This window comes from Cebidichthys violaceus, unplaced genomic scaffold (genome assembly GCF_023349555.1).
Source record: "Cebidichthys violaceus isolate CVI_PGR_0920_01 unplaced genomic scaffold, fCebVio1.0.p SCAF_12, whole genome shotgun sequence".
Taxonomy (NCBI): Eukaryota; Metazoa; Chordata; class Actinopteri; order Perciformes; family Stichaeidae; genus Cebidichthys; species Cebidichthys violaceus.
In genome coordinates, this window is record NW_027176285.1 from 2,702,637 (window position 1) to 2,845,310 (window position 142,674).

General features: G+C 43.4%; 8 protein-coding genes across 14 annotated transcripts in view; 5 read left to right on the top strand and 3 right to left on the bottom strand.

The window, feature by feature from the left end:
- Positions 1 to 604, bottom strand: part of nefma (neurofilament medium chain a) — a 5,144-nt gene extending 4,540 nt beyond the window's left edge. Inside the window, exon 1 of the mRNA XM_068705905.1 lies at positions 1 to 604. This exon is cut by the window's left edge and continues 669 nt beyond it. Coding sequence (XP_068562006.1) covers positions 1 to 390 — 390 coding nt within the window. The 5' untranslated portion in view covers positions 391 to 604.
- Positions 605 to 26,636: 26,032 nt separating this feature from the next.
- ank1b (ankyrin 1, erythrocytic b) lies at positions 26,637 to 93,868 on the top strand. Of its 6 annotated transcripts, XM_068705911.1 has the most exons (44): positions 26,637 to 27,481; positions 58,745 to 58,846; positions 62,341 to 62,439; positions 63,031 to 63,129; positions 63,421 to 63,519; positions 63,708 to 63,893; positions 64,565 to 64,663; positions 64,748 to 64,846; positions 65,067 to 65,165; positions 65,883 to 66,080; positions 66,300 to 66,398; positions 66,557 to 66,655; positions 67,132 to 67,230; positions 67,340 to 67,537; positions 67,630 to 67,728; positions 68,002 to 68,100; positions 68,368 to 68,565; positions 68,667 to 68,765; positions 69,325 to 69,423; positions 69,513 to 69,611; positions 70,523 to 70,615; positions 70,815 to 70,887; positions 71,075 to 71,095; positions 72,486 to 72,609; positions 72,808 to 72,871; positions 73,225 to 73,337; positions 74,539 to 74,763; positions 75,282 to 75,436; positions 75,725 to 75,936; positions 77,642 to 77,846; positions 77,949 to 78,045; positions 78,194 to 78,422; positions 79,202 to 79,330; positions 80,826 to 80,945; positions 81,967 to 82,051; positions 83,255 to 83,329; positions 83,432 to 83,563; positions 83,865 to 84,023; positions 84,718 to 84,789; positions 91,051 to 91,720; positions 91,837 to 91,972; positions 92,469 to 92,540; positions 93,020 to 93,114; positions 93,364 to 93,868. In XM_068705911.1, exons 1-43 carry the CDS (start codon positions 27,356 to 27,358, stop codon positions 93,086 to 93,088), a joined length of 5,724 nt encoding a protein of 1,907 aa, XP_068562012.1. In that variant the 5' UTR covers positions 26,637 to 27,355; the 3' UTR covers positions 93,089 to 93,114; positions 93,364 to 93,868. The 6 variants fall into 6 exon arrangements, with proteins under 6 accessions (XP_068562012.1, XP_068562007.1, XP_068562011.1 ...); XM_068705906.1 differs by lacking the exon at positions 84,718 to 84,789; XM_068705910.1 differs by lacking the exon at positions 84,718 to 84,789 and having other exon boundaries at positions 91,648 to 91,720.
- Positions 93,869 to 98,278: 4,410 nt separating this feature from the next.
- LOC137868893 (eukaryotic translation initiation factor 4E-binding protein 2-like) lies at positions 98,279 to 101,961 on the top strand. Its single transcript, XM_068705913.1, has 3 exons — positions 98,279 to 98,570; positions 100,703 to 100,888; positions 101,021 to 101,961. Exons 1-3 carry the CDS (start codon positions 98,435 to 98,437, stop codon positions 101,044 to 101,046), a joined length of 348 nt encoding a protein of 115 aa, XP_068562014.1. The 5' UTR covers positions 98,279 to 98,434; the 3' UTR covers positions 101,047 to 101,961.
- Positions 101,962 to 102,404: 443 nt separating this feature from the next.
- LOC137868623 (nodal homolog 2-A-like) lies at positions 102,405 to 104,048 on the bottom strand. The gene is made up of 3 exons (XM_068705504.1): positions 103,739 to 104,048; positions 102,678 to 103,441; positions 102,405 to 102,557 (listed from the first exon to the last, which is right to left on the bottom strand). The coding sequence occupies exons 1-3, from the start codon at positions 104,046 to 104,048 to the stop codon at positions 102,405 to 102,407; spliced, it is 1,227 nt and encodes a 408-aa protein (XP_068561605.1).
- An 11,782-nt stretch (positions 104,049 to 115,830) lies between these two features.
- Positions 115,831 to 118,786, top strand: LOC137868732 (LDL receptor repeat-containing protein egg-2-like). Its single transcript, XM_068705630.1, has 8 exons — positions 115,831 to 116,110; positions 116,237 to 116,440; positions 116,600 to 116,848; positions 117,018 to 117,221; positions 117,387 to 117,635; positions 117,806 to 117,976; positions 118,067 to 118,315; positions 118,500 to 118,786. Exons 1-8 carry the CDS (start codon positions 115,831 to 115,833, stop codon positions 118,784 to 118,786), a joined length of 1,893 nt encoding a protein of 630 aa, XP_068561731.1.
- A 1,467-nt stretch (positions 118,787 to 120,253) lies between these two features.
- Positions 120,254 to 131,788, top strand: LOC137868733 (low-density lipoprotein receptor-like). The gene is made up of 21 exons (XM_068705631.1): positions 120,254 to 120,429; positions 120,670 to 120,837; positions 121,114 to 121,329; positions 121,448 to 121,677; positions 121,880 to 122,009; positions 122,457 to 122,650; positions 122,896 to 123,082; positions 123,602 to 123,814; positions 123,983 to 124,166; positions 124,265 to 124,466; positions 124,556 to 124,720; positions 124,942 to 125,196; positions 125,312 to 125,539; positions 126,252 to 126,386; positions 126,778 to 126,979; positions 127,074 to 127,199; positions 127,630 to 127,737; positions 130,129 to 130,362; positions 130,616 to 130,931; positions 131,160 to 131,256; positions 131,668 to 131,788. The coding sequence occupies exons 1-21, from the start codon at positions 120,333 to 120,335 to the stop codon at positions 131,731 to 131,733; spliced, it is 3,753 nt and encodes a 1,250-aa protein (XP_068561732.1). The 5' UTR covers positions 120,254 to 120,332; the 3' UTR covers positions 131,734 to 131,788.
- A 2,338-nt stretch (positions 131,789 to 134,126) lies between these two features.
- On the top strand, positions 134,127 to 139,498 carry LOC137868624 (fibropellin-1-like). 2 transcript variants are annotated; one of them, XM_068705506.1, is made up of 4 exons: positions 134,127 to 134,477; positions 135,986 to 136,299; positions 137,656 to 137,725; positions 138,112 to 139,498. In XM_068705506.1, the coding sequence occupies exons 2-3, from the start codon at positions 136,013 to 136,015 to the stop codon at positions 137,696 to 137,698; spliced, it is 330 nt and encodes a 109-aa protein (XP_068561607.1). In that variant the 5' UTR covers positions 134,127 to 134,477; positions 135,986 to 136,012; the 3' UTR covers positions 137,699 to 137,725; positions 138,112 to 139,498. The 2 variants fall into 2 exon arrangements, with proteins under 2 accessions (XP_068561607.1, XP_068561606.1); XM_068705505.1 differs by having other exon boundaries at positions 137,656 to 139,498.
- Positions 139,499 to 141,932: 2,434 nt separating this feature from the next.
- LOC137868625 (claudin-23-like) overlaps positions 141,933 to 142,674 on the bottom strand; it is a 1,753-nt gene continuing 1,011 nt past the window's right edge. Inside the window, exon 1 of the mRNA XM_068705507.1 lies at positions 141,933 to 142,674. This exon is cut by the window's right edge and continues 1,011 nt beyond it. The gene's annotated coding sequence lies outside the window, so the exon portion shown is untranslated.

Consider the following 142,674-nt stretch of genomic DNA (forward strand, 5'->3'; position numbering starts at 1 on the left):
CCGCAGTGCCTGGATCTCGTCCTCGATCTGCTTGTTCTGCTGCTCCAGGTAGTGCACCTTGTCGATGTAAACCACAAACCGGTCGTTGAGCCCCTGGAGTTGCTCCTTCTCATTGGAGCGCTTGTAGTCTCCGTTCAGCATGGAGCTTTGAGTGTAATCAACGCTGTCGGCGGAGCTGTGCACCGCCGAGCTGTAAACTCGGGACACCGGCATGTTCACGCTCCTCTTGTAAGACGAGGTGATGGTGGAGCCGGGGCTTGCCCGGGACCAAGACTGGGAGCGGAAGCCGCTGGACGGGGTGCCGCTGGAGCGGCTGTAGCCGTAGCCGGTCGTCCTGGTATCCATAATTCTCCTGAAGGGGCTCCCTACCGTGTCCACCGGGTAACTCATCCGGTCAGACTATATGATGTGCGCCGGAATGAAGGAGGGGGGGGGGGGGGGGGGATGACGGTGCAGGGGGGGATGAAGGCGTGGGGCGAGTTTTTGTATGTGATTGTGTGTGTGTGTGTGAGTGTGTGTGTGTTATGTGTGTGTGTGTGTGTGTGTGTGCAGGTGAGGGGTGTATGGCTCGCACAGCGAATGAGACCTGCTCCGCCTGCGCCTTATATATCTGAGGCTCTGTCGCCGACAAGGCAAGTCCAAGCAGTTTTATTTCGTCCACCGGTGGAAGGGAGGGGGTGCGCGCGCCCCCCCCCCCCCCCCTCAGGCCGCCTGCTAATGGTCCGGGGTCCCGCTCCGTCTGAACCACGTGGGCTGCAGGCGCTACGTGGGTGTCTGATTGAGATAGACAGATGAAAATATAGCATCACTAAGTTTATATTGAAACATATACTTTTTAAGTGTTTTTCTTTTTTTTCTCCATTTCTTTAAAATGACTGAAAACAATCGTCGCTGAATTGGTCTCGTCGTTTCAGCACCACGGACAGCGAGCAGCAAACATCAGTTGTTTTTTCTCAGCCGAAACACTTTCCATGACGAGATGACAGCAGTGTTTTCTTACAGCTTAATGAAGTGAACTATGAATGCATGAACTTCAACTATACCTCAAGATGACTTTTGTATCAAGTCTAAGGACTGTGAAGACTTTGCCTTTGTCACTTTCACGTTATATTAATAGATATACCTATTAATATAGTTACTCGTTTGTGCCATGGCAACGTTACTCTTTTGTCACATTTAAAGTGACAAAAGAGTAACGTTGCCAGGGAGATTATTATTCCAATTATTCTGACTAGTAGTATAGATAATTTCAAACTTTAATGTTGAATGTATTTCTCTTTCATAGCACTCGGATCCATTCATTAATTCATAAATTGCACCGTTAATGCCTTGAAACTAATTAAATTGTAGTCATTTATTCATTTTGGATGAACCTTGGTGAAACAAAAAAAAAAGAGCAAATGTTCATTAAATCTTTTTATCGAATCATTTGTACAGCCCACATGTGGATTTTCTTTTACCTGCAGAGCGTTGCTATACTGGGACATTTTCTATTCTCTTGTATGGGGGAACACATGCACTTATCTTACAGTCCTGCATTACTGTATAGTGTGTGTGTGTGTGTACATTTGTACCATACAGGCACACGTGCACACGCTTTCCCTCCAGCTGTGGGATCCTCTCTATCGGAGGTGCAAAGCCACGTGGGATTTCGTGGCTTTTCCATCCATTTGCTGAGACCTCTCCCCTCTGAGCTGCAAAGCGTCGGTGGGTCTACCCAGCTGGTGGCTCAGGCTCACCGGCCGGCCATTGATCTCCCGTCGATCTTGATGCTTCGCTCTAATCTCGGGTCACTCGGGTCAATGCGGAAACGATTACCGATTGTCGGAAGGCTAATTGCAGCAACAACAAAAAAACGGCTGCATTAGTGCTTTTTCAGGATCCATGGGTTCATGATGTGTTTAATCCTGTCAAAGTGATCCCTCCTCCGCAGGTGCGGCCGCACTATGAGTCACGCAAACGGTGATTGACGCACAAAATGTTGCATTTCTGGTGATTGTTCACACTACAGTGGTTAAGTGGCAATTCTTCCACTTCTTAGATTTGACAATAAATAAGGTATACCTTTACACGGCTGCTTTTTATACATGCAACATGCGAGCAGAGAACTTATTCTGCCCTTCAACGCTGAATTCGACGTCGGCCGTCGATCACCTCGCTACATTGTCTTGTCCCGCTCATCGGCTTTCCACTGCGAGCTTTAGTCAAGCAGAACTAATGCATCAAGCATGGCCCATTTTAGATTGCTCCTGAGACAGGAAGGCAGAGCAAGAGAGAGAGAGAGAGAGAGCGAAAAATAGAAAGGGAGCTAGACAGACAGGGAGGACGAGACCATCGCAATGACTTGCTCCTCCTGATATGTATTGTAAAATGTTTATACTCCAGCAGCCCCACCCACAGTCTCCTGGCATGCCGTCGTTACATTGTCCTTGACCACCGCCCCATGAGTTCCTCTGTGCAGGCCCTCCTGCTGGTTGCATGGTTTTTGGACGCATATATATTTAATTCGCTCAGTAATTTGACGTTTTTGGATGCCCTACGAGGGGCCGAGGCGGTGGTTTGATGTACACAGTGGCGTGAGGGATGTGTGGGTTGGGCAAAAAAAAAAACAGGGGAGTCATTCAACATCGGTTCTGGGCTCTCCGGCGCACTGCAGAAGGGTTTGGAGTGTTTTCAAATGGCACTGCAGCAGGAACAGACTCCAGCAGAAAGCAGACAAGCCCATCCCAGTCAGCCCCAGTCGGTCCCAGCTTCTAACCTTCAGAGACCGGTCCAGCCGGGAGCGCGTTCCCCCTTGGAGTGAGGTCAGGGAGCGTCTTTAGGTGACATGGTGCAGGGATGTGTTGGTATAATATATGCCGATACGGTGAATACAAGGACAGCGTGACCTTTTTGTTCGGCTGAGTGGCACATAGAAGTGGCAGCGTTGCAATGTTTGTTAATAGCAGTATAATAAAGCATATGACAAATGAGGCACATATTCAAAAAAAAAAAAAAAAAAAAGAAGCGTTCTTTGATAATCAACAGTCAGTAGGGTCAGAGCTGTGGCCAGGATTTCAGAAATACTACGGTCATGAGTACCTACAAAAAGTTAAAAAAATCTTTTAGATATATCATTTTTAATCAGTTGAGAAATACTGACGTTCTTAGTTCCCAGAAAAAAAAAGTTATGGAATACATGACCTCAGAGTCCTCCATAGCTTTGGACCTAAATATCATTTCCTCCTATTTAAAGCGAGACTTTGTAACTTTTGCTCAGCAGCAGCCCCAGTGACCACAAGTGACAATATGGGATGATGCTATGCACATAGAAATATGAATAAAGTCAGCAAACTGACTCATTCATATTTCTTCTTACAGTGATGTTACTTAGTGTAAGCACATTTTTGTCATTGCATTTGCTCAAGTAAAGTTTTGAACGCAGAACTTTTATTTGCATTTTGAGTATTGTAACTTATCCGACTCAAGGATCGTGAACACACCCGTTTTGTTCCGGTTCATCTTAAAAGGGTTGGATGGAGACGAGGGAAAACCATTTGTTAATGGACCTCACTCTGTGCACCGGGGCTTTGTCACCATGCGGGCCGCAGGCGCTACGTGGGAGTCCGATTTTAAATAGACGTGACTGATCTCATGAGACAGTCCTCGCCAAATTGGTCCCGAACATTTCAGCACCTCGGACAGCGACCAGCGAAACATCTGTCTGTTGTTTCCTCGGCTGAAACGCTTCCCCTGGTGAAATGACAGCAGCTTTTCTTTGTGTGTGTTGTTTTTTTTACAGTTCACTGAAGTGAGCTGTGAATGTATACGACTTGAACGACCACACACACTCCTTCCTCCCTCCCTCTGTCTCTTTCCTCTCTCCCTCTGTCTCCTTCCTCCCTCCCTCTGTCTCTTTCCTCCCTCCCTCTGTCTCCTTCGTCCCTTCCCCTGTCTCCTTCCTCCCTCCCTCTGTCTCCTTCCTCCCTCCCTCTGTCTCCTTCCTCTCTCCCTCTGTCTCCTTCCTCCCTCCCTCTGTCTCTTTCCTCCCTCCCTCTGTCTCCTTCCTGCCTCCCTCTGTCTCCTTCGTCCCTTCCCCTGTCTTCTTCCTCCCTCCCTCTGTCTCCTTCCTCCCTCCCTCTGTCTCCTTCCTCCCTCCCTCTGTGTCCTCCCTCCCTCCCTCTGTCTCCTTCCTCCCTCCCTCTGTCTCCTTTCTCCCTCCCTCTGTCTCCTTCCTCCCTCCCCCTGTCTCCTTCCTCCCTCCCTCTGTCTCCTTCCTCCCTCCCTCTGTCTCCTTCCTCCCTCCCCCTGTCCCTGTCTCCTTCCTCCCTCCCTCTGTCTCTTTCCTCCCTCCCTCTGTCTCCTTCCTCCCTCCCTCTGTCTCCTTCGTCCCTTCCCCTGTCTCCTTCCTCCCTCCCTCTGTCTCCTTCGTCCCTTCCCCTGTCTTCTTCCTCCCTCCCTCTGTCTCCTTCCTCCCTCCCTCTGTCTCCTTCCTCCCTCCCTCTGTGTCCTTCCTCCCTCCCTCTGTCTCCTTCCTCCCTCCCTCTGTCTCCTTCCTCCCTCCCTCTGTCTCCTTCCTCCCTCCCCCTGTCTCCTTCCTCCCTCCCTCTGTGTCTCTCCATACGTCTCTGTCTCTGTCTCTGGCTCCCAGTCAACATAGCGGTTGTCCGTTCTTGTTCGCTGTAATAACATTATCGCTTTTCCGTCCCTCCACAACGCTAGCCTTCATCTGCTACACCTGACATCACATACCTTCAGTTAATCACAAGCAGTTGTCATGGAGACGTCCTTCACTGTGCATAAAACATGTTGGGCACCAAGGTCGTTACTGTGTCCTGATGCACCGATACACCTCAGGCATTATGTGCATAAAGCTGACATTATATTTACCATGACTTTGTATTTCTATTACGATGTGTTTTGGAAGGTTTTACTACATCACATCCTGTTATTCCCCAGTTGTGTGGTTTTACACGCGTGTGCACCTCAGGGCTTTGACAGTGAAGGATTTAGATTATTGCGTGTTCAGCTCCCACTTCAGGTCCGTTGTATATTGATTAACAATTGTTTTCCCTAGAGGTCTTCACAGCTCTGCTGATGCACATGTTGGCTGAGAAAATCTATCTTTTGTGTGTCGAGGAATATATTTAGTAAAACCCATGACACTGAACCTGCAGAAACTAAAGATGATAGTGTGTGTGTGTGTGTGTGTGTGTGTGTGTGTGTGTGTGTGTGTGTGTGTGTGTGTATATATAAATGTTGGAGTATGTAAATCTGGATCGGGATTGACTGAGTTTAAACCTCACTGAACTACTCGTGAGTCATTACAAACGTATGTGTAGCCAAACATTGTTAGAATTCTAATCCTAGTTGAGAACCTAACATTTCCAAAGATAAAGATAGTTTTGCGTAAATAAGTGCATTTTGTGATATCGATACTCTTACTTGAGTAAAGATCTGTGCACTTCCTCCACCACTGACTCTGCCTTTATGGTACAAGCTTGGGTTCAAATAGAATCTGTGCAAGAAAATTACAACAGTGAATGAATTTCGTAGCCAGACAATGTAAAGAATTCCCATTTTAAGTAAAAAAAAACCTAAACAAAAAACATAGATCATGTGTCCAAATGTACATAACAACAGAGAGTGTTGTAATGCAAAGGTTAAAGCTGCGCTGCCTGAAGGACGGGTGAGGGGTGTAAGGAGAAGAGGTACAGTGAGCAGGGTGTGACACCAGCTGTGGACAGCTGTGTGGGGTGATGCTAGCGGTGAGGGGTGGAAGGCTGTGATGATGTCATGAGTAGTGACAGGCCAAAAAAAGAGCAACAAGAATGGAGGAGGGGGGGGGGGGAAAGGGAGGGGTTACACTCGGATCTGCAGTTTATCTGCAATGCATCAGTAGCTTTCTCTCGGTGTGTGTAGATATCGGGTTCAGATGCAGCGTCTTCTCTCCGAGGTGATTCTCTGTGGACGGCTAAGTAGCCACAGAAATGATACTGTTCCACATTCTCCTCGCACAGGGAGTACGGCCGGTAAGAAAGCCAAGACACAGTGAGGTCACACACACACACACACACACACACACACACACACACACACACACACACACAGCAGCTGTCAGATTAGACTTCTGTGGAGCCCGGCACTTTAGGAGTTAGTAATTTGTACACTCGTGTATAATTCATGTTGCGCAAATGAGTAATGGGAATACCTGGGTAAACAAGACCTACATAGAAATCATTTTGCTCCTCTGATAAGTTTTGAAAGGCAACCTATATATAACCTATATATATATATACGTTTTGACGTTCAGTAGGCACTTCCTCAGCTGGACAGACATCGAGCGCTCGTTAAAATATCAACATTGGCTTCAATCTCACCTTTTTAATGACGTTATGCAACGAAATATACGACAAGAACAAGTGGAGACCGTGGCATGAATCTGTTCAGCTCCCTGAGTGAACGTGAAACCAGTTTATAGCACACACACACACACACACACACACACACACACACACACACACACACACTGTATATTCCACTAAACTATACATATATATTGCGCTTAATGCAGCATTTGGTGCTAAAGATAAAGGATTTGGAGTCCAGCCTGGTACTCAGACTGCTTATTCATGCTATGTGTTATGGCCTTGAATTTTAATCTGTGAGCACCAAAACACTCTCTTCGTACTGAATGAGGGTCTCATTGTCCGTATTTATAGTCGAGATGAAATAGAATTTTTTTTTTTTTTTTACCCTTTTAAGATGACATTCCCGGTGATATGTTTTCTCCATGTAAAACAGAATATGAAATGTGCTTATGTAAGCTAGCGCCAACCAGTTTCAACCAATAATATCATGACATCCATTCGTCATCAGACGCGCACACACACACACACACACACACACACACACACACACACACACACACACACACTTTTAAGCTGTCCAATCAATTGCGGAGTGGGTGGATCGGGTCATCCCTTAACGACGAGGTTGACGGTTACATCCTTGGCTTCTATACATCAGTGTTCTTGAGCAAGACACCGAACACCAAGTTGCTCCCTGGACACTTTGCGGCAGCAGAGGTCACATTCCGTGCGTGTACCAGTGATTCAGGTTTAAGTGTTTACTTTTAAGTATAAGCAACAATGCTTTGCTGTATTCATATGCATATGTTAACTGCGTTCTGTGTTTGCAAAGCGCTTTCTGCCGCCTCCAGCGTGTTTGCGGCGTCGTCTTCCTCGCTACGTGAGCCGCTGTTGTCCCTTGAACCATGCATGTCAGCATGTATCATTAAGTCAATACGTCCCCGCGCCAATGTCATCCAGACAAATTGGTTTACACATGTTGTGCTCTGCAAACGAAGCCACCTGTGTGTGTGTGTGTGGGGGGGGGGGGGGCATTATGTTGCAGAAAGCTGTTGTGGATGCAGTTCTTCAGGGTCACTCAGAACAAAAGGGAGGATCTTGTAGCGTGTTGAACATGCAAACACTGTCATAAACACACATAGTCTCTCTCTGTGTCTGTCTCTCTGTCTCTGTCTCTCTTTCTCTGTCTCTCTCTCTGTCTCTCTGTCTCTGTCTCTCTCTCTCTTTCTCTGTCTCTCTCGCTCTTTCTTTCTTTCTCTCTCTCTCTCTCTGTCTCTCTCTCTCTGTCTCTGTCTCTCTCTGTCTCTCTCTCTCTCTCTCTCTCTCTCTCTCACATGCTGACAAGGTCTTGCTTCAAGATGAGCCTTAACATATTTGATGCTGAAGTCAGCAGCTGTTCTGGTCTGGGGGAGGAAGTGAACGATCAGCGGAAGCCAAACAAGATCATAACTGTATTATCCCTCTGAGGGTGAGCACTGTTATTTCATTATTTCATTTGTGTCTGTTTTTTTTTTTTTATTTTTCTGTTCACAAAATCATCATGTTCTTTTTCATGACCTGAAAGAGAAACAATCCAGTCATCAGGTGGGTCGGCCTCAACTGAATACTTCGCCCACAAAATGACCATTTGTATATTGATTACCCCATGTTCTGGCATGCCTCCACTGGCATGCCTCCACGGCCAAGCAGCGGTTAACAACATCTCCGTTTACAAGCTCTCACACAACTCATTTATCCTACTACACCCTCAGTACTTACAAAGCACACGCATCTTCTCTGGAACCTCGCTGTTTAATCACTTCGGACTCATCTGGACTCGCACGTACAAGTAGCACACCTGTTCATTTCATAGTCATATTGTGTATTTTAGTCACCAATGTAACAGGAAAAAAAAACAAAACCCTCTGAATTAATTTCCAGATTTGTTCTCTATCTATCCTAGACCATCTCCAGTGGTCCGACATCATGTTTTTAATCTGCAGCGTGTCTCATCATCCTCCTTCTCTGCAACCCTCCTCCCTCCTCTGCTGTCTCCACCTACACAGACGCACATTCACTGTCTCTCTTTTTATGTCTCCATCCTCCTCTATCGTTTTTTTTTTTTTTGAAATTTTAACGCTCTGTGAAGCGTCTTTTTCATGAAATTACCTCAATGCGTATTTTCCAATGTGCCAGACAAAGTGCGGAGGAACCGGGAAAAAAGAATTAAAAGAAACTGAAATGACATTTGTTGTCATCGTCTGTCTGACTGTGTGCAAATCCAAACGACTTGTATGCAGACACAGGACAGAAGGACGCATTACATGAAGCAATCTGTTTTTGAAAGTGCTTGTTGAATCACATTTTCCACCACTTATTGGAGTAAACTAATTGTATTGTTTTGTAGAATACTGTCAGCAACAAGTTAAATGAACCCTTTTGAGGGTAAACACAATATCTTTGGGTTTGATATCATTGCGAGGTAAGAAACTGTTCAAACTGCTCAGGTGGACTTGGATGACTCATCTGAATCCTACTGATATGAGTCAGCAGTTGTACAATACCTGTGTTAGTTCCTCTATGTGCACAACACTTTTGAGATTTAAAAAGAACCTGTAGTACCTGTAGTGTTTTAGGTGACGCTACGATTAATTGCAATAAAGGTAAAATATCAAAGATTCATCAGCATCTCTTGTGACTCGATGTGTTGCCGTGAACTCGGACTAGATGCTAGCGGCACAGCTCAAGGGATGGCAACGTCAACTGGTCAGTCCATCACTTTGGTCGTTTTGGACCACTTTGGACTCCGGACTGAAACACTATTAAATTGAACGTCGCGAAATTTTGTTGGTCCCCGTGATGAAACCTAATGAGTTGACTCTTCATCTAGCACCGCCAGCAGGTCACATTTGTATTACTCGTCAATCTACTGGATGGATTGGCACGGACTTTGTTGCAAACATTTATCCTTCCCAGACCATTAAAGCTAACGACGCTGCGACACCCTGACATTTCGTCCAGCTCCGCCATGAGGTTGACATTTGCGGTTTCCCGGGAAAATTTCTCGACAACTATTGGATGGATTGCCATGAAATTTTGTTCGGACATTCATGTTCTCCCCAGGATGACTTCTCATCGTCTTTTTATAACCCTTTCAGTTTTTCCACCTGCGGAGCTAATTACATTCACATCGGCCTCAGCAGTTCTGCGTGTTTAGTGCTAATTAGCAAATGTTAGCATGCTAACAAGCTAAACCAAGCTAGTGGATATGGTTAAAAGTATGCCTGCTATACATCAACGTGTTCAAGTTCTCAATGTGAGCATGTTAGCATTCTGACATTAGCATCTAGCTCAAAGCACAGCCGTGCCTAAGTACAGCCTTACAGAGCTGCTATTCATGGCTGTTGACTCCAGTCTTGTCTTCTTCTGATAGCGCCCAATAAAATGCTACTACAGTAACGTGTAGCTTCTTATAAACCTTTGAAATTAAGAGTAGGCTACAGGCAGAAAAAAGAAGGGGGTGGGGGGGTGGGCTGCTGTATCTGGACAGTGTTCAAAACTATCAGTTAAGCGTAGACAATTACATTCAAGATGATAAACAAAAACCTCAGGGTTGTGGTCAGTGAAATGCTTGCCTTGGTGTCTTTATTAAAAACAACTTGCCTTTCATGAACTCTTTTGTGCTTGCTTGCTCCATATCAGTTTTGTTTTTTTCTTCCTTCCTTTGAGTCGTGACAGGCTGCTCCAATATGAAGCACAGAAACAGAGGGAGGTAACAATTTTAGGGAGACTGCGTAAAAATGTTGTTTATTTGGTGCTGTGGGACATTAACTGGTCTCAACAAATGTTGCGTATGCTATAACTGTCTGATTTATGTACAAGGGCATCTCAAAGCTCTAATGGCTGCAGCAAGGAACAATTAAACTGTCTGTGGTACTAGAGATACCACTTAATGTATTGTAGTGCGGTGTGTTTTTTGCGTGAGGTGAAACACACCGTGGTATGTACTATACCATAGGTCTGCCTCCAGTTATTTTAAGCCAGTCCAAGTATTTCTCTTGGACCTGTCGGCGGAGCTGCTAGAGAGGCTGACTGAGGCGCAGAGAGGAAAGTGGAGTCATGCTGCAGAGGTTGAGCTGCAGAACCATGATACAGCTGAATGAGGGTGGGAGAGAGGCGAGAGGCGAGGGGAGGGGACAGCAATGAAAAAGAGAGACAAAGATGGGGGTGAGGGAGAGAGAGAGAGAAGGAGAAAGGGAGTGAGAACAGAGGCTTTGAGGTTAAGAAAGGTGGGTGTTGGTTGGTGTGTGGGCTGTGGGGATGCTAACTATTCATTCGAAACTCATTACGTAACTGTATGTGTTGCTGCATTATGAATAGAACCTTGTTGCAGTGAAGGGGATGGTCTCTGTTTGTGCTGTCAAACTGTTGCCCTCCACAAGTCCTCGCATCTAAACGACTAAATTTGTCGCAACTTCCTGAATGACTCATAGACCGTCATTTTCACCTTTGTTGGACAGAAGACAGAGTAAAGGCGGACTGGAAGGGGGGGGAGGGGGAGATAGAGGGCTATGTCATGAACAAAGGTCTCACGGCTTGAATCAAACCCTAAATGTTGTGTTTATTTGGCATTTACTGTAACCATTGGGCTACCAGTGCACACTGTAGGGCTGTCTTCTGATACGCAACCCTGATTGTTAATGTCTGGTTCAATTTAAGCAACTAAATGTATTTGGTCAGGTATCGCCTACAACCTGAGAAAATGTGTCAACTTGCTTACATCATGAAGTTGAAGGCAAACGTTAGCATTAGACCGTTAGCGATGGATTACATTAGCATTCATTATGGGTCATGTCTGTGACCACCTGATGACTCTAAGTCAGGGCTCACTAATAGGCAGAGAGAATAGAGCTGAAACAAGTAGTTTAATAACCACAGATGAAGTCCATGCACACAGATTTCTCTTTTTGATTGACATCACTTCACACCTGAATGAACTGAATTTAAAGCTGCAGGGCAATTCAGTGAAATACATTTTCCTAAAATGAATTACTTCATTTTAACCTGAGGTGAAATGATTTTGTAACTATGCACCATCTCCTCTAAAATCTAATCTGAAATTAGACAAATTGTCTCATGAATGTGATTTGAAGTTCGCTCATGCATGCGATTTTGAAGGGCTTTAATTTTGAAAGGCTACATCAGAATGTCCTGGTTCTCTCTGAGTGACACCTTGAGGTGCTCTAACTCCAGTCCTCACTATCCTTAAAGCTCTGTTTTGGTCTCCACCAACCAAAACACATCAGATTCTTTAGCTGCTAAATGCTCCGCCACGTTCACCAGCTAGTTGCTAACTTTGTCTGTCTGTCGTTGATGCTGGGCAGGTAGAGAGCAGTGGGTTTTTAGAGCTTTTTTTTTTGTGTGTCTGAAAACAACACTAATGAGAGACTTGAGAGTGAACCAGTAAGTCTGCTGGCCACAACACCAAAAATAGCACAAAGACGCTTAAAAGCTCTGTAGAGTCGCACAAACGAGTTAAATCAACCTGGGAGAATAAGTCTTCTATTCGTACAAATCCTGAAAAGAAAAAACTGGAATTTCTGTCTGTACAAATAAGAGCAAAAAAACTTGAGGCATAGTATTTTATTCATAATTTAGTTGTCTTACATTGAGTGTGTACTTTGTGTATTAAGGTCCTTGTAAATGTTCGAGAGACCCTCTAAGTTGTCGGTGCTTCTCTGCACCTCGAAACCATCAAGAGAATTTCAATGACAGTTTTCGGATTGTGGGATTAAAGTTGTCGTTAAATTGTGATTCAGAGAATGGCCGGAGGTGAATGAGGGTACATTTATTTACAGACAGTAATGGGTTCACTAACACGCCATCATCGTGGGGAGCCTGTAGCCAATCCTGCTAAGTACTATTTTGTATGACAGTATGTAATCCCTCAAGACGGTGCGTCTGCCTCCAGAAAGATACGCGTTTGTGCACTTGTGTGTCAGCTCTGCTGTTGCATATGAGACAAGTACTGTGATATATTGTGAGTTCAGCCTGGACAATACCACTAGTGCCATAACATCATACCTTTCTCTGCCTTTTAAATGTTTTTTTTTTTATGTTAAGGACATTTAAGATACTTTTCGAGCTCTTTAAATAAGTGTTGGAGCGATACGATCTGGCTGTAGGGTTAGGGTTAATGGTTACGGTTGAGGAAAGGGAATGTGTTAAGACAGAAGTACGCATGCACAAAGGTGTGTGTGGGCGGTTTAGTTTTTTTACGCCAGTGACTGACAGCTTGGTGACTAAAAGCAGGAGATGAAGGTTGAAGTAGAAAAGTTCCTCTGAGTCTGTTTTCCTTTTTCACTATTTCTTAAATTCTTCTGTGCTCTTTATCTCTGTTTTCCTTCCTTGTCATTTGAATATCTTCATATTTCTTTGATATTTGCATATAGATCAATACCGTCTTGTAAAAACTGTATTTGTACGACTAATGGCGGCTCAGAAAATTACAAACTTACACTTTGGCTATTAAATATTTTGTATTAAATATATAGGGTTTGGCAAATGAACATGTTGCTTCCAAGGAATGCTCATCAAATACAATCTTTTTAAAAACATTTTTTTATTATTTTTCTTCTTCTTCTTCTTCTTCACGCCCGCAGCCCTTCTGAGCAACTTCCTGAGGTCTGCTCTTGAAACTATATGTGACACTGCATTATAGATGAATATGTGTTTGCTGGGAAATGCAGAACTAACTATAGCTACTCTCAAGCTAAGAAAAGCTATCATGAGATACGGTGTGGAGACACATTAAAGGAGAGGAGGAATGGTGGATGGATGGATAGAAGGAGGGAGGGAGGGAAGGAGGGAGGGTGCTTCCCTAATGGAGATGAGTCATGGCTGTTGGAACCTTGCATCAGCTTTGTTGCCTCAGCTCTGCTCTCACATTAAAATCCTTGAAGTTAGTGCTTCCTATTTTGTATTAAGAATTTCAATACCTTGAAATGGCCGATACAAACTACATGTTTTATGATAGTTCAAACTGCGCTCTGCTTTGTTGTTAGCAAGATTTCCCTTCAGGGACAACAAAGTCTAAACTATAATTATAGACGCCGTACCCAAATTAATAATAACTGTAAATCTGAAACGGGGCCGATAAGAATCACTTTATATGAGAGCGATAATGGAAAGAAGTTTGTTTCCACTAATCTCACCTTGTTGTCACTTGTTTTCCCAAATAAGACTTTTAGAGTTTGTACTTTAATGTCTTGTTACATTCAATGCATTAAATCCATGGCAGATCAAGGTCTGGTACGTAATGAAAGCCTAACCACAGGTTCATGTACAGTAGGTTAATGGGCGTCGTTTGGCATATAACAGTCGGGATGAATCCTTCAGAGGTAACCCATGCATTCACACAAGCTCCTATTGGTGCCACTCAAAGAAATTCAAAGCATGACTGTTTTTTTTTTGTCTCTCTTTAATCCACTAACCTCTCTTTTCTATACAAGCTGTGCTGCGAGGCAGTCAGGCTGAACAGAGGTAGAGGAGGGTCACGGTTGAGTAAGCCGTCTCTTTGGTTTGGGTCACGAAGCTCAAAGTCACGCGAGCCCCGACTGGTGAATGGCAGTGGCTGAGCTTTAACTCTGCATATTTCATGAAGCTGGAAAACTGCTGCACACCGGTGGGGAAGAAAATAGGGTGTAAAGCAAGAGTGTACACTTGTACGGTCCTCCATCCTGTTTACGAGACAACTGGACCTACCTGGGCTAAGAAAACATGTTTTAATGCGTTGTCAACTATGTGTTTTACAAGATTCAATCCAAGAATATGAATCTAAAATGCAGAAATAAGAGGAGCGAGATCTCAATTGAACTTCAATGATAGTACTTGAGGTTCAAACATTGAAATGATGGGAGCGTTAGATTGTTCAGAAGGTTTGCTCATTACCCCTATACTTCAATTAAAAACCACTTCAGAAAACAGCATTCCAAGAAGTCAACATTGACTCAATGAACTCTTAGAGAAAACAGTATCAGAGGCACAAGAGTTGGACGGACCTAACAGAGACACAGCACACATTTTCCAGAATATACTGTAGGAAAAAGAGCGAAGCAAGCGCAGTTTAAAACACCAAAGACTGACAGAGATGAAGTATCACAGGCTTCCCCCCTCGGGTTGTCTGACTCACTCTGATGCCTCAGAAGCGCCAAAGATGATTCTTCTTCTTCAGCCACTAGAGTCCTGCCAGCTTCATCAGCATATCTCATTTTCTTCTGAAGAGGGAGTAGGAGATGAGGGGTGCTAGTGTTTTGCATTTTGGGGCGTGGCAAATGTTCCCCTGTGCAGGACCAGCGTGGAGTCTCAAAACCCCTTTCTTCTTTGCTGCAGCTTTGTTATTTTTGTCCCCGCAACATGATGATGTTGGGTTTTTTTTCAGAATGAGTTCTTCAAAGTCAAAGAGAAGTTTGAACTGAAATGAAACACAGTACTATATAGTCACAAATGTAGTAATATCAACATTTCCAGTCATGACATATTTGAGCCTCCAAGAAAAGAACGTAATATCATGTATATGTTTGTGTGAGTGATGTGCATGTGTGCACGTGTCCAAATCTGTTAAGTGTGTGTGCTTATGCATCTACAGTACAGTATACCCGCTGTGCTAGTCAATATTAGTTGCCTATATACCTTCGTGAGTCGTATATTTTCCGTTGCAGTTCTGACCTGAGGCCACGGTTCTGACCTGAGGCCACGGTTCTGACCTGAGGCCACGGTTCTGACCTGAGGCCACAGTTCTGACCTGAGGCCACAGTTCTGACCTGAGGCCACGGTCCGCCCGGGTTCAGTCCGAGACGCCTCATCAATATTTAAGAAGCACACTCAGTGGTGAGGCAGGTCTGACGCAGGCAGCTGGACACCCTGAATTTTAATCGACTGCATCAGCAAAATATGAATTTAATCTCTTTTTTTTGCGTATTTTCCTTGTAGCTGAAGTTTGTCCGAAAAATAGAGCTTTTACCTTTTTCTGAGGCAAGTTATTTTTAGAAATAACAGACAAGATACACAAGTGAAACAATTTGCTGTACCTTGTTTCACTGTAGTGTCATATGCCATGTATCGGATTTCCAGCATCACTGCTGTGTGACGTCTGCGTTGTTTCCGGTCCTGCAATACGCTGACGGTGCTGAAATTCAAACACATCTTGTTTTTGTCATCATGTTGTTATCAAGGTTTCATTTAATCAGGCACTGACCAATTTGATTTACTTTGAGTTAGACCTTTAATTTAGGTCCGCAAAACATTACAAAGCCAATCATCAGCATGTACACAGTGAGAAATTCATTTTATGGAAGTATATACTTATAATATATATACTGCATTTGCAAAAGTGTACTTATTTTTAATACATTTCATTAAACTGCTCAAATAATCATTACATTTTCTATTAATTATTAATGCCTGAGTTGGTGTTCAAGTCCAATCGGGGGATGAACACCATTTGGTGTAATTAATTAGTGATTAGATAGCGTCCCCTCTCACCCCCCCCCCCCCCCAAGTCACGTAAGCAACGCAGTCTGGTCATAACAGTAAATATGACCACAACAAAAGCAGCTCTTATGTCTTCCTCTGTCGTTTCTCTGTTTGCCACCTCTTTATCCCTCTCACTTGGCAACCCCCCCCCCCCGTGTTTCTGTCTCCTTCTCGTTTCTTTTGAAAAGCAAACACAGCTCTCCTGATAGCAAACAGGCAGCGGCGTTATCAATTACCCGCCGTCTCCTGCACCAAATCACCTCTCTGCAGACACAGCACATTCCCCTGGCCTAGAGAGAGGAAGAGAGGGAGGAAGAAAGGAAAGAGGAGGAATGGATCAAGAAAGATTGAGAGCCCTAGAAGGCAGCTGTATGAGGGGGTTCAAAAATAAAAAAAAAAGTGCTTACGGCAATAAACATTATATTGCCGTTTTTTAAGGCGGGTTGGATGATGAGGGACCTGCCTGCACGTTATAGCTCTATAGATATTATTACAACCGGACAGCCGAACTGAGATGACCTGCCCTGTGTGTGTGTGTGTGTGTGTGTGTGTGTGTGTGTGTGTGCGCGCTCTCGCAGTGTGTCCTCATTTGACTCAGCAAATCCACTCTTATGCACAGCGTGCAATAGGAAAGGAGATTCAGGAAACGGGTGATGATGATCGTTACTGGGACATCGTCAGAAAGAATTAACATCTGAAGTCTCGTGATGTTATTTATTAAACGCACAAATACAGCGCATGCAGGTGAGATGCTGCAACAGGTGAAAATGGGAAACAATGACGCAGCAGTGCATGAATTTCAATTTTCACACCAAAGTATAAAAGTATGTTTTAGATGTTTGGCCATTAATGAAGCACTAAGTCACACATGCATGAAAATGATCAGCGAAGTGAACATAAAGTAAAAGGACTAAATAGCCCCTTGCTTTCACAGTGTTATATTATTACTGATATTTGTATACTTTTGCGTGGTTTTATGATAATATGTGTATCATGTTTAGCTGATCCTATGTTTGGCATGAGAAATAACTTTAGCTCTCAACTCTGTATGTAAATCTACAGTTTCAAAGTGCTTCATTACTTTCCATTGAACTCATAACCCCAAAATGAAACCTCAAATCCTTCTATCAACTTGTTGGAGTACATGTTCTCTATAAAAAGATGTTCGTTTGTGTCTAATTCTGCCTCACAAAAACATTTAGTAGACTTCCTCTGGACCTGTTATTCTGTTTCCCTCTCTCTCTCTCTCTCTCTCTCTCTCTCCCCTCCGCCTTTTTCTCTGCCTCCTTTCCTGGGCTGAGCCAACGCCCAGTTACTGCAGTGCAGCTCGCTTCCCCCGTTTCCAAAAAACTCTGCCCCCCCCCCCTCCCTCTCCCGTTCCGAAACACCCTTGCCTCTCTGTGTCTCGCTACCCCGTTTACCTCTGTCTCTCTCTGCAGTGAGACAGAGAGCGGGGGACGGGACGGTGACGTGACTTTTCAAGTGCCTCTCCCCAGCTCAGAAGTGCCCCGAAAACAGGAAGTAAAACAAACAAACAGCGCATACCTCATTAATATGTCGTAGGACTCCTGCTGACTCACCTTCTGCTGTAACTGGTATTTATTAGTTTGTAAAATACATATGAAACACAAGATGGAAAAAAAAAAACAAGCAGCGTATTTTTGTTTTTAAAGAGACACTGCAGCAGACGCACATCTATTTTACCACCGCCTCCCTCCCCACTCCGCTGTCAGACAAACCTAATGACCCCCAAACAGACTCATGCACATCATCTAAATGAGTTTAATTAGTTTTTTCCTCTGAGACTTTAATGACTTTAATAACTTTAACGACACACAATTAAAGTGCATGCATTGAGTGCTGTTATTCCTGAAGAAGTGTTGATGTGGTAAAAAAAAAAAAAAAAACAGTGTTGTGCAAGGCAACGCTGGGCCTTTGGGACCAATCGAGAGGTGAGGAGACAAGAGGTTCAGATTGGATCTTCTGAGATGGATTAGACCATCTCTAAGAGTGAGGAATAGTTTAGAAGATGTAACTGGATTTAATGAAGGAAGAGATATTACTTCAAAATACAGGAGGCCTTAATCTAGGACTCATAGAGGATGCCCCAGATTCCATTACTTTAGGCCTTGGCACATGTGGCTGATGGTAGAAAGAAGAGGAACATGAGTCATAATCCATTGATTGAAGGCCATAAGATTTATTTTTTTTGTTTTTAAGCTGGGGAGGGGGTTAGTGTATATTTAGAAACATGTATCTGCTTAATTTGCAAGATTTGAATCTATGGCTGTAATCGGCCATGAACCAAACATTTAATGTGGCTGCTAGAGATGGGAGTTTCGATTCTTTCATACGTACTCGATTTCGTACGAGTCGCTCACTAAAGAGAGTCGGGTTTTCAAGTCACTTGAGTCACTTGAGTCAGTCAGCAGAGCACAGCGGCGGACTCCAGCAGTAAACGAACGAGACGCACACTGCAGCATTAAACAACTTCAAACCAACTCTGAGATAAAGTAAATAACAATAATTACATCGGTCCATCGAGAAGCAGTGGCCGATCAACATTCCTGGACTTTTAAATGACTGTGGCAAGAGACTTGTGGGTGGTTGAGTGATCCCTGCTCGAGCTGGGAGAGCGAGTAGGCTACACTCGGGTGAAACAAGCTCCCGTCATATGAAGTCTTCCACAGGCCGCTAGCTTGACGGCTGTGAGTAACAGCCATGTTCCTTGTTTATGTTCATAGTGATGATTTAGGGGGAGGGGCTTTGGAGGGAGGGCCGACTTGCTGACTTTCTCGCTAGATTTAGCGACTTTAGGAGCTAGTGCTGCTAGCTACTTTCCTTGAAAGAATGTTGGCTTTATAAAAAAAAAAAAAGAATAATTTTTAGAATATAGCATTCTCGTCCTCAAGGTTTCACATGTGCATAGAAAAAAGAAGCACACGGGTGATGAATAGTGTTGAAGTATAACTGTCCCACGTCGGGGGTTTTGCTTTTTCTATCAATTAAACCGCACTGAATACGCTTCACCAGCTCTGCTAGAGTTAGGGGCCCCATTGCTTCTGCAGTTTAGTGGGTATGGTGAAAGGGGTCGTGTCATGTGACCTCCTGTTAGCTCATGACATGCCGCGTGTCCTGTCCCATCATATCCATCACGTACCATGGTGTCCGTCACGCCCCTGTCCCGTCCCCATCGCATTATGTCCCGTCGCATCGCGCCCGCAGCATGACGTGCGCCGCTGATCACAGCTGCAATAAACAACGGCACTTGCTTTGTCATAGTCCGGGGCAGGCGATTTTAAAAAAGCATCGGGCCTCTACATCTCAGCTGCACCTCTTAATCTATGGAACAAGGTGTTTGCCATAGCAGTTTGCAGAACCACTGCAAAGCAAACACATTTACTGTAATGTAACTCTTGTAAGAAAAAAAAAAAGGGCGCAGTCGATGAGTATTGATCTGGAGCAGCGCGGGTCTTGTCCTCAAGTGCTCTTGAGCTGCTCTCTCAGGCCCTGCCAGGTAATCCAATCCTCAGAGGTTGCAGAATTTCCCGGCAGGGTGAGGGAGGCCAAGCTGCAGCTCCAGGGTGGAAACAGACCCGGTAACCTGGCGCTGGATCCAACAGTGATGTTTAAGAGTTAATCAACACCTTCCAATGCGCTTTGTTTATTTTAGAAAGGTGGATGCTGCTGGGAGATGTTAAGAGAAATCCAATAACTGTGTTTTTAACCACGTAAATATGCAAGCTGCACCATCATCAGCTGCTTCAGGAAAGGGGCTTCGACAAAGAAAAGGGAGACCGTAGTATAAGCGATGCAGAACTGCCGTGCGCGCTAGTCTCCTCATCAGCATTTCAGATGGAAACAGAGAAAGTTTGCATTACTCTTCTCCTTGACAGGAAGCTGGTCTGCAGTATTGTGGCGTCTTGGCTTCCACAGGGGTGACTCTGAGATAATTTCTGAGCGTCTGCCAAGAGCTTTTCAACCCCCCAAGCACTTTGAGTCTCACAGAGTGGGTCTAGCGTGGCCAGCTCCAAGGATCAATGGCTGCTAATGGAGGAGCGGTCACGCACAGCATGAGATTCAAAAAAAAGGATACAGAGATTCTGAGCCTTTTTGCTTTGTGGCAGCATAAATCCATTGCTCCGGTCTAATTGTTATAATCCATACAAACGTGCAGGAGTCATCCGAGAATACGTTAAAATGTTGTTGTTTTTATGTTTAGCAAGTACTTTTGTCTTTAAAGGAATCTTTTGGTATTTTGGAAATGTGCTTATGAGACTGTCCGTCTCACTTTTAACATAAAGCTATATAGCCAGGAGATTTTTTTTAGCTTATCATAAAGAGGAGAAGCACATACAAGCACACTGAACTCATCTTCAGAAGTATTTTCTATTCATGTAAAGAGAGAAATCGGTCACTGCTACTGTACAAGTACTTGAAATGCAGCGGACGTTTCAAGAAGGCCTGCTGATAGCATTAACAGAATGGGTTCACAACAACCCTCCATTTCAGCATCACGTCACAGCATCTTTGAAGAACTTTTTTTATTCTTTTGTTTTCACTCGTGTCCGTTCTTTTCCCTTCGCCTCGATTAACCCCGGTAGTAATTATATAGAGGAACCTTCCACTTTCCCATTGTCCACTGGTGCAGGAGCTGAAGTGCTGAGCAAACTCATTGCCTTTTTTATTTCATGGTTTATCTGCATCGGTGTCCTTACATAACAATATATTACGTCTACCCTGCAGAGCTGGCGGTACAGTTCTTTAAAAGGTTCATACAGCGGCTTATTGTTATGCTGAGGTTGCTTAATTAGATGTTGTGCTACACAAACGTCACAATATCTCCGCGTAGCTACATTGCCGTCTTAAGTGAGGGACACAATTACAAACATAAAACGTGGAACAGAAATAAGAAGAAAAGGTGGAAAACAAAAGCAGAGGTATTCTTCCTTACGTTTTTGGTCCCGGCAGCAATTTTGCAGGAGATATTTCAGAGTTTGTGCCCTTATATCAACTTAATGCTTTCTCCACAATGGCCACTGTGTTAGATTCATATGTTGAAACTTTGCTGACACCCACAGTTTCAAATGTGTAAGTGCACTAAGCTCCGATTCTACAGCAGTGACGGTGATGGTAGTATAGTAGTAGAGGCATTAGTTGCCTTGGTAAGTATAGAAGCAGAAAGCAAAGAAACTCCCTCTAGTGGAATATCACCACAGAAAAAATGTAAACATATCATGAAGGTTCATATAATGACTTTATGTTAGAGTTGCAAATGCAATCTTATATTTCTTGTATACTTTAAAAAAAAAAAAAGTTTATCTAGGTCCCAAAAGTTCAATAAAATATATCCACCACTCTACACTTACACTACACACAGAAGAACACCTAATGAATGAGTAAATCAATGAGCTGGAACATGGAGCTGATGCAGCCCATTCAAGGACGACATGCAGGATGAACATCACATCAAGGTGAAGAGAAAGACCTGTCCTTTGTTACGACACTCACAACCTCTCTTCTTATTTCAGAGATGGCTGCAGGCTTTATGTTGGACACAGCAGTATACTGGCTGAGTCCCAGCATATTTATGAATATTGCTGAGGGAAGTGCAAGTCATCATCAAGGGCAAAGACCAGTGGAGTCTGCTTTGGAGTTGGGCCAGATGGCATGTGACCCGACTGGAAAGACACTGCAAAGCACCGTAGGGCATTTCAGGGGCATTTAGAGAACATAATTATGCCTAATTTATATTAATATTTGAGCATATACAATGAGAAAAATGTAACCGCATGAAAGATAAATATAAAAATATAAACATTTTTGGCTTTGTCATCATTTATGATGATAAGCAGAGTAGATCTAATAAAAAAATTACAGTACAGAATGAAAATCACCACTTCATCCAGACACACATGTCACATTTTATGTTCCGATACAATCACACCAAAAACATTTGTTGATGCAGAACATTTTAATTGAGAAATAATATTGTAAAAATAAAAATATGACATCATATATGCCCACACATAGGCCTGATTTTTGTTTATCATCTCATAAAAAAGCATGCGAATAAATTTACTGTGACATCAAATGTAGTTTCATTTTGTATTTTTTTTTTTTTTTATCTTGTTCAGGCCAGATTTCCATGACTCAATAGCGGGACTGAAAACCGTCTGTAAGAACCCACACAGCAGTCTATTTCTCTCGCACATTTGTAAAGACTTAAACGTTTTCCAAAAGCAATGAAGGAGATACAGAAGAAAAAAGTCCATCAGGAGTACTAACAACCAGCTGCCACCTGATGGTAGCACAACACAGCGGACATGAGTCGAAGGCGTTGCGGTGCAGTTTGAGGCTTTAAACAGCAGCGGTGGACTTGTACATCTCAGCACTGTAGAATCATGAATCACCATCCGAGAGTTTAATCTCCTCAGGAATGTAGAGCGTGACATGCTGGCAATAAATATTACACTCTCATGCTACACCATGTATCGGTAATGAACCAAGAATTTACTGTGGCAACAAAAAAAAAAAAAAGACATTACATATAATTCACTCCAGCAGCCACTGCATGACTTCCCAGTGGCGTTCAGATTGTATTTTGTACTAGTGCTCAAATTGTTTAGTCGTGGCCGTGCAACATCCTTTGGACATCCACTACAGCAAAGCGGAATATTCCCAGAAGCACTCAGGAGGAAATTGGAAGTGCCTGTATCTATTGTGCTTATAAAATATGTAAAACCCTGCCCAGAGATATTAGAGTGGCTGACACAGCAGAATTTATTTTAAAACAAAAAAATATATCCTTTTGACAAATCTTCCAGTTGTCCGACAGATCTCCCCCCCCCAAAAAAAAAAAAATCACATGGAATTTCTTATTTCACGACTCATTCAAATGGTTCTGCTTCAGGTAACAGAAAATTAACATATTTGCTTCATCATTTTCCATTTTAATCAGGTCACAGTTTGGCTGGTGGAGTCATACCCGACCCAGAACCAGTATCACGTTTTCATCAATGATAGATCCCAGCACCATCTGCTCCAAGTCATCATTTATTCACATACATATATATATATATTTATTCATGTTTTTATACTGTATGTGACGTCACCACTCTAATCCTCACTACTGTTTGCATATTTATAGTGTAGATTTATGTCTTAGAATTATCCGTTTGCCAGCTAATTATATGCATGTCCACCCATTATGACCATACTGGTCTGTTATGGAGTGCAGAGGCATCATGACCGTCATTAACTTAGCTCATAGTAAGGTTTAACAGAGCAGAGGCCGAGACCGAAGTGCTACAGTTTTTAGCACCGGTTTCTGATGAACACAGATCATTTGGGCTCAACACTATAGCACAAGTTCCACAAGTGAGCACGGACATTATGGTTAGCAAGTTATTGGTGGGTTTTTTTGTTTTTTTGTCATTGCCCATCCATTGTAAACGCGGTTAGCTAGTTATTAAAACGTTAACTCAAAAACTTTGGCTTGTGTTATCTTCCACATTTTTAGCTAACAAGCTAGCGAACGTCACCCGGTAGCTACAAAGTGTTTAAGAGCTGCATTGTTTTGTGGCTAACAATGCAGCTAACATGTATGAGTGGGACATTATCGTGTTATCTTTAATGGTAAAAGAGCAAAAACACGAGAGGCTAACGTTGCCAGTTCACCTAATATTATAGATTGTGGGTCCAAATGGTCCAAATGAATGCAGACCTCACTCCTGAAAAGGCTACCATACTAGGCTACCGATACGTAGCTTCATAACAATTATACAGCATGACGCAAACACCAGGGATACATGAACATCTTGCAATCAGTCGGTTAATGAGTCACTGAGCCGATCCTTTCATTATGGTTTATTCACTGAAGTGTCTAAGTGACTAGTCATATAGAAAAATGTGGCCTGCCGAAGACCAGCTGACACATTACTGAATAAACCATTACGGGAGAGTAAATCTGGTGGATGGAAACCCTTTTGCCTATTTAATCTTCACGATGTGCACATAACCTTGAATGTGCACATGCGTCTCCTTGAGGGTCATTTCTGTGTGGAATTCTGAGAATCAGTCTGGGTGCATTGACAGCTTTTCCACCAGACCTTTTCAGCTGAGGGAAACCTAGAGTGTAGCCGAGGCTATGGCGTCGTTTTTTATGTTACACATACCTCCATCTTAATAGATCCATTAACGTCAGGCACTAGGAAATACAAAGCTGTCACTCAAATGAATACACCCTGAATTATTAAACCCACACACAAACACACAATTGTACGGAGGCACACAAGCACTAAGAGTTAGGGGTTATACTATTTGGCAAAAAAAGAAAAGAAAAAAAGTCCTAAGAAATGCTTTCATTGTTGAGAGAATTTAATTTTTTTTTGTATTCACATGTCACCACAGTATTGATTTGCATGTCGTGGCTTTTGGCTTGTGCGTGATGGAATGGCCCTGGAGTTAATCCGATGGCAGATATGCACCTATGAATATAACATGTATGCATTTCCTGGTGTTGTCACAATCTTGTTGGAGGCTTTTGCTGCACGTTACAATGCAACATTATTTTGCAGAAAGATTATGTTGCAGAGGCGAGAGGGGGGAATAAATAAGATAGAGAGAGAGAGAGAGAGAGAGAGAGAGAGAGAGAGAGAGAGAGTTGGTTGTCAGTGCATCTTCTCTCTGATGCGGAAGAGAGTAAATACATCATATGACCGGAATAAAAATGTAACTGTTGAGATGACAACAAAGAGATGAGTCATGCACTTTCCGCCTGATGGGTGTGATTCAATTTTCAGACACGGTTTTGCTCACGTTGAAACATAATACCAATTTTAAACTGAAGCTGACACTATCAGGACACCATGATATAATCTTCAAAGGTGTAATAAACATGCAAAAAGATATGAAGTTAGTTAAACTAGAAAGGTGCACTCAGTATAGTGCAGATCTTTGAATTCTGGTGGGGCCACACAATATTTATACAAGAAGATCTGGTGATGCAATCCAAACCAATACCGTACATCACATTGAACCATACTCTCACAACCGAGAGTGAGAGAGGGGAGACACTGCGATTGCTGTGATTTAATGTTTTACAGACAGAGTCAACAGCAGTGATTACAAAATTCCAGTCGAAGGAAAGCCATCTGTAAATCACCCAATGAAGATCTGACGACATATCCAGTCGATGTGGTCCCAAATGTTTTATTTCAATTTTTTTGCTCCAGGGGTAAAGTGCTAAATTGTACTGCAGTTAAATAATCCAAACAAGTTATCACTACTGTTGTCATTCCCTCTGTAGCTAGCTAGTAAGACGGGTACACCCTTGCACCATTAAAATCAACCAATGGGATGCTAACAGAATCAGAATCAGAAGCGTTTATTGCCAAGTACGTTACACATACAAGGAATTTGACTTGGTGCATAACAATAAACAATGAACACAGTGTGATAATTGAGACATCATTTAAAAATAGAAAAAAATCTTAAAATTTACAATAAAATATGGTAAACAAACAAACAAACAAACAGATAACAGTACGTTAAAGCAAGTATATTATAAAAGTGGCAAGTGTATTTTAATATAGAAAGACAAATGCACAATTTGTCTTTGAATAATTGCAAAAAAAAAATTGAATGCAGACAAAGTTTGCAGAGTTTGCTTTTATTGTGTCTGAAATAGAGAAACGCCTATAGCTTCTTCTGTACAACAGCGCTCTCTGGTGGTGGTGCCACATAGCAGCGTCAGAAAAGGTACTCAGCAGCGTGCTTGCCGCTAGTTCCGTTAGCTGTTGGCTGTTTTGCCAAATACATCGTCTAAAACAAAAACAGTGCAAACTGCGTCCGCCCCGCTGTGTATCTGTAGCGGCTGGGGGTCGTAGATGCACTCAGCCGCGTCACCACTAGCGGCCGCGGTGCAGATTCAAGAGCGGTGAGCGAGGAGTAAGAAGGCAGCCGGTGGCAGCATAAACCGGGCAATAAAAAGAAAGTGTGAGTCCCGGGAACCACGACAGGTCCTTGAGCGTGCAACTGAAAAACACTACGCAGTCTGCTGCAGCAGAATGCCAGATTAGAATGCTGTGGACAAAAAAAACAATGATGCACACTGACTCAGTCAGCGACGTACACAGCAGCACGCATAACTTCTCTCCCAGGATTACGCCTGCCGCAGATAATAATAATTTTATTTAGCGATAGATTTAGTTTCGTTTACACAGCAAATCATTTCAAGGATTAATTGGAGTTATTAGAAGTTATAGGTTTTACAGAAATTGGTCTTATGGACATCAAAACAATGGACCAATCTTTCTGCCTTTTTGAATTATCACCTTAAATTAATTTTGTCCATTCATCCTGTTGTTTACTCATCTGGCACTGGATTGCGACATCAAACGACCATGCATGACCTCCAGATGGGATGGAAAGAGGGAGAGTGGTAGAACGAAGAGGGGAGGGAGAGGACATGCAGTTTTTATGAGGCATACATGTTGTTGATGGTTTCCCCTCTGCTGTCTGCTCCTGACACTAAAATAAGAGGGAAGTAGGCTAATGTATGGCGCCGTGTTGCCTTTCCACCTCAACATCAGCCTTTGATAGTCAAAAAGTGACCGAGCTGTGCAGAGAATCATGCAGCACCTATAGGCAATGCATATTAGATTAAAACAAATGATATCCATTTCTATTTTACAAGCTTCCATCTCTCTCACTGCTGTTCTTTCTCTCCATCTGTTTCCAGGTGGGAGGTGCCACGGAAAAGCCATGGCCAGAGAGAGAGGGACGATGTGCCAACAATATTAATTTGAAACGCATTCCTCAGCTTCGGCTCCCTCATCTTTTTGCACCTCCACTTATGCAAGACGCAACAGCGGCTATTGTGAAACAAGAAAGCCTTGAGCCAGAGAAGAAATCCGGAGGAAGGAGGCAGAGCGGCGGGCAAAGAGGAGGACATTTGACAGATAAAAAGGGGGGAGCTCTGCAGCAGGATCCCCATCGTGCTGAGCACAGTGACTGCGTGACTGGTCTGTGAAGGCAGAGGGAGGAGAGAGGAGAGAAGGGAGAAAGGTAGGAGAGAAAGAAGGGGGGGAGGGGAGGCAATTCAGGCGCAGTGCAAGCTGACTGGATGAGTAGCAGCCGCGGCACAGGCAGCAGCGTCGGCACCACTAGCCGTAGCATTGTTCTTTGTGGCTGCCGGAGGCTTGTCTTGTGGCTGCCGTAGCATCAGCATCATCCACACACACACACACACACACACACACACACACGCAGAAACATCTGGACACAGACGTCTCCACCGCCTGCCTTGTACACACACATGTCGTGGTGGCCACCAGAGAGGAGGTAGTAAGTGACGGGGCTTCGGGGGAACCGAGGGACACGGGAAGAGGAATCACTGGTGGCTGCGTGAACGTGAGGAGGGCTGGAGCGACGCCGACTAGAGCAGCAGCAGCAGCAGCAGCAGCAGCAGCAGCAGTAGCAGCGGCACCATGGCGCAAGCCGCCAAGCAGCTCCGTAAGACCAAGGACCTCGCAGAGGCCGCCGCCCAGGAGCAGCGGGAGAAGGAGGAGGAGAAGATCAAAAAGAGGAATCGGTCCAGGGATCGCAAGCGCAAGGTATGGCAGGCTGTCTCAAGAGACAGGGGAGGTGACGGTGTTTCTTACATCCATCTTTCATCCCCCTCTACCTGCCTTTCTCTATCTCTCTCTCTCTCCCTCTCTCCCTCTCTCTCTCTCTCTGTGCGTCTATTGTGCAAGATTGGTGAGGATGCAATTACACATGTATGTACACAGTTGGTGTTGTGGCCTCAGCTGGTGTGTGTGTGTGTGTGTGTGTGTGTGTGTGTGTGTGTGTGTGTGTGTGTGTGTGTGTGTGTGTAGGCTAACCAGTCAAGCACATATCCTCTGGTACAGGTTGTGCTTGCTTGGTCAGATATGTAGCTCCTGGGGAAGGCTGATGATGATCGGGACCAGTATAGGCTGTTAAATAACAGGTACTGTCAACGTCAGGCTCCTTTCACAAGCATTTTTGGGGGGATCCAGCCTGCCATGGGTGCAGCTCATTCATATTAATGCAATGCAAGTTCAGTGCACTGCACTTACAGTGCATTTGTATGCATACAATCCCGTCACCATAAGCGTGCCCTGCGTGCTCTGTCCTTCTCCACGAAGCTGTGTTTGTGTCTTAGACCTGGTGTCTTCCCTCATATTACAGGTTTTTCTTCTTTTCATTGGGGAAGATGTAAAATGGAGGGGGAAGATGGAGGTACACTCTAATAATAGATACAATTTCAACCCATCTTTATTTTTTTGGAAGGGGGGGGGGGCACGTTTGTGCTACAGAATTGTTCCATTAAGAATCCCATGCTTATGATATGATTTTTGTTGCTAGTGATATTTTGTTGTGCAGAGGATTAACATTTGAATGTGTTGTCACAAACTAGACACGCAGAAAATCATCCTGTAGGCGTGACATCCCTCTCTCTCTCTCTCTCTCTCTCTCTCTCTCTCTCTCTCTCTCTCTCTCTCTCATCCACACTTCTGTCTCACTTCTCCCCTGCACTCTCCCACTCTGGTTGTGCCTTTGGGTGCAGGTTTTATTGGGGTTGTGCCGCCTTGCGCTCATGCTTGGCGGCACTGAAATGATACATATCCTATTGTGTAAGGTACTTGTTGAATGGGTTAAAACAAATGTGTTTGTGTGTGTTTTAAATGGAATCTGCAGACAGAGCTCGGGTGCTCGATGGAGTCTAATCTCTCATCTGTATTTAATATTCTTTCCACATAAAACAGGTTTGTCGTCACCACAGCGGTGTGGTTCGCTAAGGGTCTGCAGAATGCTTTTGGCAGTATTACTGCTTTACATTTTTACACAGAATCACATTTTGTCAGCAAAATAGAGCCTCTTTAATGCCCCTCATGCACTATCCTCAGATATTCTTTTAAAATCTAATATCCTTGGTAAAATCATACAATTTGAATAGAATTTTTCCATATAGAACAATATGTAGAATCTGATGTAATGAGCAAATCCTTGTTGAGTAATTCTTTGTTTAATAGAAGGGCGTTTACAACAACTGTGGGACAAAAGTGAAGCGTGGACAGGATTACATAACTCCATCAGAACATAGGATTACAGGTATGCCTGCGTATTTGTACTCGACCAGAACAACCCGGTACTGAGTGGCATGGAAGCTTCTCCGGTCAAAGGATACCTGCGTTCCATCACTCGAGTTTAAAAGTATGGCTGTACTACACGCCTGTGGCGTCTGGTAAAAGTCAATATGGTGGTGGCTCTTTATTCTGCCGAATGCTTCCATTCACATAATTGCTATCGAATGAAGTAGAAAAAAAGGTATTATATGAAGTACTGGTATCGGTATCACTGTAAGGGTACGAACAAAGCCTGGATGGATATTGTCATTTCCCCATGTGTTGGGTACCGAGGTTCACTAAGAGTTTGCTTTTGGCAACTAAACTGAGGTTGACTAGAGTTTGAATTGTAAATATGATTAGGCAGTAATAACAGCTTTGCGAAAGGTAATGTAGAGTTTTGGAAATGTGTTATTACAGATGTGTGAACACCTGAGACTTTCCTATCCGTCTCAGACAGACAATGGTGGTGGTGGTGGTGGATGGTTGGTGCACACCGACCAGCATGCAGGTAACAGTGCGAGATTTAAATTACGGCAGCGAGGCAATAGTTCTGCACTGAGGGCAGCGAGCAAGACTGTGACGGCAACATATGTATTTTTTGTATTTTTTGTATATTTGTACATGTATGTAAGTTACCTGAGTAGCCAGACACAAGCATTTCATTCCTGATGAGTATTTTTTTTTTTCTAGGTTTAGACTTTTCCTGCTTATGATAAAATAAACGACGACAGTTTGAATAACTAAACTTGACCTGATTACATGATATGATACGTGGTGATTTCCAACACTGTCACTGATCAAAAAGAAAGATTAGGCTACTGAGCTGACAGACGCTCCAAGCCAAATATTAATGCTATTTTACCCTTCAGTCGGTAAGTAATTTGATTTGTGAAAGCCAGCTTCGTTCCTGCACTCAGCGCTCCGTTCACTGATCTTCACGCTGTTAATGTTTCACACCTACGTTTATTTCACTGTCCAAAAATCAATCAGGCTGTTATATTTACGATTTCACTAACGGTCATAACAACTCTCCATCTCAAATGGCTTATTCTCCTTTGGCTTCACTTTAGTGTAAAATATGCAAAACCCCAAGCACATTTACTCAGTTCATGAAATAATATTAAGAATTAAAAGTGTTTAAGGCCCTTTAAGGCCATGTTAAAGTGGCCAAAAACGAATTAGCTCCTGCTATATCCAGTACTGAACGGTTCTCATTTGATTGTGATTGTTATTAGGTCGACTCACAGTGTTCAGTGTTCATAGTGTCATCTATGGATTGCACAGCTTAAGGCACCTTCGATGCAGCAATAAGAGAGACTTTGTTGGGAAACTAAACCCGTCTCTGCTTCACTGCTTCTGTCTCAGTGGCCTTTCTCCCTCACTCTCACCTCAATCATCCACCTCAAACACGTTTGTGCCTCTGTTCTCCGTGTATTCCTCCTCTCTGAATCTATCTTTCTTCCTAAAAGTTGCTGTGCACCCAGAAAGTGCGAGGGAGCGAGTGAAAGAGCCGGAGAGGGAGCGATGAGGCCCGGGCGGGTCCTAATGTTCCGGGGATGTTAATTAGCTTCCATTCGATGTAAATCAAACTCGGCAGCATGGTATCTCTCTTCCCTGCTCCTCCCTTTGCACAAAGGTCATCCGCTAAAGTGCCAACAGAGATCCCATCATAACTCCGGACGGACCGGACTGTAATGCAGTTAGGGAAGCCGAAAAGAAAGTGCAGGGGCAATCTGCTAGCTCCGCCGGTTAGGGTGCGTGCCATGCAACCGCAGAGTCGCAGATCAACAACCTTTGTCGTCTACTTCTGTTTCTCCCTCTTTGTAACCCTGGGTATACTTGTGTGCAAATACATTGTGCATCTACATTGATATTTCCTTCTCAGAACAAAACAAAAAAAAAAAAGAGCAATATTTGTTGCTCATCTCAGAATCAAGGTCATATGTAATGCAGATCAATGCTTGGTTGCATTGACGGTAAGTTATTTTTCGCCTCACTGGCTGCAGCCCGACCACTATGGGTCACTTTCTGCCTATAAATTATGGATCACTAGTGTGTATGTTTACTAGTCACGAGTCATAAAGGCCAATGACTGGCACTGATTTATGTTTCTATGAATTAGGGATGTCCCCATCGAGTTTTATCGGCCCCGGTCTGAGTCCTGAGCGTTGGGTAGCTGCTGGTACCGAGCGTGATGTGATGCGTCTGTTGCATTTACCTAAATGTTGATTTTAAAAAATATGTATCTGACACATTGAAATAACAGCTGTAGACTGCTAACGCACACACGCTTATTCGTTCTGGAAGTCCTGGTTCAAAACGGTTAAATCGATCGGCTCAAATGATTCGTGTGATATGAAATCACTGCAGGATGCAGCTTCTGAAATTGACGTGACGCAGTCCGCTGGAGAGAAGAAGCGGCGCTCTCTTGGAGTCGTCCCGGCTGCAGAAGCGTTCACGGTCGCGCCTTACGGCGGAATGGAGTGAAGCTTCTTTTTCCTCACAAACGATCTCTGGCTGAACACGGACAGCGGCTTGCAAAGAGCACTTTAACCAGACCGCAGACAGATGTAATTTTGCCTGTTATCAAGTTACTCATTAATTAGTGGCAGCCGATCTGCCGCAGGCAACATTCATCGTTTTTTAAACGGTGGAAGTGATGGCCGATCCACGATAAAGAGGGAGAAAGTGATATCTTAAATGTTTGACACATCTGCTATGAATACAATGCTTCATTTCAAGTTGCCTGATCACGCTTGTGAAGAGCTGGTCTTTACCTCCAGTTCTCTGTAACCAATGGGATGGACTAATACGGGATGTGAAACCTTTTTTATTGTAGTGCCTCAGCGTGAGGCTCCTTCGGCCCGTACATGTTCCCGTTTCCTCCAGGCCTGCACTTATTACAATGGAGCCAAAGGTCTGCTAATGGATAGTGTGCGCTTTTTTTTCGCTCGCGTTCTCAATACGCGTTTTCATGCGTGCGGTTTGTGTGAGAGCGAGTGCAATAGCAGGGCTTCGGGGTATCTCATTCCACTTTTATGTAACCTTATGGATACCCAACCCTAATTAAGCCCAAACCCTCTTCTGTCTGTCTCTCTCTTTCTTTGCCTCTCTGCCCACTTTTTGTCCTCACACAAAACAACACATTAAGGACAAGGACAGGCCTTTTTTTTTTTTTTTATTAATGCCTAACTTTGGTAATTAAAAGTGGTATCGTCTGCATGAATGTATAATTCCAATTATGTTTTAGACAAGGGGAAAATAAATCTTCTGTTATTAGAGCTGTGGATGTAAAGTGGCAGATCATTTAGATGTAGTGTTATTACAGAAGAGCCAAACAGAAACATTGCTCTGTGAACTGCATGAACATTTACATTTTAATTGATTTACTTCAGGTCAGACTATTCAAAGCTACAAGAAGCCTGGAAGCACAGAGTATTGTCCTCCTCAGTCGCATTAGAAATCTTCATATATTTTCTATGCGACAGCTTTTTAGGGAACAGCCGATAAAAGGCTCGTGTCACGTTCTACTCAGCTGCTGCCTTTGACAGTTTGAGCTCCTTTTCTTTTTAAACGTAAGCATCTAAATATCGCAGTCGGTTGAACGTCTACTGTGCTTAAATACAGTATTGTATGCTGTCCCAGATTCGAAAGAAAGAAGCGGTAAAGAATACTTTGATTCACTGTGTATTTGAGCGGCGAGGGGGAGGAAATGAAGTATGTTTATTTGGTCCCAGGAGAGTGGGGCTCTTAAGGACGTGTCCTAGAATCCAAGGGACTAATGTATCACGTTTGTCCTTCTTTGTGCATTTTATTTCGGTTCACCTGTGAATGTGTGTCTATAGATGTGCATGAGCCTGTTTGTATGTACTCATTCATTATTTTATTTGTTATATTGCGGTCAAAAATCAGCATAGGGGGATTTTGCAAGTAGGCAGTTCCTTCATAAGTTGACTTACCTTGGTTATGAGTTGGCCTATGTCATTGATTAAGTAAAATGATTGTAAGAAGGTGAGGAATACATACTGGATATTTTGGATTTCTAACATATGCTCAAATGTAAATCACATTTTCACTGCTCTTTTAGCTCTGTTTTGGTCGCCACCATCTCCTGAGAGATGTTTTTTTGGTCTTTTTGCTTGATAAAGACATGACAACACATGTTTTTGTTTTGGGCCGGACGGCAGCGATGGGTAGCGTAATAGTTTGAGCCGACGCATTTTGTTCATCCTCTTTGAGGGAAGGGAGGGCCGGATGAGCCAAGGTCAAGCAGAGCAAAGCAGCACTCAGCCCAGCCCGAAGCCGCCGCAGGCTGCAGCGACCTGCCAGCCGAGGATTACGGTGCATGTAGGAGCTGCCCATCCGTCGGCGCACCACTGCTGTGTGCCTGCTGAGCTCTGATGCTGTGTCTGATGTTGATCCATACCTGCTCGAACAACACAGGAAGATTCCAGAATAGCAGCATGATGGCCGATATTTATCAGACCTCTCTGAGGGCTTATCTAGGACTCGACTTTGACACACATTTTTGATCTGGAGATCAAAGTGATTTCAGATACGCCAGCCTGGTCTGACACCTTTTGATAGATATAAGGAAAGTCATTTTGCTCCGTTTTATGGAAAAACTTTGGTTCCCTTTCTGGCTCTGCAATTCTGGTACATTTGTGTTCTTAGGCATAAAATCCTTTTCTGATCTTATCTAATTTGTAATCCTAACGACAATAAATTAATACATTTATACCAAATATAGTAAAGTTATTCAGCCCCAATTCCACAAGCTTTGTGGTTTTTTATTTTTTATAAATAATTGAATTAAGTTTGAATATTTCAATTGAATTGGATCCTCAGAGAATTTGGGTTTTAAGGTTTATTGCGGCATTACAAGGAGAGCAGCCCTATCCTGCTCTGTATCTTTGTGTTTTAGATGTTTCCAAGCTTGGGACATAAGCTGCCACCTTTTGAACTCAAACCGTGATTCAGATTTTTTTTTTGTTCGTCGACTTAGTTCGGAGAGTCACTGTGCCGACGGCCCGTTCGATCAACGTGCACTCATTGAGTTCCTCAAGTGCCACAGCTCATCTACCAGCCTGCACCTGTTAGTCAGAGAATCCATCACCATTGTTAGCAAGGCCAACCCATGTAAAGCCGTGGCACGCAGAGGCAGGGCAAACGGCCGTAAATCTTTTGGCAAAGTTTATTGTTGACCCCTGGGTCGGCGAGCAGGCGGTCTGAAGTGACTGATGTTGCCGTGGCGGGATGATGAAGAGTGCCTCGGTTGGCGATGAGACGGCGAACTCGCTGCACAGATCAACGGGAAATGCTGAAGTGGGGGGAAAAAAATAAAATGCTTGTCGTTTTCGGCCGCCGTCTCAAACTGCTGTGCATGGTCACAGATTTATGTGGCTGCTGAGTTTCTTTTCAACTCAAAGTGCCTCTGAAGTTAAAAGTCAGACAGCAGTAGTATTCCAGATTTATCTGGATATATTATTGTTATTATACAAGGATTGCACGATTAGTGCTGTTCTTTTATCCCAAGCTGCTCCATTCCACATCTAAAATATACCACACTTATAAAACACATCTTATTCACATAGGGTCACGGTTCGGTTCACATCCCCGAGATCAGTGCAGGGGGGGGGGGAAATACCCAAATGCATAAGGATACATTTCTTTTCATTTATTGTGAACAGACAATGGTGGAAGTCTCAAAGACAAAATCCTCTTGCTGGGTACTGAGTATCCTCAAAGTTATGTTCAAATGAAAACGTGTGCATTACGGTAGGAGCTGTGCTTCAATTAGTTTCACTATGGCTATATTTTAACATTCAAAGCACCCAAACATCTATGTATTATTAAGGAGTGAAATGTAACGCGTGAACAAACACATCAGTCACACGTGAAAGTCAGACCCGCCCCCCCTTACCGTGACAGTTCAGCACAAATACACAAACTGTTACAGCCCTACAGTTGGCCTACATACAGTATATACCGAGTACTAAGTTGACTTTTCACAGGTCATTAGCAAAATCAGTATCTGAGGGCCGTTAATTCATAAGAATCATTAGAGGAAGAGTGAAAGTGATACGGACTGGCGCACAATGCCACACACACACTGATATGCCCACAAAGAGCACACATACCCACACACACATACCCACACACACACACACACACAGACTTAGAGCAGGGGCTGGGCATTATGTAATGGAATTAGTGCTCCTCAAGGTCTACATGGATCATGTGACCTGCAGGAACCCACTAATGCACTGAAGCAGCCGCTCTCAGGCACACCCTGACTCCATCGCTTTCCTCTGCTGGCCTAAACACATTTGGCATTATTTGTGCTGGCTAATAGACATAACACATGATCAAAAATCAAGGATTTCACATACGGGATACTAAGGATCGAAAATTGATTTACTGAAGTATTGCAATTTTTAAAAAAAGACATTGATTTTTGTAATGCCTAAATTGATGTAATTCAAATTAAATTGCTTAATTTTGGTTTATGCGGAGGTGGAAGGATGTTACTGCTTTTATTGTTGAATTTGGTGACAAGGTTCCTGACAATTTACTTCAGGACATCTATGACTACAGACTACAGAAAGTCAAACATTTTCGCTCTATCATTTTAGTTATTTCCAAAGTAAAAGTCTCTAAAAGTGTATGATTCAACTTTTCCACACGGTCTAGAAATAAGAACAAGGAAACAAAAGTCATAATATATCATGATATTGGATCACAATACATTTATAATCGGCAGCCAAGTATCAAAATAGGAGATGAGCATATATCGTTTCAGCCCTAACGGTCACAATATGCTGTGAGATGTTGTCACTGGCTGTCGTTATAATTGTATACATTTTTGAAATGTTTGAAAATGTAGTGCAGCTACGTATTTGTCACATATTCCAAAACTGACTTGAGATTGATCCTAGGCAAACAAACAAATCTGGAGTTATTAAATACTAAGTCTAATAGTAAAATGTGGATGGACACGCCTACACAATAATGCAATTTCATATATCGCCCTGTAAGAAACAATAGCTCTTTGATCATTGTGTTGTTCAGCTTGTGTTCGGACCGTGTCAGAGGCGTGGATTCAATTCTCTCACCGTGTTTGTTTTCCAAGCAACACGTCTCCAGTGACTCTTTTCTTCCACTTAGCACACATTCCTTCGTTGGTGGCTACATGTTAAGGATTATTAGCCTTTTTTTTTTTCCCTTTACAAAGGCAGTGAGAACTTAGCACAACAAGTCATACCGTGTCATTTTTAAAATATGACACGGTATGACTTGTATGACATTCACGGATTTGAGACGTCCCCCGTGTTGCAGTTAATATGACGTTCGGGGCTTAAAAAGCTATGATTGAATAAAAAAAATACTAATTACTTGATGCAATGGAAGTAAGTGCTCTTTGACAAGTAGTGTCACCTTTATTTCACCCATTGAGGCGTGCACGTGTGCAGGTGGTTTAATTGGTTTTGTGTGTGCGTGTGTGAGCGTGTGTGTGTGTGTGTGTGTGTGTGTGTGTGTGTGTGTGTGTGTGTGAATATCTGCACCATGAGAAGGGTGTCATGCATCACTGGGATTGCTGCTTGATGGCAGATGTAATGGCTCCTCTCTCTTCAGGCTCATCACTCAGTAACTAATCTATGCACACACACACACACACACACACATACATCCAGTTAAAATTCAACGTTATCGGGTCAAAGAGGAATACGTACTGTGAACAGCATTGGTTTTCGAGTTGTGCAACTTCAAAATGCCACAATCTAACGTCAGTGTTTTCCAGTCCTCGGTGTCCAGAACCAGCTGCCATCCATTCACTGGTATCACTTCACACTGTCTGATCCGAGAGAGCTCGCACCAGCGCTGATGGCCCGGGAACATGAGGGGAGACGAACCCAAACTGGGTGTTCCAGACGACTCTAAAAGTCCCTCTGCTACTTGTCCCCCCCCCGTGGGTGTGATCTGTTGCCGGTTGTGAATTTGTCATTCAAAAAAAGAGAGAAAGCCAATCAACAGTGCCGTGTGTCTCCCTGCACCCTCCTCCTCTGCTGTCTACTGTACAGAGCCATCGAGTTGGAAAATGCACTTTGTATAAATACTTCATCGCTAATTCAATTTTAAAGTGAAGCGACTGTTTGTTCTCTCATCAACGCCCTGAGCACATTACCTCCGCCAGCTATCTTTCTGTCTCTCTGCTTATTCCTGCTCTTCGCAGTGTTTGTCTCTCTGAATCCCGCCATCTTTCCCTCTTGTCTTTTTTTACTTCTCCCCCACCTCTCTCTCTCTCTCGCTCTCTCTCTCTCTCTCTCTCTCTCTTTTCCCTCCCTCATGTAGCTCGTCTCATTAACTGTTTGCCTGTTGTCCACGCCTCTTGGCCAAGGAGTTATATTATGTATTTGAAAAGGCTCATGGTGTCAATTTTTGTTTGTCATGTTTATTGTGTTGAAGTAAATAATCACAACTCCAATATTACATGTGAAATTGTGTTGATATACTACTAATAAGCAACAGCAAATACTGCACATTTTGAATGAAACATAATGTCACCCGGATTACGTTTATTAATCAACATCAAGAGGAAACGTAGTTAATTTACATTTCTGGCAAAGTGCAATATGTTGTTATTGAACGCATCAGTAAAATGTTCACTGACATCTTTTGCAGCTCACACTTGTATGGTTTTGTTGAGGCTATCATAGTACTTGGTTACGGTGTTGTTCTCTTTGTATGCAGCTGTTGATGGCAACCTGACCACCTCTGTGTGACTAGTGGAGATTTGTCGATCCTAAGCTGCATTACGATGCGGCGACAAAACATAATCTGGATTTTGGTTTAATTTCAGCTCGGTGGGAGTCATTGTTGTGTTCAGCTGTTATTTACTGTCACACTAGTGTCTCTCCTCTTCTCCCAGCCGGCGTTTCACCGGAGGGCGGAGCTTTGCACACACACTGTGTGCATTGAGCAGAGAGGCGACACTCAGCGGGCTGCTAGCTCGTTGCTCTCTCGCCACCAATATAGGCCGCTCTGTTTCTGCCACGTTGGGCTGAGAAAGTCACCCGTGTCGTTCTGTTGGGAGATGCATGACTCAAGTAAGAGTGGAAGAGCTATGAGTAAGGAGAAGTGTGCTGGCTGCTAGGCTAATTTCTGCAGTGTAAAATGCCATGGGGAGATTAGGAAGTGCCCTGTCTGAGAGCTGCTATGTGGAAAAACCTTATTTTTTTTGTGGATTACAGCACACTGCAGAGCGATTTATGTTTTGTTTTTGAAATGCATATGTACTGAGGTCGGTCACGCAGACACTGGCGTTGAAAAATGTCGTCAAAAATATGCATTTTTTATATTACAGTTAGATCTGTTGTAGTCAGATCTTTGGAGGTACTTTCAAAATGAAAAGGGAGTTTACATTGTTTTTCTGAATGCTTGAATTTGTTGACGAATATATAATACAGAAAATTGAGGACGCGATACATTGAGATGCGTCGAGATTAATCGTTGCCAGCTGAATCGTAATTGAATCGTGAGGCCAGAGATTGTTTACTACAACACAGAAATGCAGCAATTACTTTTGGGAAAGCAAATTAGAATAAATGATGAACAAATTAGTATAATATAAATGATGTGATGAATGATACTGCATGGCCCTTATGCCCCCCAATAGTCTGCTGTGCCATTAGTGCAAGTTATCACAATTTAGCCCACTGTGTTGTGTGTCCGTTGTTCATCATATAACCCTATTTAGAGCTATTCAAATGTGGAAAGTTTCCTGTTGGCTACTCAGTACTGAGCAAACTTAATCTGCTGACGAAGGCCAGGAAAAGTAGTTGAAAGGTCCAGAAAATGTCCAAGGAGCGGACATATGGATTGTTTCCTCGAAATTTAATGAAATACGACTGCAGAGAAGAAGCCCAGAAAAGTCAGCAAACAATGTATCCAAGTAGTTCATTCGTTACATAAGCTAGAGTACTATGCAGGAACCCTATGGAGAAGAGAGTCTGTACACATTCTGTAGCCTCCCTCTCAACAGTCTGTATACCCAGGACTCCAAAAAAACGATTTGAGGGCTTTATTTCTGGTATCTCCGACAGCAAAACAGACTCACTTTACATGTCAGTGCCGCTGCCGACAGCATTCAGGCAGCGTAGTTTGCTGTGTCAGAGCCGCTAACCACTTTGTCAGCTGCGAAATCCAAAAGCCAGGGAATGAATACACGTGGGCATCTGCCCTCATTCCAGCTTCTAATAGTCTATTATTAATGTCCCGCATCGGCGAGCAGTCAAGCAATTCGCACAATGCATAAGGCTGAAAATATGTATGAATGAGTCTAAAATAAATAGCCCTGACCCTCAAACAAATCTGTTTCCTTTAACCAGTGTGCGTCTGCATTATGAGCAATATGAGTGCTGCACTGTTGGGCTGTTATTTGACCGGTCAGGACGTGTTGCTCCGTCCACCACACCATACCAGATGGTAATGTACTGCTCGGTGTGCAGATTGAGCCTCATTAACTGAAATGGAGATTTTTCTCACTTGGAAAGCCGTTTTCCCCTGGCTGTCTTCTACCCCCCCCCCCCCACCTCTCGCTTCCTTAATGCCATGATGCTATTGACTGCAGCTAATTGATCCGACATCGATGCCTGTTACTTGACAAAACTAAGAATGTGGGATAGCAGGCATAGGGATGAAAACATTCCGCAAAACAGCAAAGCAGATCATAGCGAGTTTCTCTTCTGCTCAATTTCCTTTTCCTCTGTTTTTTTTTTCAGCGGTCTATCAGCAGTTAGTCATGCGCAAGCAATACAATGTGTTCTGTGTAGTGTGGCAAGTCCGGCAAACAATCAGGTAGCACAAATCATCCATAGGACAACCGTCCATTAGCTGTCTAGACACAGAGTTAGAGGATGAGTGTTATAAAAAAAAAAAAAAAATGTTAACACTGTTTTGCTAAATCAACCTGTGAGTCATACAATGTTTTCTGGCATTTTGATGATATCCAGTTAGCGGGAACACAGGAACAGATGGAAATGTTACACTGCTCTACATTCTCTTTTTAAAGAATTGCTGAGCCGATGAGGGACGTAATGACATGCAAGTGAAAGGAATAATACAGAGTTGTGTTTTGTCCCTGGAGAATAATCTTTGGCTTGGCATCCTGTCCTTCTATTTACTACTTGTTAGCTTCTGTTACAAACGTCAGCATGGCGCAGTGCCAGTGACGAGCGAGAGATTCTCTCATCGAGCACTGCTGTTACTGTGTGATCCGCCGCTTACTTCACATCAGCATCTACATCACGAGATCACTGGAGAGTCGTGGGATCACGTGTCCAATATTTCTTCATTGAATGAAAGGAAAAGAAAGGCACTTAAGGCTTTTTTCTGGATGAAAGATATGTTTATGCTCTTCTCCAGACTAGCTTCAGTACGGATGTGATTGACAGATGGTTCTGTGGAACAGTAGCATACCGATGCAGGGTTAGTGGCAGGCGGGAACCTCTGGTTGTGAAAAGTAAAGCCGATGCAGGTGCCTTAAACCTGCATTCTTTCTAATGGCCAGCAGGGGGAGACTCTTCTGGTTGGTAAAAGTAGTCTGATTGTGTAGAGGTCCATGAGAAAATTATGCTACTTCTCACTCGATTTATTACTTAAATAAACATTGTAAACATGAGGTTATGGTCTCAATCGCTACTTTCGGGTCTTCTTCAATGCAGCATGATGTTCAATTAGTAAATGATGGTCCCATTGACAATATAATAGACAATGAAGCAGGTTATGCTTTAGGGCGTGGCCACCTCGTGATTGACATGTTGCTACCGCAGCGTTGTCCAGTTTGGTCCATGTTTGTCATTGAACTTTAACCCTTTCACGGAGTGTTTTTAGTTCATGGACGTTAACTTAACCAAAACTGTCTTATTCAGTGCTCTGAAAACATGACCATGGCCAAAAATAGGCAGTGGCTTACTGCATCACTGTGTGTCACACTTTGTGTTTCTCTGTTCCAGAAGGACACAAGTGGATCACTGCAACGCCTGACTTGATTGATTCGTTGCGTGTGTGTCTCGAATTCTTACCTCCTCTCTCCCTCATGAGTTGTTACACCGTCGATCTCACATCTGTGACTCATACAAACACACACAGGCTACAATATTTGTGGATCGTGGCCAGATTGTAATGACGAAGAGAGTCTGACTGTTTTTTTTAAGGCGGGATGAGCGACCGACGGAGGTGACAGGGTGTGTTGCTGGCTCTGCACCAGTGGCCCCATGGGGAGAAGGCCAAGGTGAGAGGACAACACACCCACTGTCAATTATGCACATACCATACATACTGAAAACACCCCTTTAATCCTATGGCTTAGCAAGTTGAGGGTTTTTTTTCTCCTTCATCAGAATTCAAGTCACCAAGCTCTGGAACTGAACCATGCAAAACGTCTGAAGTGATTGATTGCACTGTAATTTCCATCCCCCGCATGAAAAGGAGAGAAAACAACTTTTGTTTTGTAAAAACACAGCATGTTATCTTCATCTCAGTTTACAAAATCTGTAGTTGCTGTATATTTGCATAGGGCACTAAGTGCCCACATTCTGCCATAAAAGTACTATAATCTCCCCCCATGCAAGTTGAACATATGAAATGATAAATGGGGTCAACAACAGGCATTGTAATGACCCAGTAAGAAAGTAGTAAGAAGTAACAGTACATTTGCCTCTGGTTATTGTAGATATTTTCATTCTATCTGTTTCAAAACGACTAGATTTCAAGAAATATCTGACAGAAATTGATACACAATGCTGTATTTCCCCAGAGTGTCTCACATCTCGTGGTTATACCGTGGTTTTAGGGGCCTTTTCACTCTGACATGAAATATTAATTAGAAAGAGGAATGCTTAATACACAGATTGTCCTCGAGGCGAGGTCATTGTGTGGTACGTGTTTGCTCCAATGCTAAAGGCTCTATCTTTTGATAGCCATGATAGTCTTGCAGCAGAGAAACAATGAACAACAATAATGAATGGAGCTTGCAATGGGATCACGCAAAATCAGGCCGGGGGGGGGGGTAAAGAGAGAGGGCCAATGGCCCCACATTCTAACCCCCTTCCTTTGGACCACACCCATCTTCAAACGTGTCCAGAGACAGTCAGACAAACAAACATCCTGTGGTGGTTCCCGCCTTAGTAGGTGTCTCCAGGACCCTGTTTTGCACACACACACACACACACACACACACACACACACACACAGAGAGACTCGCAAGGTGAAAACAATCCCAGCCACACACTGTCACGGCTGGTGAAGATGATGGATGGAGCTCTGAACGAAGTGCAGCTTTCTGCAAATGCAGTGTGTCAGCTCGTCTAGCCCATATTTTTAGCTCTCCCTGGTGCACAGGGTTTATTATAGCGCGAGCTTCGGAAAGAGCTCAGTGACTTCTCTTTGTGACATCATGTGTTATAGACATGCTGCTACCCACTTTTCATCCTCGGTCACCGGCTTGTGTTTCCGACAAAGCCTGATGATGCGTTTTTGTGAATGTATTGCTCCTCAAGCGACTCGCTTCTCTAATCTAGACTATATGGAAAACTTGTAGTTGGCCGACCTCTGGGGACAAGCCGCTCGCTTGCGGCTTTAAATGGGCAGACCAATGTGTTTAACCCCCTGCCGGACCTTCAAGGCCTGACCCTGCTATCAGGGGGTTTTGTCCCACTGACGAATGGCTCTTGGTGGGCTTAAAACGCCCCTTGCGTACCCGCACAGAGTGCTGAATCATGAGGAGTCGGCTCTATCGACCGGCCTCGGGGGAGTGGTCACCATCCCCGCGAAATCTATCAGACCAGCCATAGCAATCTGTGGGCTGAGGATAATACCATTTTCTCCTACGGTGGCAGCTTGAGATGATTTGCCATTCGTGTGGTTCTGGTTGTGATGTGATTATGTTTCTTAACGGCATATGCGCTTTAATTGCACGTCATCTTCACTTCGTGTCATAACCTTTTTAAAATACCAGATACCAAAGCACCAGATTTGACAGCTTGTTTTAAAACAGAAAGGGGCATTTTTTTTTTTTGGTCCCCGGTGCTTTAAGGGCTTCACACTACTTTTCCTCATGCTATTGCTGTGTCATTGACATTTTTTTTAGAAGCAGTAGTCATAGTGGTAGTTTGTGAAATCACGGTAACAACAGGAGGTAGCCACGGCCCTCCTGCGATCTTGTCTTCTAGTTCGTCTGTCGTTCGTTCTTTGTGATTTTTTTTCCCTCTCCCTCTCTCAGCGCGAGGCTTACTGCTATGACTCTGCACCCACTGGGTGATTAGAGATGACCCGCTGTCGCTGACACAGACATGCACAGCGGGGCGCGCGCAACATGCAGCTGCCGCATGTTTGCGCAGATATGCAAACACACATGGATATACAGTAAACACGGATAATTCGTATTGCGTGTATAATTAATGCTTCTCACACTGGTGCTCGAAAAGCAAAAATGATCTCAGCTTCTTCCTCTTTCAGTCCTCTCTGACATGCGATGTGTTGCGCAGGCAAGATTTTTCAACTCTGAAAATGATGAAAGCATTTAGGTGCACGTTTCCAGTGAAAGTTCATATTTGTGTTTGTATCTCTGAACGTGTTAAACCGCACGTGATGAGAACACAAATGATCAAAGAAATGACTGCACCTTTCTTGCTTTGCGGTGAATATTGAGGTGCACATATATATTTTTCACAGCATGTGTGATTCACACTCTTGTCACCGTCACAAAAACAGAAAGAGAGAAAACGGCTCTGGTTTTGATGTTCAGCAGTCTTCCCGTCATTGTGTCGATCCGTCCTCCGGATCGTTTGCCCGAGAAAGTAGAGTGAGCGATATGGGGGAAAGGAAACACATGCACTCACGAACACCACTCTGAATAAGCTGTGTGGGTGGGAGCGAGGTCACGACCACTGTTCGTGCGGAGGCCCTGTGACTTGATTGTCAGCTGACTCGAGTCTGCCGTGAGGAGCATATGTCCTCCTCCCGCGAACCGCCTGTTTTGCAGCACGGCTTAGCGTGACGTCGCATGTCACGGTGCGTGACCACGCCGACACGCCTGCACATGAATTGAGCCCTGTGTACATCTTTAAAATCTGGATTTTTTTTTTTTGGGGGGGGGTGCACCAGCATTCACATGCAGGTCGAGAGTGTGCGTTTGGATGTGTCGTGCGCCTGTCAGCGTGCTCTTGTGAGTTGGTGTGTGTCAGATCCAGAGCCCTCTACAGTCCTGATTCATGACACGGGTGATTTGGTAGTCAGTCAGTCAACGTCACGGTAGGGCAGCAGCTCCTGACCCCCCCCCCCCCGCCCATCTATCTCCTCCTCCCAGGCCACGATCACAGATACTCTGTCATCTAACGTCCAACTGTGCTTTCAACTACTGAGTCATACTGCAGTGACCTTACTGTGACTGTCGACTTTTGTGGTATCTACTCTCGTTTTGTTGGTCACGTTGATGCTTCGTTTGTCCGTATTCTTTATTCCACTTGAGATGAAATATTTTCTTTATTTAGTTGCCCCTGCACAATTAGGCATTTTTCTATATCAAATGTTCTATTTTGTTGCTTGAAAACAAGCTACCGTTCATTGTGACTCAGTAGCGATTAGCATATAGGCTAAAAAGGATGACTACTACTGTAGTTATTTACAAGACATGGCTTGACCTCTTTTATTTGCCAGACGTTCAGAGGTATATCTGCAGATATATCTCTGATCAGTCAAGCTGAGTGCATCATACTTTTTTAGGTCTCAAGGGTTTCACATAGAGTTTACAGGTGTATGTTTTAACAACACTCTTCACGGGCACGATATTTATTACATTTAATGTCAGTTCATGCGGGAACATAAATAATGAACACCGTATAACAAAAATAAACTCCTTGCCCACTGAGCTTTTAAAAGTGATCCTAGTATTCCATATACATATCTCTGTTATTGTGCAATACAAAAATTTTGGTATATTGCCACTAGTAGTAAAGAAATACAACCACCAAATAGAATACGTAAGATTTTGCCAACACAGTAAAATGTCTTCAGACTGGATGCAACAAAGCCCAAAGGTGATGGCAATGACCTCAGTCTCGGATCGAGATCACCTCAAAATGAACAGATGACAGATGGATGGGGGAGGGAGAAGTGATGAACTGACAGCGCTGAAACAGGAAGTGTTACAACCGTTGTCTACTGAGACAACAGAGCAGAGGGTGAGAGTGATTTTAACTGTGTGTGTGTGTGTGTGTGTGTGCGTGTGCGTGTGCGTGTGTGTGTGTGTGTGTGTGTGTGTGTGTGTGTGTGTGTGTGAGAAAGAGATAATGTCTGTGCATGTAAATTAAAAAAAAGAAAGAATTAGCTGGTATGATGGGAATTTCATTATTTATGGCATGGTTCCTAAATCCCAATCCAAACACCCAATACTCGTACACACCAACTGATAGACGGATGAATGGACCATAGTTGTTCCCAAAGACTGGTTTGGGACCCACAGGTGGGTCGCAGGAGATTTTATTTGGGTCGGCATTAAATTTGCAGAATTTCTTCAATTTGTCTTTCATTTAACGTTTATATCTGCAGTTCATTTTCGAGCCACATGAGGGAGCCTGAATGTTCGTATTTTCCTGATCATTCTTGCCGATGTTTAACTTGTATTCTCATATGAAAGGTCGGCGTACTTTTGTCTAGAAGAAATAGAAATAATTAGCCTGTTGACTGCATTTGTAAATTGTTTAACATGTGTATATATTTTCTATAACACATGCATACAGCAAAGTCGTGAGGTATCAGACGTAGAGCTCTTTGAAATGGCTGGTTCACCTATTCAAGATAATATAATAATAAGGTTGATGTTGAGCAAATCCCCAGATAGAGAGTTTGGGATAGACTGTACTGCATATAACGGTTTATATTTGGACATATAGATTAATACACAGGCTGTAATAAAAGGCCGAACCATTGCTTGGACAGATGTTATCGGGGGGGGGGGCGTGCTGACTCGTTGAGTTTAAACTGGGGTAGCAGAGCGGTGTAGTGACTACACAAACCTCCCTTCGTCCCGTCTTATCAGGAATCATTGACCTTCGTTGAAGACAACACATCTCCATCGTCCCCAGAGGTGGTGCTCTGTATCCGACCGTGACCTCCGACCTCCTCCTGTGGAGGAATTACAAGTAAAAAGAAAATCTCCCAGTTGGGAGTTTCTTTGCTCTAAGACACCCATCTCTCCCATCACACACACACACACACACACACACACACACACACACACACACACACAGATAGGTTGCTTTAACACATGCCTTCTCTCGCCCCTCCTCTCTCCATCCTTCTCACTTACACCTGACCTCCACTTCTCCATTTCACTGTAGAAGCCATGTCCACACTAGCGTAGTTGTTCCTGCTGTTGCTTTTCAACCACACTAAAGCCAGCATCTTCAAAATGATCGGCTTCAATATGAAGACATTCAGTCCTTTTCACCTGTTCTTCCTATTTCCTTTTTCTCCTCCACACTCCTCCCTACCTCCTCTGTCCTTTTTCCCCCTCTTACTCATTCATTATGTCGTTACCCTCTGTCCTCTACACCTTCCTTTATTCGGTTGAACGCTATCAGACGCCCCCCCCCCCCTCTCTCTCCTGTGTGCCCTTCCTGTCTTTCTTCTCCTTCTCTATCCATCACTCTGGCTCCTCCCTCCGCTGACTGCTGTCACAGTGATTGCATATCGGCCATATGGTAGGTAGCGCAGCGTTCATTGACCAAGTGCAGCTGAGTGCTTTGCATTAGTTATGCACACATGACTTTCAGACATAGTGGCTCCCTGCTTCCGTGTCTATCCCCTTCTTCCTTCTTTGCTGTATTTGAGTGTGTTAATGCACCATTTATGAGTTACCAGTTTGCTCCTATCTTCTCCTTTCACGAACGACTTTAAGCCATTAAAAATGCCACTTTGCTCACATTGAACTGAACGTATCAATTGTATTCTTTCAAGTGCACGGTTTTCTAAGCATGCAGGTTATTGGATTTGTGCCGATATCTGTTATGTAGATATTTCCCGACTCATTTTGGCTGGCGCTGTTAGCGAAAAACACACTTTGTTTCCCCAGTAATTGCAGAGAAGCTTCAATCTGGTCTCTCCTGGAACGGAATTTACATATTATTATATATTTAAGCTCAGTGTGAGAGTCTTTACCGTGTCATTTACTGTCACCTCTCCTTTGATCTCTGTGTTTCACGTCGCCGTCTTTGCTTTTTGCAACCATTGAACGGAAGTGACCATATTTGGAATGCGGTGGCGTGACGTAGAGACGCCGTAGCGGCAGCAACCTGTCAATCACAGTAAGCCCGCCCTAAAGCATACTCCGCTTTATGGTCTATATTTTACTCTAAATGGGACACGCTGTATTGAAGAAGACTTGAAACTAGCGATTGAGACCATAAACTCATGTCTGCCATGTTTACTGAGGTGATAAATCAAGTGAGAAGAAGGGTCATTTTCTCATCGACTTCCATACAATCTGACTTCTTCCTGCAACCAGAGGTCATCATCTCATTTGCATATCATATCGGAGGAAATGTTCATTTCTGGCTGATGTCGACGTTTCCTTTTTAAAGCCTTTGTCTGCCGATTCCAATGACATGGTGATATCATTGTGCATCCCTAATGATTTATATAAAAAATATTTTGTTTGGTATTCGCAACAATTATTCATACTACAATGTCATCAATATAATACAAACACCGTATGAATACATTTATGGAAAATTACTGATTGCTGATAGCGCCATCTTGACCAACACCTACCCTCCGGTTCCCCCTGAGGTAAACACTGTTAGCTCTGTCAGCATTTTTGCCATTGTTTGCACTGTTAGCACTGTGAGCAGCGTTAGCAACACGCTGGCACGCAGTCGACATGTTGAGAGGCCATGGAAATGCTCCTAATCTGGGATCTTGCACCTTTAAAACTATTAAAAGTGAGAGGCACACACCTTCCTCATGCCCGCATACATGTGAGGTCAGTCACATCAGGTCCTGGATGATCAGACGCAGCTGAAATCTGTGGTTCTGAATTGACAGCGCTTACCTCTTAACATTGATTGGGCAATCACAGGACAGCTCCACTCCAAAGCTAATGTGGCTTCAGCCAATCAGCCCCAAGCCTCTTACCACACAAAATGGAAATAAGGAAAACCGCACAAACATCGAGGAAAAAACACGACTTACGACTGATGTGACAATATGTCACAAACAGGGTCTATTATCTTAGCTTTTTGGATGATATTAATGTTAATCTGTCAGAATTATGGAACACTTTGACAAACAGTATACTAAAGCTCTTCATGTATTTTCTCTGCAATGTTGCCATTATGTCACATCTGGAGATATATCACTTCTTCTGTGTTATTGAAATGCATGTTCAGACATTAGTTGGCCGGGCACCGGACCTTTCAGTTTAGGATACTGAGACGGGGTCGGGGAGCCCAGGATGTCAGCACAGACTGATGACGTCAGCGACAGACTCTCAGGGACGGCTCTACCCCAGCATGCTTTGCCAGTAGTATTTCTGCAGTGCTCATAAATATTGAAAGGTTATGAAAGGAGCAGGTTGAGGGAGAGAGGGAGAGAAAGAGAGAGGGGGGGTTGCACCAAGCTGTAAGAGATGCACGAGGGTGAAGGAGTGAGAGAGAGGTCGAAGGAGTAATGACGAGAAATGAGTGGAGGTGATGCGTAGCTGAGCAAATGAAGACGCTCTCCTGGGAGTGAGAAGTTCAGGGCTGTCTCTCTCTCTCTCTCTCTCTCTCTCTCTCTCTCTCTCTCTCTCTCTCTCTCTGTCTGTGTCTCTCTCTCTCTCTCTCTCTGTCTGTGTCTCTCTCTCTCTCTCTGTGTCTCTCTCCTCTCTCTCTCTCTCTGTGTGTCTCTCTCTCTCTCTCTGTGTGTCCTCTCTCTCTCTCTCTCTCTCTCTCTCTCTCTCTGTCTGTGTCTCGCTCTCTCTCTCTTCCTCTCTCTCTCTCTCTCTGTCTGTGTCTCTCTCTCTCTCTCTCTGTGTCTCTCTCTCTCTCTCCTCTCTCTCTCTCTCTCTCTCTCTGTCCTGTGTCTCTCTCTCTCTCTCTCTCTCTCTCTCTCTCTCTCTCTCTCTCTCTCTCTCTCTCTGTGTCCTCTCTCTCTCTCTCTCTCTCTCTGTCTGTGTCTCTCTCTCTCTCTCTGTGTCTCTCTCTCTCTCTTCTCTCTCTCTCTCTCTCTCTCTCTCTCTCTGTGTGTCTCTCTCTCTCTCTCTCTCTCTCTCTCTCTCTCTCTCTCTCTCTCTCTCGTGTCTCCCTTCTTTTCTGTGCTGTTGGCTGAAACCGGACCTTGAAATCATGGAGGGGGGGGGGGGTCCATGCCACCTGGTCAAATCTTGAATGCAAAGAAATCGCTTGGTAAAAAGACAGAAATGTGTTATTTCTTCCCCTGTGTGTGTGTGTGTGTGTGTGTGTGTGTGTGTGTGTGTGTGTGTGTGTGTGATGTGTGTGTGTGTGTGTGTGTGTGTGTGTACGTACGGCACATCTGCAGTCTGCTGGATTATTCTCAAGAGACAGTGGATTATGAATTTAGGGTTTGGACTAGAAAGTTAAATGGAAGAATAATAAATTATGTATCGTAGAGGAGGATGTAACAGTGTTTCTTTTGGGCTGCTTGACACTGAAAGAGGTGACGATTGTTTGGAAGTTTCAATACCTGCTCTGTTTCCATAGTGACTGTTCTACTCACCTTCGTACGCTTTCTGACACGTGAAAGCATTTCAAGTTGCTCTCCTGTCGTCGTAAAGTCATTACTGAGATCGTAAATCTGCATTCTGCGTCACATTTTTATCCCTGAACGCCAGCATCAAGACAGAAGCAGGAGTATTGTAAGTGTGTAGATATGTGTGTGTGTGTTGCTGGTATTGTATTGCATTATATTTGTGTCCCAGACTGGAATCTAAACATGCACATCATATAATTTCCCCAATAATCAGCGTGTGTGTGTGTGTGTGTTGGATGTTTCCTTTTTTTATATATATATATATATATATATATATATAAATATATATATATATATAATAGGAACATCCAACCATATATAGAAAAGCAGGCTTTGATTGTAATGGCTTGCAGAAGCAGTGGCCTGACAGAGGCTATAAATATTTCAGATGCTCTGTTTTAGCGCCGGGAATAGAGAAGACAACAGGAAGATCCTCGTTTTGATGTCTCTCTCATTGTCTCACGAGGGAAGAGGGCTTCTGGTGCTCCGCGAAATATATTCATCTCAACAAATCACTCAATCATCTATTCAGTCCTCAAAGCTCGTCTTTATTTTTTAAGATGAAGAGCAGCTATATAAGCTTCAGATGAGCAGCCCCATGGTGGACATGGGCCGGAGTGCACCTATAGATATGTTAGACCGGTCTACTGGCCGGTGCTAGTTTTACTTCCAGACAGCTCTACTCCCCAATATGTGTTTGTTTTGTCATCACAATGACGTGACGTGAGCATCAGCTAGTAGCTATTAGCACCTGGATTCTTGATCTGACCTGGATTGGGATTATGATTGTGGTTTTGTATTGACATGAGTACATGAGTGTGCAGTCTATGCTGTACATCAAACAACATCAAACATCTTAAAGAACCTCTCCTATTAGAAAGCTCTGGTGCGGTTGGTTAACTTAGCATGGAAGCTCATCTGACGTCTCACTGTCTGTCTGTTTGGCGTTAATCAAATCTTTCTTTCAACAATCTGAAGAGCTTCGAAAAGCCACACTGGCTCTCTTAACAAGCCAATTATTTTTTAAGGGAGTCTGACGCTTAGATTTGTATGACAATAAGAGAAAATAATAATGGTCGTGACTATCAAATGCATTCTTTCAATTTTGAATTTTTCACACCATGTGTTGGTGGTGTGCTTCTATCTAACTCGTGCAGGCTGTACCTGTGCGTCCGCGGAGCACCATCTTACGCTCGTACACTCCTGCCATCCGTCCATCAATACTGGATCAACTCCCACTCTGTGGAGCTTTCTGGACTCCATTGATTTTTCATTCTCGGGGTCTATGACTTCATCTTGCCGGGCGTAGACACTCGCTGTTGAAATTATCTCCGCTTCCCTGGGCTGTGATATAAAATCACGACACCTCATTTACGGATGGAGGCTACTATCATTTATCATGTGGCTCCTCTGTAACCTGACCTAATGGTTTACATACTGGACATTGTTCTAAAATCCCTCAGAGTGACATAAATATTACCGGCACACTGTCAAATATGTCTGGCAGATAAAAGAACTCAACAAAGCAGTCTTTGATGTTTGATGTTTGTCACGAGTAGTATGTGAAATACCAATTATCAGATTTGAATGACACTAAGTTTGTCAGAATGGCAACAGTAACTCAGGAAGTTCACTACTGCTTATCTGTTTTGTTTTTTCTGTATCATTTCTTTGCCATCGCTGATCAGCGTCTGATGAAAGTTATAAAGTTCACAGGTCACAATGAGGCGATTTATTTCTGACTGCAGTGGGATTTATTTCTTCCTTACCTGAAGGGTCTCCGGGCAGAAGGTGTGGTGTGTGTGAAAAATAGCTACGGTGAGCGTCACCGATTGTCCAGAGCCGATGTTTCATCGTGATTATACTGAACGGCCTTTTTTCATTAACTCCGCGCCTTCCTGCCAAGGGCAATGATTTACAGTTGGAGGCCTAACAGGGAACTGGGGAACGGCTTGAAGTGATGCGGAACCGAGTGGGAAAGAAGAGACGGTACCAGTGATATCAGAAGTGATAGATTCGGTGTTCCCGTGCTGCACCGTGAGGGTTTCAGCAGGTTTAGAGGTTCCTTTCTCGTCCCACTAGAACATCCTATGATAAAAACATGAGCACCGCGGGGTACTGAAACATCCCAAAATGGCTTGCTGGATGAGTTACGGGTGTGTGTTAACACACATGCATCTGCTTTTGCTTTCTTTTTGAGCTCACTGTGAGACAGACTTGACAGCAGGGGCCTGCAAGGCTTCTACTGCGCCGCTTCCTGCTGTCAGAGCCTGCAAATCATTGGGATTTGTGCGTAAATTCACCCTCTACTGTGGGACTCTGCATCGTATGTGTGTGTGTGTGTGTGTGTGTGTGTGTGTGTGTGTGTGTGTGTGTGTGTGTGTGTGAGGTCGCTCGAGAATCCCTCTCTTTGTGGTTCTTTGTTTAAACCCATGAGGGTTCATTATTGTGATCCATCTCCCTCCCTGTTAGTGCCAACATTCACATACTGTGGCGTCCATGCGGCTATTTTTGGTTTCGGTGTGTGTGTGTGTGTGTGTGTGTGTGTGTGTGTGTGTGTGTGTGTGTGTGTGTAAGGTGATTTGTCTTCATGTGCATATTTAGTATTTTATGAATGCATTTTGTGTTAATGCTCACAATGAGAAACAACCACCATTTTTTTTTTTCATTTACACTCGACTGTCCACCAGGATACACCCACAATATGCTGTGTCAGCTTCATGCAGCGTGACAATACGACCTACTCTCCCAGCTAGAGCTCTCTGTAGAGATGGATCGGAAGACGGTCTTAAGGATAATAAAGACATTTTTACGTCTCTCTCTCGTTTCTTTGGGGGGGGGGGTTCCCTCTCCCTCTCCCTTCCTGTCTGCATCTCACTCCTCTTTTCTGCCTTCTAATTAATGATGTTAGACTGGAAACATCAGCGTTGAACTTCCTACACACTCTCACATTTACAAACCGATGTGTTTTCCGCTCTACAGACGGCAGACATAGACACACCTAGGAATAAGCTTTACTAGTTATGAATTGATCGTTTATAGTAACTCAAAGGTCCCTTAGCTAAATTAAAGTGCTCAAATAATCTGATGTAAATATATGTACTTTTTGGCCCGTGTTGCACTTGTGTGGCACGCAAATCGTTACTCATCATTTTGTTGGTTAGATATGAGGATCGACCGTTCTCTTGGGTTCATTTTACAAATACTATAACAATGCGGATGATGAGAGTGACGCTGTGATGAAGATCGCTCCGGCTTCTTATCAACCACAACCGTTCTCGACATAAACAATGAGAATTGTGAAGAAATTGACGAGAGAGTTTCACAAAAGATGCAGTTATTACTACTATTATGATAAAATGGTACAAACCAATATCGCTGAGTCAGCAGAAAGCATAACATAGTGTAATGTTTGTCTGTATTATACCTTCATAATGAGCCTCTTCTCTTTCTGCAAATTCGATACTCGATAAAATGAATAATTAAAGGTCTCGCTTAGTAAGCATAAACTTATACATATCCTGTGCCAACAGTAGTAATACAGTGTAGTAGTAGTAGTAGTAGTAGTAGGAGTAGTAGTAGTAGGAGTAGCATGTATTTCTACAAGCTCCTTCGAAGTTGCAGTGCAAAGGAGATGAGATGCATGTCGAGCGGAAGAAGAAGTCTCAACTTGAAGGGACGCACGGACTCATTCCACAATCAGAGGCGACGGGAGCTGTCGCTGCGATAAGTACATGCATCCAATGTTCTGCAAATGACGTCGGTCAGAGAAGACCCACAGTACAGAGAAGCCAAAGAGCTTTAATGACGCTCAGAGGTTGGATGTCTCCCCGACTGCTTATCATAGGAAACAGTACAGTGTGCAGTGCAGCTAGCCTACAGCCAAGACAATGAAGACGAGTCCTTCAATATTCCAATGTTTACGAACACTTATTCCACATTCTCACATCATTAAATCAGTCATACAAATGTAAAAAAATTGAAATAACACCGACAACAGCTTATTTAACAGCTTGTATTTTGATACATCACCCAATGTTCTGTGCGCCTCGGTGCCATATGTGTTTCTTTAGACGGAGCGAGGTGTTTGTCGTCTTGTGAAATTGTTTTCGGTCAACCTGCGTTTCTGTCATTCGTGCCAGACCATTTAGTGTGTGTGTGTGTGTGTGTGTGTGTGTGTGTGTCATCATATGTGTGTTTGTGCACAAATGGGTCTGTTTCACACTGTGTGCGTCTGTATGCAAAATGTAGATGCGGAATATCGAAAAGGGCCTGGAGACCACTTATGAAACAGCAACACCTTTTTTTTTCCTTTCAGTTTCCACACGTGTATGGGGGGGATGTAGTTATTAGGCCTTCGCTATCAGCGTCTGAAGTCTCTCCCCTCTTCTGGCTTTTTTTTTTTTTCCATGTCTACATGATTATTTTTGGCTCGGCATAAAGCTTATGAGTCTGTGTTTCGTTGCGAGGATGTTCAATCAGATCCGTGTCGGTTAGCCACACTCAAGGCCCAAGGTGAACAGGATCGTAACGCAAAGAAAAGACTGAATGCCATTGTGATTCTCTTCAACCACGACAATATATATATATATATATATATATATATATATATATTCCCGCCATGTGAGTTTATAGATTTGATACCTACCATACCATGCAGATTGAAAGATGATTGTCATGACATTTGGAATATATGCTAATATTGTATTATGTGCATGTTAAAAAAAATCATATCACTGATTAGCCTAAAAGGTTTCACTTAACATCAGACCAGTGTGTATATTGAATGTGTATATTGAACCATGTAAACCATTAATCACGTATTAACCGAGTGTCATCTAGGCTATGTGTTTATACGATGGCATAGTCTTGAGTCATTTCATTCTCATCAGTCTTGAAGGTGTTAGCTACACATGTAACGCCAATACAGAGCAATATCTGGGTGATGCTAAATAACCTTTTGTCTTATTCCAACCAGTTCACATGTTGCTCTTTTCCGGTATCATATGTCTGCCATTAACGGTCTGGTCTTGTCTTGGTGTTGTCTTGGCTGGTGTGTGTTGTCTTCTAGGCTCATATGGTTCAGCGCAGACTAAACCAGGTCAGTATTGTGGGTTCTGAGAGGCGGAAGCCTGAGGAATGTGGCTCTTTAATAACAGAGTAAATATGATGTTTGTTTACATCCTTGTGTACACTTTGCTTCTTTCCGCAACACTTTTTTTGTTTGTGTCTCATCATCAGCTGCAGTGGGGTTTCTTAAAGGCACGGCAAAAAAAAATTTGTCGGCTTTTCCAAGTCTTGTATTTACAGGACCAATGAATATCTCTACTGATATTGTAAGGTGGACATTTACCTCGAGACAACATTAGAGAATCAGTCGAATTCTTGAATATTTCTGTTTACATTTGGTAAATTAGAGTAACCGACCCCACTGGCAGATTTTCTTTCTTGATAAAAGTCTGGTTTAAACTTAAACTTAGCACACAATTCTGTTGTTTCTTGGATTGACTGTGGTGATGGTCGTGTGTTGCTGTTGCTTCTTTTCGTGTCCTTGTGGTTGTTGTGCTCAGGGAAACTGCTGCGTTGTTGTGACCTTTGCCGGCAAAAGTTGGTTTCCGCTCAATTGTGCTTCCCCAGTGGTGTTGTGTCTCCTCCCCTCTGTGTATTCTAGTTTTGACTTGTAGAATGTGCTGTGCGCTGATTTACAATTCAGACCGTTAACGTTTAATATTTATGATCGCCTGGACTAGCCATGTGTTCACTCTGATGGTATGTATGTCTGTTTCCTTTCCACTTTACTCATGTGAGTTAGTCGATGTCTGTAAGGCCATGTCTTATTCTTGATAGGGCAAATTCTGCTTTACTTTTATCCCTGACCTTGGTTATTTTTTTGTCTATTTTTCATATTGGATAATCACTAGAAAACACAGCTTATAAAAGGGCAACTGTCCCCACATTGCTGCCTCTGGCTTACAAACCCCTATCTTCACAATGTATGAGCTCGAAAGCTTTATTTCATATTTCAAACCTAATCATTAAGAGTTTGACTCCTCCCCACATTCTCAAACTTAAAAAACATCTGGTCCTCTTGAGGAATTATATGAAGTGTGAAGAGATTCAAATGTATGTAAAGACAGGTTTTCTGAAAGTAGAGCGCCTGGAAGTTGCAAAAAACGAAACATTGTCCATTAAGAGAGTGTGACATTGAAAATCCAAAAATCCAAAAATCCCTGCAGCAGATCAAATTGGCTCAGCGGCTGAGAATCGGGTTGATAAACAATCAGTGTCTCTCCTATCTTACACACATTACACAAATCTTAATTCATAAATCTTAATCACCCGAGGCAGCAGACTATGGGACATAATGGGACATACATACATACCTACATTTCCACGTTGAGGTCACAAATGCACCGAAAAAATAATCCATAATAACTTTTCAGCATATTTTACTTAAAGTGTCCTGAGAGAAAACTAGACTTCTGCCTGTCCTCCTCTGACACGTCCCTTCAGTGAAAGCCTGATTCGTATCTTAGCAAAAAGGGAGTCTGACTATATAAGCAAACATTTCAGAGATAGAGAGAGGGTTATTTGATCCATATATTACAAACAAAAAGGGTGATGGTATTAATAAATACGGGAATATCAGATTTAAAAAAAATCAGATTTACTACACAGGCAAAGTACGGGATGAAGTGATCCAGTAATCTGATTATTTGGTGTAACTGGCACGTTGATAGCAAATCCAGTGAGCTGTCCAGGATTGGACACACAGCCTTAATCTGCGATAGAGGGAGGAATGAAAGGAAGGATGGAGGGAACGGTAAAAAAAAAAAAAAGAAGAAGAAGAAGAAGAGGGAAATGGAACTGCAGAGACGGTAGTGGAGCAGGGAGCAGAATGGATTCCAGTCTGACAGCAACATGAACACGAGCTGGTGAAGAACGAGCTTCTAGAAGGTGCTGCAAGATTTTTCATTTTCGGCAAACTGTGGCCAGCTCTCTCTCTCTCTCTCTCTCTCTCTCTCTCCCTCCCTCTCTCTCCCTCTCCCTCCCTCTCTCTCTCCCTCTCTCTCTCCCTCTCCCTCTCACACGCACTCAAATTGACCAGCCCTAATTAACAAACTCACGATGATAAATGAACATAGAGAACTGGTTCATGAAGCAGTGGGGGTGGAGTCATGGGGATGCAGGTGGAGGCTGTGATCAGGAAAACAGCACATATCACCAACACAATTATGCACAGATGGAGAGAAACATAAAAGGAGTTTGACTGTGAAACACTGAGGATGACACGTCACACTGGCTTTAACACAAGCAGTGTGAGAATACTGACAGTCAGAAAAACAAGTGAACGCATCGTGTAAATGTATACGTATATCGAAGCTAACGACACGTTGCACAGAATACATGTTCTTCTCACATACGAGCTTCTTTAATTATAGAATATTCCTAAGGATCTCTGCATGATGTGACAGACACCTAAAGCACACAGCAGCAGCACCAGGGGTTGTTGAGTCGGAGAGGCTCCTGTCACTGGCTGTTTGAAGTGCCGTCTCTCAGCACTCTCGGCCTGAGTAATAGCTCTCGTGTTCAAAGCAAAGAGATGAGATAGTGAATATACACTTCTCAGACATGTATGGGCTGCAGGAAGAGAGGGAAACAGAGGCACGCAGGGAAAGACACACAGCAACGGATGCTAGTGGACCAAACTGTATTTATTCACCTCTGCACACTTCATATAGCTGTAGAAAATAGGAAGCGGTTTGGTGGCAGGCCAGATACCTCTGAAAAAAAATCACAGAATTATTTCTAATAAAATTGAACTAATTTGTACGTGTTGTTTATTTAAAGTAAGATAATTTACAATATTCCAGTTATTTTGGCATATGTGGTTTTTTTTTTTCTTTATTGGGTTATTTGGTTAGGGACAATGCGCATTAATAAAACATATATATAGATTTATAATCTGTGCTTTATCCACCATTTTTGAACAGAAAATAACGGGAATAAATTGGAAATAAAAGTAGGGTGTTGATTCAGGGAAGGTAAATTGGTAAATAATCATTTGCTTGTTAGAAAAAAACCTAAAGCAATGCATTGGTGCACAAAAACAAAGAACATTTGGCTCCCTATGCATCTGCACAAAGGGAAGGAGGGAGGAAAAAAACGAGTCATTTGAAAAGGGCAGGCGTATCTTTCAGCCATTCAGCGTAATTAACCACTTGAGAATAACATCTCAAACGGGTACACATTGTTGCCGGTGACAGGGGAGGACAGAGGGTCAAGAGAACGGGGCGGCGCGCTGTATTCCCTCCTCGGGGCATTGGAAGCATCTCATTGTGCAGGTCAGCCGTATTTACGCTATCGGCTGATGAATGAATCCAGAGGTGGGCGTACAAATACCGACACACACCGAGACGCAAACCACAGGAGCTTTCCCTCCGAGATCAGACAGGCAGACAGCGGAGCTCGTGGCGGACGGCGCTCGGCTGTGAACGCCTGCCAAACTCGCAGTGTGGGCGAAGCCTTTTTAGCCTCTAACAGAGGACAGGAGAGCCCGGGAGCGTAGTATCCCATTTCCTGCATGCAGACTTGCCTTAAAGTGATTGTTATATTATCGTAATGGGGATTGAGAAAACGTAACCTGACTGGGGCTTTTAGTGAAAACCACATCCTGATATCAAGGACTCGCGGTATATCTTTGGAGAAACAGTGGATGTTGAGCAAGTGTTTGTGTACATTTCAGACCTGTTGTTGTTGGCATAGACGTGCAATGTGTGTGTGCTGTTGGTGCAGGAGGAGTGGATTTGTACGTTGAGTTTTGTTGCGTTGATCTGTATTCACGTGCATGCTCTCCTCTCCTGTGTGTTTGTTTTGTTGTTGTTTTTAACAGATTTCTCTCCCTCTTCATTGCAGGCCGACGCATCCACCAGCTTCCTGCGTGCAGCTCGCTCAGGGAACCTGGACAAGGCTCACGACCACTTGAAGAATGGACTCAGCATCAACATAGCTAATCAAGTAAGATCATGTCGTTTCAACTCATCAGCACAGCGATTCCACGAAACGGATTTGTGTCAGTGGGAGTAGAAAAGAAAGCCAGCCACAGATTTGAATTGAAGAAATGATGACTGGTATCAAAGTCAATTAGCCTACGACATTTAGTGCTCACAGTGTTTAGCAAAAAATGGCAGCCTACACTAGAGAGGAATCACACTAAATCCAGAACTACTTTTCTTGTTGTTTTCTTTCTTATTTTTTTTTATTTGGGATCTTTGCTGTTTATGCATTTGTGGATTCATTCACATAAAAAAGCCAGGAGCTGGATGCTCCATGCATGTTGTCTTGTGGCGTCGAAATCCATTCTGAAACCCCCCCCTCCATACATGCGGTCTAGTAACCACCAGCCGAGTCTAGGATGGAGTACTGCTGAGCCTCATTATCAGCAGACCAAGGCGGGATAACTTTATTGCTTGCAGTTGTTAATGTTCCTCAGGAGAAATTTCCAATGTTGCAGGTCTGGATGATATTTTTTTTGTTGTGATATACTACAGCAGGGACGTTAACTCCGCTTTATAAGCTCTTTTCCTTGAAACCAACCGCAAGTTTATTAATTCATGCCCAGAGCAGCCAATTGGAAAAATGGCTCAGTGCCTTTTGGCTACCCTTTTTTGTTCTGAGCATAAAATATTGCCTCATAATATACTACGCGGGGACCGCCTGTCGTTAGACCAGTGAGACGCACCTTTTGCTCGGACCACAATAATCCAAAAGTCTCATATTCTTGGCAAAGATATCCTAGATATAATAATAATAACACGTTTCAAGAACAAAGAACCCGGCCACGTTCTGTTCTCAACACATGTGTTTGCTGTAGGGAGAATATGTACTGAAAATGCATTCAGAGAGTTTGACATCAGTTCAAATTCTACTTTGATAGAATGCAGACTGTCGTTGTCAAAAAAGGTTTTTGCCTCTCGCACTAATGTGTAGGTCTTTGTCACCCCCCCCCCCCCAATGTTACTTAGGAACTTCATTTTACTCCTCTGAGATGCAGCATACCGCACAAAATTTTTGTTTTAGCCTTCAAAGGAACTTGGGATTTGAATGCGACACATAATCTCTCAATTGAATGCCATTCTGCAGTATCAGCAAAGGATGTAAAATATAAGAAAAGAAAATTTAAAAATTCACGACTCCTTAGACATCCTGATTCTCTGTCTTTTGTGTAAAGCGGTGTGCATGAATAATTAAGTATATTAGATTATAGTCCCCTCAATCTTCCGCCCTACCGTCTGCACGCTTACACCTTGTTGCATCATGACCATAAATCACTCCAACTGCAGGCCACTGGATATCATGAGACATGTGTGTGTGTGTGTGTGTGTGTGTGTGAAAGTGAATATGTGTGCTTTGGACACACACACACACACACACACACACACACTCACCAGCTTGCCAGTAAGTTGTTGTGTTAGGGATGGCTGTGGAGTGGGAGTGATGTTTGGTAAATGAAGAGACAAGTGCTTTTATACGCAGACAAAACACTGTCAGCGAGATGGAAGTCTGGGCATCGAGACTGAACGCAGCCGTCTGTGGCGTGCTACTGATGCGTGCTACTGATGCGTGAGATCACGCAGCGGCACCAGAGACGCAGAAGAGGAGATATGCGGAAGATAGACGACTATTGACACAAACGGAAACGTTCCGCACGACACTCGAGGGTCCTTAACATACGTCTATTGAGAACGTAATCAACCCGATAATTAATATTGATATGATCTACAATAATTTAATTTCATGCCCCCGACCATGTGATCAATTATATTTCTAAAGACCCTTAATTTGACTCTCTAAAAGAAATATTTCCCTCCATTTCCCACTACCCTATTTTTCTTTCTTTTTATTTTTTTTATTTTTTATTTTATTATTTGTATCTATTAGATTGATGGCTCTTTACTGAGGGAAGGTTATTTTTACGAGTGATTTATGTGTTTATGCAGCAACAGCCTGTCCTTGCTATACCTACAGCCATGCAGGCTCTCTCTCTCTCTCTCTCTCTCTCTCTCTCTCTCTCTCTGTCTCTCTCTCTTTCTCTGTCTGTCTCTCTCTCTCTGTGTCTCTCTCTCTCTGTCTCTCTCTCTTTCTCTCTCTGTCTGTCTCTTTCTCTGTGTCTCTCTCTCTCTGTGTGTCTCTCTCTCTCTCTCTCTCCCTGTGTCTCTCTCTCTCTCTCTCTCTCTCTCTCGCTCTCTGTCTCTCTCTCTCTCTTCACCTGTAGTCACTGAGGTGTCTAAATACCGACCATTGTCGTGTCTGTGTATTCACATCATTCACATGTAGATGTCTGTGGAGTGGCTGTTAATGGCCGTTGGAAGTGATCTTTTTTTTGGTGTTAAAAACCAAACTGAATGTCACAGTGTCTTGTTTGGTGAGCAGCAGAGACGTTCAGGCACTCTGCATTTAACGGTGTGTGTAACTGCCACCGACACGCTGTGTGTTTCCCGTCACTGTGCGCATGCTCACAGAGAGACATCGGTACCCGTTTGAATATAGTGACACCGCAGTGTGATGGGATGCCTGAGAGCAGTGTGGATAACTGAGACTCCTGGTGGCCAGATTGGTTACAGCAGGCAGCTCGCAGCTTGGACTTTACCGGTACAATATGGAGCCAGTATCCAGAGAGACGATGGGACAGACAGAAGGACAACGTTGAGATAAAGCAGGTGTCTGCTGTCCCTGCCCTGCCTCCTCCCTACTCATCAGCCTCATCAGGTTTTTCGTGTTGCCAGGACATGAAGTCCTCCTGCTGTCGAGCGTTTATCAGTGAAGTCCAGAGAAAGACGAGCGATGTTCCGCACAGCTGGAGAAAGTGAGCATGTGTTGCAGTGCCCACAGGGGTGTGAGACTGAAGTGTTTCTTTTTCCGCTCTTACCTCAATTTCCCTCCATAGGGAGGTTTCCTTTAACACGGGTTGAATGTGAACTTGGGAGTTTGAAGATGTTCGGTAGCACGAATCAAAACGCATTCCAGTCTCAGACCACTGCGCTGTTAGCGTGTCTGAAAGGTCTTGAGATATGTTATGTGAACGGTTGGGGCTAACGCCACAGTGATCATTGAAGGCCAAGGAGACGACAAAGCCAAGGAGACGACAAGGCCAAGGAGACGACAAGGCCAAAGAAGGGCAAGGATGTGTGGAGATATCTGAGAGATCTTCGCACAGATCTGCAGAGGGTAGAATGTGTTGCTTCACGCGTGTGTTGAGGTAGACCACAATTTACTCATTACTTTGCCCTGAGAGATGCGGAATCACTTTTCAATTAACGCGGACTGGGATTATAATAATCCTGATTATGAACGGGATTATCACGCTGCTGTATTACTACAACTTTAAAGACATGATACGAATCCCAAATTCAATCGTTTTTTGATAAGAGCTGGCGATAACCTTTTCGGAGAATATTGTATCCTGTGTGTTTGAATCTAATGTGACTACATCTCTTTGTCTTCTCCCTAAGAATGGTCTCAACGGGTTACACCTGGCCTCTAAAGAAGGTCACGTCAAAATGGTCCTGGAGCTACTCCACTCTGGCATTGAGCTGGAAGCCACCACCAAGGTACCGTGTTCCTCTCTGTACGCGTACTCCTCTAAAGTAGCATTTTGAGCTGAACTGAAATGAATAAAGCTCTTTTACTGTCACATCTTCCCGACACCTTTCGTTACTTAAACTATCAGCTCTGAGCTAATTCAGCTGCACTGCAACTATAGCAAGCATCTGTAAATAGGCAGTTATGTATTTGTACATCACGTCGAATGAGTCTTACAGATAAATGCAATATAGGAAAATAAACTATGGGTTATCTGCAATGACCAGGTGTTAAGATCATGTTTTCACATCTGAATTTAATAACTAATAATAGCTACTAATAGACAGAAAAGGTCTGGGTTTGCCTCTTTTATCGTCACATGTTTTTTGTTACATACTGGACGATCACAAAACACTAGATGTATTTCAGTGTCGAGTTCTAAGTGTAGAGATCTAGGCCATTCTGTTGCAATCATTCTCTTCTGGTTCACTCTAATTCTCTCTCTCTCTCTCTCTCTCTCTCTCTCTCTCTCTCTCTCTCTCTCTCTCTCTCTCTCTCTGTGGTTTTGTGTGTGTGTGTGTGTGTGTGTGTGTGTGTGTGTGTGCGTGTGTGACCTCCAGAAAGGGAACACGGCTCTCCATATCGCAGCGCTGGCAGGGCAGGAGAGAGTGGTGGCTGAGCTCGTCAACTATGGTGCCAACGTTAATGCCCAGTCGCACGTGAGTCACCGCGAGCTTTAGGCGAGAGGAGAGTGTGCCAAGTCTGTGTCTATGCATCTGAATTCCTGCGCTGAACAGTGTGTCTGTATTTCTGGACCGTGTGTTCTTGTAAAGATCAACACCTATTCATTTTTTACTGCTCAGGTCAGCTGAGACATAAATCCCTGTATGTATGCATGAGGATGTGTGTTTTTATTTAGTTTTTCTGATAGTGCATCTTGTAATATGGGGCCCATATTATTGTGTGTTCATGTATATGAAACTATGCATAATATATTTGTGCCCTGACAGAAAGGGTTCAGTCCTCTCTACATGGCCGCACAGGAGAATCACTTAGAGGTGGTGAAGTTCCTGCTCGAGAACGGTGCCAATCAGAGTCTCCCAACCGAGGTACGTGAAGACACAGCTAGTGTTTTCTCATGGGGAAAAATAAATAATATATGTGTCCTATTACACATAATATTACGTGGTGTCAAATTCACGTTGTCCCTCCCTCTTCTCCATTCTTTTCTCTTCCTGACTTCCCTACTCTTTCTGTCATCCCTCCCCCCTCTCACCCGCTGTCCCCTCTCTCTCAGGACGGCTTCACCCCTCTGGCGGTGGCGCTCCAGCAGGGCCATGAAAATGTTGTGGCGCTGCTCATCAACTACGGCACCAAGGGCAAGGTGCGCCTCCCTGCGCTGCACATCGCCGCGCGAAACGACGACACGCGCACCGCCGCGGTGCTCCTGCAGAACGATCCGAACGCTGACGTTCTCAGCAAGGTATGCTATACGCTCGCCGAGGTTGTGTGTACTGCTGTGAATGTTTACTCGGTGTACAATGATAATACAATCAGCCCAAAAAGCAATCTCAGAACCCATCGGCTGTTGGTCTGACGATGATTTAGCCTTTGGGAGCAGAGGACAATATTCTGGGGGTTCTTGGGGGAACTAAAAAGACGATAACCGGTGGGTTCAGAGATTGTGTTTCGGCCAATTCATCACCAAAATCTTGTCCCGTTGCCTAAAGATTCTCCATTCATATGCACATATACTGTATGTTTATACTGAAACGATAAGGAAAAGAAAAATACATTACATGAGCAGAAACAACAGAATTACAATGCAATTTCCATAAATGAAAAGAAAACTCTCCCAGTGAATGCTAAAGTGAGACAGGTAGGTGCCACAGCGTTTTTAATGCAAATCACTGTTCAAAGAAAAACACCATTTATTATGAACAAGAATCTTCAAAACCCACAGTTATACAATCCTTTGGGCTATTGTTTGACTGTTCTCTCTAAATTTAAACTTTATTCTTACTTTAATCTGTGTCATGCGCCGTTGTTGTAACCTTGATTTTTTTTTTGTTTTAATAGTGATATAAATAGATTGTAATTATTCATATTTATACTTCAATCTCACACTTTCCCATTATGCTCCTTTCTCTGTAGACTGGTTTCACACCCCTCCATATTGCAGCCCATTATGAGAACATGAGCGTAGCCCAGCTGCTGCTGAACAGAGGCGCCAACGTAAACTTCACCCCCAAGGTCAGTTTGTCTCCGCTGGAGGACCAAAAGTGACAAAATATGTGTTGAATAATACAACTAACTTATTTCTTGCTACTTCTCCAGAATGGCATCACACCCCTTCACATAGCCTCCAGGAGGGGCAATGTGATGATGGTCAGACTACTGCTGGACAGAGGAGCACAGATTGATGCCATAACTAAGGTAGCGTACTGTTCAGCTCCATTCTGCTCTGGCATTTTGTCACTTACGCATGCCCAACGCCTTCCAAATATCTATTTCCTCCATCTGTCTTCCTCCCCGCTGATTTGCTCACTTCTGTCTCTTTTTGTCGTTTAACACATTTCCAAATCGGTCTCTCTCTCTCTCTCTCTCTCTCTCTCTCTCTCTCTCTCTCTCTCTCTCTCTCTCTCTCTCTTTGTAGGATGAGCTGACTCCTCTCCACTGTGCAGCCAGGAATGGCCATGTTCGCATCATTGAGCTCCTGCTGGAACACGGTGCTCCCATCCAGGCTAAAACCAAGGTAGATGCTGTATAATTAGTAATGATCATCAGGGCGTACTGATGAATCGGTATCCCTGTGAATCGCTATCTCATTACTGAGAGAGATTCCATATTTTATGACAAATAATGCTCCCAAGGTCAACAGAAAAAAATCGGCATATTAAGCCAACTTCCTAGAAACCTACAGACTTTCATCCGACTCTGGTCTGTTTACTGAGCATTCTAGATTATTGCCACAAGATTCTTCGTCTGCAAAGTCGTTTTAGCGCAGTGTGTTAGGGCTGGGCTATATGGTGAAAATCAAATATCACAATATTTTTTAACTAAATACCTCAATGTCGATATTATGCCGATATTGTGCTATTACAAATCATTCACACGATCACAGTTTTGATAAATAATCCTCACGTATGTGCATATAATGACAATGTGGGTAAAGGAAATGAATGAAACCTGTTAAGTTCAGAAAATGACATCACTTTACTGTAATGCAGCGTCTAAAAACCAGGAAAAGACGACACTTGTGCCATATTTCGATACATCCAAAATATAAGACAATATCAAGTCTCGTGTCACAGTATCGATATAATATTGATGCATCATACAGCCCTATCGCTGAGGACTCACACTCAGCTTTCATGAACACAAGAAATGTCATCTTATAGACTATGTGCTACATATAGCACAAGCTAACCTTTCCCGCCCCTGTCTGTGTCCCATTCCCTCCATCCCACAGAACGGTCTGTCCCCCATCCACATGTCAGCTCAGGGGGATCACATGGACTGTGTCAGGCAGCTACTGCAGTACAACGCTGAGATCGATGACATCACGCTGGACCATTTAACCCCTCTTCATGTAGCAGCCCACTGTGGTCACCATCGGATGGCCAAGGTCCTACTGGACAAGGGGGCCAAAGCCAATGCACGAGCTCTGGTGGGTTTGTTTGACTGTGTAATATAAGAAGTTATCCATCACTCAATATGGTCATAGTGATTGTCGTGTGTCTATTGTGATCTTCATGTTGAGAGGAAATCCATTTTACTCAAATATATTTTACTTAACTGAAGAAAATCGGATCTGAACAATCTATGGATCGTTAGGCATAAAGTGATTGTGGCTTCAGGACTTGAACTGTTTCCTCTGTGTTTCCAGAATGGCTTCACACCTCTCCATATCGCCTGCAAGAAGAACCACATGCGGTCCATGGACCTGCTGCTTAAGCACTCCGCTTCCCTCGAAGCTGTCACAGAGGTGAGACCGTGTGACCACCAGGGAGCGGCTCTGAAAATGAACAATTAGCCACTCCTTCGAAAGTACAGTAAAGTTTTCACCCGAGTGGCATTCATGAGCCTTGGTGACCTTCTCTGTCTGTGTTTTTTGTTGTTGTTTTTTTGTGTGTGTGTGTGCAGTCTGGTCTCACTCCTCTTCATGTAGCAGCATTCATGGGCCATCTGAACATAGTAAAGAACCTGCTCCAGAGAGGGGCTTCACCTAATGCTTCCAATGTGGTGAGGACCCCTTTTCCAAGTCCTTCGTTGTTTCTCTTCTCTTTTTGTCCAACATTGTCTTGTTTTTTTATGCAATTCAAGTTCAGATGTATGACAGTTACCTCTATATGTGTTCACATTTTTAAGAAAGAATAATTTCCAGGATAAATTCAATAATGAATTACTAGATTAATTTTGTTGGTCAAACGTCTAACAATTTACCAATAGATGGATAAAGCCAGCGCTGTTGGAAAAAGATCGTGCTTAATGAGTATGAATTGTTTCTAAATGACTGATATTAACAGACTGTTCTGAACGTTGGGCCGCCATATGTGGATTTTTACTTCACTACTCTATCACTTGGTTTACAAACTGAACCTGTCGCCGTTCAGCAATATGTAGCAATTGACTTGAACATCTCCGTTACATACGTGCAAGTGGCGCACTACGATGATGTAATTTAAATGACCTGGTTGACCTTTGTTCATCTACACCAGAAAGTGGAGACTCCCCTCCACATGGCCTCCAGAGCAGGACACTGTGAAGTCGCTCAGTTCCTGCTGCAGAACACGGCACAAGCGGACGCTAAGGCTAAGGTACTTAATCAACCCAACATTAACAAATGGCGTGATGGCCGGGTAGTATTATTTAATCATTACCCCACTTCTTAATAATATCCATTGACCTCTTTCTCTGTGTGCGCAGGACGACCAGACACCTCTACACTGTGCGGCCCGCATGGGCCACAAGGAGCTCGTCAAGTTGCTTCTTGAGCACAAGGCCAGCCCCGACTCGGCTACCACAGCAGGCCACACCCCCTTACACATCTCTGCACGCGAAGGACATATCCACACTATCCGAATCTTGTTGGATGCCGGGGCACAGCAGACCAAGATGACAAAGGTAGAGAAAAAAAAAGACGAGCCCGTCCGTGTTCTCTGTCCACCGACGGTGAGTGTGATACGCAATAACGACAAGCATTTTCTTTTGAGCAGAAAGGCTTCACTCCGCTCCACGTGGCCTCTAAATATGGGAAGGTGGACGTGGCCGAGCTCCTTCTGGAGAGAGGGGCCAACCCTAACGCAGCGGGGAAGGTGAGACAATCTGCGCTTCCTGTAGTTCAGCTCGCTGAAGTACACAAACAAGTACTCCTGTGAAGAGCAATTGAGCCTGAAAGGTTGACGCCATAGAGATGATTTGGGGATATCAGCTTTACTGTGTGTGTTTCATATATACATGTTTTTGTGTGTGTGTGTGTGTGTGTGTGTGTGTGTGTGTGTGTGTGTGTATGTTTGTGGCTTTATATATGTGTGTATGTGTGTGTGTGTGTGTGTGTGTGTGTGTGTGTGTGTGTGTGTGTTTAACAGAACGGTCTGACACCCCTTCATGTGGCCGTCCATCACAACAACCTGGATGTCGTTAGACTCCTGGTCAGCAAGGGAGGATCTGCACACAGCACTGCCCGAGTAAGATGCTCACATACGTTGTGCGCACGTACTCACACAGGCCGGCCAACACAGCATGCCAACCCGTCACCGACACGACACGATGGTCAAACGAGCGCGCGATACCTAAACATACAGTAACTTACATGACAACCTTTGTACTCCGAAGCACTCTTATCGTCACGACAGCATTCGAGTTTGAATCTAAAATTAGACGTGAACAGTGCCAAGAAAAGCGATGCCCACTCCTGAGTGCTACTGTACGCCCTCGTTTGCTTCTCCTTACAGAACGGCTACACTTCCCTGCACATAGCAGCCAAGCAGAACCAGATGGAGGTGGCCAGTTGTCTGCTGCAGAATGGGGCGACGCCCAATGTAGAGTCCCTCCAAGGCATCACGCCCTTGCACCTGGCCTCACAGGAGGGCCGGCCGGACATGGTGGCCCTGCTCATCTCCAAACAGGCCAACGTTAATCTGGGAAACAAGGTGCGATGTTAGAATGGATCAAAAGAACGTGTCGTCATTTACGTAGCTTTTCCCGACGTCAACGATGATCCTTTCCGTTGCCGTCCTTTCTGTCTTTTCAGAGTGGGTTGACCCCTCTGCATCTTGTGGCTCAGGAAGGTCACGTGGGAATCGCTGACACATTGGTCAAACAAGGAGCTTCCGTTTACGCTGCTTCGCGGGTACGTTACACAGTCTCCTCTGGTGCACAGAATATTATTATGTAAGACACTGATTCAGCTTATTGCACTTTTCTGATGGAAGCAATGTCATAGTGTAGTCTCTGACTTCAGGACATTAAAGCCTGAATAAGCCGCGCCTGCAGTATGTTGTCATCGGGCGTTTCTGTTATTTACAATTTTCATTTTTTTTTTCGCCTCAGAGTTAGATGGTTTAGCTTGACAATTCTCTGTCTATCTGGGAATGAAGAAGTGGATAGCAATTTGATATCACTTAATGTTTTCATTAAATAAATAAAATATAATCTATGAATGTTTAATTTACAGCATGTGGGTTTGTCACACTAGCTCATTGGCGTTCAAGACATTAAAAATGTATATGAAATCTATCAGTTATCTTTAAAACAACATGAAAATGGATTTAGTAGGTGATGAGCCTTCAATTCTGCATGCTCACTTTAGTTTGCATAAGGCCCCTTTATAGACATTAAAAAAAAGCATTGATGAAGCTACTGAACAGCATCTAATAGTCTCTTTCTCTCTCTCTCTCTCCTCGTCTCAGATGGGCTACACACCCCTTCATGTGGCCTGTCACTATGGCAACATCAAGATGGTGAAGTTCCTTCTGCAGCAGCAGGCTCATGTGAATAGCAAGACAAGGGTAAAGGATTTCTGTCTCACCCGTATCATAATATAAGTATGTTTATTATTATTATTTTGTCTGACCTTGCTTCCTCTTGAATTCTCCAGTTGGGCTACACCCCTCTGCACCAGGCAGCTCAGCAGGGCCACACCGATATCGTCACCCTGCTGTTGAAGCACGGAGCCCCGCCCAATGAGATTACTACGGTGAGACCCCTTTAGGAATACCTTCTCCTGTTATAATCTTCCTCTCAGCACTCGTCATTCCCCCGATTTCTCTGGGCAAACATGCTTTTCTATAGAGAGCGTGAAAAACAAATAAGTAAATGACTGTTTGAAGGCATGCCGTACACCTGATATACAACATGATTCAAATGGCTTGACAGATATCATTTATTAAAACCAATAAGACAATGTTGACCGCATCACATTCTTAAGGGAGGAAGTCAATATACTGGACTGAAATATCCCTCTACTGTAATACTGCCTTCAAGTGCATCGCCTATGGTGGGGCCAATAGGATTTTGTTTTTGTCTATGATTAAGATGCCTCAACCCTCAGTGGTGATTGTAAACGGTATGAACCGCTCAGGGAGGTTCTATTATGGGATGCATATGAGTTCCCCCTCTCCAGTCACCATTGATCATCCCTTTATGCAGATGATACTGTTTTATATTTGTGCAATTTTGTATTATTTTCCCCTGTTGATATTACACATTTTTTGACTTGCATATTTCTAACTCCACATTGAAAGCAGTCACCGTACCATAGCTGTAATAACAATAATTATAACCTGTGTTTTGTATTTTCTTTTTTCATCTTATATGACCCACGTAATTAATAAGGTACTAGATGTGTAGTTTTTTGCAATCTGTAGGTTGGCAATGACTTTATGTGTAGACAGTATTTCTTCTAAAGGAATGTTAATAAACTCTAAATAAACTATTTATGTACACCATTTTTTTGCATTTTGATTTAATGTTAAACAACTAAGAGGTTTATCACATTATGAACTTATTTACGCAAAATAACAGATGTTGTGAAAATGAGACTGAAATGCTTCAGTTAAAAATTGATGGAAATTCTGTGCTTTATGTTTCTCATCGTTCTCTGTGCAGAATGGGACGTCTCCCCTGGGTATTGCTAAGCGTCTGGGTTACATCTCTGTCATTGATGTGCTCAAACTGGTTACCGAGGAGTCTGTCTCCGCGGTGAGCAACACATCATGCATGGTTCACATGGTTACACCAGAACGCAAAGAAGTAGCCTTGACACGCCGTGACTCAGATGTTCAATCGAATGATTGTCCTGTCTTGATCGGGTTCAGCTCCCTCACCTGCTTGCAAAATAATTCAGCATTTTCCATTTATTCTTATGGTCTCTCTTGCATCCTCCTTCTGCTCTACACAGATCACTACAGAGAAGCATCGGATGAGTTTCCCTGAGACAGTAGATGAGATTTTGGATGTTTCGGAGGATGAAGGTAGGCTATCCCATTTCATTATGTTATCAGCTGTACAGCTTTGATATTTAATTTTCAGCCCTGATTCGCTTTTTTTTTTTTTGGTAGAAGAAGACTGTATGGGAGGTACACTGACACATCAAAGTACCACCATGAATTTAAATATGTGTATGGCTGTTTATAACACCCTTTTTTCCGTGTTTTGTAGGGGTTGCCCAGCTAACTTTAGGTAGGATTGTGTCTGTATCTCTGGCTTGTCCGGTCCGGTGGCTCGTGAACTTGTGCCTTCATTGTAATTTTCATTTTCTCTGTGCGTCACTAATTGTCTTTTTAATCAGTTTCTCTGACTCTGCTCTCAACTCCAGCTCTGTTTGCTCTTCTCTATCTTTATCTTCTCTATCTTTATCCCCTCTCCCTCTCGCTCAGAGATTTATTTTTAAAAAATGTGTCAGTTTTTCATCAGCATGTAGTCACGACATTTTCCTTTTTTTACCAGCGTCCAGTGCACATCTGTTCGTGGACTCATCATTGACGGAACTCCGGTACCTTCTGCATTTAAAAGACGAGCGGCTCCCTTCCAATCGAGCCATTATGAAAACGAGTGCTCCTGCCTTTTACGGGCTAATTGATCAACAAGCTAAATTACACACATGCTGTCCCCAAGCTGTGACGCTCCACACGCACAGTCGCTGCTCATGCAGTCGTCTTTCTGTTTTGAAGAAATTCAGAATGAAATCAGTTCAGTGTCATTTTTCCAACACATTTTTGACGCATTTTTTCACACAACTTTTTTCGCTCTTGTTGCCGTTTAATCGTGTTGCTTTTTCTTCTTTAACATTTTTTTGTGTTTACCTGTACAGCTTGTACTAATGAATGTTTAAATGTCTGTGAACAACTCTGTCTCGTGACGTGGTTTATCGTTTAATATTGTTGTTGTTACGGTTATTATTTCAATATCATTCCTCCTTAATAATTGAGGTATTTTCTCCTACACAGAAACAACCATCACCACATGTGATTTCATCTTTAATGGGCATGCTCACTAAAAACGCTGTCACCAGGTGCCTTGCAGTTTGCCGTCCATGCAGTGTCTTAAGCTGTGTTCAAAATGTCTTTCCAGTCCTCTTCTTTCACTCCTTTAGTTTCCATTTGCTCTGGTTGTTGTCGGTTTAACTCCATTGCTCAGACTAAAATATTTGAGATTGCTTTGTGGCCTTTTTTTTTTTTTTTTTCTGTGGTTCTCATGGAGGTGAAGGGATGGGAAGGATGGTGGCGTTAACTACTGCTACCACCGCGACTACTTACGTCAATTGAGAGTCAAATCAAGTGACATTATTTTGATTCAGAGAGGCCAACCACAGTTCAAGAAACTGTCACTCATTGAAATGTTTTTTAAAAAAGTCAAAATGGGGAATTCCATTGGCAGATTTCTTACTCGATTTAAGAATTTGTATGACTGAGTGGAAGAAGTTGAGAGCTGACTCAGCGTCATGTTTCCCCCGGTCTCGTCCTTTTTTCTCTTATTTCTTTATGTGCAACCCGTCCTTTGCCAGTTTTTGTCGTTTCCTCTTTCATCCTCCGCCTTTCTTACCTTTTTTTTTTTTTTATTTTGCCCACAGGAGACGAGTTGCTCGGGATGGATGGAGGACGCTATTTGAAGCTTGATGACTTCAAGGACCAGGACGATGACTTCCTCTCTCCAAAGAAAACCCTTAGAGACTTTGAGGGTGGCATGGGTACCACGTAAGTCATTCATGTTCAAGAATACCTAATGTAACACATGCTGTAAAATGGGATTGAGTGAGTCATCGAGTGGCTGGCGTAGTTCATTTACAGTATCTCTGTTCTAAATTGTGAGAAGAATGAGACCAAATGATCTTTATTGCAGGATAATAGTCAGCTGTTTCTTGCCTTACATAACTCTCACCTCCTCTCCTACAGGCCGTATTCTCCTGCTATTCCCAGGATCCCTTGCGTGTCCCCAGAGACTGTACTGCTGGATCAGGTAGGCTTAGCCCTTTATGTTCCCAGGATGCATTGCATTTTGTCAGCATTTGTTTCTTCATCCCACTGAAGACGGTTATTAATTTGTGAAAGTTAAAAAGTATTGTGACGTTTATTTTCATCTCTACTTTTAGTTTCCGTCTCTTCTGTGAGATTCTCTCCTCTTTTTCTGGTTTCCTCTCTTTTTTCTCATTGCTGTAATTTTTTTTATCACCTCCTCCTCTCTCTCCTTTTCTCTGCCTATCTTTTCTCTGTCGTTCCCTCCAGCTTTTCTCTGCCTTAATCTTTTCAGTCATGGTTATTTAAATGCTTCTCAATTTTTTATCGCCTGCCCCCCCCCCTCCCTGACCTCAGCACACCCCCATCCCCCTGCCGAAGGAGTATGATGAAGACTCTCTTATCCCGAGCAGCCCGGCTACAGAGACTTCAGACAACGTCAGCCCCGTGGCCAGCCCTATTCACACCGGGTCAGCTGCATGTTAATCCTCATATTATGTAATACGAAATTATTGATTGATGCTGCTTGTCAGACTCATCATAAACGAGGGATTTTAGCAGACTCAATTACCAATATTGCAATTTTTTTTGTGTTTTTTAAAGTACAGAATGCAGTACAAATTTAATACATGGTAAAATATGTGAAAACCAGTCAAAGACTACTCTGAATTTAGACTCACATGTATAGTATGTGAGAGTCTCATTTGGGCGCTAGGCAATCTTGACATGTTTTGATTAAATAATCGTAATGTTAGAAGTGACAAACCACCGATTTCTAAAGGGAGGAAGCATATTCACAAACTCACAGCTGAGAATGCTGCACTTTGCAGAGTCCTCCTTCGTCTTCTATGGACACAGATCACTGTTGATGTCGTGACATCCATGATACCAAAACAATCAATGAGTGCCAAGTGTGAACCACGGATTCTCCACCCACCACCACACCTCCTACAGTGCTGGCAAATGCCAACGTAGTTACACATCTAGTGCCGTTAAATTGAGGCTAGAATTTGTACTGTGAACTGGACAATACATAGATGATCATAAACTATTTCAACTGTCACTGTGTTTGCACGCTATTTATATCGTCATTGCACAAAACACGTGTAATTAAGGAATTTCCAACAAATTCTTAACATTAGTTTGTTAAGTATGCTTAGTCATAATTCATGCACGGCACAATGAGTCAGCATATAAAAAGCAGAATAGAAAGTTAGTTAAAGGGAGTAAGAAAAGATGAACTCCTGAGATGGAAGTCACCCTGCTACACACACACACACACACACACACCTCTGTATGCAGCTGCCTGTCTGATGTGAGATCGAACAGTATTGGGCCCTTTTAAAGTGTCTTTATATCATTCGTGCTGCACTTAGTGGCCACTCCAGATAGCCTGCCTTAAGACAGTCAAATGAAAAGAGCACCACATAGTGAATTGGTGTTTCCTTTATGAAAGACTCCAACAGAGACCGGATCAATTCCAGACCACAAAAGAATTTCTGTCTCATTCTGTGCAATAATTTCCCTGAGGAAAGACCAGTATTGATTGCTACATTTTATATTATTTAATGCGAAATACATCTTCATTATGATGACATAAAGTTTAAAGGTGGTTAAACTGGTCATCCGAACCCTTTTCATTTGATTATCATTCCACTGTTTGACTCTCAGCTTCCTGGTGAGCTTCATGGTGGATGCTCGAGGAGGCTCCATGCGAGGCAGCAGACACCACGGCCTGCGAGTTATCATTCCTCCTCGGACCTGCACTGCGCCGACACGCATCACCTGCCGCCTGGTCAAACCTCAAAAACTGACCACACCTCCTCCGCTGGTGGAGGGGGAGGGGCTCGCGAGCCGAATCATCTCCCTGGGGCCATCGAGCATGCAGTTCCTTGGGTGAGTCAACTTTGTACCTGTTATATTTACTCTATTTGGCCAGCTTTATGGCCCTCAAAAAAAATGCATTTATATTTGCTCATATTATCTTTTTGTAGTAATTGAATGAAAGGAATGACATTCCTTTCATTATTCCTTTTAATATTTATTTTATTTTGCACAACTTTTGATTACTACTTTCCTGACATTTTCCTTTTCATGAATCTATAGTAAAATGAATTAGCAAGAATGTAGTAGTAAGAATGACTTGAAAATAAATTGCAAGCTGATGATTATAGTGCCACCTATTGGACATGAATAGGTCTGTATCTCAGGGCAATGCTGTAAATTATGGTATAATCCTAGAAACTATATTGGAACAGAACAAAATTGGATATTGTGGATTAATAAAGTGACAAAATATATACTTTTTTTTTATCACAAACCCAATTTTGTCATTTTTTTTTTTTTGTTGAAGGCCTGAAACCTGAATCAAAACCAGACATTATGCTCTTTTTTTGTGTTTTGTTCCTTCACAGGCCGGTAATAGTAGAAATCCCTCACTTTGCCTCGCTTGGACGAGGGGACCGAGAGCTTGTGGTCCTCCGCAGCGAAAATGGCTCAGTCTGGAAGGAACATCGCAATCGCTATGGTGACGAAGTGCTGGAAACTATTCTGAATGGCATGGATGAAGGTCAGTGTGATGGGAATGAACGGCTTACCTTAACACCTTGCACAGTTGCAGATAAGTCAGTCTTAATCTTGATGTATGACACTGGAACAAGGATACAGTGAGGGGATACTTTTTCATTGGAATGTTGTCAAAGCAACGATACTCAGGTGCACTTTTTCTCACTTCAACATGTTTAACATGCATTATAATATTTACCCTCCTCTCTTTATTGTTCCCTCTGTATCTATTTATGCTGTTTCTGACCTTTTCCTTCCCTGTCTTCCCTCCTTCCCTCCTTCCCTCGTGTAGATTTGGAGAGTCATGACGAGCTGGAGAAGAAGAGAATCCGTCGGATCATCTCCACCGACTTCCCCCTCTACTTCGCTGTGGTCTCCCGCGTTCAGCAGGAGAGCGACCTGATCGGTCCCGAGGGCGGCCGCTTGACCAGTAAGCTGGTGCCCCACGTCGAGGCCATCTTCCCTGAGACGGCCGTCACCAAGAGAGTGAGGCTGGGGCTGCAGGTGAGGAGAGGAAACGGAGAGCGTTATGTCTGAGCGGGAGTGAGGAAGAGGAGAGGGAGTTGCAGACACGACATGGCAGATCCTTTACACCCTTTCCTTATCGCTTTATTCTTTGTTATTTTGCTTGTACAACAGAGAAAGTCTGGTGCTTTTTTTCAGAAATGACTGAAGACAGATGTTTGAATTAGGAAACAGATGACTCTCAGTCTGTGACTCAATCGTCTGTGCCAACTGCGACGTTTCAGTTTGTCCTGCATTCAGTCTCTTGGAGTTGAGATTTCATACACTTTATATCCTGAAGTTGACGTTCTGTGTGTTAAACAAATGACAAGCATAACTACGAGTAGTTCTAGCGGTCTTTGAGATTGCAGAATCGCAGCGTTTGAAGGTCATGAAGGTCATGAATTGTCGTATCAGTTGTTGCATCTATGACAAGCAGCGAATCCATGTTCCTGTCATTTGGTGAAGTCATTAGTTCCTGTTGATTTAGTGACAGCATGTATTTGCTTGAGCTAATTCGTCATGGAGAACGCTAAATTTGCTTTTGCTGAAACTGAACTTAAACCAACAGCTACCTCATGAAGATATGAGGAAAATATAAAAAAAAATCAAAAGCACTATGATATGCCTTAGAAACTTTAGCAGCTCTGGAAAAATATGCACGGTTGTAGTAAATGGCTAAACTGTTCAAAAACACTGGTATAATCCTTTATGATGGGAAACATTAACCTCTACCTGTTAAGTCCAGCTTGTATCTAGGTTCTCTGTGACATTTAATATTCATGACTACATCAGCAACAACCAACGTTTTTAAATATTAAAGAGCAATTGAAAAAAAAAAAAGGTTTCCAGGACCTTTTAAAGTACTACAATGACCTGAACACATTTGCCCAGAACTAATCCTATCATACTGCACCGTTTCTAAATTAGCATTTGCAACATGTGGTGTCTGTCCTGACAAACAAGGAGCTTTTTTTTGGCAAATGTGTGGCGGACTGTCACTCATCCAGACCTCCGCAGACACACACACACACACACACACACACACACACACACACACACACACACACACACACACACACACACGGGAACTTGGCAAAAACTCACGCTGACTGTCTCTTTTCACCCAACACCTCCGCTCGGTTTTGTTCTTCGTGACAGAGAGATTATGGCGGATTATGGGTTCTACGTTTCAGTTCTTTCGGCCACTTCGGCGTGCATTGTTTACGTTGTCTGACTTGTCACAGCACTGATGTTATTTAAGGAAACTGCATGGGTCTGAGTTTTGCTTTGCCTTATGCTGCTCTGTTTATGTTTTCCTTTTTATCCAGCCATTCATCACTCCTCAGTTGCCTGATTTAAGTTGTGAGCCACACTGACCGAGCTGATGCACTGATCTGAGTTGGGTCAGGTGTGAAATATGAATTGGTTGCATGTGTGAGTATGGCTGTGAGTTTGATGTTTTCAGTCTATTGCACTATGTGTTGCTCTGTATGTTTTTGTTTAGTATACTCCTCTTATTTCTTATTTACTATCCGTTTGGATCACTTATATATTGTGTTTGTGCTTGAGTTTATCTTTCTTTATGCACCCAGCCTTCTTCGACTCCATATCCTTTAAACTTGTCTTTTTTTTTTTTTTTTTTGGCACCCTGCTTTTTAATAAGCTTTTACCCCCCCCCCCCCCCCGCCGTTTCCTTCCGCAGGCGCAGCCGATCCCTGATGAAATGCTGACTCGGCATCTCGGTAACCAGGCGACCTTCAGCCCAGTGGTCACCATCGAGCCACGCCGGCGCAAATTTCACCGCCCAATCGGGTTGCGCATCCCTTTGCCGCCATCGTGGCGGGAGAGTGCTCGGGATGCCGGGGAGGGCGACACCACCAGCTTGCGCCTCCTCTGCAGTGTCATCGGTAGGATTCAACTTCAATTTTGCACCAAAAAAAAAAAAAAAAAAAAAAGCGTGAATGTAGGCATCGTGAATGACACAGTGGGGGGGTTTTGTTTTGTCTCAGGCGGCACAGCACCAGCTCAGTGGGAGGACATCACTGGAACCACCAAGCTAATGTACGCCCACAGCTGTGCCAACTTCACCACCAACGTTTCTGCAAGGTGAGCGCCTCAGCAGCAGTCGAGGCAAACGCGTCACCGGTGTGTGTGTGTGTGTGTGTGTGTGTGTGTGTGTGTGTGTGTGTGTGTGTGTGTGTGTGTGTCCTGCTCTCTTGCACGGTTCTCATTTCTCCTCTCCTACCTCATCCAGATTCTGGCTGGCAGACTGCCCACGCACGGCAGAGGCAGTGACCTTTGCCAATCTGCTGTACCGGGAGCTGATGGCCGTTCCATACATGGCCAAGTTTGTTATTTTTGCTAAGATGAATGAAGCGCGGGAGGGACGCTTGCGTTGTTACTGCATGACAGATGACAAGATGGACAAAACACTGGAGCTGCATGAAAACTTCACCGAAGTGGCCCGCAGTCGAGACATAGAGGTCAGCACAGTGGCGATGCAAAATGTTGCCGAGGTGCAGGAAGGACAAGGTGTTGCACAAAGCTAGCAGCCGTTGTGGCGACCTCACACATACTTCCTGTAGCGTGACAATCGGCGCGATTTATTTATACAATTTGAACTCAATCATGGCTAAGTCATAGTTAATAGTTAATACACATCCCCTAATTTATTCATACTCATTTCAGTATTTCACAGCACCAACGGCCACTCGAAAGAAGCGGTTATTTGTCTTTGCATGATGAAAAGAAAGACCGCTAGCTAACCGCATTACTCCCAAAAGCTCATCTTGGGAGGCGTGATCCTACAAGTAGATCCTTTTCTTCAGTACAGAGGAGTAGGAGTTTGTGTTGTATGATATCAGTCCACATTCTGGCTGTGTCACTGGGGTCAAATCTGTCTCAGACTCCATTACTGATTTGATTTATCTTGTCTTGGGCTGCGACTTAATCGATAATCTCGCTTCTAAGAAATGGCTAAAATGGCACTCACAAGTTCACAGAGACGAACAGATGTCCAAATATCCCAAAGATATTTAGATTACAATGCTATATGACAAAGAAAAGCAGGAAGTTCTCTCATTTGAGAGGCTGGAATCCGAGAATATTGGAATTGATTCAGTATTTCTGCTTGAAAAAACGACCGAGGTGATTAACAAAATAGTTGCTAATCATTTTTCTGTCGGTCGAACTCATCGATTAATCGACTAATCAGTTCACCTCTGACCTTTTGACCCCTGACATTTTGTGACACTTTCCACAGCTGATGGAGGGCATGCCGCTGCACCTCGAGTGTTCTGGGAACCTCGTGCCCGTCAGGAAGGCCACCCAGCAGCCTCGCAGCTTCAGCTTCCAGGCCTTCAGAGACAACCGGCTGCCTGTCTCTGTCAAGGTCTGTCTCTACCTCACTTGTTCACACAGCCTGCTTTTTCTTTTTCTCTCACTCGCTACATATTCATACAGTACTGTGGTTTTGTTGGATTCAGTGTGTCAAGGATCCTCCCAGTCCAGTTAGTCAGTGTCCCTCCTGATCACCCACCATGCTGATCACCCACCCAAACAACCTGTTCATACGGTGTTTTTTTTTTATGTGCTTTTCACTGTCGTTACTATCGGGCAGTCTCTGACAAAAGGTTTAGATAACAGGCCGGTGTACTCGCTACAACACACCTGAAGAACGGTGAAGTCAGAATCATTTTTACTAAACCTTCAAGTCTAATCGTAAGGTTAAGATAACATACGAACTTCACATACATACCCTATGAAGATATTATTATTATTGATGATTTTTAACATATTGAAACATTTCTTGAACTGTGTATGTCTGTCCGTCAGTCCGTTCTTCTTCGTGGATGTCGAATTGTCGAACATTGTGTCCCTTTTGGTTTTTGTGGTTCTTTTTCTATTTTAATTGAATATGTAATAACAAAAACCTCCCTAATATAATAATAAAATAAAAAATAAAATTTTGGAACACTGCTTTTTAATGTGTGTCCCTTTGGTTACAGATGCATCGCTGTAAAAGTAGTCCTTCTTTTAAAAAACGTTTTGTCTTTTTTTTTTTTTTACCTTCTGCATTTTATTGATGTTGTTTAAACCCCCCCCCTCTCTTGCACAGTTTTCATACTGTGTGTGCTTTTTCATGTCTGTCTTTTCACACATGTTATCATATCCATGTAATACTTTATCGTGTTTGTTCATTTTATTTGACAGTCCATCTACTTGTCTGTCAGTGTCTTTACGTACGCGTGTGTCCGACACACAGTATCAGCTAGATGACTCCTTTGATAAATATCTTCTCATTATGGTGTAGCCAAGCGAACGAACAACTTACCTATCTATCTACCTGTCGACTCTCTTGGGTAATTGTTTGCATGTCCTGTGACTCCCTCACTTTCTCTGCCTGCCTTCCTTTCTTGCGGCCTTGCCTGTCTGTACGTGTCTGTCTCACTGTCTCTCTTTCTCTCTCTCACGGTCACTCTGTAACTGTCTGGTCTGACAGACGTCCAGGTAAAATGTGCAGGTAAATCTCTCCCTCTCGCCTGCCTGTGGACTGCTTCCATCCCTGTTTCCCCCTGCTTCTCGTCCCATGTTACTGCGCCACATGCTCCAGACATCGTGGAGGGCTCTAATACCCGTTCTGATCTGTTTTTTTCTTCCTCCTCCTCTCCCTTGCTCTCTATCATTCTCTTCTTTTCCTACGTGCTCTGCCTCCTATCTTTACTCTTTCTTGCTCCATCTCTCTTTGCTTACTCCTTATGTTCACTCATCTCTCTTCTCTCTCTGGGTTTGCCTTTTTTTTCCCTCCATTTTCTCTCTCCGCATTCTCCTTCTTTCTTCTCTTTTTCTTCCTCTTCGCCTCTCGGCCTGCCATTTCTCTCTGTCAGGTCAGAGATAGTAACAAGGATGCCGCCGGGTTTTTGTCCTTCCTGCGGAAGTGCACCAAGTACGAGGACACACAGCACGTACTGTGTAACCTAAACATAGCCATGCCGCCCTGTGTCAAGGTAAGGACTTGTGGCGAACACCTCCCCAGAAGCAAACGTACAGAAACTTTTGTTTTTGAATTTCCCTAGAAGTTCATCCGCTTGATGAGACAGATGTCGCTTTGTGACATTCTCCGGTTAAGAAGTCAGTTTTTCTGAAGTTTTTCCATACAGTATAACATTATAGTTACTATGTCTTCCTTGTGTGATGTCTGAGGTGGGATTGAGTCAGCCATTACTTGGCTAGAGGACAGTAAGACCACACTGTATGGAGAAACTCCTTTTACCATTTGTGGCTCTGTCCAAGAGCGGGTCGCCCCACAAATCGGAGGACGTGCATCAGTGAAGGCTGTGTTTTCAGTGTAGAAGTGTGTGTGTGTGTGTGTGTGTGTGTGTGTGTGTGTGTGTGTGTGTGTGTGTGTGTGTGTGTGTGTGTGTGTGTGTGTGTGTGTGTGTGTGTGTGTGTGTGTGAGTGTGTGAATGGGTGAATGTTGTAAAGTGCTTTGAGCGGTCAGAAGACTAGAAAGGTGCAATATTAATGGAAGAAGTCCATTCACCATTTATGCATCTATGATTTCAAATAAACTGGAAGAATGTTTTTGTTTTTTTTGTTGAAGTCAATTTCCAGTCATTCAACATGTACCGGTATGCATGCAATTCAAATTCTGCCAAGAGAAATAGATAGCGAAACAGTATGCAGCACTGCTCAGCCCATTTAACACCCTCCCTTATTGAGGCGGTCATTTAAATGACATTTAGTTCCCAAAGATGTATTAAGCTCTTGGACTAAAGATTTCACTTGTGTACCGCTGTGCAATAAACCTGGATTATTGTTACAACAGGGCATCCATGCTATCAAATGCTCATATTCATGTTACTGTTCACTTTAGCAGCAGGCCGCCAAAGCCTTCTGTAGCGCTAATGTCCTGCGGGCTACACAGTGGGGGTTAAAAGGCAAAAAAAAAGTGCTACATTAATGTCATTTGAGACAATAAGTATAATTTAATTCTAATTTTTTATTTTTTTTCCATTTACTTTTAAGGTTGTTGGAAGTGAGGAGCGCAGGCGAACCTTAACCCCCCTCGCCCTGAGGGAACGCTACAGTGCACTGAACGAGCCTGGTGTGGGTGAGTCCTCCTCTGCCCGACCTTCAGCCCTCTCCAGATTCATAAACAGTGGAGACGGGCACTGAATGTTGCACCGCCCCCCTTTACCCACAACCCTTTGCTTCCCACTCTGCCCTCTCTATCCCCCCCCCCCCTCTCCCCCATCTGTCTCGCGTGCACGCATGGCCAAAGACCGAGGCTTGGATGCAATGCATTGCTCTACAGTATGCCCCAGAGTTCTTTGCAGTGCAGTTAGAGAAATTCATACTGAATGTGCGACCAAAAGATGAGCAGCTGTCCCCCCCCCACAACACGACCCAAAATGGCACCGTGGCACATGGCAAATAGCCTTTTTCTAAATGTGTTGAGTGTCCAACGACAACGGTTGAATGACTTCTGTGATTAGTCTGCATGGCGCTAGTGTCTCCACTGCGATTTCCAATGGCATGGCGGCAGATACTGCTAGCATTAGCACTGTAGCTTAGTACTGGGAATGGGCAAGGACCTCGCAGTGGAGCTAGACAGAGGAGCCCTCATATCGATTGGCCTGTGGTAAATGAACAGAGTCAAGATGGCCGCTCTGGTTGGTTTAAACGTCGCTGTCGGCACTGGGTTGAAGAGGAAAGGCCTTTTCTGTCTATCACACAGCGCTGCTACATTGCACCTCAGTCCCTCTGTAATAGTTACTGAATGCTACTTTGATTGGTGGGACTAGCACCTGAATGAACCCCAAATTCTAACCTCCCCAGCCCACATGGTGTGTTAACCCTGAAGGTTATTTGGAAGAGAAAACAATGTTGTGGGTATTGCATATTTCCTTCAACAGAGCAATGCTTTGTCAAGGTAAGTATTGCTATTCAAAATTATGATAGCGACTCAAGTCAGTGTCAAGTCTTTTAGGACAAAGAAGATTTATTGAAACCAAAATGGAAGAAAAAAAAAAATCTAATAGCAGCTGTCTGAAAGTATTTGAGTATTTGCCAACAACACATTTGGATTGTCCAAAGTTAATATTATCTGTCTACTAAGAGGATGAAATATTATCACTTAAATATCAGCTGGACTTTCCAAATAAATTGTGACTTGGACAAACTCTATTTATTTATTTCAATTAGTGTCAGGGATACAATCTCCTAAATTCAGTAAATGTACACTTATTTGTCGTGTTGGCATGGCAGCGACTTTCTAATGTGGCTCTTTTTCCCCCCCCCCCCTTCATTCTAGCCACAGTGAACGCCATGGAGAGGACCGAGATCAAGATCAACATCATATCTGAACAGCTCGGTTTGAGCTGGGCAGGTCAGTCGCATAAAAGATCAAAGGAGCTTCTCACACATATCTACCGTATCCGCCTGTCTTTGTGCTGATCTCCCCGTCCACTTGAACCTGTCCGTTCGTCAGAGTTGGCGCGTGAGCTTCAGTTTGGCGTGGACGACATCAACAGGATTCGCGTTGAGAATCCGAACTCCCTGCTGGACCAAAGCTCTGCCCTGCTCAACCTGTGGGCCGGCAGAGAAGGCAAAAGGGCCAAGAGTGAGTCCGACACTACTGCGTGTCTCTTAGACGTTAGCCGCTGATAGCTACTGTTAGCCACTTCAACATCAGTACATGCAAACCGCTGTAAGTCACTGATGTTGATTGCTGCTGGATTGTTTTATATGAAGCAAAAGTAAATATTACATAATTTTTTTTTACTCTGGCTGTCTAGAAGAAGAATAATGCTCTCTGGCTTACAATCTTTCTTGACTTTCCTGTCCTCATGCAAATGTTCCCATGTTGGTCTCTTTGTTATCTGCCCCCCCCCCCTCCCTCCCTCCACGTGTTCCCCTCTCAGTGGAGAGCCTGTACACCGCTCTGAAGAACATCGATCGTGCAGACATCGTAACGTCTCTGGAGGGTCAGGCTCCGCAGCCGGCCCCCGGTTCTTTAGAGGAGGGCGCCTGTCGACTCGGTGACCGCGACTCCACCCTGCTGTCCCCCAGTGTCCTCAATGGTAAGACGCACAAACGCGTCAAACATTCACACACAAGACATGTCAATATTCAAACCAGTGTACCAGCGAATTACCCCCCCCCCCCCCCCCCAATATGGATCCATTTGTTTTAAGAAAAGACATTATTCCCCTTTCAAGATGTAAGAAAACATATTTACTGTTGGTAATGTTTTGAGGGTGAAATAGATATTGAGGAGACTTATGTCGTTTGATTGTCCCATGATGATCCGTAACGATCAGAAATGGAAAGTTTAAAAGAATTTCCTGCTTAAGCGGAATTTGGAAGGAAAGTTAATCAGAGGCTCAGTTACTTCAATTGCCAAGTACAGTATTTTGAGTATTTGGTAATATTTGCAGGTATATATACTGTATGTATAGGGTATAGAAATTCAGTAATTCAAAGAGAGTTAAAACAAATATTGAATATTACAAGAATATTCACTGAAAATCACTGTGATTCTACCCTTAGTTCACCATTATGCCTCCAGGATTTATTTAATTAGATGCCTTTCTCTGTAAACAAATGTATCAGTCATAGTCAGCACGACTAAAAATCAGAGACAAAATGATTCAGCTCAGTAAGGTGAGCTTTTGTTCTCATTTACTTTCCACCTCTGAACCCCCCCCCCCCCCCCCTCTGCTTCCCTTGAGTCTGGGTAACAGCCATTTTACCTTGTTTCTGTTGTTCCACAAGAGGTCACGGACAAAAGGTCAGCGCGCCTAGTGCACAAGCCACGAGTTATTAGACCCCCGTTTTTCAGAAGGGGTAAGTTGAAGGGAACTCGGGCTGCATGGTGGTCTGCTCATGACATGTACATGATGATGATTATGACTGATAATGAATCTCAGATGATGGTTTTTGAGGTCTGAGCAATGGTGTCATCCTCCCACCATGAACCCGGCCTTTTGCAGCATGCACTAACACCGCCTCTGAGCATCTCCTCACTGGGGGCACGACTCATTTATTTTCAGTTTTTCACACCTCATACTTGAGCCCTGAACATGACGGTACTTATTCTTCCTACTTAATATGAGAAACGAGGATAACTCCCTTTTGCTTTTTTTATTTTAGAAGATACATTGACTTAAGGCCGAACGAGCCAACACTTAACACATGGGTAATTTCTGAAGATCAATTAAATATGTTTGAGATTGTTTCGATTACGTGTGTGTGTGTGTGTGTGTGTGTGTGTGTGTGTGTGTGTGTGTGTGTGTGTGTGTGTGTGTGTGTGTGCATACACGTGTGTCTGGGATGGATGCACTACTCAAAAGTGGTGCTAGTACACAGATGATAGTGTGCTCTGGGCCTTCATACCGTGTTTCTATCCTTCACTCTCTATTTCTGCTCTTTCCCTGAGAACAAAACAGAATTTCACTTCTGACGAAGCTTGATTGACAGCAGACACTGTAATGTCACTGCCATGTTCAAGCGGTCTCAAAATTGTGTCTTTTGCTCAGGACTCTCTCCGTCCTTCTTTCCATCTGTCTCTCAACCTATGACATATCATATCTGCGGCCCAGTCGCCCAGCTCCTCCTCCTCCTCCTCTTCCTCCTCCCCTCTCCTGCTCTTCTTCCTCACAGCTCTTCCTGTCCGACCTCTGACCTCATATATGACCTCATGTTGACCTCTGGGCCTCCTCCTCCTCCTCCTTCTCTTGTCATCTTAATTTCCCGCGCTCCTCCCTCGTTCAGTCAGACGGGGACCCTCTCCTCCTCTCTCAATCCAGCTCTGTGTGTGTACTACAGTTTGTGCATGTGCATGCCGCACGCTTTGCTGTCACGGTATCTGTTTGTGCGTGCGTTTGTGCGAGTGTCTTTCAGACCTGGGCTTTAGTTATTAGTAGCTGAATTTGTTATCACTCAAATGAAGTCAAGAAAATCACTTTCAGTTAAGTTCTTCTTGCGAGGAGTTATTAGTTATGTATGGATATTATATCTTGTTTTTACACAAGAAGTGTTTGAATTGCCTTGCAAGAGAAAGTAGTCTCAGTTTAATACTTTATCTAATTACATAAAATACATCATAACATTTTGACCCAGGTCTACTCCAGATGTTTTTTGTCTGTACCGTGACTTGTGAGTTTGGAGTTTTCCTGAACAGAATAAAGTTTGCCGTTTGCTGTTTTTGATTCTGACATCTTTATGTGCATGGCATGCTTACGATGTATGAAGTTTCCTTCGCAGTGTAAAACATGTTTTCTCTGTTCAATTGGGTGTATTTCAGTCTTCTTGGTTTTTAATGCAATATTAACCAACAGATGTGTTATTTGTTTTCTTTATCTGTTAAATAGATGGTGTGTTGTTTAATGCTAACACTGTATGGTCAGCTGCATAGTACATAATGTTCAATGTACAATGTTGCTGTGACATGACTTTCATTCATGGGCAAACTTACTAACTGTAAATTATTACACGATAAATGAGACTCTGTCTACTATTTACAATCTTTTTTCTCTTATTTAATATGTTTTAAAAAAAAATGATTTACAGAAATTTCATCACTAAAGTCACCAGAATTTGAAAATACAGCCCTTATTCTGCACCAGCATATGCATGCAGTTTATCCAGGAACCTGTTCTAGAACTAGACATTAATTTCAAACATCATCCCCATCGTGATTGAAATCCTAATGCTGCTATTTAGCATCAACTCTACAATAATCACCCTCCTGTTTTCTTTGCAAACTTGAGGCCACCAGCTTTTGAGATGATGCTGTGATTTTGGACTCTAGCCAGCTGCGACATCGGCAAAGCCTTTCAGAGATGGAGAGAATATGTTGCTAATAGGTTAGCCTTCCGCTAACCCTAGCCCGTCACCGCTGAGCTCATGCGAAGGCCAAGCTATTGAAGAGAATGAGAGGAAATGTTGCTAAAAATGTAGCTTTCTGCTAAGAAGGCTAAACTATTAGCAACACTTTCTCTCCATCTCTGAAGCGCCTCGCCCATGTTGTCAGACGTTTTGATGTGTCTGTCTTCCTGATTTGGGTTGCTTTGCGATGTAGTAAGTTGTTACCGTTGCTTGAATAGCAACTTTTCCTGCAGGATATTCAGCCGTTGAATCAGGCTTTCGCCGAGAAAGGGACACGCTTGCCATCTGCATTTGTAGGGCAGCCAATTAGAACGCACTTTCTCTGAAATGACCTGTGATTGGTCTGGTCTAATGCCTGAAAACAGAGCAGAAGTCTAGTTTTCTCTTAGGCCACTTGAATTACGATATGCTTAAAGAATATTATGAAGGTTTTCGGCCAATGACTTCAGAAATTTTAAAACTTTAAAATCAAATTAAATTTTTCAAAAACTATGTTTTGCCCAAGTCTGATGACGCACTCGCTGTTAACATTGTCTGAACGTTATCTGCCGGCAGGTATGTTGCTGTGAGGTGTGTTTGTGTATTGGTTTGTGTGTGTGTCTGATTATTTCTGTACGTTTTGAGGCTCACCTGAACCAAAAGTGGGTGACCTCATCTATATGTTAATAGGAGTGCAGTATTGTGTTTGTGTGTGTGTGTGTGTGTGTGTGTGTGTGTGTGTGTGTGTGTGTGTGTGTGTGTGTGTGTGTGTGTGCGTGTGTGTGTATGTGTGTGTGTGTATACAGTGGTAAATTAAGTAGCGTGATGTGCAGTGTGTTGTCTCTGTTTTTGGTTTGTTTTTCTCGTGTCATTACAGTCTCTGTGGAGTTTATTTGTGGTTCACTACATCCTGTGCCTTTGACACCTGTGTGTGTGTGTGTGTGTGTGTGTGTGTGTGTGTGTGTGTGTGTGTGTGTGTGTGTGTGTGTGTGTGTGTGTGTGTGTGTGTGTGTGTGTGTGTGTGTGTGTGTGTGTGTGTGTGTGTTTTTTTTTGAAATGGCAGGAGTGAAGGGAAAGGCTAACCCGGTATCATCTAACTCATTCTAACTCTCATTCTAAATCTGACTCATCCCCCCCCGCTGTCCACCTCATTCTGACATCACATCTCATCATCCTGGCCCTGTATCATCCCAGAAACACACACACACACACACACACACACACACACACACACACACACATGCTTACTCGCATTGTAGTCCATTAGTACAGAAACTCTGACAGACAATTACTTGCACAGTAAAGTGGTATTTCACCCATTAATACTGACTTTTTTTAGTTATGGATTAGTTTTTTGCTACACACTTCTATTTGCAACAATTTGACCTGCTGTGAGATTATGATTATGGTAGAACAGGTGCTGGTAAAACGTGTCTGCGTCAAGCATTTGGAATCTGAGAATAGAAAATGCATGTGTTGGCAGTCCAGGCAAGGTAGACTTTACCGTATTGTTTCACTCAATCCTTTTCTTTCCATAGCTGAGCCTTAATGACTTACTGGGTATTTATTCCACTGTTTGTTTCTGCAAAAAAGTGGGTAAAAAATGACATCAAACCTCACTGATGATCTGGTTGTTAAGCATAACTAACAGATTAATCATGGACGGTATATAAGTAGCAATGCCTCTTACTTTTCTGTTTCCACAGCTAAACACTACGGTAGTTTTCATACAAAAAAATGTACTGATATATAATTGTATATCTTTGCGAGCATTATTTTTGATTATATTGTTAAGCCTAATCATATCCTTTCACAACCGTAATACAGAAAGCTGTTTTTTTATTTTTATGAATGGGATTGTGAGCTATAGCTGTAGTCAATGTACTGCCTCAAAGTGACATATTAGTCATTGCAATTCATCAGACACATGAGCTGTAGCTAATTGATTCCTATAAACAAGTCCCCCTTTTCTCGCCTTTTCTCTGTCTGGACCTGGTTAGTATGTAGGCCAAGAAATACTAATTATGTTATCAATTTGTAAAAAAAACTGCCTGGAAAGTTAAAGTGAAAGGATCGTCATGTGCTCACGTTACGTCTTGGGTTGCTCCTCGAGCGCTCCACCCTCAGACACATTATACTACAGCCTCTCTTCAGAGTGTTGTGGTTTTAACCTGTCAGCTTCATGTACAAGGTGACATCACACCCTGGTGATTCTATACGAATTTTGCAAAGTGGTTTCGGACTCTGAAGCAAAACGGTGTGAACACTACTTTCCTTTTGGGTGAAGTGCTCCTTTACTGTTCATTCATCTTATTCATCAACAACATGTTACTGAGAGTGATCAGGCAATCCCCAATCCAACCCGGTCACATGTACCAAACTGTGAGAGTACTATTGTCTTTTGAATATCCCCAAACACATAGATTATAAGCTTTATGCGCATAGCGTTTCCAAAGTATTTGTTTAAAATATATGGATTTTTTTTTTTTTTTTAATAGTTAGACATTTAACCATGTCTTGATGTTAAACATAATAGATAATAAATGAAAATTGCCACGGAATCAAAGTATTAAAAGTGACCAAAAGAAAAAAAATAGCAACTGTCGAAGAAATTTGCATATCTTAAAAATGATTGATATTCAGAGTAAATAACAAAAGACTAAATTTACAGTCTGTATAAATTATGTATATTTAAACTCAGATAACAAACCTGTTGCTGTACTGTATGTATAATAAATCAAGAAACTTTTGATACAAATTATTATTATATTTTAATATACTATATATATGTTTTGACCTGAAAATAATAAATACCACTTAATATAATGTGCGTTTGTGTTTGTCCTATTTTGCTATTGTTGCGATGAATGGCGTCTTGGTAATAAACTCAAAAGTAGAACACAAATCTAATGTCAGTGTTAAAAGTATTTTGTTTATACATTGCTTATTATATTCAAGTGTCGGTTTGGATTTAATGATAAGCAAAAGGTTGAATAAAGTTTATTAGCCCAACAATGTAGTTTAACCGTTTATAACCTTCATGACTCTTAAGAAGCTCCACAGAATAACACCAAATAAAACATGTTTTTTTAAAAACCCTCTTTATTCATAATAGGTTTGTCCGATGTGTGTATGTGTGGGTGTGTACAGTGACCTTTAATTGGATGCTTGGGATGGCAGATGCATGGCTGGGATAATTTCAAGAGCAACAGTAACTTGCATTTTCATCTGCAGAACTAGCATGTTGCTGCTGACTCCCAATCAGGAATATGTTGTCCAGGGTTGGAACGATAACAAAAAGAGATGTTTTATTACAGCTGTGGTATTTCAGAAAAAAAACAACTTAATCTAATCGGCCGTCTAGAATATGTTTTGTCATACTTGGAAAAAAGTGCCGCACCCACGCTCTGCTGGTCAACTAACAGTTATCTAAAGAATACAATTTAAACCGTTTTTTTAAAATGATTATCTGAACGCATCAGTCAGATATCAAATGTGCAGTAATTCCTTTAACAGTTGTAATTTAATTAGCGGCTGCAACAGCTTTTATGAGCATGTTTTGCTTATACCGCCTCTTAACGAACTCCAGTTGTAATCAGGATACTAAAATCCAATTGGAACCCTTTTCTCAGATGTTACTAACGACACATTTATATCGTGCCAACCCCACAATTAATATGCTGTATAACTTTAGCATCACCTCCCCCCCCCCCCCCCCCCGCTTCTCAAGGAACACAGTGTATGTTCTGCAGATCCACTGTCTTACCCGGCAGCATCCTATAGAGCCCGACACCATCCACCTCACAGAGAGCGGGTGATACACCGAAAGCCCTTTTGACCCTCACCTCACTCTTATTGCTGTGTCCCAATGACAATAACCTGAAGTGCTTCAATCAAATCCACAAACATCAATTAGAGAAATTACCATTAGAAAAAAAAAAAAAAAAAAGTAGCTGATTTCAAGTATTGTTCTTGTGCTCTTCCTTTTCAAACTGAAAGCAATACAAACCATTCTCTTTTCACACTCAGTGAAATGGATTGAAGGATATCTCAATCCTAAATTTGTGGCTTTATTAAGACTTTTAAGACTCTTTGTTGGTATATTGGGACAGAGCTGAGCCCCACTGTTTCCTCATAGGCTGGAGAAACAGTCGCTCCACCACCTCCCCATCCTCCCCCCCCCCCCCTATGCCTGCGTGGTGTTAGTCTTTCTCTTGTCTCGCCCCTGTCTTCCCTCAGGTTATGGGCTGGTGCAGGAGGAGCTGCTGTCCCCGGCCTCCATGCAGTACAGCTTGCCCTCCCCGCTGGGCTCAGAGCCCTACTGGCAGGAAGTGTCCAGCCTCGAGTGTGCCCCGATCGCCACCACCGAGGAAGACACATTAATGGAGATGTCGGACGTTCAGGTGTGGCCGGCGGGGGTCAGCCCCTCGTTGGTCACGGTGGAGGACTCGTCTCTAGACGGCAGCAGTCGGGCTGACGACTCGGAGGGCGCCACGCTCTCCCTTCCCTGCAGCTTGGGTCGCCCGAGCAGTGGAGCCAGCGGGGCCAGTGGCTCCATCATGGAGCTGGAGGAGGAGGAGGAGGAGGAGGAGGAGGAGGAAGGGGAGGTTGAGGAGGAGGAGGCGCCACAGGAGCCAGCAACTGTACTGGCAGAATGGGACAGGGTGAGGGCCAGTGGTGCTGTACCCAAGGTCAACCTAAATGGCCAGCTAGGAGGTCAGAGGTTGGATGTGAGGAGAGGGGAGGTCCTCGTAACAGGAGGAGGAGGAGGAGGAGCAAAAGGAGGAGGTGGAGGTGTAGGGTTGGGTTCAGTGGAAGGGATTTCTGTTGTTGCAGGCCAGCAGGTGTATGCCCAGCGGTATGAGATGTCAGGACTGAGTCGGTCTTCGGAGCACAATGGAGATAACCGGTACGTCGCCTACGACTGAATACAGTTTGTGATGTTTTCCACTACCTGTTCTCACAATGGCTACATATCTCTCTCTCTCTCTCTCTCTGTCTGTCTCTCTGTTGTTTGCTCTCCAGCGTGGTGGGAGGCGGAGCATTCCAACCCTACTTACCAGACAAGGACTCCCTGCAGGGCTGGGTGGGCTCGGTGTCATCGGGACGCGACGGCGGCGTGCCGGGCTTGCGCGTGGCCCAGGAGGCTCCGCTGACTCCGGTGTGTGACACGGGTTACTCTCATGTGCTGCGTGGGCGCCCCCTGCTGGCCACGCAGCCCTTTGACAAGGGGCTGGCCTTCTCTCACCAGGAGGCGGGCCAACGTGCTTGGGAGCAGGAGCAGAGGCGGGGCCAGGTCAGGTTGCCGACCACGCGGCCGCTTCCTGCGCCCGGAGGGGGAACATCTTCCATCCCTTTATCTTCTTTTTTAATTATCAGATCAGAAGACAATCATTCAATTAGATTTTATTTATTTTTTTGCACACATCCATCAACAAATTCAATCTCACTTAAGAAGTCAACAGTCTTCAAAATTGTTTATTTTGATGAAGTCACAGAGCTTGACTGGAATTATGTGTTGCGCGGCGCAACTCATGGGGAATATCTGCCATGTCCAATACCTTTTTGGTTTTGTTTTTACATTTCTAATTGCAAACATTTAATTGTCGCACAAATATGAGTACGTTGAATTGCTGTTTTTTTTTTTGTTTCTACAGAGAGAGGAGAAAGAGGACTATGCTGCTGAGGCGCAGTTTGTGGATGAACACGGACGCTCGCTCGCCAGAAGGGTGAGTCGGCCGTGTTTTCAGCATTCACGCTGAGGCACATTCACACATAAACACCGTTGACCCCAGCAGATTACTGTGAATCAGTCACACGGCCCGGCACAAAGGGCGAGAAATTAACAGTAGCCACCGGCCAAATGTTGGTCAAAAGTATTTTGTCCCCGTATTTGACAACAAACCCATTTTGATTATGAATTCATGATAATTCATAATCTAAAAATAAAACAATAGACATTCATATATTTAGCACATGCATATATTAAAACCCACAATAGTTGTACAAAATGAGTGTCACATTACCATCATCATTGTCTTCATTGGCAAAGTGCTTGTTGTATGTGTTTTTGGGGACAGCAGCGAGCCGCGGTGGCCGTCTGGCGAACAGACAAGTTAGTTTTCTGCTCTGGTGACATGCAAAGGGTTGAAGCAGTTAACTGGTCCGAGTGTTGTCTCCTTCCCTCCTCCCTCCCTCCTTGCTCCAGGTGGGGGTGGATGTGAGAAAGGGCGCTCAGTCAGCGCAGCGCACCAGTCTGCGGAGAGTTAAACACTGAAATGCACACACTACCCAGTCCTCCAGGTACGGGACACACAACAAGCACTTGTGCATCCCAGTGCTTGGATAGAAGCCTGCATGGCAACATATTGGACTCTGCTAGAGCTTAATTATCTCTCACATGCTGTTCTTTTCCATTTATGTTCAAAATTAGAACCATAGACTTGGCATTCGTCTTTCTTTTTTTCATTTTTTTTTTTTTTTTTTTTGGAGGGCCAAGTAAATTTCCGCCTGTGTTTTGTGTGTAAATGCTATCCCGTCTCTGTTTTCTAGGACCGGAAAGCCACTGCCAAATCATCCTACACGAAAACACAACCAGGCCGCAGAGGAAAATGAGCAAGGGAGGAGAGGAAGAGTAAGGGCGTCTTAAGAAAGTACAAACTACAAAATGACAAACACAGAATCATCCTCAACGTGTGACCATGGGACACCACAGAAGAAACAGAGACAGAGAGAAAAAAAAAAGAGGAGTTCAACTTGTAGTTTTATAACATTTGTACAGAAAAACATCAACTAGAGTAAGGCATGATTCTTCTTCTTTTTTTGTTTGTTTTTTACAAAAGAAAAAAACATAAATGTCAGTAAAACAACCAAGAAAAAAAACAAAAGCAACAAACAAAAAGTGCTTCCTGTGAACTGTAATCGCATGATGACTGCTGGTGCATGCCCTTTGACCTTTTGAACTGTCATTATCTGCAAACTGAAGGGGTACAAGGTACGGGGCTGGCCCATGCTTTGGCCACAGGCCATTTCAAGGACCTATTCCCCCCCCCCCCCCCCCCCCCCCCCCCCCCAACTGGAGTGGTTTGTGTCAGCAAGTTGAGTCCAATAACACTACAGCCAAAAAAAAAAAAAAAAAAAAAAAAAAAGTCCCTCTATGGATGGTTCTGTACACATCTAAGCTTCTGCTGAGCCTTCCCGATGCTTCTTTCACTGGACCCCTTCCCCCTATTATTCTCAATGTGATATATGCACTCTATGCTACGTGGACATGTGTCAGTGTGCGTATGTGTGCGTATGTGTGCGTGTGTGTGCGCGTATTCTTCTCTACCGCATGTGTTTCTCAAAGCCTCTGGCTTGGCGCCGAGCCCTGCCTAATGATTGGCTCTGTGGCCCTGTGATGTCACGGCACGCTCAGTGCCGGAATGAGAAAGCCGCTGTGTTGCCCCGCTCGTGAGTGTTCCTGTCCGCGTGTGCTGTCGTCTTTTTCCTTTTGTGGATGAACTCTTTTCTTTTTTTTCCGGAGCCTGTCCACCTTGTTTTTTTTTGTTTTTTGTTTTAATTATGATCAGTATTTGGTATCGTCTGACCACAGTAGGGAACTGAGTTTCTTTTCACCCCCTGGTGTTTTCTTTGGAAAGGGGTTCGGTTGCTTGATTGTATTGTGCAGCAGCTCTACAACACAAAGATTGACGCTTTTTCCCCCCTTGTGACCTTTTTTTTTTTCTACCTTCTTCCGTCATTTCTCCCAGTAGCGCTCGTCACCTCGATTCACAGTCTTTTATCAGTAGCCTCAGTCAATATGCAGTAAAAATCACAGGCCTCTCCTTCATCAGCATCCATAGCTCCTCCATCTAAATGCTAAAAACGTGTTTTTTTTTTTTTTGTGTGCTCCCTCTTTATCTGTTTGCAACGGCTGTAGCGCCTCACCGTCAAAAATGCAGGTCCATCGATTTGAAACCAAGTGAAGGAAGTGGGAACAGCATGGAGGATCTGATTTGTTTGAGGACGCAGTGATTTGGAGTATTGTGCTTCAACGGTAGCAAGTAGGAAATAGCATTAGGCTGCTACAGTACAGTAACATGGGATGGTGATTGGAACTGTGCAGCGAGGACAGACAGGTAGCACTGTGATTGTCTTATCAACACTGACCCCAGACTCGTGAACTGTGAAGACACACAAAAGCAAAAGCACACCCACGCACTCACGCATGATCAGAAACATATCGCATCACAATGAAACAGTTGTTGTCTGGTCCGAGTGTTAGATGTTTTTGGAGTTTGCCGCAGCAATAATACCTAACAAGAACACAGAAGATGGAAGCCAGGGTCCTGTGGGTCTTCAGGAAGGATTTTTTTTTTTGAGATGGAAGCTCCTCCGTGAAGACAAACGTCCAGACAAACATTGTTGGAGTCTGACTGGTTCTGTCGACCTCGATCTGAAGGAGTAAGAGAAGCTGATAAAAGATCCGACGAGTCAGCTTTAGCAGTGCGGGACCGTGTTCCTAACGTAGCAAAACATAAACCAGGAGTCCGCTGAAACCACCGAGCTCCGCTTTCCTTTTCCGTGTAATTTAAGTTGCACTTGATATCATCACTGTAAAAGCACCCACTGCCCTCCTCATCTCTGAAGCACTTCCTTTAAGCCAGAAAGCTGACGGCAGTACTACGAAGGGGGGGGGGGGGGGGGGGTCACATCATAGTAGCACACATTTTCCTGGATATCAAAAACACACGATATTTAAGTACTGTAAATGTTACTGTAGCCTGAACGAGTGACAGAACGGGTGAATGAACACATTTGTCGCGCGTCACACAAATGCACGTTATTTTCCATTGCCCGGTCCGCACACATGAGAGCCTCATCCGATATACAGCACATGTTTATTACATATCACGTGTTTTCCACTGTTACTCCACTCAGGTTTTCAGTTCTGCTCTGTCAGAATCAAAGTGTTTTCCTTTTTTTAAGTTCCGAGTCGTCCTCTCAAAGACGAGTGTGGGACACAAAGCGAGTGCTTCTGGAAAAGACTTCGGTTGCTGGGGCCGGATGGGGGGGGGGGGGGGGGGGGATTTGTATGGAGCAGGATGGTTTGTGTGTGATTGTGTGTGTGTGTGTGTGTGTGTGTGTGTGTGTGTGTGTGTGTGTGTGTGTGTGTGTGTGGTGGTTGATTCAAATAAGACCAAAGAGGAGACAAAGTATCGAGCGTGTGCTTCAGGAACCACTCAGCAGATTTGCGTGGAGAGCGCGATAAAGCAAAGTGATGATGAATAAAAAGTGAACCAAAAAGGTTTTGGTGAAGCATTATTCCCTCAAGAAGGAAACAAACCAAGTTAAACAAGATGGTTTCATTGAATTTATGCAAAACAATCCCCTACATTGTCAGATGAAGCTGTACGGTTGAGAGAATACGATAGAGCTGATTGAGGAGGGAGGGCGGCGACTCCCTCGATCTCCAAAGCGACTGGTTTAGTCTCTGCATCTTGTTCTGTATCAGCACAAGAGAGAGGTTGGATTCAGGCATCAAGGTATTTGCATGGAGAACGACCTCTCTACAGTATATGCGGTCGTAGCTTTGTCAGTGGCGGAGGCCGCCTTTCCCGCCTGGGATTCTAACGGCATACCAAGAGACCAAGCGTGAGCTCGACGTGAGATGAAAGTGTCGACTGCCTTCTTTACTCTTTGGGATGAACTCTATCGGCATAGAGCTTGTTTGGTTGTGCATTGAATTATTATTGGACGTTAAACCAATAATTACATGTGGGATCAAGCTTTTTCTTTGGTGGATTATCAAAAACGCATAAGAGACTTTTGTTAGGGAGGACAGGACTCACGACCTCAGTATTTCTAAAATTCTAATGATGACGGCCCCTTGCAGCCTCTCACGGCTTGTTTTCTGCCCCCCGATGGTCGATACACGTCATGGCGCCCAATCGACAAGGACTAAAATCGCAAAGGTTCATAACTCTGAGCCAATCGTCCTTTTTGTTTGATTTACACTTAATAATAACTTCTGAATTAAACTATTCAATGAGACTGTGCTCTATAATAAATTCAACTCCACCATGTGTGTGTGTGTGTGTGTGTGTGTGTGTGTGTGTGTGTGTGTGTGTGTGTGTGTGTGTGTGTGTGTGTGTGTGTGTGTGTGAGAGAGAGAGAGATGGTGCTTGGTTTCAAACCTGGTTGGATCAGTGGGAAGAAGAGAGAACGTTTTTACCAGACCTGTGACTTGAGAGGACGTGTAACCTTCGACGATGTATTTAAAAAAAAATAATAATTTAAAAAGAGTATTGTAAAATTTTGTCGCGAAAGAATAGAGATCACCTATACTCCTTTAGAATGGATACATGACAATGTAAACGCAATATCATATTACTCTATCCTAAGGAATGCAACTGCGCACATGCACAAAAAAAAAGAAGATGTTTTTATGAAAATATATGTATAAATATATGACAAAATATATTTAATTAGAATGCTATGCACCCTCATAGAGTTGTTATGGATGTTCTTTAAGCATTATCTAGAGTAGGCCAACGCCCGCATCATGGGGAATGTAGAGGCTTTGTAGCTATGACCACTTGTTTTCTTTTCTTTTGTATTGTCCTGGAGAGAGGATAAACAAACGTGAATATGTATACAAGCCTTTCAATCAGAGTCCTTCTGACATGAAGATATGTATAGTTCATCTTACCCTGTACACCAGCTCAAACCATTTACAAGAATTAATAAACAAAGATGTGACATAAATGCTGTGTCCTGTTTTTGTCCCGTTTTCTTTATTCCTGCTATAATGTTCCTGAGGGGACAATTGTACATTCAGTGTAAAGTTTGAAGTGGTCTCTCTTTTCAGCTATGCTTTATTTCTATGGGTCCAAAATACCTCATAGTGTTCAAAAAAGATCTTAAATATATAAAGCTAAAGTATAAATTCATTATTATTTCGTATTGGAAACTATTTCCAACATGTGTTGATAGTTGACATTTCTTGCGTGATGCAAATTTCCAGCTGCTCTGTGTTGACTAAACAATCAAGTTTACACCTGAACACTGTACGTTTCCTTGAAGTATTCCATAATCTTTTTCAAGAAATTTCATATGAATTCACATTTACATATCATGTCATATGGGTCCATCTTCATAATTCGATGCCCTCTGATTTTGCTGATTTGTTTGTAATAATATTTGTTTGTTTTTATTGAATATTAGTAGTGCATATATGTGATTGGGTTATTGTATTGTATATTTACTATGACTTTTGTTGTTTTTAAAGTTTCATATAACTGCCCACTACCGATTTGTTGGCGTTCTTCTCCGCGCCTCATCTGCGGTGTGATAGAGCTCCCTGCAGGTCAGGAAGAAACTGGGAAAAACTACAACCTCGTGTTGTTACGCCCCCTGTTCTCAGCCAATCACAGCTCTCCGCTCCACGTGTTGTTTTCGAAGGAGGTCAGTGTGAGTTGTTTTGGACAGCGCTCACACCACGTGGAGGCACATGGTAGCGCTTCCTGCTTCCTGGCCGTACAGCTTCGTAACGTCCTTCACACTTCGAGCGACTCTCTCTCACCCCCCGCTTGTGGCGTTTAGCGAGTAGACCACGAACCGACCCCGGTTGTTGCGAGAGATGTCAGCGGGAGGTCAGACCACCGGGGGCCGGGATATCCCGGCCGTCAGACGGGTCACCATCCACGACGCTGCCCACATGCCACAGGACTACTCCACGACTCCCGGGGGGACTCTGTTCAGCACTACGCCGGGAGGTAACGACGTGCTGGGCCCGGGTCAAAAAGAGTGGACACAGTTCGAATCCTATAAGTCAAAAACAAAGGGTCAAGAAAGGGGTCAGGAAGAAACACAGATTTAAAGGGACACTTAAATCGACTTTAGAAGCTCTTTAAGGTGTTATGATCTGGAGATAAGGAGTGGGCATAAGGTGCCTGATACTTCCACCTCATCACACAGTGTATTAGTCAGCTTTGCATCTCTGTGTTAAACCATCCGTGATATTTCCATCTGGGTTTTTATTTTTATTCTGTGACACTGTGGAGTGTGAGACTTGCATTCGTTAAAACAAGTATTTATTTATTTATGGTGGCATAGAAACATGTCATTGTAAATGAACGGCTTTAATAAAGAGCCAGGCTGTGGGTCTTGTCCACGGGTCTGTGGTCTTCTGTCCTCCTGGGAAACGGGTTTCACAGTGTCTCTGCTTCCTGAAGGCTAAAGACCACCTGTTACCCGGACTTAAAGGAATCCTATTAGAGCGATCTTCTGCACCGAAATCACGCAGTCTGCACATTGCACATGCAGTCCTGTCTCAGTACACGTGATTATTCTCCCCCCCCCCATTCCACTGTGGGTTTAAACATAAGGCTGTTTGTCGTTGTTGTAATTGTCTGTATACTGACGGACAATCTGAAGTATGCCAGACTCTCTGTTGATCTCTCGGTCTCTGATTAACAGGAATGATTGCATCGTTAAACTGTTGCCATGCATTCATTTCATATTCTCCACAGTGGCTTTATGCTGATTTATTCCTTCATTTACGCTAATGGTGAAATCAGTGTATAGATATGATTTACTTTTTTCCATTTCAATAAAATGTAACGTGTCCTTCTGACTAATTTAAGGCCCCTGAAGATGAACTAGTTTCATTTTTTTTTTATTGCAAATAAACATGCATTGGTTTGGCATCAGTCAATTATGAATAGCAGAGTGGATTCAGTTTGAGTAGCCTGGAGCTGAAGAATACTTACACAATCAACGACTTTATGGTCAAATATAGGCCCGCGCTCGGTCAGACCCTATTTATAGTCTTGGTTTTAGGGCAGGCTGTTGTTGAGCTGCAGCAACATGTTTACTAGATGTTGGCTCCACGATGACACGCCGGTTCTATTAAAGAGGAAGAAAATGAGCTGTAATAATTACCTTATGCGTTATGAATGCAACATATTTTTCTGAGGACACATGGAAGCTGCTAAAAAACGACCAAACGTTCTCCCTCTAACCATTATTTGTATATGTATACGTATAAAGAGATATACATCGATACAACTATTGGCTTGGCACCCACAACAACCAGCTATGATATATATATAATCTATATATAATAGCCAGTCTCACTCTCATAATCACGCTGAGTTTTGGACCATATATTCGGTCTTTTATTTTAGAAGCTTGACCCCTTGGGAAGTAGAACAGAACATGTTTTCCCTCTGCGCTCGTGAGAAAGTTGACAAAGCGTGCACATGTCCATTATAGCTGATACTATGTTCTGGGCTCAGATTTACACAGATAAACACACAATTGTGTCAGTGGTGACTTAAAAGTAGGTCATTGGTCATGGGAATGTATGCAGCGCCGACAAAATATTAATATATCAGACAGAGAAAAAGTAGGTCCAATACTGTGGAGGTGGTTCATACAATATTTATTCATTTTTTACATTTTTTATTTTATCCTTTTTAACTAGTGACACATATTTTAAGTTGAGGTTAGCTGTTAAATTTTCTTTTATTAGATTGAATTAAATTGATTGAATTTTTTTTACCTGTTGAATTAATTTGAATAGAATTATTTTTCCACTGTTTAATGTTGAGATTAGCGACTGAATTTTATTTTTGGGATTTCTGTTTTATTTTATCCTTTTTAACTAGTTACAATCATTTTATCTCGTTATTAGCGGCCATATTTAATTTAATTGTAATCATTTAAACCAGTGACAAGGGTGCTGTGGTGGACTAGCCAAAAGAAAAAGTTCAGTATTACTATAAACTTTTCCACAAAACTAAATGTGCAACATGAGAACAGCTGCTGCACATGTTTCTCACCTGTAGTGACAAAAACATTGACAGTGAAGTAACGTTTGGTTTCCTCTCTCCGCTGCCCTCAGGCACCAGAATCATCTACGACAGGAAGTTCCTCCTGCAGTGTCGGACGTCTCCTCTGGCTCGCACGCCTCCCAATCTGCCCGACATCCCCGGAGTCACCAGGCCGCTCAAACCCAACGACACAAACCAGCCCGAACAGACACCCAGCAACAACGCCGACCACAGCCAGCATGCCGAGGAGAACGCAGGTAAAAAAAAAACGTGTCCGTTTATTCAAAATGTGAACGACAGAGAGAGAGATGAGCTGCGACCCTTCATGTGTATCTTTATGTGTCTCGTTCCCTCTACTCAACTACAATGTCTTTTCCTTTTCTTGAAAGACGCCCAGTTTGAAATGGACATCTGAGGAGAGTCAGCTGCGAGGACAGAAGTGATTCCCAACATTTTTTTTATTGCTTTTTTTTTTGTTTACTGAGATGAAGAAGAAAAAAAAAAAGAAGTTGAAATGAGAAGCCTAGTCTTATTGAGCTGCATAATCCACTTTCAGATTTGTTCCGAAAACAAGAAGGCATTATTTTTTTTCCTTAATGTGTTTAAATGTTCTCTTTATAAAACAACACTACTGTGACTAATGCATGCAATGATCTGTTGACTTTGAATACACTTGGCTTTGTATGACCTGTGACATATTTGACAAGCAAGTCAAAGTCTTATTGTGATTAAATCATTAATATGTTATGTGATTTGACTCATTCAAGGACTTTTAAATAGCCAATGTACGAATACATTACTTGAAGTATGGAGCACAGTGTAAAGTAACATCTGATGTTTCTAAATCAGTTATACCTGATTTGTTTCTGCTTTCTCGAGTTGATAGAGCCAGTTTGATAGCAACCTATATGTGTCTCTTTAGCTGCTAAATGCTCCGCTATGTTCACCTCTGCTGTTTGGTGTTTGTACATTTTTATTTTTACCGTAAACCAACCAGTTCCTCTTTATCCTTGAAGTCTTTTCTTTTCTGAGACCGAAACATATTAAAGGACCGGTTCACATATTTTAGCAGGTTTTGCGCCGTGGCTACTAATGACTCCATTTAGGTATAAGCCAATGAGCGATTACACCTGTGCATTTCCTGCTAAAACAAGTACAAAATTCAAAAAGGTCTCATGTTCACAATTTTATTTTTTTTTTATGACCAGAGTAATAAAAACCAAAAAACACTTTGTCAAGATAAAGAATAATTTATTGTATTATTGTACATTGCAAACATTCAAACAGGTCAATGTGACCCAAACATTTCAATAAAAGTTAAAAGCGCTTACACCATTCTGACATTTGTCTTCAGTCCACTGTTTGTACGTAAGACCTGTTGCTTATCTCGTTTGAGTGAATCTTCTAGAGTGCTTCAGTCAGCGACCATATTTAGCCTTTGCCTTGTTCCGTCTTGACTGGATCAATCCACGATCATAATCCATCCTATTAAACTTCAATTGTAGCTCATACACTTGCAATCCAAGGCACAATTAAGATCACCTAATCTTCTACAAAAAAAAGCACCAGCAATTTAGAACTCTTGATTTTTAAAATCCATAATGTAGAAAGCTGGGTCCAGGATATACAGTAGTCCCTGTCTTCAATGTCCCTTCACCTCCGCAGCAGCCTCTGTCCCGGTGTCAAACCGGACATCTCTGGCCCGTGGACGTCCATCCTCTTTGTGAGTGGCTCCGGTCTATCTGACCTTTGACCGTTTTCGGGTCTTTTTGCTCAGTGGCAGCCGCACTCCTCCACCACCATGTTCTCGTGATTCCTCATGACCATCTTCCCGTTCTCGAAGTACAACATGGAAAGCGGTGCCAGGCTCGTCGGCACGCAGGAAAGGCACGGCACCTTGTCCGGGTGGTGAAGTTTCAGAAGGCTCTGGATAGAGAAAGAGACAAATAAAGATTGATTAGAACATCAGTGTATCCTTCATACGTATGTCCCCTTGCAGCGAACACTACAGTAAAGTAAAGGTGTCCGTCTCAAATTCAGCCTTACCTGCATGTATGCATGGTTGGTTGGGGTGAAGGTCTCATCTACTGGTGTGGGACAGCTCCCTTCACAGCGATAGGCGTTGTACTGTTTGGGATAGACGATCCACTCGCTCCAGCCGAGCTTCGCAAAGTCCACCAACATGTCCACCTTCCTGCAGAGAGGACCCTTCTTCTCCTCTTCCACGGGCCTGCTGGCAGGACCAGGTCCGGCCACTCTCTGTCGCTGCTGCTGGGTGTCGGGGTGCCTCTTGGACCTGCGGCTCCTCTGCCTGGACCAAAAGCCGCTCTCGCGGTCCAGGCTGACGTACTTGGAGTGCTCCGCTGTGCGGATGAGCGTCGGCATTCGCTGGCTGTTCGAGTGCTGCCTTGAGAAGACCACCATCGTGACCCGGTCGGCTGTAGAGTGTCCGACTCCCCCCTGCTCTTCCCGCTCCCTCGCCTCAGCCTCATCCCCCTCGGCCCTGTGTGTGGAGTGCTCCCGCTGCAGCCAGCGATGGAGCATTTCCGTCATGTTGAGCACCTTCCAGGAGGAGGGGGAGACCATGGAACCGGGATGGACCACCAGGCGGCCCAGAAACTGCCTGTTCTCTGGGCAGTGCACGCCGGGGCATCTGTCCCTGTGGGAGTGGTAGATGTCCACCGAGGCTCTGGGAGACTCTGTGAAGGCAGGCAGGTGGATGCGAACTTCGGCCAGTTGGATGTTGTCGCTTGCAGACATTGAGGACATGTCAAAGGTGACGGACCACGTCTTGCCAATCTGCCGGCAGCCTGAAAGAAATAAGAGTAAAGAATATTGGTTATGACAAGAAATAGACACGTCATTTGGCTCTGGTCTTGCAGAATATTTACCATCAAGACCACATTCTTATACCATGTGATGACTTCACAGCTTTTATTCCCAATCATCAAGTTTGATCAAACAAATGATTAAATTAAGTTGAGTAAAACAAATCGACACACATATTTGTGGTACGTGTCAAAGGAAACCACAAAGCAGTCCTTGTGTTTTAAATAGAACAACACATTGCAACCTCCATCTTTAAAATGTATTTTTGTAATACTTACTCTTTGCGACATGGCTGACCACAGAGTCGGAGGCGTGCAGACCGGGGTTGTCCTCCGCCCGGATGTGACTCACGCTGGCCGCCGGAGTCCTATCCCGGTCCTCGTTCAGCGTGGTCCGGTAGAGCTGCATCATGTACAGGGGCAGCCTGCTGGATTGCTGCTGGCTGCGCACTGCGCGTCTGGAGCCGGCGCTCAATCCACGGAGCAGTGCGTCAGGATGCATCCCAGGAAAGGGCTGTGCGGCGAGACCCAGAACCAAATCCACCAGAAGAAGGAGTGCAAAGGAGAAATCCACCGTTGGTCGCTTCATTATTCCAAAGTGTGGTGTTGTCCCTTCCACAGGTAGATTCCAAATGCTCCAGGTGAGATGCTGCACTCCGGATTTATAGTCACACCCCATCTCCTGACGTCCTTTGAAGAGAGCTGTCAAGTCACACATGGTCGACGGGTGTGTGTGATCCACGGGTGCGCTCAAAGACTTAAATGTGACAAGGTCGTTGGGTATCGAAACCACTTGTTCTTTGCTTTGTAGCAGAGGTGAGATAACTGTAAACGCACACCACTCTGATTCTCGTTGAGTTGTATATTAAAGATCCCTTTGATAAGAAGCCATGACAATAATGTAAGTTAAGGAGATTAAGAGCTGCACAACTGCGCTGTGATTAATGAGGAACACGGCAGTTAATCATAAATCACTTTGTGTTGCGCGAGGCTTGACCCGTTAGGAGCCTGTTGGGACAGAGCGAGGGAAATTAAACTATGGGACCCAATTAAGGGCAATAACTGTTACAACTTTTTGCCATTTTGTCTTTTTGATGGGTACACAGAAACGTACTGTAACCTAGGAGGTCATTGCGCGAGTCCATATGTGCAGTTTCATATTTTTAAATATTAAAAAATTATAGAAATCATTACAATAACCTTACATGTGTAACAAAGACGCTATTCAGACAATATATGTGTTTAAACTAAAGGTGATACAGTTTCAATAATCAAATCTAGTTTAACTGAACATGAAAACATATGAACATTTTCAATAACTGAGTTATTCATTGTCAGTAATAGATAAACAGTGTGTGTGTGTGTGTGTGTGTGTGTGTGTGTGTGTGTGTGTGTGTGTATATATATATATATATATATATATATATATATATATATATATATATATATATATATACATACACACACAACTCACCTGAAGAGTTATGTCTGTATAAATCTTCAGTTGAGTTGTATAAATCAACAATTGAACTACAACAGGGTCTAAAATCTGCCATGATGATTGACAGCATGAAAGGGACATTAATGACTTCAGTCAGGCCAGTTAATGGTTTCTCATGAATATCTCAAACTGCACACTTAACCTCAAAAGAAAAACAGAAGAAAGAGCTGATGGCCAACTACAAAGCTTTGATTCTTTTTGTGTGATGTGTGAAAGGAATCAAAAAAGGCCATTAGCACTACATTTGTCTTGTTCTTTGAAAGTTCTTTATTGTCACAACATGAAACTACGTTTAGATGTATCCAATGGAAGGAGGGACAACCATGTTGGAGACTTTGTTAGTTTTACTTTCGAAAGAAAGTGCAACATCAGTAGAATCGTTCAGTAGAACTGCTCGAATTGAAATATTTCAGAAAACACCAATAATCTATGATAGATAACAGCAGCGTTAACTAGAGAGTGGACATTATGACGTCAGACATTTCACGTGATCAGTTGCTCATTCATTCGAGTCAATCTGCACACTTACCATCCAAAGAAAGAAGAAAGATCTGATGGCAAACTACAAGGCCCAACCTATCCAAAGACCTCCTAACTGAAAAGCACTTCAAGAGAATGTAACAGTGAGGTAGAGCAGTAAACAGGAGAGGCACACATGTTGCAGTCTTTTCTCCCTTTTTTGCAGCAGCGTCGTTCTGTAGCTCGCGCTCTGTAAAATGATCAAAAACAACAATAACTGTAGCATCTGAGGAGTGTGATGAGCATCACTTAAACGTGACCAGAGGCCGTCTTGATAAAATAACATAAAATGAATTAATTCACATTTCAAAACGCGCGTGGTTAGGAAACCTGGAAATGACGTCGATGAATAAATAAACACACAAATAAATATACAATTTTATTGAATAAAGAAATAATAAATCCAATTGCATCAAGTGTTCCATACAACCGTTTTCATATTATCATGTTTTCATATTTGGTAAAGGAAGTTGAGGGATCCGTCTATGATTGCACGCGCACCTGCAGCAGTGGCGGCTGATAAAAGCATGCAGTTCCTCTCACGCGACGCTGTTTGTTCCGACGAGCCACGCGGGCCGATATGGACTTTCGCCAGTTCATTTGCACGATATTTTTGGCAAGTCTGAGCATTTCCCGAGGTAAAACAAAAACACGAATACGTTTTTAAGGCATTTGTGTGACTTAATTCAAGCGAGAGTGTGTGTGAGTCAATTAACAAATAGGAGCGTTTTGCCGTTTCCTGGTGTGTGTGTTCCTAGACCCCATGGGTTCAGGCTTACAAGCTTTTTTGGGGGGAATTTTATTCAAGCCTGTCAGATTTGTGCACACGTTTCAATAAGTCAGAGTTCTCCATGTTTCTGTGACCGCTTTGCAACTTAACATGTTTTGGTAAAACTCATTTAAAAGAGGAGGAGGAGGAGGGGGCAGTTCCGTTTTGGGCCTTACTGGATCCAAATGGACCCTTAACTTTCCTTTCATATATATATTTGACCATGTGCTGCAAGTGAATATCACACCAATCCCTCTGTTTGCACATTTAGTCACCTTTTGAGAAGAGTTTTAACACAAGACCTTGTTGTTTTTGTTTTTTTACTTCAATATTAATTGAGTTGGCTACATAGCTGTTTGTTTGTGGCTTTTGTTGTCTAGAATGAAGTTCTGGTGAAATGAACAGACTATTATTTAACAATTCTGTTTTAAGTTGGCTTGATTTTTATTTTTTTTTCTGTGGACTTTGGGGTGTCTGATTTTAGACGGTGTACCATTCGTCCTGTGTGTAACTTGGACTACCTCAGTGACCGGCTGGTTTCTCCTTTTTGTTTTTTGTTTTTTGTATATGTAGGTCAAATGTTGGGATGCCGTCACGGCCAGTGGCGGTGTGATGATGGAAGCTGTATTCCTGATGTCTGGAGATGTGACGGCGGTGGAGACTGTCTGGACGGATCTGATGAAATGGATTGCACTGGTAGATGTACTTCCTGTGCTTGTGCAAAACAACTGTTCTTCACACTTGGCAAGAATAAATTGGCCAAATTGCTTTGTATTCATTCACCATAGTTGTTTTTCTTGTGGTTCTGAAATGCGGTAGAGTCAGGAGAAATTAGTTTTATTTGTATTTCACACTCAAGCGAACAAACTGCTTCAAATTGATCAAACTGAAATGCAAGTTGTACAAGACTGCAGAAGCAAAAAAGGTGTTCCACAGATAACTGTTGATCTGAGTCATATTGCCAGTTTTCCATATTAGGAGAAGTTAGATTGTCATGTTACCAGCATTGTGTTAATTCAAAGGTCAGTAAGAGAAAGCTTAAAATGAATGTCTTCCCTCCAGCACTTCCAGGCTCTCCTGAATGTCCTCCAGGTCAGTTTCCTTGTGTCGACTCTGTCGGCTGCGTCGACGCGTCGACCCGCTGTGACGGACGAAACCAGTGTCCCACCGGCTCTGACGAGGAGAACTGTGCAGCTGCAGAGGGCTGTTTGGACTCTGACTGGACCTGTCGGAACCACATCTGTATCCCCAAAGACCTGCGCTGCAATGGACTGAATGACTGCCTGGACAACTCTGACGAAGAGAACTGTGGTGAGAAAGATGGAGGGTTGAATGCTGTCAGACAGACAGACAGACAGACAGACAGACAGACAGACAGACAGACAGGCCTGTGGGACTGCAGGGCACTATAGATTGAAGTACATTTAAATGGCCAGTTCACCCAAATTACAACAACTTCTATTTTCTTATTAATTACTGTAGCAATTTAGATAGTTTTTGTTTAAATTTTTCCAAGTACCGCTATAAACAAATGTTTGAAATTCAAAATGTTTTATGCACTAATTTGCTTTGCAAACACATTTAGGAAGAAAACAATAAACTGAACCAAACTAAAAGCTATTGGAACAAATTAAGATTAAGCTTTTTAATAAAATCAAAACCATTTGCACAGCTCTATATCACCAGACACTTTTTTTAATAACCAGTCAATTGATAGCCATTTTAAATGTGGAGCTAAACCAGTACAGCTTTTGTTCACTTTTATTTGAACAGTGAACATTAACAGAATCAGAGTTTGTGTCAAAAGAGGTGTGACACAACCAGCTGGCTCCTCACTCTGGGGGGGGTTATGCATGAGAAGACGTACAGTGAGACTGTCCCCTTCACAGGTCTGTGTGGCGAGGACGGCATCCGGTGTCCTGAGGGAATGTGTTTGAGCGCCGAAGAGAGGTGTGACGGGACAACTCGTTGCTCGGACGGCAGTGACGAGCCCATAACCTGCGGTAGGTGTGGGACAGATTCACCCGAATCACAATAACTCATAATTTGCAGCAACGATCTGACTCTCTCCCTCGACTGTTGGTCATCGAGGACGGCGTAAATGTTTCCTCCGTGCTTCTGGTGCCTGGATGCATGGATTTCTGTGACGCTGAGCCTCCTCCTGCAGGTCGCGTTTGCTCTACAAACAACGGCGGCTGTAGCCACGTGTGTGTCGATGCACCCCGGGGAGCTCTGTGTGCCTGTCCTGTTGGCTATAAGCTCTCACCCAATGGAGCAGTCTGCCAAGGTGTGTGTATGGGGCAACACTATTGACTTTAGATGTGTGTGTGTGTGTGTGTGTGTGTGTGTGTGTGTGTGTGTGTGTGTGTGTGTGTGTATATATATATATAAAGCTCACAATAAACCCCCTCTCAGAATATCAAATTTAAAGGATTACAGAGCATGCTAAGTTTTAAGAGGAAGCTTTCTTCTGCAGCTGTATCATCATCTCTTTCTTCTGCAGCTGTATCATCATCTCTTTCTAAATCTGTTTTTGATGCTCATGCGTATGAATCTTAAAAACCCACACACTCTCCCCTCAGATTTGGATGAGTGTGCCCAGCCCTTTGCCCCCTGCACGCATCGCTGCTCCAACACTGTCGGATCCTACTATTGCCACTGCAGAGATGGATTCAAACTGAATGGAGGCTCCGCATGTCTAGCTACAGGTAATGAGGTTGGGTTTTTTCCATTGGTCCAAATCTAAGGCACATGATTAGCACGCACGTGTCGAGGCCCTCGGGCTTGTTTGGTACCAACTCGGCGTCGTCTTGAGCCTGGGATCACACGGAGAACTGCGAGACCATTTTGAGTACAGATCTAGTGCTGGTGATCGTTGGTGAGCAAGTGATCAGATTAACTGTATGGCGTGAACCTACTTTGGATTTAGTTTCATCCTCTGAAAAGATCAAAACCAAAGGTAAACATCATGAAGTGCACTTGGACAAGAGATTATTGATGTACTAATGGGCCACTTTGCTGTGGCTCAGTCGATGACAAAAGCTAGAAAGAAGAGTTCAACAAGATCAAAGGCGGAACGTCGGATACAAGCCATCGAGCAGGTTGCGTCAAAATAGATTTTTGGCGCTTCTTTGGTAATAAAAGGATGATAAAACTGGAAAAAAAACATTGCATCTGTTTTTTTTTTCTTACCAAATATAGTCAGTGATTTATTTTTATTTTTTTTCTTGAATGTTTTAACGTTAACGCTCTACAAGTGTCTTTCTACGTTTATCTTGGGAGTGATGTGTGAACTAATCCCTCATGTTGAACGACCAGGAAGTGAAACTTCCTCCAATGAAAGTATTCACACTCACTGTCCCCCTTGATTTCTATCCATGCGTCCAGATAATGCCACCAGGTTGCTGATTGTGCAGAGGGGCTCCATCGGCCTGTTGAATGTGGAGACTCGACAGTTTGAAGCTGTCGGCGCTCCACTGCCTGACCCAGTGGCCTTGACTTTTGACGTTGCCCGAGGCTGGTACTTCTGGGCCGACAGCCATGGCAGCATTTACAAAAGTGATGGAGAGGACAGCTGGACAATCTACACTGGTTAGTTGACCCAAGATGCGCGTTTGTGCCGTTTTTAAAGATATTATTGATTGCAGCTTGTCGTGTATTACAATTTGAACTAATGCAATCTATTTTAAAGTATTGTATGCATGTTGTATTTCATGGTCTATGTAAGAGACCATGAAAAAGGTTACATAGAAAGATCATACTGATTTAACACACAATATAGACATGTTATGGCACCGTTTTCTTTTTGACAATCTACTGGAGTGGTTATTTTTTTATTTTATTTTATTTAACAGGGGAGCCTGGAATCAAGGGTCTAGCTTGTGATTGGTTGACTGGAAACCTTTTCTGGACCAATCGGAAGACTGAGTCGATCTACATGCAGGCAGCTGATGGGAAAAGTTACACCACTCTGCTGAGCAAAAACACCAGCCCATCAGAGTTGGTGCTGATACCTGTGGAGAGGTACGCTACTCTTATTCTGTCTGTCGCTACATAGGATTTACAGCGATCACATTTTAATATTATGAAATGGTCATCCTGGCCTCAGTGAATGGTACATCTGCTTTTATTTACACGGTGTATGGCACCTGGAAAATGTAGTAAAATTGCACACACAGCATACATGAGAATCCATCCATTCATCATGAATGAACACCAAAGAGGCGATGATGCGCTTATTCGACTTCTCTCCCCTCTGCCTCCCAGCTCGATGTTCTGGATGAGTGCCGGCCGCGGTGACAGAGTGACGATAGAGAAGTCATGGATGGACGCGTCGGATAGAAGCACTCTGACTGTGCTCACCGCCCAGTCGGCCCACAGCCTCACTGCCGACGTGGCCGCCAGGAGGCTCTACTGGATCAGCGACTTCAAGAAGGTGAGTTAAGGAGGGAAACACACCGATGTACATGTGTTAAATGCATCATGTAATGTCTTAGATGTACAGAGTTATGATGCATAGTAGGCCTTTTTTTCCACAGCAGTGGTTTGTCATAGTGGGAAAAGCACAGGTTCAAAAAATGTTATCCCAGTAAGCAACATGCACAATAGCAGCACCCTGAAACAGAAAAAAGCTGACTTCAGCCATCATTCATTTTAGATTTAAATAGCTAATTTCCACATTTGCTGTAGTGAAGTGTTTTACAAGAATTTACATTGACAGAGTTGTCGTCTTGTCAAAACATTGGTCAAAACGTTGGGTGTCATGGCCCAGTATTTAAAACGAATCCTGTCTACGTCATTTAATTCTAGGTAATGAATAGAATATAGGGTGGAGGAATTGCTTCCCTTAGTTGGCATGATGAGTTAATTTATTAACCAAAGCTATTAAAGTTTGGTTGTCAGTATGGATGAATTTTGTAAACATGTTTGTTGTCCTTCATATATACCGTGAACATACTTTTTATTTTTTTATTCAGTCTATAGAGACGGTGAAGGTGGACGGGACAGGCGGTTACTCCTTCACGGGACTGTTCAACAGGAAACCTGCTCTCGGCCTGGCTGTGTTTGAGAACTCGTTCTACTGGGTGGATGACAAAGGCCTGTGGCAGGTTCCACAGAACCAACCGAACAAGAAGCAATTCATCTGGAAAGGCACTGTGCCAATATTAGCTGTTTACCATGAGCTACAGCAGCCTCAAGGTACTGATAATAATAGTAAAGTATTCAATATAAACTGCAGACAATGTATTTCAATACAAAATGGAATAAGTACATCTTTCACGTCTAATAATAATAATAATAATAATAGTCTCATTTCAAAATGTGTTTCTCATAAAGGTTCTTCTGCGTGTGTGAAGACTCGATGTCAGCTCTGCCAGCTGACTAAAGGCAGTCCTGATGGATTCACCTGCGCTTGTCCAAACTCCAAAGTTCTGATGCTGGATGGGACGTGTGAATGTAGGTTCGCCACAACTTTGCCATGAATTGCGTCACATCGTGCCAGATTATTTCTTGCCATCATTGGATTAACTCCCTTTTTTGTTTTGTCCTTTTTAACTCTGGAAGCATGAGCGTATCACAAAAACGTGTGACTTCTTTTTTTTTTTTTTTTGTTGTCTCACAGATCCAAGGTTTATATATGCTACCATCAGCAGCATCAACATGCTGGAGTTCGGAGGCAGAGAGTCCACTAAAATCCAGCTGTTTACCACTGCCGACGGCATCCTGTCGTTTGATCTGGACTGGTACAGAGACTGGCTGTACTGGGCTAACGAAACGGGCCACGTCCAACGCACCGGTCTCCACCAAGTCAAGACCGAGGTGGTCCCGACACCTCTACCGGGTGAATGCTTTGAGTTTTCCTTGACTTGTACAGACATGGCTAACTGAGAGCAATATTCATCGTATTATGACTTGACAGAAAATAAAATGGTAATTGGGGAAATAGATTAAGCATTTAAGTAATTTATCAAGTGAAATGCCACACATGTCCTTGTTCCAACACGAATCAATAGATTCATGAATTAATAAAAAAATGAATGGTTGGATTAATGGTTGGTAGAAGCAATTGTTAGTTTCAGCTGTACACAATGGTCAGTATATGCCATGAACCAACTGGCTGCTTTGTCTTATTACATCTTTCTTACTCCACTTCTTTTCATTCCCCCTCTTTAGTTTGTCTGATAAAAATAGACCAGAGGAAAGGCGACCTTTATTGGGTGTCGTGTGACCAAAGCGGCATTGGCACCGCCGCAGCAGACGGTCGATACCCACGTCAGCTGTACCGCACGGCGAGCAAGATCCGAGACCTGCATCTGGACTGGTTGAGGGGGGCCATCCTCTGGTTGGAGGAAGACAGAGTCCTCACCATGAGCATCATGGGAGGCAAAGCCAAAGAGCTGCTGCGCTTAGCAGGAGGAGTCGGGGGGAACGTCGCCTTCGACCTCAGGGCTAATAGTCTGCTCTGGAACTCGAAAAGGGCAGGTCGGTCTGTGACTTGGATCAGAGCGCTAAAAGCAAATTTCCTTCACATAAAAAATGATAAAGTGATTTAAATTTGCTGTCGTGCCGCAGCAATCGGAGCCGGCTGAGTTATTGATTATGTTGTGATTAGTTAAGGTGCGGTAATGAACAATACTTTGAGTCGCTACTACGGTTAGGCAGTTTATCAAAACTCTTACTTTGGCTCAAACGGTCAAGAACTTTAAATCTGGTGACGTCAGAGGGTTTATTGCACTATCGCACAACTTCTGAGTGACTATTTCCACAGTGCAGGCCTGTTGAATGAGTTTTGGGTCTCGCACTTTTTTTACCAGGTTTGACAACAATGAGTTTGCTGGAGGAAAGAAGCCACCGAGCCGGCAGGAGATGGAACATTTCGGGCTCAATCGTGGCTGCTTTGGAGCCCTTCCTGCTGTCCCTCTCGGATAACGTCATGACTCTGTGGGACCGGCGCGATGGGAGCCCCGTCCGAGACATGGCGGCGAGAGGTCGCGTGTTCGGCGTAATCGCTGCACTCGCCGCCGTCGGCACAGGTCAGACCGAGTCAATCTGTCACAGAGGGAACAAACACGGCTACAGATGCATGCTTTTTTATTTATTCTACGTTAAGTTGCTTTTACCTGAATCAGGATTCAGTATTTTCTTTTCTTGGACTTTCTGTTGAAGTTTTTCTTGTTTGCTTTACTCGACTCTCCATAGTGCCCGATACTCCAGTCTGCAATGAACCCTCTGTGTTGTGCCCACACACATCAGTCTGCCTCTCACAGGCCCAGCTGTGTGACGGGATTAAGGACTGCCCCGACGGAGACGATGAGGATTTTTGCGTAACCTCGTGTCCTTCTAAAGGTAAAGCCTCTAACACCGTGTGAGAAGTAAACGTATTCACCACTGTCTCGACTGATAACTTGAGTCTCCCAGCTTTTAAAACTAACAATCTTTTCTTCTTTGCCACAATTTCCAATGTTAGACGAATTCAAATGCAAGGACCGTGGGAGCTGTATCTCCAGCAATCTTGTTTGCGACGGTCGTCCTCATTGTCGCGATGGCTCAGACGAGGTCGACTGTCCAACCGTAGCTCCTCGTGCAGCTCGAGCAAACGTCCTGAAGTGCCGTTTGAGCTCAAAGCCATGTGATGACGGAACACAGTGTGTTTTCTACAGCCACGTGTGTGACGGAGAAAAGGACTGTATGGATGGATCTGATGAACAAGGATGTGGTCAGTTAGAAATGCTGATGCAATCTGTTTATTCTTCTGATGAAAGAAACCTTTATTTAATTCTTTAATTTTTTACTTTTAGAAGCTGCAGACACTGCCACTCCCGTTCTTGCAGAAAATGTCCACTTGACTGAATCTCCTGCTCCCACCAAGCCAGCCTGCATCAGCCCGTCAGTTCTGTGTCCAGGTTCTTCTTTATGCATCGACCCAAAACAGCTTTGTGATGGAAAGAGAGACTGTCCTGATGGATCTGATGAGAACTGTGTAAAGAGATGCCCTTACAGGAGTGAGTTAGTAGATCGGTTAACTTTTTAATTGAATTGCCAACAAGTGTGTCTCCCACTCATCTCTTTGAATCTTCTTTTACCCTCCATAGCTGACTTCCGCTGCAAAGACCGTTGGAGCTGCGTCTCAAGGAGTCTGGTTTGTGACGGACTCCCTCACTGCCACGATGGCTCAGACGAGGTCGACTGTCCGAGCTCAGCTCCTCCTGCAGCTCAGGCAAACGTCCTGAAGTGTCGTTTGAGCTCAAAGCCATGTGATGATGGAAGAGAGTGTGTTTTCTACAGCCACGTGTGTGACGGAGAAAAGGACTGTATGGATGGATCTGATGAACAGGGATGTGGTGAGTTTCCCCAAAATATAATCTCATTTATTGGAAAAATTGCAGTCTTAGAATTACTGATTAAATCCATTTTTCTTCTGATGAAAGAAACCTTTTTTTAATTCTTTAATTTCTTAATATTTCCAATAATACTTTTAGATGCTGCAGACACTGCCACTCCTGTTCTTGCAGAAAATCTCCACTTGACTGAATCTCCTGCTCCCACCAAGCCAGCCTGCATCAGCCCGTCAGTTCTGTGTCCAGGTTCTTCTTTGTGCATCGACCCAAAACAGCTTTGTGATGGAAAGAGAGACTGCCCTGATGGATCTGATGAGAACTGTGTGAAGATATGCCCTTACAAGAGTAAGTAGTCAGATTATGGGCTCATTGAGACAGTTGTTCTGTAATCTCAACCAACACTGGAAAAGTAGAAAGTTGCCTTTTTTTTTTTGTTATATTGTTGCTTTTGGGTAATCCTTGATTTATTAAATGTCTTCCTCCTCAGCCGATTTTCTGTGCAAGGACCAGCGGAGCTGCGTCTTCGAGAGTCTGGTTTGTGACGGACTCCCTCACTGCCACGATGGCTCAGACGAGGTCGACTGTCCGAGCTCAGCTCCTCCTGCAGCTCAGGCAGACGTTCTGAAGTGTCTCATGGGCTCCAGGCTGTGTGGAGATGGGACAGAATGTGTCCTCTTCAGTCTCCTTTGTGATGGAAAGAGAGACTGCCGGGACGGATCAGATGAAGAAGGATGTGGTGAGTATTCATCCACAGGTTGCTCCTCATAATGAATGTAAAAGTACTTTGTAGAGAATCACTCTTTGCTGTTTCTGATAATGTAACCATTTCATAATATCTTGATGTTTTCACATGAAACTTTCCACTTGTCTTAACTAATTCTCAATATTTCCAATAATACTTTTAGAAGCTGCAGACACTGCCACTCCTATTCTTGCAGAAAATCTCCACTTGACTGAATCTCCTGCTCCCACCAAGCCAGCCTGCATCAGCCCGTCAGTTCTGTGTCCAGGTTCTTCTTTATGCATCGACCCAAAACAGCTTTGTGATGGAAAGAGAGACTGCCCTGATGGATCTGATGAGAAGTGTGTGAAGAGATGCCCTTACAAGAGTAAGTTAGTAAAAGATTTATTAAAAAAAAAAAAATGAGTTTCCAACAAAAGTATCACTGTAGAAGTGGCGGTGTGTACCAAACGTATTCTGTAAATTTGCAGTATACAGAGCAAATTCCAAACGGTTCCACTCATGTCTTTGAATCTTCTTTTACCCTCCATAGCTGACTTCCGCTGCAAAGACCGTTGGAGCTGCGTCTCAAGGAGTCTGGTTTGTGACGGACTCCCTCACTGCCACGATGGCTCAGACGAGGTCGACTGTCCGAGCTCAGCTCCTCCTGCAGCTCAGGCAAACGTCCTGAAGTGCCGTTTGAGCTCAAAGCCATGTGATGATGGAAGAGAGTGTGTTTTCTACAGCCACGTGTGTGACGGAGAAAAGGACTGTATGGATGGATCTGATGAACAAGGATGTGGTGAGTTTCCCTGTAATATAATTTATTGGAAAAATTGCACTCTTAGAATTACTGATTCAATATGTTTGTTATTCTGATGAAAGAAACCTTTATTTAATTTCTTAATATTTCCAATAATATTTTTAGATGCTGCAGACACTGCCACTCCTGTTCTTGCAGAAAATCTCCACTTGACTGAATCTCCTGCTCCCACCAAGCCAGCCTGCATCAGCCCGTCAGTTCTGTGTCCAGGTTCTTCTTTGTGCATCGACCCAAAACAGCTTTGTGATGGAAAGAGAGACTGTCCTGATGGATCTGATGAGAACTGTGTGAAGATATGCCCTTACAAGAGTGAGTTAGTAGATCGGTTATCTTTTTAATTGAATTGCCAACAAGTGTGTCATGATGGAAGTGGCGGTGTGTACCAAACGTATTCTGTAAATTTGCAGTATACAGAGCAAATCCGAACAGTTCCACTCATGTCTTTGAATCTTCTTTTACCCTCCATAGCTGACTTCCGCTGCAAAGACCGTTGGAGCTGCGTCTCAAGGAGTCTGGTTTGTGACGGACTCCCTCACTGCCACGATGGCTCAGACGAGGTCGACTGTCCGAGCTCAGCTCCTCCTGCAGCTCAGGCAAACGTCCTGAAGTGTCTCATGGGCTCCAGACCGTGTGGAGATGGGACAGAATGTGTCCTCTTCAGTCTCCTTTGTGATGGAAAGAGAGACTGCCGGGACGGATCAGATGAAGAAGGATGTGGTGAGTATTCATCCACAGGTTGCTCCTCATAATGAATGTAAAAGTACTTTGTAGAGAATCACTCTTTGCTGTTTCTGATAATGTAACCATTTCATAATATCTTGATGTTTTCACATGAAACTTTCCACTTGTCTTAACTAATTCTCAATATTTCCAAAAATACTTTTAGAAGCTGCAGACACTGCCACTCCTATTCTTGCAGAAAATCTCCACTTGACTGAATCTCCTGCTCCCACCAAGCCAGCCTGCATCAGCCCGTCAGTTCTGTGTCCAGGTTCTTCTTTATGCATCGACCCAAAACAGCTTTGTGATGGAAAGAGAGACTGCCCTGATGGATCTGATGAGAAGTGTGTGAAGAGATGCCCGTACATGAGTAAGTTGGTAAAAGATTTATTTAAAAAAAAAAAATGAGTTTCCAACAAAAGTATCACTGTAGAAGTGGCGGTGTGTACCAAACGTATTCTGTAAATTTGCAGTATACAGAGCAAATTCCAAACGGTTCCACTCATGTCTTTGAATCTTCTTTTACCCTCCATAGCTGACTTCCGCTGCAAAGACCGTTGGAGCTGCGTCTCAAGGAGTCTGGTTTGTGACGGACTCCCTCACTGCCACGATGGCTCAGACGAGGTCGACTGTCCGAGCTCAGCTCCTCCTGCAGCTCAGGCAAACGTCCTGAAGTGCCGTTTGAGCTCAAAGCCATGTGATGATGGAAGAGAGTGTGTTTTCTACAGCCACGTGTGTGACGGAGAAAAGGACTGTATGGATGGATCTGATGAACAGGGATGTGGTGAGTTTCCCCAAAATATAATCTCATTTATTGGAAAAATTGCATTCTTAGAATTACTGATTAAATCCATTTTTCTTCTGATGAAAGAAACCTTTTTTAATTCTTTAATTTCTTAATATTTCCAATAATACTTTTAGATGCTGCAGACACTGCCACTCCTGTTCTTGCAGAAAATCTCCACTTGACTGAATCTCCTGCTCCCACCAAGCCAGCCTGCATCAGCCCGTCAGTTCTGTGTCCAGGTTCTTCTTTGTGCATCGACCCAAAACAGCTTTGTGATGGAAAGAGAGACTGTCCTGATGGATCTGATGAGAACTGTGTGAAGATATGCCCTTACAAGAGTGAGTTAGTAGATCGGTTAACTTTTTAATTGAATTGCCAACAAGTGTGTCTCCCACTCATGTCTTTGAATCTTCTTTTACCCTCCATAGCTGACTTCCGCTGCAAAGACCGTTGGAGCTGCGTCTCAAGGAGTCTGGTTTGTGACGGACTCCCTCACTGCCACGATGGCTCAGACGAGGTCGACTGTCCGAGCTCAGCTCCTCCTGCAGCTCAGGCAAACGTCCTGAAGTGCCGTTTGAGCTCAAAGCCATGTGATGATGGAAGAGAGTGTGTTTTCTACAGCCACGTGTGTGACGGAGAAAAGGACTGTATGGATGGATCTGATGAACAGGGATGTGGTGAGTTTGTCCAAATGTAATCTCTCTTATTATTATTAAAAAATTGCAGTTATAGAAGTCCTGATGCAATCCGTTTCTTCTCCTGATGAAACAAACCTTTATTTAATTCTTTAAATAAAATATAAAAAAACACAATCTCTGACGAATACCAATTTAACTCTGTGATTACTGCTGTACCTTCAAGGTGTTTATCCATCAAATGAGATGCCCGCCGCCATCAAACCCTCTGCTCCAGCGGTGCCGGCCTGCAGCAGCCCCTCTCTGCTCTGTCCCCGTTCCGCTGCTCAACTCTGCATTTCTCCGAGCCAGCTTTGCGACGGGCGCAGAGACTGTCCCGATGGCTTTGATGAAGAGAACTGCATGAAAATAATATGTCCCTCTAAAAGTAAGTGGAGTTTGCGTGTTCGCATTTCACTGGACGTGAAGTGTTATTTTGAAAATGGATTCTTTCAAAGTGTCCTGAAACACTAACTGGGGGACTGTAAGGTCAGTTTACAATTTGATTTTAGTTTTGTCTTCAACGCCACCAGAAGACTACTTGGCTGGGAGGAGAGAGGGGTCAGCTCCAGGTTAGATAGACCTTTAGTTAGCTGTGCTGAAGTAAGACAAATCCAGCCAGTGCGTAACCCATTACCAGGTCCAGACCCCCAAGATCCCGGGGGATCCGCCCCGACTCATGCTGCCCATCTCATACAGATTGCGTTTTGATTTGCTTTACTCAAATTTCCTGTCCAGATGACTTCCGCTGCAAAGACCGTCGGAGCTGCATCTCCAAGACGCTGGTTTGTGACGGACTCCCTCACTGCTACGATGGCTCAGACGAGGTCGACTGTCCGAGCTCAGCTCCTCCTGCAGCTCGAGCAAACGTCCTGAAGTGCCGTTTGGGCTCAAAGCCATGTGATGATGGAAGAGAGTGTGTTTTATACAGCCATGTGTGTGACGGAGAAAAGGACTGTATGGATGGATCTGATGAACAGGGATGCCCAGAGACCTGCAAGCAAGGTTGTTTCACTTTAAGTGCACTTATTATTAAGATTAGCTGTAATGCTGCTTCATTCAATTAGTCATACCTTTTTTTTTTTTTGATTTGTACTCCACCCCAGGGGAGTTTCAGTGCTTCCACGGGAAGATGTGCATCCCCGAGGCGGAGGTGTGTGACGGCCGGTGGCAGTGCAGAGACCAGTCCGACGAACTGGACTGCCGGAAGCGAACCAAGAGCTGCGAGCATCGCTGCGCCGACGGCGAGCGCTGCATCCCGAAGAAATTCCTGTGCGATGGAGAGAGAGACTGCCTGGATGGCACGGATGAGGTGGGCTGCGGTAAGTGTCCTCCACTGGTGATGAGGCTGCATAACTCCCATCAATAAACACTTGAAAGCTGGAATTCATGAGTTGCTTGAAAAAAAGACAAGGGAGGAATATATTGAATAGAAACACATTTTTACTTTAACACGCAAGCGTATATTTTTAAGGCTTACTTCAAGGCTAGCTAGCCAACGTTCCTGCTATACAACTTTTGAGTTGAACTCTTGGTTTTCCTCCCCTTCCAGACGCTGCTACTGCTGAGGCAACAGTCTCTTCTGTTCTCACTCCCACATCAACTTGCATCACTCCTTCAGTTCTCTGCCCAGGTTCACCACCGCTGTGTATCTCTCCAACTCAGCTGTGCGATGGGCAAAGGGACTGCCCTGATGGATTTGATGAAAATAACTGCGTGGTCAAATGCAAAAATCCAGGTGAGTCTGAGGCGAGGACAGTGAGGCAAAGGTAGAAATGTCTTTTGCATCTGCCAAATTATTGATACGGACTCCACAGTGGGAGAGTTTCAGAGAGTGTGGAAGTACTTTAGTTTAACCATGAATATACCCCCTCTCTGGGTGGCTTTGATCCAAAGGATTTTAGATTAGCGCTTTTTTTTTTTTGCTAAACCTCCACTGGTATATCGACTCCTTTTTGCTCCTCAAATTGACACGTTTTCTTCCCACACACCAGATGACTTCTTATGCAGCGACCGGAGGATGTGCATCCCCAAGATGGACGTGTGTGACGGTCGTGCCCACTGTCACGACGGCTCAGATGAGAACCGGTGTCAACCAGCAGATCCAACGTCTCCCAGTAAGCAAACGGGCAAAACATAGTGCGGTAGTAACGTGTAGAGGCACTGCAAGAACATCTTAAATCCCCATAACGCCAAACCCAACACACCGTCACTCAGCTTAACTAGCAGAACTACTCGTTCATCATTTGTTAATCGAGAGAAAAATCCCTGACTTCACCGTTTCCTTTCCCAGCTCTCAAGAGCTAAGCTGGGTGTCTCCATAACCCTTTAAATGCCATTTGTCTCTCTCTGCCAAGCCTCCAACAATGCACCCGGTGCCCGATCGCCCCCACTGAGGTGCCGCAGAGGTTTTGCGCCATGTAAAGATGGCCTCGAGTGTGTCATGTACAGCCATGTGTGTGACGGGGAGATGGACTGCAAGGATGGATCGGACGAAGAGGAGTGTGCCGCTCAGTGCAAAAAAGGTTTGTCGCATGCATTGAGCTGGTGGGGGAAAGCAGCCGAAAGCAGTGTTGCAACCCGCTCATTATGTTGAAGGATTGTGTGCTTATCATTGGCACAACTAATGGCCTTTTCTTTGGATTTACTGTTGATGAAGTTCTGAGTCTTAAGAAATTTTAAGTTTAATTTTACTCCACTGCTAGATTGGACCAGGAAACCACCAATTTGTTTACAACACTAAATGGAAATTGGATAGTTGAATTGCTTGTATTTGAGGAGTTTACTCTTTTCTTCCCTAGATGAGTTCCGTTGTGCTCATGGGAATAGATGCATTGCTCCGGAGCAGGTGTGCGACGGTCAGAACGACTGCCAAGACCAATCCGACGAGACGAACTGTTCAAGTCTGACCGACGGCTGCCATCGGCTCTGCGACAACAACACTCGCTGTATACCGGACACCTTCCTGTGCGACGGAGAGAGGGACTGCGCCGATGGGTCCGATGAAGAAAAGTGCGGTAGGTGAAGCCCCTTACACAGAAACGTGGATGAAACCAACAGTCTTGTGTAAAATATGTATAAGATGGCTGTAAAACGTGTCTACGAACGTCTGACGATTACCACATTTCTCCCCAGTTTTGGTGGCCTGTGCGCTTAACCAGTATCGCTGTCTTAGCGGTCAGTGCGTGTCGGAGGCCATGAGGTGTGACGGGTACGCTGACTGCAGAGACCGCTCCGATGAGGCGCATTGCACGAGACCCCCGCGCTGCCCGACGCCGCTCCGATGCCCGGACAGCCACGAGTGCCTGCAGAGGGAGTGGCTCTGTGACGGCGAAGACGACTGCGCAGACGGCTCGGATGAGAAGGTAAGGCACTTTGGTTATTAAACTTATTAATGAGTAGAAGCAATACTTGAGGGCGATTTTTCCCTTCTTCTTGAGAATGTATTTTGAGGCAGCGCATACTGGAGCTTTGCTTGGCAAACGAAAGGACGAATGGCAATGCTTTCGTTTCGAGTGAGGTTTTGGAAGCCGTAGTTGAAACTTGGTCTCGTCTTTTGTTTTACAGAACTGCTTGTCGTCGCCAACGAAGTGCAGGGAATACCAGTGGCCGTGTGGAGACGGCAGTCAATGCATCCCTCTGTCATGGAAGTGTGACGGGAAGGAGGATTGCCACAACGGCCTGGACGAGGTCAAATGTGAGCAACGTTTACTCTCAAATACACACCGGTGTGCTAAATAAGTCTGCTTTATTCTCTGATTCACACTTGTTTTGTCATACAGCATTCAGGCCTATTTGAATTAGTTATACAAGAATAATCAAGAATAATAATACATTTTAAAAAAGAGTAATTGCATTTTTATTCTAAGCCATGTAATCACGAGCTGATATACCCCATATATAACACAGATGGGTTCTTCAGTTTAAAACTGAAATTATGTGTTTTATGGTGCTGATGAAGAGCCCCTAATCTATTGTTACCATCTCAATGGGGCTTCACATAACATAATACATTTGTGTATTCTGTGTTCTTGTTTCTGAGTGTTAAAATGAAATAAGGGGAAATCGGCTATCTAATACAAATGCATCCTATTCACTGTAGAGGAAACTCTGTAGAACAACAAATGTGCTTCTGCTCTCACAGGCAGCGGGAGGAACTGCGCCTCTCACCTTTACCGGTGTGGCAGCGGTGAGTGTGTGGACCCCCGCCTGGCGTGCAACGGCTTCACCAACTGCATCGACGGCTCGGACGAGGGCACGGGATGTGCTCGACGCAACTGCTCCAGTCAGTCAGCCCCGCGCTGTGACCACCACTGTGTCAGCACACCGAACGGACCGGTCAGTGCCGAACGGAGGTGGCTTGTTCTTCTGTTGGAGGGCGTTGACGCGGCCTTTTTCCCCCAAACTTAACCTCAATAGGCTTAGATGGAATGGCAAGCGAGCTGGTCTTGGCACAAATTTGTCACTTTTATTCACGGCTAGAGAACTGTATCTAGAAACGTTTAACATTTTGACTCCATTTTCATATGAATAGCATGCTGAGCTCATGAAAATGCCTTCTTTTTTTCCCCCCATTTTTGCAGACATGCTACTGTGCTACAGGTTTCAGACTACAGTCCAGCGCTGTGTCCTGCGTGGACATCGACGAGTGCAGTGCAGTGCCACACGTCTTGTGCAAACACACCTGCCTGAACACCCGTGGGTCCTACGTCTGTCATTGCCTCCCTGGTTTCTACCTGGAGCCTGACAACAAAAGCTGCAAGTCCAAAGGTCTCTGCTTGTTCGAGGAAAAGTCGAGTTGCATTCTTATGTTATGTGAATGCAATGCAGCTGACCGTCACATTTTGGATGCGGCAGCGCTCTTGAATGTTCAAAAAGTGGTTCTTTTGTCTTTTACCAAATAATGAAGCCATCAAAACTATGCTGTACTACCTAATATCAAGCAAGTTCAAGGTGAAAGTTGACAATCATACCATATTAAAATGAACTAAACCCAATGACGGCCCACATGGTAGCAAATCAGTAACTGAATACCATGGAGTACCCCAAAACTGTCCTTTTTATTTGATTCATTTCCCTGCCAACCAATCATCGCAACCTTTTTATAGATTAGTTTATGCTTGTCAAAACCAAACGCAGATGAAAGTTTTCTTTATATATGGGTTGAACTAGACAAAAAATGGAATATGCTTAGGTTTGTTTACAAAATGATCTATGCTCTTCAAATTGTGCTGTTGTATTGGCCTCTATTGGACAGAAACTCACCGGTCGTTGTGTTTCCGTCTCTAGACGAGCCTTTGCTTCTGGCGTCGGTGCAGTCGGAGCTCCTGATCCTGGGAGTCCATAGTGGCTCCTTGCGCCTTCTGTCCTCTGCCAATCGGCCGGTCTTCTCACTGGATTATCTCTGGGCTCAACAGAGAGTTTACTGGCTGAGCCCCGACTACCAGAGCATCCGCTGGGCCGACATGTCGAACTCAAACGGCAAAGGGACCCTTCTCAAAGGTACGGCGGTCTCAGGAACTCTACAGTTGTGTTGGTCTGGATGGTTCCCTGAATAGACAAGATTTGAAGAAAATGATTAACTCGTAGAATAGAATAAATGTCCTTGATTTAAGTCACCCAGCTACACAATTTGGAGAGTTTAGACTGAAAATGTAAATCTCGTTATAGGAGTGAAGTCGGATTTCATCGCAGTGGACTGGGTTGGTAAGAACCTGTACTGGGTGGATGGACTGGTGGGTCAGATTCTGGCTGTGAAGCTCAGTGATACCACAGTGAGATCTCAGGACTACACTGTGGTCCTGGGTGAAGATCTGGAGCAGCCCAGCTCATTGGTCCTGCTGCCATACAAAGGGTAAGGTGCTCATTTTACTGAAAGAAAGAAAGAAGTTGTTCCCAATTTTAAACCCATATCGTTCATCTTTGCATGCATTGCATAACGGACATTTTCAGGATGATGCTTTGGTCCGAGATCGGCAGCAGCCCTCAGATCGGGCGGTCTGGGATGGACGGCTCGAAGAGGAAGGTGGTGGTGAGCCAAGGCTTGATCTGGCCGGTCAGTCTGGCCTTTGACCTCCTGGACAACAGGGTGTACTGGGCCGACGAGAAGCTGCGCTGCATCGGCTCGGCCTCTCTAGACGGAGACAACGTTAAGGTAAACGCCTCATAGTTGAATGGTGTTTGAGGATCATTTTGTGATTTCAGCCGGTGAACGCTGACGGCGGTTTCCCTTCTCTCGCTTAGATCCTCCAGTTGGCCGAAACGCCGAGCCCTTTCTCCGTGGCGGTCTTCAATGACCGAGTCTTCTGGTCTGACACGAAAAGAAGAACCATCCGCTCAGCCGACAAGAACACCGGCAAAGATCAGAAGGTTCTTCTGAAGAGACCGGGGCAGCCGTTTGGACTGAAAGTGAGTCTTCAACTACTTTTTTTTATTTTTATTTTATTTTTATTCATTTTTTTGTCCAAAATAAATGGTACAGAACAGCAATATTATTGCCAGGTAATGTGCCGTTCACAGTATCGGATATCAAACATTTGATGGTATGTATAATGTGCAGCGGATCGATTACGTGCTTCTTAAGCAGAGCGACTTCAGTATTAAGTCGCGCTCGTTTCCTCTCTCCCCAGCTGATGCATACCCTTTCCCAGCCAGCCGTATCCAACCCCTGTGACCAGCTGCACTGCTCCCACCTCTGCCTCCTGGCCCCGGTGATAAGAAGCAAGTCTGGAGCGCTGGGGTCGCCGGGAGCCCCAGCAGTGAGGGGCCCTTCGGCGGTTTGCCGGTGCCCAAAGGGGCTGCTGCTTTCCAAGGACAAGGTGACCTGCGCTCTTCCGCCGGAGTCGACGTTCGTCCTGCTTTTGTCTCCGACCACAGTCTATCAGGTGAATGCTCTCATTGCGTCGTAAAGACCAGAGAACCTGGTTGGAAGCCTTTTTGATTAATACACTTTTCTTCTCCTGTCATCCCTCCTGGACCTCTTTTTCCCACTACTTGCAGATTCACTTAAACTCCATGCGTCGCGACGGTGTTGCTCTGAAAAAAATGCCAAGAGGCCGAGCTTTAGCCCTGCCCGGAGTAACTGAGGCCTCTGGGCTGGACTTGTCCATCCAGGACCTTTCTCTGTATGTGGCTGATGCGGGACAACGATCTGTGGATGTGCTGAAACTGAGCGACTCGATGTCCAGACAGGGACTGACGCCTGCTGGACAGATCCTCAAGCTGAAGGTAAGCATAATCAGCCTTTCACAGGAAATTGACGTTTCTTAAATCCTGACAAAAAGGTTGTTTAAGGCCATAAATCAGGGGTCACTAATAGGCGGACCGCGGTCTGGATCTGGACCCAGACGCCGTTGTATCCGGACCCTGGACCTAAAACCGACATTTTGACAATTTGTCTAATTTCAGATGGGATTTTAGAGGAAATGGTGCATAGTTACAACCTACTCAGGTTGATAGCAGACCACCTCAAGGTGTCACTGGAATTGACATGAGTGTGATTTGAAGTTAGCTCATGCATGAGATTTTGAAGGGCTTTAATTTTGAAATGCTACATCAGAATGTTCTGGTTCTCTCTGAGTGACGCATTGAGATGGTCAGTTATTCTTTAATCCAGCCCTTATTTTACTTGAAATGAGATGAACATTTATTCATGTATTTCTATGTATTTTAATTGAATACCCCTGCCATAAATAGTTTGTTTTTCCATGGTTTCAGGCCATGAAGTGACATTGTAGCATAAACGGTTACTGTAGTTGACAAAATAGCTTTTTTTCTAATAATTACCCTTAGTTTTGCTTTGGTCTGTTAATCAAAAAATCATATATTTAAAAAAAAAAAAAAGATCTTAATAGTTGATAGCAGGTGAGGAAGAAAGGCTGGTCAGCATTTCTAATAGCACATTTTAATTCTGGAAACTTAAAATTCTCCGTCCCACAAGGATGATGAAGTCACAGCTCTGGCAGTTGACTGGGTGACCTCCAACCTGTACTGGAGCAGCGCCGCGAGGCCCGATCTCCACGTGACCTCTCGCCAAGAAGGCTACACCACCTTACTGCTGCAGGGATCGCTGAAGGTGAAGTTGGCTCGGCTTCACTGCTCACACTTGCTCCTCTCTGCTCAGCCGTCACCTCTCTTTCCTCCCGACATACAAACTTCTTTTGACTTGGCTGCCGTACTTCTCTTGTTGACTGTCTGTATTCAGAATATTAGTTTTGAAGGATTACTGTAACTTTTACAGAATGTAAAGAGGCTAAGACGATACATTTGAATTGTCGAGCTGTCATTTTTCAATTCTCTAGCATTCTAGATTATTTATCAAAATCTGTTTAGCAGATATATTTTCAGTAATATCAACCATTGTGAAAAAATCTAGTCAGTAGATTTTTGCGTTTATCCAGCCCAAGACTTTGCAGTTCTGTTGCATTTCCTGGTAAACTTATCCCAGGTCTCGTTCGTCCTCTCAGTGCACGACGTCCATCGCACTGCACCCCCCCTCGGGACTACTTTGTTACACCACTATAGTCGCGGCGGAGGGGAAGAGCCAGACCGAGTTGGGCTGTGCCTGGATGGATGGCCGTAACAAAGCAGTGCTGTGGAGGAAATCGAGCATCCCGACCTCGCTGGTCTTCTCCAATCACGGAACCACGATCTACTGGGCTGACACGGGTGAGGAATCAAATTTCACACACTTGATGAGAACATTTTTTTTTTTTTTTTGCTGTGGCCTGTGTTTACCCGTCTGGTTACTCTTTTTCTCCAGGTGAGGATGTAATCAGCTCTATTGGAGTGGATGGAACAGGATATAAACAGTTCAAAACGGGATCAGGCCTTCTCACCGCCTTCACACATGTTGAGGACATCCTCCTCTGGGTCACCGTGGACAAAGGTAAGGCTGGAAGAGCAGCAGAGCTTTCAATAGTACCTAATAATACGTTTTGAAGACTCAAACACCCACAGTGTTTTTGGGAGGAAGTCTCGGGGCTTGGTGTATTCTTTCATTTCCACTCTAATAAACTGTTAAGTCCTGCTGTGGAATTACATTTCTCATACATCTTGGCTTTCACCTTTTTTTTTTTGTTTCATCCATCTTTATCCCCTCCAGGCTGCAGACTAATGTAACAATGAATTATTTAGACAACCTCTTCTCAGCAATTTGTCCCGTTATTCATCTTAAAACATCTACTTGTTACCACCAGCACCTTTTTCTCCTCTCCGTCAGTCCTGACTAATGAACGCTCACACTTATATTTCAGCGCCGTTTTGTGTGTTTTTCACAATTTCTGCTGCTTTCTTGTCTTTGTTTCTAAACTGTGTAGATTTAACTAAACTGTGGTTCAGCGACGGTCTCCAGCCTAACCAACTGTGGTTCGAGACAAAGACCAGGGTGGTGGAAGTCCAAGCCTACAGCAACGACAGTCAGTCTGGTAGGTGTCTGTAGTCTATATCAAGCTTCAACACAGCAGGTTGACAAGCCGTTGACTTGGTCAGCAGCAGGGAGGTAAACGACGAATGGATCTGGTGAACTTGTTGTGAAAGCTGCCCTCTGTGTACATATAATATACACTATCTATGCATTGTTGAGATGAGAGCAGTTGTGCAGACATGACACCAATGAGAAGGACTCTCTTATGGCCACTAGATGGCAGGTGAGGCATGACAGGACTTTAAAATATTCCAGAGCAGACTGGGAATGCAAAGAGTTTGAAGAGAGACAGAAATAAAGCGGTTAGACCCACAAGTGCAATATACAATGGTTTATATCATAACATAAAGCAAATGAAAACACTAAAATGATACACATGGCTGGCTTTTTTTCTGCAAAGGTTAAAATTTGTACAAAGTTGGATAGTTTAAGAGAACATCACAGAGCTGGGAACAGACGGATCGGGATAATAAAGTTCCCATCTAGAAAAGGCCTGGAGCACGTTTTTAAAGCTTCTCCAGAGATGCTGCCTCTCCTGAGCAGAGAATGAAGTCGCTCTGCCTGTGTTGAAACCGGAGTTTTGTTGACATAGCTGAGGCCGGCCGCACGTGCTTTTAGCGCATGACTGTGCCACACCGGCTAGCTCACTGCCGCCAATCTGCACTTCTCTCATACGGCGGTTACAGCTGATAATGCCGACCCGACCGACGGCATCGTCACTGAAGTGTAGCACCCCCTTCAGGTGGTCACTGTTCTCTGTCGGCACTGTTGGCAGCGATGGCTGTGAACCGCCGACTCGCCTTCGCCATGTTGGGAGCGGTCAGAGGCAGTTGAGATGCTCCCAATCTTGCACCTTTTTAAGACAGAAGGAATGAAAAGCATGAATCGCAGCACCCAGCTCTATCAACCATAGTGCTGATCTTACCAGCAGGTGGTTGGTGCCAATTTCACAACATGGGTCATGTGGAGATTCTTCTGGCTTAAAAACAAGCTGAAATCCTCTCTGCATAAAGCATTAATTCCTCCCCACGTTTGTGCTTGCAGCACACTGTCTGCTTAATTTGGAAAACGAAAGCCTGCCAAACTAGTTTTTGAGTCGTACGTCAGGCATCTGCATGCTAATGTTTTCACCTCACCTCTTCTGCTTTCTGCTTCTAAATGCAGGAAGAAGGAATAGTGTGTTACTGGACACTCAGGGCCGAATGAAAAGACTCTCTCAGGGTGTGTGTGTGTGTGTGTGTGTGTGTGTGTGTGTGTGTGTAAAGTTTGTTGATAACACTCAAATATAACTAACATGAATGTACTTCATAAACGGTAAAGCATCATCTGAATCAGAGATGAACAGCCAACTGAAGAGGTCAATCATATTGTAACATTAAGACGCACTCTTGAATGCTGTGGTGCTAGAATAAACTGTTATCAAATTCTGCGTAACAGTCTGTGCGAATACAAGAATTGTAGTGATACTGTGGTAATGCGCAACAGTGCGCATACAAAAACAGTGAATATTTTACTAATTTAAACTCTTTGCACATGATAAAATGTGAATTTTATGTCCTCCTTCCCAATTATCCAATCATGAATATCAACACACCCCAGGTTCATATGTTTTCCACCTGGCACTGGAAGCATCCTTTCAGCGCCAAAGCAGAGTGTAGAGGGACACACAGCCATGACGCCCTGATCCGTGTACAGCGCCCAAGCAGACGGATGGGAGGAGGGCTAATGAATGATCTGCTGTGTGCCAGACTTATTTCCTCGTTGCTGCACGATACAAGAATGCCAATTAACACAATGGGACATTTAAGATGAACAGAAATGTGTCTTAACATGGTTTTACACTATAAACTCCAGGAAGACGTAGTGCAAGTTGATGTAAACGATAAATACCGTTGACACTTTGAGGCCTGTGAGGTACTGGAAGTACATGAAGACGGCTCTGAATATAATCGTTAGGCTAGAAAAGACAAGTTTATTTGTATGGCACGTTTCAACAAGGCAATTCAAAGTCCTTCACTTAAAACCATTAAAAGCATCAAAAGAAAAGGAGATTTAAAAACATTGATTGAAACATTAAAAAAATTATAAATAGAATAATAGTTGCAGTGTAAGGGTAAAATGCAGGAAATTGGTTAATATCTGTGAATCTGGTTCAATCAAAGGCAGCAGCAAACAGCAATTTATCCCATGTTTAGATATCACCTCTAAGAAGTAGAATTTCTAATTCAGTGGACAGCAATTCATGATGAATCTAAGTCCCATCCCATCCTCTTTCAATCATACCTCAAATGTTTATCTAGTTTATTTGCTGATGCTTTTAAGCGTGAAAAGCTGCCTGTGATTTCCTTCCTACTAAGGGTTTTGATGATCCTCTCTTCCCCGTTTCTTCCAGGAACTAATAGCTGCTCCAACAACGGCGGGTGTGTCCACCTGTGCCTGCCCTACCCCGGAGGTCGCACATGTAAGTGCGGCCAGGGTTTCTACGCCGTCGATGCCGCCTCGTGCGTCCCGCTGCCCGCCTGTCCCGCGGGGGAAGAGTCTTGCTCAGACGGCACCAAATGTATCGGCGGAAGCAAGTTCTGCGACGGACAGGTGGACTGTGCGGACATGTCCGATGAACAGGACTGTGAGTTATATAATCCATTTAAGCCGGTCATGTTGATTTTCAGTCACCTCCTCAGTAATTTACCAACGTTTTGTTCAATTAAAAAATGTAATATGTTCAAACGTATGCCTACTTAAAATCCTTTTATCCACGTTTCTCATTGTTTTATTCAAACATTCCAAAAAGGATTTTTTTTGGGCTTTAGAGATACCTGAAAGTTACAGGAACGTTGATTATATTAACCATAATCACTAACATTGACTTTTCTCTTCAGGTCCAAACACAAACTCCGCGTCTTTCTGGACCAAATCCAGTGATGGCCGCCCTCCCCAGTCTAGCTCCTCTCCTCACCCCAACAACGTCCAAAAGACCTCATTTAAAAAAGGCTCTACATCCTGTGATCTCCAGCGCTGCAGCGGTCACGGCAATTGCGTCGCAGAAGGCCAAGTCGCTCGCTGCCAGTGTGTGGCCGGTTACAAGGGAGAGTCCTGTCAAGAGGCGGAAGCTGGACCGAGCCACGTGGCTGTGATCCTGGGCGTCCTCTGCCTCGTCGCTGCAGTGGCGGCTGCTGCTTTTTTTTTCGTTAAAAGGTAAAGAGTTGGCCGGAGGGATTCACTTTCATAATGAACGCTGCAGATTTCACAGGTTGACACTTTACACATGAAACATTAAAGCCAGTTGCTGTAGTGTTTTTGATTTTATTTGATTCTTAAGAGGCTCTTGAACCTTTTTTAAACCCTTCAACGATGTGGTACGTTATGCCGCTCATGACCTATGTAGAACACAAACACTTGGCTTCGTAAATCTCATTTCAACAGGAGAGTCTGGCCGTCCTTCAGAAGAAGATCCATGGATAAAGAAACTCTGATGGCAAACATGAACCTGCCATGTGAACCCTGCGATTCAGAGTGCGAGGTAAAAACTAGCTGGTTAATTTGAGAATTGCCTAATCGGTTTACTCCTGAAATATATATCCGGTTATAAATATGGTGACAAATCACACGTTTACATGTTTTTGACGGACATGCAACTCTTGATTAAAGTGTGAAAGTAGTTGGACAAAATAATCTTCGCTTAAATTCTAGATCGCCTTCTAATCAGACTAAAGTAACTTCTTACTTGTATTCTGTAACTTACAGAATACGATTTTGATTTAGAAATATTACATCTATTCATTTCTTGAATTTGTCATTAGTTTTGTCTACTTTTTAATATCAAGTACAATTGCAGATGGGCTTTTGTCTGTTAATTCTTGTATAAATTGGGCTAGTTTCATAAACTATGAGAAGCTTTTCTAAGTTTATAAATCTGATCTTTTCTCCTCAGGAGCTGGAGTCCCCAGTTGATGTGAAGAACCCCCCGCTAGCGTTGAAGTCACTGCGGCTCAAATAGAAGTTGTGCATTATGCGTTCACAAGTATTGTCTGAGGATGAATTTCTCTGGCGCTGTCTTTTTAGTGCATTAAAAGTGAGAAAAGAAATGAAGCAAAAATCTGACTGCTTGTTTTATTCTTTCCAACAAGAACAACTTCTGAAGGTTCTCTTCTGCAAGTTCACTGGGTCTTTGTTTGTTTCCCCAAATAGTTTGTCATTTTCTAGTTTGGCTGCATAATTAATAACACGCTGATAGAAAGTGCCACTGGTGGGGTAGTTGTTACACATGACCTTAAAGGTTCCAATTTTGTACTAGAGACAACTTGTGTCAAACGTGTTTTAATAATGCTTCAGTACTGCGCTTCAGAAAAGTGACTAAAAATCTTCTGCAAAATTTGATTTGAGCAAGCAGTAGCATGGAAAAAGCAGGAGAGCACAGGAGGTTGTGTTTTAACATGCTGCTTTATTGAGAATGTATACATTTCCATTTTGACGTACTATATCTATATATATCTATATCTATAGATAGATATCTCTATCTCTCTATCTATCTATCTATATCACATCCCTTGAGTCAAAGCCAGACAGATTTGTCACCACGTTTTAATCTCTTCATGACTTTCTGTCGTTACTCCTTTGTCATTGTTCAGAGCTTCTGGCGTTTCTTCAACACCTATATTTGTGTGTACTATATTCTATATCTTACTAATGCTGCTTGTCATAACTGTGTCTGCTAATGCTTATGGGCTCGTTGTCTACTTGCTGTCTCGTGTCTGTGTGCCATCACAGGTCACCATCCTAGGAGCTGTCCTTTCAGTGAAAATGTTGCTGCCAAAATGTTGTCTCCGATTTCCTTGTTGGTCTGTTGCCATTTTGGAATCCGATACCAGTTTCGATCCAATGTGTCCTTGTGACATTTTGGTTCCCTTTTCGTCATCCGGTCTTAGTTCCACAGAAAACAGTTTTGAAAGCAACGTCCCTTTGTTCTCATGCTTCCGCATATATATCAGTCAAACTTGATAGATATGCATGCCTGAATAGATAGATGCAGGCATGTTTTTCTAAACTTAAACTGAACAAAAGCACCAGTACAATTCACATCGCCTTTACCTTTTGGTGTTAAATATCTACTTTCCTCTTATACTGTAACTTGTGTTGGTGGCGGGTAGTTTAACAGAAGCCGTGAAAGGTCCCCTTGATTCTGCTGAAGTCACACATCTATAGTGTATTGTTAAAGCTGTCAATATTACACAGTGTCTGCCTGGAGTGAACTCCCCTGATGACTCAGGTGAAAGAGCTACAGTAATGTAATATAGAGGTGTGGGTACGTCTTGCTTGTTGATGCCCAGATAGTCTCATATCTTTTGATACAAGAAGTCGTTACCAACTTCTTGTATCAAAAGTGACTGAAAGACTGAAAACATGAAGCGGGCACAGAAGATGCGTCCAGTTGGGACTTAGTGTTGGTGTATAGAAAATTCCAGTCCAAGTAAACGAAACGATAGATTAAAAGTATTTCTCACAAACTGCTGTGAGACAGTGTTGGAATGTCCTACGTTTTGCAGGTATTTGATTGTAAATAAAGTATTGGGGGTGACCGTGGCTAAGTGGAGAGCAGGGCCGCCTTTCAACCAGAGGGTCGGCGGTTTGATCACCGGCTGCTGCTCTACTAGTCTCATGTCAATGTGTCCTTGAGCAAGACACTTAGCTTAGATACTGAATTGTTGCTTTGGATAAAAGCGCCTGCTCAATGACCGTAATGTAATGTAATGGACAAACTGAAGCTTGCGCTCAAAGTCAGAGACAACCGGGTTCTTCACATCATCTGGGAACCATGAACCAAAAATATAACGTTCAAAAAGAAATGCTTCCCTTGGAGGCCTAAAATAGATTTTCCCGCAGCAAATTTCTAGTGAAGTGCTGACTGTTACAGGCATGTCAGGTCTTGCCAGCTTGTCTTGTTCCAACTCGCCGCCTCCTCCTTCCATCCCCTGCTTGTCTGGCAAACACACCTACTGTAATATGGTATAATAGTCCTTAGGTTAGGTGTGTGTGTGTGTAAACGTGCGTGTTTATGTTGTTCAGCATCCACTTCTGATGTGTTTAATGTCAAATCATTGCCATATTTACACGTTTTTCCAGTGAAAACCTATGTATCTCTCCATCCATTTTTATTTGCATTTGCCGTTTGGTGTCTGAAAGGTGCCACACAAAGTGTATTTCTCCCCAGGGCTGTCAGAGCATTGACTAATGTGAGTCAGGGTGAGTCAGCGACTAACTGAAGCATAAGATTAGTTTGCATTCTCCTTAGGAAATGTAAAGTTGCTACATACACGTCAGGGATATTTGGTGGGAGCCAGTGTGTATACATGACTCAACCCATTTAACGATAAGGCAAAGGAAGGAGGTGTGTGTGTGTGTGTGTGTGTGTGTGTGTGTGTGTGTGTGTGTGTGTGTGTGTGTGTGTGTGTGTGTGTGTGTGTGTGTGTGTGTGTGTGTGTGTGTGTGTGTGTGTGTGTGTGTGTGTGTGTGTGTGTGTGTGTGTGTGTGTGTTTAGGGGAGGAAAAAGGGAGGCAGGTATTTACAGGTCTCGGCTTTCTTCCTCTTCCCTCCTTCCCTTTGTGGCAGATTCCACACTGAAAGAGGAACTTGATATTCTTTTTCAAAGACGCAGGACCTTTGGCACCGACAGACACCTGGAAGACAGAAAATAAAACTTCCCAGCTTTCATTTAAAGACGCCTAGTCTGCATTCTTTGCTTCTGTGAGTATGTTTTCCGTTTAGTCGTATTTTGAAATGGTGCTTTGCTTTTTCACAATGGTGAAAGTCGGCTCCAAATACGATCTTTTCGTGCTGCTGGGAAACCTGGAAACCTGAATGACGAGATACTTGAGAAGTAAAAAAATAACCTCACAAGCGTGACACTTACTGTATTTATCAGTTAACCGACACGCTGTACGGTTTTGGATGATCGTCAGTCTTGTCCCTTAAATTTGACTTTGAACATACTTGAGTGTTTGTAAAACTTAGTTTCGCAGTCAACTTGTGTGGCTCAGAATGGAACTACACTGTGCTCTTGGTTTGTTCTTGTGTTGAGAATCTAAAAAGCTTGATACTGTAACCTACTCTTTTAATGCATTCGGTAATTTAACGATTGTGTACGGCACCGTTCAGTAGCTGCGTTGTTTTGTTTAGGATTTTAGGATTAGCAGAAACGTACTGTGCCCTTTAAACACGCATTTATTTTATCATGAGGACAAGGCTGATGTTTCTGTAGGAGCTATGAGCTGATAGCAAACACCTAATGCTGTTGATGATAAAATAACTTGTGTTTCTCATGTGGAAAGAATAAATGCAACAAAAATAAAAAAATCTAATTTTGTCATATGGCAAGATGTACAATACTTTAAATTCCCTACACTACTTACAGGTTGGGAGAATTTGGTCATTTGAATGTGTTGATGTAAATGTAAAACACATGTGAGGGTGAGATGACACACAATAAGCAGGTTGTTGCGTGTGAATAGTGCACATTTTTAAAAAGCTGTCCCGTTTACAGACTATCTTTAGTAATCATTTTTGCTATTGTTTTACTATACATACAAAAGAAAATACGTATCAACAAAACTTCATTATATTGAATATGTGTATATTTGGGGATTAATAAAGTCAGGGGATCGCACTCTTTATTGCGTACGAAGCGTGCATTTCTACCGTTTCTGTCTGGGACCTGAAGGCAGCGCTGTCTTACTAAAATGTTCGTTTGAGCACCGCATAAACACTGAAGCCAACGCGGTATGAAATGTAACAAATGTAAGTTGGCAAAGGGAGAAAGATGGTGATAAGATCCACGCAGGACAGATGATTGGTTGGTGGTAAAAGATCTGATTGCCTTCATTTCTATCAAATGTCTTTGCCCCCCCAGACAAGAATGGCTCTTTACAAAGAAGAGTGAAAGTGAATGTTGCGGCGCAGAAATAATCACATGAATTATGACAAATTCAGCTTCGTTAAGTCAGTGAATCAGATTACTGGTTTTTAACATAACTTCAGTTAGCGACCACTAAGCCAGAGTTAAATGGACTTAAGTCAAACATACTTGCAGACATGTTTGAGTTAGCCTGATCTCAGGACATCCAGCTGAACAGCCTCTTCTCATTGTTGTGTGGCCCCATTGTGTTTTAGGGTGTGGCTCCCCCCCCCCCCCCCCCCCCCCACTCACCTCTCTCCTCTCCTATTCTCCTTCCACTTATTACTCTCTCCCTTAACAGTTTGGTGTTTCCTCCCTTTCTTCCACGATGTCCACCCCTTTCCCGCCTCCCCAACCGAGAGGCGTCGACCTCACCCTGCCAACCTGTGGAGAAACTCAGTGCAACGACCACGGTACCTGCGTGCCTCCTCCGGGCGGCGGCGCCAATTTTGTGTGCGACTGTGAGCTGGGCTACCGGGGCGAGTTCTGCGACGACACGGTCAACGGGGCCTTGAGTCTACCGCTGACCCTGAGCGTGCTCGCCGTCATCATCGGGGTGCTGATCGTGGCTTTCCTCTTGGCCAAGATGAGGCAGAAGCAAAAGAAGAGGAACAGGTACTGAAATCTCAGCGGTATTCTTGTTGAAAGCTTGTCCATTAAAGGTTTTTGAGGGAATCGTTTTAACATTTTTGGGGGAAGCGCTTATTTGCTTTCTTCTCGAGATGAGGAGAATGACGTCGGTCTCGTCTGTGCTTTAAAAATGCAGCTGGAGTCAGGGTGTGGTTAGCCTAGCCTAGCATGAAGACTGGAAGCAAGAGGGAAACGGCAAGCCTGGCTGTGAAGTGAAAACAAATATGCACATCAACCTCTACAGCTCTCTAACACGTTGTGTACTGTTCATTCAAAGTTCAACTGAAGCTCAAATTAATTTAATAATAATAATGCATTCGATCTAAAACACTAAAAATATAAAACACTATATAAATAACACTTTAAAAAGCAGTTCTAAAAAGGTGAGTTTTAAATTCAGTGTAGATAAGTTGGTGCTGTCCCGGATGTCATTTGGGTTGTGGATTCCAGAGGGAGGGGGCAGCTATGGAGAAAGCTCTGTTGTCCCAGGTCCACCGCTTAGTCCCCAGTGATGGAGACGGGACGTTGGCATCGGAGGAATGGAGGCTGAGAGGAGTGTGGCGGTGGAGCACATCAGTGAGGGAGAAGGGGACCTGGTGATCGAGGACTTTGTGAGAGAGGGGACGGACGTTGAGGGAGACAGAGTGGAGTTAAAGAAGTTGTGAGTGGCTGAGGGATTTGGGGCAGACGACGGTCATCGCTGATTTATCGCAATACATTTTGAGTAAGTTGGCTTGCATCCATGATTTACTTTCAGTGAGATAGTTGGTCAGGGTGGAGTGTGTAGCAGTGGTGATGGATTTAGTGTAAATGTAGAGCTGGACGTCATCGGCGTATATATTCACCAAAATCCAATCTAGTCTTGGCACTAAGCCAAGCGAAGTTGAACAATTCCTAAAACTCATTTCTCTTTCAAACAGGAACCTGGTTTGTTTGTGAAGAAGAAGAATGGTATAGTAAGCATAAGCACTGATAGTCACTTTGGCTGAATAGATTAGAAGAGCAACCGAAACTTCATCAACATAGAATCCAAAGGATCTGGCTCTCCCAGCGTTTGCCCCCGCTGTATAGATACGACGAAAAGCAGGATTTAGTTTTCTTTGAATTAGGAAGGATTCATGGTGTAACTGAAAATGATAGACCAGCAACAAAGGCCGCTGTTCAAAAACTGCCTGAAGTGAATGTTTGAACCATCTTTTGAAGTGTCTCTTTTTTTTATTGCATGCTGGAAGTTGCTATTTGCTGAACATTCACATGTTGGCGCAACGCCGAAGACATTAACATGAGACGACGAAATGTTCACAAATGAACTAATTGTGTGTTTTTGTCCGTTGTCAACAGGAAACATCTGGCAGCAAAACATGGCTACAACATTGTTGTGTAACGCTGATAAGTCTCCATCATACCTGAGGTAGACGTACGGCTGAAATGCTTTACATGTTGTGTGTTACAACCTGGGAATTCAATTTGGGTATAGATGTCTGACTGAAGTATAGAATGAAAAGTGTGTAAAACTTTCATTTGATTTCAATATTTTCATTTAATAATTTGAAGGAAAAAATGAGTTCACCAAAATCAATTACAACATACTTTTGGAACTTCCATATTTAAAGGTGCCCTGTAGAGTTACTCACTAAACTAGGGCTGTACAGAATGTCTTTTTTTATTCATTTTTGATTCCAACATTGTGTGCATAAACTCCACAGGGTACCTTTAACTCACTGATTGAATGTGGATGCATGTCATCATCCTTGAAAGAGAAAAAAATGAAATAATGATTCTCTCGTTCTAATCCAGGTGAACCACGACTTAGTGGCACAACTAAACTTCGACCAGCGTCCTCCTGCAGCACACTTATCCCAAAGTTTGTTGAATTGTGTAAAAATATATATATATATATAAAATAATCATTCTTGCAGCATCAAACTCAAAAACTGAACTGAGCTTTAACGGGGTTAACAGTGACACAGCTTAACTGCAAAATTATGTTATTATATGAAAAATATAAACTTTACAAAACTTTGTTCACTTTAGTATTCTTAGTGTTAATTATTATTAAGAGTTATTGTTGCGAAATGTCGGGATCTGTCTGCTCCTCATCAAAATCTTCTTCCTTGATGTATGCGGAAGCTTGTTTACGTAGATAGGCTGATTGTGTCCTCTAACACTTGCTATACTTTTAGTAAAATAATGTAAATAGTGTCCTTTAAATACAGAGAAAGCACAGGTGGCTGCTCCGGTGATAGTGAGCGATTCTTATTGCCATGTTTTTGTACTTCACGTTCATGCGGGTGTTGCAAACCAAAAAAAATGGAAGAACTTCAGATGTTTCCGCAGCAATTTATTTCACCAGATTTGATTTGTCATTACCTTTTGAGGAGGACTTAAGTCTTTAATGTCTTCTGAGTAATCAAGATACTCTCAGGAGCACAGCCAGTGTTAAGTGTTTTTTTTGCTGTATTTTCAGATTTTATTGTACACTTCTGACTGAATTACTATGTTTTATATGCCTTTTTGTAACTATTGGTAACCACAAGCATCAGCAAGACACCCAGCTTTTTTTTTTGTGATCTTGTTTTTCACTCTGTGTCTGTGTTGCTGGAGTACACAATAATCGATCAGACAAGCTGCCTGCAACGACTGACTTTATGAAGATGACTGCAGGAGATACTTTAAAAAAACTGCATGTAGATTTAATTTAATCATGTGAAAGCATGATGAGAGTTATGAGGACGGGTTTGGCATACTTTGCATGTTCATATTTGTATATAAATGGATTCTAAGTGACAGTTTGTTTGTCATTCTTCGTTGTGGGATGTGCAAAAAATACACACTTTTGACGGTTTTTGTTTTTTTGAATATACGCCTCATTTCATTCGAGAGAATGTCAATAGTAATACATTTTTGCTCAGGCCCTCAGTAAACTACTAAAACTATGACTTTACTGTTGATTTTCAACGCTGCCAGACAACATTCCATCTTGGGTCTTATCTGTCATGTGACAGCTTCAGGTGACCAAGTCCTGACAGGAAAAAGTGTCCTTACCGAGAGAAAAACAGGTCGCTTACTTTTGCAGGAGAATGTAGGTCAATAACTCGAAACTAAAATGCGTGTGCACACCTTCCCAGATCCTGTTATGCTTCATTTTAAAATTCCTGTCTTGTTATAAAAGTGTGGCACAGTATTAAAAGCCATATTTCATTTCATTGTCTTCTGGCTTTTTTTTTCTTCTTTTTTTTTTAAATAGCTTGTAGGGTTTATTTTTAGCCGCTAAATTATAGTAAATGACTTGCTGGTAGTCTACTTACTCAGGCCTTTGTATTCCTTGCATAACACATGGGTCATTGATGACAAAATGTCCACCCATGACTGTCTTGTGCCATTACTGTTTTGTTCTGTGCGTATGTCACACCAAAATGATGTCTACATCACCGCTGTATGAATGCCACTGATGTGTGTAAATAGGATTGTGTCCTCTTTCGGTCGATACCGCGGGTCATATTTTCCACGTTTAGAAATGTTAGAAAAGTAAAGATGCATCCTTTCTCATTAACATGAGTTGTTTGCAGATGTGCAGGACGAGGCAAGAACGACTGTAGCTCTTTATTTCAGTTTGTTTCACGGCAGAGTCCGTCAACTTCTCCAGTTTTAATCAATAAGACGTTCAATAGCTACAGTTTGCAGCTATGCTAGCCACTAGCTTAAGTAAAGGGTTTTTAATAGTCTGATAATATTATATATTAGTATGTAGTCTTTCTTTTATATTATCCAAACTTATATAATACAAAGAAATGTGTGCGTCACCTAAATCATTACTAAGTTCACATCTTCTGCAGCAGGTTGTCAATGTGTACTAACCCTGACAAACTGTGTGTGTGTGTGTGTGTGTGTGTGTGTGTGTGTGTGTGTGTGTGTGTGTGTGTGTGTGTTGGGGATGCACCGCTGCCTGTTTAGCATCTTTCTGGGATCCTGTTACACGATAGCATCAGATTCCGTGTTTACTAAACTCTACCGGAACACAGACTCGGAATGACTGATCTGTATTTATGCAGACGGACCGGCTATTAATATGCATCTGTTACAACAAGGAACAGAAAGGATCTGCCTAAAGGCTGATACTAACTGTTACTGTTAGTACCAGCTGTGAAGTGTTCTCATTAGAAACTACCTTCTGCTTTTAATGAGCACACCGTACATGTTTCTTTTACAGTGGTAGGAGCAAAATGCACTGCAGCACTTTATAAGTTGATGGCACGGCGTTTGCTAAATTTTCCCAGGGAAACTCCACTGACTACACAACATAATAATAGGTTGAATTGCCATGGTGAGTACTACCTGTCTGTGAAAAGAGTTGAATCGTGTTTTCTGTGTGGAGGAGCTTTCTAAAAATGACCCTGGGCATGTCGTTGTGGGTATTTTGGCTTTGGCTTTGAGACTGAAAATCTGCTTTACGAACTAGAAAATGTGGGCGTTTAAAAAAAAAAAAAAAAAATGTGTGTGTGACATGAAGGTGCAATTGGTTGCATTATAGGAAATGCAGGATCCAGCTTATTTTTTTAGCTTGACCCATGCTAGAAACTTAATTCGGATCTGATGTATTGTTTTGCGCAATTCTTTAATCCATCTCCTGAGAGTCTCTCAACTTTATGGAAGCGCAATGCAACTTTTTCTAAAGAGCCTGAGGCTATAAATAATAACTGCCGTCTTTTGTCGACGTCTGTCCTCACCCCACTTATCTTGGACCGTCATTTTCGTGAGGCACTGCATTCTAGGCGCTTGAAACCCAACCCATCTTGAATCCTTTCTTCTAGAAATCTGCTCAGATGCAGAAGCATCTTTTTTTTTTTACCAAGAGGTGATTAAGACTAACATTACTATACCTGGCTTACTGATATTATTTCTCCTGCATTCATGGGTTTTTCATTCCAACTGACTACTCTGAGTTACCACGATCAGAGTGGTTGTTAAATGTACTATTTCTTAAGTTGTTTCAACACAAGTAACCCTATTTGTCTTTCTAATTCTTGTTTTTTACATCAGTGTGAGCAGATGCACTCGTTATGGCTCTCAGTGCCAGGGTAAAAACACTGTTCTTTACTGTATCTTACCCCACGTCTAACTGTGGCATTCAACAGGTCCTGCAGGCAGAACTGCATCATGATTCCTTCAGGGGGGCCAACGAACAAAAGACTCTCCGGGAGCTATAGAGGGACAATTGTTCACTACAGTGTTGCCTTGTTTGAGATGTTAGGCCAGATTAAACAGAAGAGGTAATGTTGTTCGACAAGATGATGAAAGAAACCGACCTCTCAGACCGGTCGGGCAACATTGTGTCTGTGTGTGTGAGAGGTGAAGACTGAGCAGACAGGGAGGCATATGTGTGTTTTAAAAGCGTTCCTAATGACTTCTGGTCACGGATGATAGAATTTTCCCTAAAATTTTAGATTCTTGCTCTACGGGCACTTTTATAACCTTTTCTGCTGACAAAACATTTAACTTTACCCCCATTGTATTCATAACCGCAGCTATTTCCACTTATCAAATATCCTAAAAAAGAAATCTATTCATGTACCTCTGCAGTACAATCTGTTGGAAGGAATTGGACAGAGTCATTTGTAATTAGGAAACAGTGTCCATTTATTAAACAACACTTAGAGAATATCGATCACCTCAGGATGACTTTTTTTTTTTTCTTTCAACAGGTGCTGTACTACACGGTTTGTCGTAATTGTAAAGTGCACGTGAATATGGAATATACATAAAAATGGAGAAAAAAAAAATAGCCCCAAAATAATTTGCCAATGTACACAAAAAAATTAAATGCAGAACGTTCCTTACAGATGAGGACTATTTACAAATGGAATTCAACATCGTTTGCAGAATGTAAAAGACGATGAAGGTTTTCTCTCCCACAATAATACACAATTCTTCACTTCCACTTGCGCAGGATTACTGCACTGCTTGAATCACACACCTATCCTGTATCATAATGATGTTAGAATACCTTTTTAGCCCATAATGAATCTCATCTGTAGCCGCATTAAACTGCAGCCCTGGCTCTGTCACTCGCATCATTTAGCACTCATGCCTTCAAGCCTATACCTGTCCCAATGGTGACGCAGTGTAACACTCAGACCTTTAAAGTGATTCTGCTTCACTTAATACTAAGTTTACAGTGATTTCACAACATCTCCGGTGTTTGATATCTCACCACAGAAATAACCTAATCCTAGAATATTTCATATGGTCACAAATGAATTGAACTTTATGTTATGAGCATGTTCTATGTTATTACTACAATACTCCAGAATATTAGACAGTTTTACTAAAGTGGTTTAGATTTGTAAATTCATTGAGTAA

Coding starts and splice junctions, on each gene's coding strand:
- ank1b (XM_068705911.1), top strand. CDS start 27,356: ATGGCGCAAGCCGCCAAGCAGCTCCGTAAGACCAAGGACCTCGCAGAG. Junction 78,046..78,193: donor ACCACCAACGTTTCTGCAAG/GTGAGCGCCTCA, acceptor TACCTCATCCAG/ATTCTGGCTGGCAGACTGCC. Junction 84,024..84,717: donor GTCCCCCAGTGTCCTCAATG/GTAAGACGCACA, acceptor TTGTTCCACAAG/AGGTCACGGACAAAAGGTCA.
- LOC137868893 (XM_068705913.1), top strand. CDS start 98,435: ATGTCAGCGGGAGGTCAGACCACCGGGGGCCGGGATATCCCGGCCGTC. Junction 98,571..100,702: donor GTTCAGCACTACGCCGGGAG/GTAACGACGTGC, acceptor CGCTGCCCTCAG/GCACCAGAATCATCTACGAC. Junction 100,889..101,020: donor GCATGCCGAGGAGAACGCAG/GTAAAAAAAAAA, acceptor TTTTCTTGAAAG/ACGCCCAGTTTGAAATGGAC.
- LOC137868623 (XM_068705504.1), bottom strand. CDS start 104,048: ATGAAGCGACCAACGGTGGATTTCTCCTTTGCACTCCTTCTTCTGGTG. Junction 103,442..103,738: donor GGTCAGCCATGTCGCAAAGA/GTAAGTATTACA, acceptor TATTTCTTTCAG/GCTGCCGGCAGATTGGCAAG. Junction 102,558..102,677: donor CCAACCATGCATACATGCAG/GTAAGGCTGAAT, acceptor TTCTCTATCCAG/AGCCTTCTGAAACTTCACCA.
- LOC137868732 (XM_068705630.1), top strand. CDS start 115,831: ATGTCTTTGAATCTTCTTTTACCCTCCATAGCTGACTTCCGCTGCAAA. Junction 117,636..117,805: donor ATCTGATGAACAGGGATGTG/GTGAGTTTCCCC, acceptor CTGTTCTTGCAG/AAAATCTCCACTTGACTGAA. Junction 118,316..118,499: donor ATCTGATGAACAGGGATGTG/GTGAGTTTGTCC, acceptor TGTACCTTCAAG/GTGTTTATCCATCAAATGAG.
- LOC137868733 (XM_068705631.1), top strand. CDS start 120,333: ATGTGCATCCCCAAGATGGACGTGTGTGACGGTCGTGCCCACTGTCAC. Junction 122,010..122,456: donor CGGCCTGGACGAGGTCAAAT/GTGAGCAACGTT, acceptor CTGCTCTCACAG/GCAGCGGGAGGAACTGCGCC. Junction 122,651..122,895: donor TCAGCACACCGAACGGACCG/GTCAGTGCCGAA, acceptor CCATTTTTGCAG/ACATGCTACTGTGCTACAGG.
- LOC137868624 (XM_068705505.1), top strand. CDS start 136,013: ATGTCCACCCCTTTCCCGCCTCCCCAACCGAGAGGCGTCGACCTCACC. Junction 136,300..137,655: donor AAGCAAAAGAAGAGGAACAG/GTACTGAAATCT, acceptor CGTTGTCAACAG/GAAACATCTGGCAGCAAAAC.